The following is a 128,665-nucleotide window of genomic DNA, read 5'->3' on the forward strand; positions in this document are numbered from 1 at the left end:
GAAAAATAAGCCTTTATTGTATTTGATTTCTAAAATACAGGAGATAACTTTCTGCAGCACCACTTACTTTGTCTTGACTAAAATTGTATCTAAAACCACAACATTAAATGAAACTCATTATCCCTCACTCCAAAACTATTGCCCCATCAAATTTTCTAATTTCTGTTAATGGCAGTCCTTAGTTTCATAGGAAGGAAACTGGTTCCTTAGTTTCATAGGAATGGTCTGAGGATTAAATAAATGAATACATTTGGGGAACTTAAAATTTAGCAGCCTCACAGTAAGTGTTTGATATCATCATTTTAATTTTTGTTAGTTACTTGGGTGCAGAATCCTGGATTTGCTTTAGCTTAAGCCTTATTCTAATTTCATTCGTTACCAGTATATTTATTCTAACTCCTAAAGTTAGCATTAAATCAAGCTGACCTCTATATCCTCTCCTGCCACCTTAGTTCAAGCTTGACTTAGTCCATTGTAATAGTCTTATAACTGGAGTGCCTTCCATTATAAGATTAGTTTTGCTATTATAGAGGAAATACAGTCAATCAGATTTCTCTCAAACTTAAATTGTTGAGTGCTTTCCTATTGCATATTAGGGATAAATTTTCACTTCAGGTTCTCTATGATGGAAGCCCAGCTTACAATTAGGCTTGGTTGTACATCAAACCCTACTATGTTTTCTCTAACCCTACTATATTACTATCCTCAAACCACATCCTATATTTTTCTGCTTATATGCTTTATTGGGGTGCAAATGTTAGTTATTATGCAAATACTCTAAATCTCAATTAAGATCCAAACTCAAATATCACCCTTCCTAAAAGTCTTCCATGGTTTTCCTAAGTAGAAGAAACGTCTGCTGAATTCTTAAGGCATATTGCATCCTCCTGAAATTGCTCTATATCTTTATCACATCTATAAGATATTACATATTTAATATAGAAACTCATCTTTAATTTTAATTACCCCTTAAAATAGCATCCTATATCTCATGGGTGAATGATGTGTTTCTTGAATATAGAAGTGGGTAAAAGCTAATAAATGAGAAGTTAGAAAACTTTCATGCTGAGTTCTGCAAAGCCTACATTTCTTTTGCAGAATTTAGTTTTTTATTAATGTATTTATTTAGGGTCTATTTTTAATTCAAATCATTTGATTGAATCCAGTGCATTTATTAATTATTAAATAAAACATTTAAGTTATCTTCTTTTACTTTTCTACAAGGCAATGTTTATGTCATTATTTTCTTAACAGAAAATCAATGACAGGTTTAAATTTCCCTTGTATAAAAGCCTGGATTAAAATATACCTACAGAGGCAACATGAAATAGCAAAATTAGAAAAAAAAATGGTTTAGGGGACACTAAAGCTAAATGGTGCTACACTTTGAAAGAAAGAAGATATGAAAGGTCCTGTAAAGCAGCTGCAATTATAAATGTTAATAAGAAACCATGAAAGAACAAGAACTATAAATGAGTCTTTTAAAAAGTAGAGAAATATGATAAATTGTGGTACTATGGATAGTCACAATTAGCAAAATGGAAAATAAATAAATCGAATGAGAGCAGATATAGTGATAAATGAGGTTAGACTTGTTCAAGAACTCTGTCATTAGCAGTATGTTTCTGTTGGTGAAGAAAAAAATGAGAGAAAGAATTTTTCTGTGAAAATAAAAGATAGGTGTCTTTGCCCTATTATACTTATTGAAATGGTGGTCTGGCAGTGAGCTATCCACAGGGATGATAATCTACAAATAGGCAAATGTCCCTGAATCCTCAGGGATGCAACCTCTGTCGCATGACTGCCACTCAAGCAAGTACTTGGAAGATTTAGGTCACTAAAGACTAACCTTTTCCTGCCTGTGTTTTCCTTTGCCTAGTGTGGCTATGAATTACCCAGCAGGGAAGGGGTTTGTCTGTGCTCATTAAAGACACAGGATTGAACACATATGGTTTCCAATACCTAAGTTTAACTGTGGTAACCCTTTAGAATATTCCTAAGGAAACAGTGACCTACCATACCAGTAATTCTTAAAAATACAACTGCAGAGGTATAAATTATAGGTCCAATTCTAGATTAAAAAAAGAAACAAAAGAAAAAAATTGACTATTGGCCTAGGAAACATGGCCTAATCTCAATTTCCAGGATTGGTGTTGTGTCCACATATATCTCTGAAATAATGGAACTGTCAGGCCTGTGTCTAGAGCTCTCCAAAACTGAACCCATCAGTGTAATCTGTGCAGAAATGGGTATACTGACTGGTCTTATTTAGTTCTTCCCATTCAAATTAAGTTAGAGCCACAGACTTAACTTAGAAGTCACAGTTATATGCTGACATTAACAGGCCAACAGTTACTGGCCTTCAGACACTGCTTTTACCCTAATACCTATTGCTTTCAGTCACTGCCTACATGTTAGAGTTACTTTGGTATGGGAAAGATGTACTAGTCAGGAAATATATATAAATTCTAAAGATACAAGCTTGATAACTGCTATGCTGTCCATAGGTATGAAAATTACTGATTTCTGGTTATTACTAAATTACATAAAGCTTCTCAGCCTAAGCCAAGCTGCCGTTTTATTAATTTCTTGAAGAGATGATCTAAGCTCTACTTAAATATCTGATGCCATTTCATCCCTATTGTGAGTAGCTACAACTACATATATTTAACTTTGCTCCTTCAACATGTATTGAAAGTCTCCTAATGGGAAACACTGTTTTAAGCATTATGTATAAAAAATTGAGTTATATAGAAGAAGCTCTGTGTAAAGATTATATTTAGTGGGCAAGGCAGACAACAAACAGATAAATACAAAATAATTAGTATAGTATCTTGAGTGTAAAACAGGATGATGTGCTAGAGATGAAGTGGGCAGGAAAGGCCTTTCTGAGAAGACAACATTAAAGTTAATTCCTGAATTTTGAAGAGTGAGCCATTCAAATATCCTAGAATAAAGGTTTAAGATTTGAATGAAACTGCTATATTTGAAGGACAGAAAGATAGTCAGTATAGTGTACTGAGTTGGGGTCAGAGTGGTGGTGGGTGTGGTCAGAAGTTGGTAGGGGTAGATACTGAGGTCTCTTGTATGTACCTATGTTATATTCTAAGTGTAAAGGGAAGCTTTTGGTTGTTCTTAAGCAGAGGAACAAAGCACTGTGATTTATATTTTAAAAAATCCTTCTGTTTGCTCTGTTGAGAATGGATTGGAAAGGGGCAAGAGTGGAAGCAGAGAGATCCATTAGAAGTTTGTTGCAATAATCTAGGTGAAAGACGATGACTTGGGTGACAACAGAAAAGATGATGAATGGTTAAATTCATCAGAACTGCTTGAGAGTAGGGTCAGTGGGTGGTGAACACAGTTTTTCTCTAGATATGTTAGTTTTGAGATGCCTATTAGGACCCCAGGTAGAAATATCAGGTAGATAGTTCTGTGTATGAATCTACAGTTTGGGTAAGACCTCAAGTCTGAATGCATACATTTAGAGGGCAAAGGTGCATAATTGTATTTAAAGCCATGAGCTAAATGACATTGTCAATGAATATACGGACAAAATCATGGATTCTAGATCCAGTGAAAAGTCTAGTGGAAGTGGAGAAGCCAGAATAGGAGATTCGGAAATGGTAGGCAGTAAAGAAGGAAGAGAACTAGGAAAGAGGTATCTTGAATATATGGAGGGAAAACAAAAGAAAACAAAACAAACAAAGCTACAAGAAAGAAAGGATAACCAGCAGTGTCTAATATTGCTGATTGGCCAAATAATATAAACACAGGGAAGCGACTCTGGGATCAATGGAAAGAGAAATGGGGTAGTGATTATAGGAGGACATGGGGTCCAGAGACGGTTTATTTTATTCAAGGTTGTTTGCATGCTACTGGCAATGCTACCACAGAGAAAAATTGCTGCTGAGGAAAAGAGAATTCTTGCAGAGTTTAAATTGTAGAGAGTGCATCTAATCCCAGGAATTTGGGATTTCTTTTGGCTGAATTGATAATTTTGAGCTTGTGCACTGCAAAATTAAGAACGAAACTCAAAATTGCCCAGCACAGTAGTAAGCCTGTAACGACTAACCTGAAAAAGCCAGTCAACGTGATTCATTATATTTCTACAAAAATAAGCACTGTGAATGTGGTTGGCATAGATTAATTTATCATCCTACAGTGTTAATGTTGTGGAATGAAATTAATACTCAAAACTGTGCTAATTTTATATTATTTAATTAGAGTAATATAGTCAGGATAGAATTTTTGGGTTTGAATATAAACTTAAAGAACATCTAGCTCTATTATCTCATATTATAATAGGTGGAAACTTGGCTGTAAATTGCCCAAAGCCATACAAAGTAGCTTTGGATGGTGGAGAGGTTGTGAAAAGGTGATCTTGATATATCCTATCTTTTTAACCTTACTTAATAAATATGTAGATTTAATGGAGTGTGGTGATTCATATCTGAAGAGTCTTCTAAATGTCCAAATATTTCTTTGGAAAATATCTTTGTTTTGCTATAAAGAATAAGGGTGTTTGTGTGTGTGTGTGTGGGGGGGTGTATGCGTGTTACATGCAGCTTAGGTTTTTACCCTCTTCAATGTTCTTATAATGTATTTTCAGAATATGTCTTCAGAAATGTAAATTATGAAGTAGTAGCAATATTTAATGACTGCCTTTTAAAGCAGTAGTATCTTTACTCATCAATCCTGTTTTTTTACAACAGCCATTTACTGAACACTGCTTTCATGCTACACGCTCTGTTTACATTACCTGGAAACTTGACAGTTGTCAGTGGGGTAAGTTTTATTTTGCAATATTATAGATTTAGGCAATAGAAATCTAGAGGTTTGAAATAACTTCCCTAAGGTCACTCATATATTCATTGTTGGTGGCCAAATCTAGATTTGAACTTGCATATGTCTGATTTGAAAATCTCAATTTTTTCGTATTGTAACACACTACCTATGTCAATGACTGAATTTCTAACTGCAAAACATTATGCAGTAGTATATAAGTGCCCTTAGATGTGGGTCATTTTAAAATAATTTTTATTCTGGGAGAAAATGATATGAAGGAGGAAATAAATTTTAAAATTCTAGCATCTTAGAGGTGCCCGAACTTTAATTTGTTGGTAAGAGGTATAATATGACAAAATGTCATAGCCGGGCTTGTGTCCTTGCATAGCACTTAACATGTGTGTAATTTTAGGCAAATTGCTTTAACTCTGAATCTGAGCTCTTCATCAGAAAAAAGTTTGTTATAATAACTACTTCAGAGTTTGTGAAGTTTAAATTACACATATTTTGACAGTACATAAGGGCATAATGTGCTATTCCTCAAAACTTGAGGGTAAGGATATATTTGAGAATAAAATTGTGGACAATCCACATGTAAGTAAGATTTATCAAAGGAAATGAAAATGCCTATATAACAATAATTCAATGGTTAGGCACACTGGAAGATTTCAATGCTAAACAAGTTGTACTCTCCAGTTTTAAGCCCTTGTTTATTTTTTATTTTTTTTACTTATTTTTAATTTAATTTCTTTAAATTTACATCCAAATTAGTTAGCATATAGTGCAACAATGATTTAAGAAGTAGATTCCTTAGTGCCCCTTATCCGTTTAGCCCGTCCCCCCTCCCAAAACCCCTCCAATAACCCTCTGTTTGTTATCCATATTTATGAGTCTCTTATGTTTTGTTCCCCTCCCTGTTTTTATATTAGTTTTGTTTCCCTTCCCTTATGTTCATTTGTTTTGTCTCTTAAAGTCCTCATATGAGTGAAGTCATATGATATTTGTCTTTCTCTGACTAATTTCGCTTAGCATAATACCCTCCAGTTCCATCCACGTAGTTGCAAATAGCAATAATTCATTCTTTGTGATTGCCGAGTAATATTCCATTGTATATATATGCCACATCTTCTTTATCCATTCATCCATCGATGGACATTTGGGCTCTTTCCATACTTTGGCTATTGTTGATAGTGCTGCTATCAACATGCTAAACATGGGGGTGCATTTGTCCCTTCGAAACAGCACACCTGTATCCCTTGGATAAAGGCCTAGTAGTGCAATTGCTGGGTCATAGGGTAGTTCTATTTTTAGCTTTTTGAGGAACCTCCATACTGTTTTCCAGAGTGGATGCACCAGCCTGCATTGCCACCACAATGCAAAAGAGATCCTCTTTCTCCGCATCCTCGCCAAAATCTGTTGTTGCCTGAGTTGTTAATGTTAGCCATTCTGACAGGTGTAAGGTGATATCTCATAGTGGTTTTGATTTGTGTTTCCCTGATGATGAGTGATGTTGAGGGTTTTTTCATGTGTCGGTTAGCCATCTGGATGTCTTCTTTGGAGAAGTGTCTATTCATGGCTTTTGCCCTTTTCTTCACTGGATTATTTGTTCTTTGGGTGTTGAGTTTGAGAAGTTCTTTATAGATTTTGGATACTAACCTGTGATCTGATATGTTGTTTGCAAATATCTTCTCTTATTCTGTCAGTTGCCTTTTAGTTTTGCTGATTGTTTCTTTCACTGTGCAGAAGCTTTTTATTTTGATGAGGTCCCAGTAGTTCATTTTTGCTTTTGTTTCCCTTGCCTCCAGAGACGTGTTGAGCAAGAAGTTGCTGCAGCCAAGATCAAAGAGGTTTTTGCCTGCTTTCTCCTTGAGGATTTTGATGGCTTCCTGTTTTACATTTAGGTCTTTCATCCATTTTGAGTTTATTTTTGTGTATGGTGTAAGAAAGTGGTCCAGGTTCATTCTTCTGCATGTCGCTGTCCAGTTTTCCCGGCACCACTTGCTGAAGAGACTGTCTTTATTCTATTGGATATTCTTTCCTGCTTTGTCAAGGATTAGTTGCCCATATGTTTGTGGGTCCATTTCTGGGTTCTCTATTCTGTTCCATTGCTCTGAGTGTCTGTTCTTGTTTCAGTACCATACTGTCTTGATGATTACAGCTTTGTAGTATAGCTTAAAGCTTTCTATAGTTTTCAGTGTTTAGATTTTTCACCTCTTTGGTTACATTTATTCCTAGGTATTTTATGGTTTTTGGTGCAATTGTAAATGGGATTGATTCCTTAATTTCTCTTTCTGTTGCTTCATTGTTGGTGTATAGGAATGCAACCGATTTCTGTGCATTGATTTTATATCCTGCAACTTTGCTGAATTCATGAATCAGTTCTAGAAGTTTTTCTGGTGGCATCTTCAGGGTTTTCCATGTACAGTATCATGTCATCTGTGAAGAGTGAAAGTTTGACCTCCTCCTGACTGATTTGGATGCCTTTTATTTCTTTGTGTTTTCTGATTGCAGAGGCTAAGACTTCCAATACTATGTTGAATAACAGTGGCAAGTGGACATCCCTGGTTTTAAGCCTTTGTTTAACAGAAAAAAAGTGACATGAGAAAAAGCATCCACAGAATTATTTGAACCATTAAAATAAGAAGAATTTAGTTCCATTTTTTTTTCTGGATGGCCCATAAAAATGGACTTGAACATTATGGGCATTGAAGATGTGTAGATTGTTAAGAAGTAGGTATAGATTGCCAGGCTTCATTGTAATTGAGTAAAATAGCTAAGTATTTGAAGTTTATTTTATTTTATTTTATTTTATTTTATTTTATTTTATTTTATTTATTTTATTGCATTAAGAAATGCATGTGGTGTAACATCATACTAGAAAAATAAGTAACATATCGTGCCGTTATTTCTTTTTCCTAAAAGGTATATAGAAGTGTAATTGACATACTAAAAACTGCACATATTTAGAAAGTACTATTTGGTAAGTTTTGGTATAAATATTCACCCATTAAACTACCCCCATGATGAATATAGTGACCATAATCATCACCTCCAAATTTTCTCCATGCTGTCTTATAATCCCTCTCTTCTGTCTTTGTCTCCTACCCACAATCACCAAGCACTCTTCTGCTTTCTGTAACTATAAATTAGTCTGAATTCACCATATTTTTTCATAAATGGAGTCATGCAGAATTTACTCATTTTGCCTGGCTTTTTTTTAAACTTACCATAATTATTTTCAGATTATCCATGTTGCATATATAGGCACTTCATTTTTTTAAATAATAGAGGAATACTCCATTGTATGCATTTACTACTATCTTTTTATCCATTTATCTGTTGGTGGATACTTGTGTTGTTTTCATTTTTTGACTATCAGAAACAGACCTGTTATGAAGATTTATGTACAAGTCTTTATACGCTCTTATGCTTTCTCCTTTCTTATGAAATGCCTAAGAGTGAAAATACTGAGTTAAAAGTTCGGCATATATTTGACATTTTAATGTACTTCCAAAGTGTTTTCCAAATGGGGTAGGAACATTTTACATTCTACCCAACAACACACATGAAATTTAATTGTCCACATCCTTACTGACATTTGGTATGATCCATATTTTAAATTTAAACTGTTTAAATAAATGTATAGTGGTATCTTTTTGTGATTTTAATTTATGTTTCTTTAATGTTTAATAGTGTTGAGCATCCTTTCATAAGCTTATTTGACATCCTTATGTTACCTTTGCTGAATTATCTGTTCAAATATTATTCTCATTTCTCAATTGAATTGTCTATAGTCTCATTATTGAATTTTGAGTACTATTTATCCATTCTGGATAAATCCCTTACCAAATATATGATTAGAAAATATTTTCTGCTAGTATTGTCTTTTCATTATCTTAACAGAATCTTTTAAAGAGAAGTTTCTAATTCTATGATGTCTATCCATCATTTTTTAAATAAGTGATGCTTTTGATAGTGTATGTAAACTTAGATAAATGCTTAACAGAAGTTCAAAAGATTACTATAATTTTCTAGAAATTCAATTGTATTTTTAATATGAAAATTTCAAACATATGCAATCTAAGGGAACTGCTTACATTCATCACCTCTTTTCAACAGTTATCAATTCAAGGCCAATCTTGTTTTATGTGGATTTCTTCCCTCTTCCACATGCTCCCAAGATATTAAAATTTTTAAAGCATATTATTGATGTATATGGAGAAATCTGCAAATCATTGAGTGTTTAACTCAATAAATGTTCACAGATGAAAACATTTTACTGTATTTTCATTGTATGTATGTGTATATATTCAGAATCTCAATCAAGAATTTAAATATTACTAGCTCACAAGACCACTCATGTTCTCAAAGGAATCTCTATCCTTTCACTATCATGCAAGAATTTTGTCTGTCGCTAAATTTATATAATATAATCATACAGTATGTCCTCTTTTATGTCTCAATTATTTTGTTCGCTATATGTTTATTAGTTTATCTGTGGTGTTCCATGTAGTAAATTATTTGTTCATCTGATTGCCGTATAATATTCCATTGTATGAATATAACAATTTACTTATTATTAATTCCATTATTAATGGACATTTGGATTGTATTCAGTTTTTGGCTGATCTCAATATATATTTTTTAAGTTTATTTATTTATTTTGAGAGAGAGAAAGAGAGAGAGAGCAAGTGAGCATGAGTGGGGGAGGGGCAGAGAGCTAGCTATATATAGAGAGAGAGTGAGAGAATCCCAAGCAGGCTCCACACTCAGAACGGAGACTGACATGGGGCTCATTCTCACAACCAGGAGATCATGAACTGAGCTGATATTAAGAGTCAGATGTTTAACTGACTGAGCCACCTGGGTGCCCTGCTCCTCTGAATATTCTTATACATTTTGTTGTTGTTATTGATTATATACATAAATTTTTTGTTGGGTACATAGCTAAAGAAGAAATTGCTGGCTGATTTGAGTACACATATGATTAGTTTTAGTAGATACTGATGGTTTTTATAAGTACGTGCACCAGTAAGATATGAAACAATATTGCATCCATGCATACCATATGATATTCTGAAAAATAATTTTTAATCATATAATTGCCTTGTTATAGTATGCTTGTACCTATAGTTAATGAAAACAATATTGTTTTAGCATATTATTACACTTATCTGCCATTTGCACTTTTTTTTCATAACTAATTTTTGTGAACTTGTTCAATTCTTCGGTTCAATCGCTGCATTTCTAGAAGTGCAAAGCTGAAAACTGGATCTTAAATGAGGAAACTGACCAAAGTTTTTCTACTCTCTGATGTTTCAACACAGTGTTGATTTGGTCTCTCTAGATAATATTTTTGGTCCATTTCGTTATAACTGCAATAGTTTTAAAACAACACAAAACAGAGTAGTATCCTAAAGCCTGGTACATAGATGAACAATAAATGTGATTCTCCTCTTTCTATTACAGTAATCTTTTTACAATTTCCTTTAGCATTTTCATTATTGTTAACATCTAGTGTTTTATAAAAAGTGCTTCCATGGCCACAGCTTTAGTACCATCTAGACAAAAAGTAGCAATCCATTGCCATGTAACCCTTCAAGTTTCAATGACAAATCAATACCACATCTCTATGAAACAAGTATATTTTAACAGTGTTTTCACAAAGGACCTGACCTACCCCATCTTTATGTAAGTTTGGGACCAATCCAAATAGCAGTATAGATCTTAGTAAAATGTTCCCATGTGAAGAAATACTGTTGAAGGCTTTGAAATAAGCTCATAATAATAAAAATAAAATAATCACTTCAAAAATTCAAATAACTCACTGTTGTTATTGCAAATAAACCAGTTACTGATTCATGGTTTTCAGTATAGTGAGCAAAATTATTTGGATTACACATAGACTATCTTATACTTAGTTATTATTTAAAAACCATTGCATTTTTGTGTGTTCATATCTGTCTGGATTCCATATTTATTGGAGGTAACTGACAGAAAGCCAGAGAATTCAGGGAACAGCATAGTAGTATAGCATAGTCTGGTGTTCTGTATGATTTTACTTATTGCAACTTGTGAATAAATATTTTCACATTGGATAGTGAATGGATAAATTGAGTACAGGTTATAAACCAATTAGGTTGCCTGAAGTGATTGAGGCATACAAGATTAGAGCAGAAGCAAACATGAGGACTCATTTGTACATAAATAATGTAACCAAAGAGATATAAAAAGTAAAGCTTCTCATTCTTTTTCTCAAGTCACTCACTAATTGATGCGTAGTCTTCTACACAAGCCTGTTAGAAAACAAAGGACAGATGATAGAACTTGATCCTTTGATATTTATTGATCCCAAGTAAGTACTAATTATTGCTGGAGATACTCTTAGAGGACAAAAGGAAATTAAAAAAAAAGTCCTCAGAGAGTTTATAGTTTAGTTGATCATATGTAATATGTATGTACTATAGGTGGAAATTTAAGAAAATGTGCAAAACAATGTAGAGTTTCTAAAGGGTTGAGTATAACATTCATTTTGTTGAGTTTTTAATGAGATAGGTCAACCGTTTTATTCTATTTAGTATTTAACCTATTTTTGGAAATCTTCTAATTTAGTCTGTGCCATAAGAATTCTTCCCATTTGTGTATGTTATAAGGGCTGTTCAGTAGTCTATTTAATTTTTACCTGTAGAATCATTACCCTTCGTATACAGCAAAATTATCTGTGCAAATACAGACTCCTTAACTTTATAGCTGGATATTAGATATAAAAGGTTTAGGATAGTGGCTCAGGCATTGGTATTTTTAAAAAGCTCCATAGAGAATTCTGATTCCAAGAATTAGTTTCCCATTCAATTCACTTTCTTTCCCTGTGTCTGCCATATGTCTGTGGCACTAAATTCTAGCAGCTCCACACCAGAATTATTGTTCTCTTCTTCCTTGGCAGACAGATTGCATTTCTCAGCCTCCTTTACAGTTAGGTATGGCCATTTGGTTGAGTTCTAGCCAATATGGTGTGAGCGGTAGTGATTTGTGATTTCAACAAAGAAGATATTTCTATTAAGGCTTACATGCTCTTCCTTTTTTGTCAGTTGGATGCTTTTTTCATGACCAGCTTTTATAGCCATGAGTTGAAGATTCCAGACACACCATCAATCCATGTCCCTAAATCAATGTGTGTAGAAGAACATTTCTACTGACACAGAAATTGTTTGTGAACAAGAAACAAACCTGTATTGTGTTTGAGACATTATTTAAATATAGAACTTTTTGTTATAATTAACCAGCTCTAACTAATATAGTACCAAACTACTAGTTACTAAACTAGAAGACATTGTTTCTGTCCTTTAAGAGGACCAAAGTCTAAGGGTAAAATAAATAGATAAATAAATAATGATGATATAATGTGAAACCCATTTAATAAGATGAAAAATACAGACAGGTAAGCAATTTGTCGAAGGGAAGGAGGGAGGAGGGGTGGATGATCAAAAGAGTCAGGGAGCTATATAGAGAAGAGGTATTTTGAAAAAGGCCTAAAGAATGAATAAGACTTTACCAGGTAGATAAAACAGTTTAGACCGAAGGTTCAGGCACATAGAATTACAAGGGTGTTTAAGTGACTAGGACTGGAGACATAGCAATAGAGGCTGATGGCTAGTAATGGATTGGATTGTGATCTTTACACCATGCTATGAACTTGGAATTTATTCTAAAAGCAATCAATAGACACCAGTTTTGAAAGAAGTAATAGAATCAATAGAATCAGCTCTGTTTTGAGATAGTACACTCAAGGAAGAGAGAATGGGGACAGAGAATATGACCAGGAAGTTTTTTTTAAGTTTATTTATTTATTAGAGAGAACGGAGAGAAAGAGGGAGAGAGAGAGAATCCCAAGCAGACTCTGCACTGTCAGTGCAGAGCCCGATGTGGGGCTCGAACCCATGAGCCATGAAATCATGACCTGAGCCAAAACCAAGAGTCTAATGCTTAGCTGACTGAACTACCCAGGTGTACCTGATTAGGAGGTTTTGAAAAAATGTTCTGACATCAAGTGATATAATTATGGTACTAACATTAGGATGGCTAGAAGATAGATGCAAGAGATCTTTAAAAGGATAAAAGGAAGTATTTAACAAGGAATTGAATATCTGGACCATGAGGATGTTGGTAGAATTGCTTCAAAGTTTCAACTTGGGCAAATGGGCATATAGTGGTGATCTTCACTGAGAGGGGAAACTTAACAATAAAAACAATAAAAGTGAAAATGGCTTTCTTTTATCAGGCTCTTAATATGTATTCTACTAAGTGATTTGTATTAATTTATTGAAACCATACAGCTACTTTATGAAGTTAGTACTATTTTTTCTGCTCTTTGCAGAGATAGTAACTGAGATTCAGAGAAGCTAAAAACTTGCTCAAGATGATAATAAGGAAGTAGATGGAAAAGCAGGATGTGTGAGTATAGCTCTAGAACCAAGATCTTAATCATCACACTGTTATGCCTCCCCCCCAAAAGATGGAAAATTAATTTCTGATATGCTGAATTGTAATTGACTATGAGTCATTTGGCTGAGAATTTGTGGACAGTTTAAATATAGCTATGTGTTTTGTGAAAGGACAGGCTCAAGCATAGCTATGACAGTTGAAGATGTGTAAGTAAATTCTATTTCACAGAGAATATTATAATGAAGAAATAGGAGGGATTGAGAAGGTTATATTAATGAATACCAATATTTATGGGCATGGCAAGGAAAAAATCAGTAGAAATGATAAGTGTCAGCACCCTATGAATCAAAACATTTCAAAGGAGTTGGGGCATCTGGGTGGCTCAGTCAGTTAAGTGTCTGACTCTTGATTTTAGCTCGGGTCATGATCTCATGGTTCGTGAGTTCAAGCCCTGCATTGGGCTCTGTGCCGTGTCAGTGAGAAGCCTACGTGGAGTTCTCTCTCCCTCTCTCTCTGCCTCTCCTCCACTCTGTGCTCTCTCTCTGTATTTCTCTTTCTCAAAAATAAATCAATAAACTTTTTAAAAAATTAAAATGAGAATCAAAAAGGAAAGAATTTGGTGTCATGGACAGCTAGGAAATGGGAGTTCCTTAAGGAAGAGATGATAAAGATGCCAGGTGTAGCAGAGTCTTCAAGTCATATGAAAGTGGAAAGAAATCAGTGGTGACTATTGCCAGGTTAATTTGAATGTATGCCAATTGAAGTGGAAAGAGTTGAAAATTCTTTGGGGGGAGAGGTAAGAAAATAAGTGGAGGCAACAAAAGTCTCCCAAGACTTGAGGAGATAGACGTCTCCAGGTAATACATTTTCAGGATGAACACAACTTGAAACTGTTTTCAAGATGTACTTTCATAATTTTCCATAAAACTGTCAATCTCCCAAAGTCTTAATTATCTTCAGAATTTTGACTCTAGTTTATAGCATTAATTGTTTATAAAAATCTATTTTGTCATACAACTCTCAGTAAGAGTCCTTCCAGTTACTTTATTTAAATCTTGCCTTCTGCAGTTTTACTCTTATTCTTTTATATGAGAGAACAACTATGGCTATTGCCCCTAATCATTTACCATGTCTGGGAACATTGCTGATTTCTAATAACATAAATCAACTTCCAGAGCTACATAAATGCTAACTGGACAGAATTGAAACCTAGTGATCCATTATAAGGCTTTAACTTAAAGCCAGAGAAACCATGGGATTAAAACAACTTGGAACAATGGAAAAAGCCAATAAATACAAATTTAGGCTTAATGCCTTAAAATAAAAATTTTAAAGATAAAGATCTATTACTTTGTATAGAGATGATCAGAAATAAGTAATATGTTGGCAACCAGATTAATAAAGACTCCCTCCTAAACTGTTAAAATTTATTTCTCTGGTTTAATGTCTGATTAAGACTGGGTAAGTCCTAATATATGAACATTAAATCTCTGGGATTTTACACAAAAGAAAACCTGCACAAGAGCTATCCTTGGAAGCTGACTTTTGATTTTTGTTTATATTTGGGTGTGTGGGAGAGGACAAGAAAGCAAATGTTACCTATGAAGTTGCCAGTCTCATTTTCTTCATTGTCAGTTGACGTTTTTCTATATTTATTGATGCTCATCAATTAGGCCACCGAAATGAAAATGGGAAATATTTTGCCTCAAGAAAATTATACAGTAGTGGTAAAGACAAATAGTTAAAAAATAATAGATTTAATATAGACTGTGACACATGGTGTAATGGAAGAAAGGAAAGTGATAAAGTAGTTCTGAAATAAGTAGGTCTGTTCTCATAGATTATACTGTGTTCTCAATAGATAAATCAAAAAATAAATAGCTCTTAGTAGCTAATTACATTTGAATCCAAAACGAGTTAGAGTAGAGGGTAGTTCTGACATGACACAAAAAGAGATGCTGGCGCATTTCATTCCCCAGCAAAAGAGCATACAAGGGCTTGTGATGTGGCATTTGTGTGCCTTTACTAGTTGTATCAGAACATCTGGAGCTTCAGGAACAGTAAGGAGAGAGTAAACAGCAATTCCTAGGAAATGAGTAAGTTATTAATAGACCTAGCCAAAAATTTAGGTAAGAAATGGTGAAAGCTAGGGCTAGTGGTAGAAGTTTAGGTAAAGAAAGGGAAGAACTGAAATTAAATATATATATATATATATATATACACACACACACACACACACACATATATATACACATATGTATGTATATATATGGCAATAAATATATACAATAATGTAATTAATAATATATAAAATTATATATAATAGCAATATTACATATAATTATATGTAATAGCAACAATATATAATTATATATAATAGCAATAATATATATAATAATTAAATATATTTATCTATATCATCTGTATCTATACCTGTATCTTCTATATCTATATCTATATCTATATCTATATCTATATCTATATCTATATCTATATCTGTGGCACTGGTTATAGATAAAATGAAGGAAGAGGGAGATGTCCAGAACTCCAAATTTTTGTCTTGGGTAATAACTGAAAGTAAACATAGAGATAAGTTTGGAGGAGATATGTAGAATTGGAGGTGCCTTTGAAATATCTGAATGTTGAGTGTCTTAGTCCTTTTGGGCTGGCATAACAAAAATAACATAGACTGGGTGGCTTAAACAGCAATTGATTTCCCACAGTTCTGGAGGCTGCAGAATCTAAGATTAAGGCTCTGATATATTGAAGGTCTGGTGAGGACTGGCTTCCTGGTTCTCACTATAGCCTCGCATGGTGGAAGGGGCTAGTAAGCTCCCTGGAATCTTTTTTATAAGAGCACTAATCCCACTCATGAGGGCTCCATCTTCATGATGTTATAATTTTCCAAAAGCCCCTCCTCTCTTTTTTTAAGTTTATTTATTTTGAGAAAGAGAGAGAGAGAGTGCACAAGGGGGGGAGGAACAGAGAAAGAGGGAGAAACAGAATCCCAACTAGGCTCCATATTGTCAGTGCAGAGCCCAATGCAGGGCTTGAACTCACGAACTGTGAGATCATGACCTGAGCTGAAATAGAGAATCGGAGGCTTAACTGTCTGAGCCACCCAGGCGCCCCTAAAAGCCCTCCTCTTAATACCATCACATTGTGGCTTAGTTTTCAACATGTGAATTTGTGGGAGACACAAACATTCAGTCTATAGCACTAAGGTTAGAGGCCAGCACTAAAAATCGACTTACACAATTGCTGATGGATCTCATACTATCTATCAGTAGTAAACAACCTGGATTTTATGACTATAAATAGATTAAGAAATAGAGCTGTACAATCCAAGCAAGCTGTCCGTTGAGACAAAACAGGAAAAATTTTAAGATATAGTATTAATTCTCAGTGATATTTAGCTCATGATATCAGGAAAATAACTTCAAGATCTGTGATAGAAGTTGTTTCAAAATATAAACCAAAACATGGTTTGTGAATTAGAAAACTTGATATCAATAGGGAATCAGAAAATCCTAAAAAGTGAAGAAAAAATCAACAGAAAAATTGTGTTCTACTGGAAAATATATAAAAGAGAAATAAATTTTAAAAGAGAAGAATGCACGAAATTTAAAAGAGTGAATTTGTTATTTATTTAATTATAAGAAAGGAAGAGTGAATCAGAAGGAAGATAGCCAATAAATAAAGAAATAAGAAGAAACATTGCATGATAGCCAAAACCAAAAAACAATAAAACACCCAAACTTGTTCCTTAGGTACTGAGCAGGATTACAAAAAAAGTAGCTATATTAGATATTTACTAATGACATGTCTTTATTTTGCAATGGTAAAATAGGAGTTGCAGGTAAACTAAACCAAAATCCTACAAAATCCCATACATTGAACCAACAAACAAAAACAAATATTAAAAAGACTGGGGTCTGGACTGGTTTCAGGTGTCTAATATGGTAGTAAAAGTTTGGATGACATACAGCAATAATTATAGATTTTTGAGTCTTTGATTTCTATACCCAGAAAAATTATCTTCCCTTTAGGAAGTAGAATTAAAAAAAAAAACATGCAGTTGATCTTCATTTGTGGATTCTGTATTTGTAAATTTGTCTAGTCAGTAAAATGTATTTCTAACCCTGAAATCAATACTCATAGTGCTTTCATAGTCTTTCAGGGATATGCACATGTGCAGAACAGCAAAAAATTTGAGTTGCCTAATGCAAAATTTCCTGGTTGAAGTTAGACAAAGTGACACTCTGCCTTGTTTCAGCTCTCCTTTTGTAAAAAAGCATACTTTTCACAGTCTATCTAGTGCACTGTTTTTCACTTTTTTGTGCTTCGGTTAGTGATTTAGCTGTTTGAAATAATTTCTAAGGGTAGTGTTAAAGTGCCATCTCTTGTTCCAAAGTAGAAGAAAGCTATGATGTATGTTAGATAAGTTCCATTCAGGTATGAGTTATAATGCTATTACTGTATATTCAATGTTAAAAATTCAAAATAGATTAAATAAGCTGTCTTTAAGCTGAAATTATGTATTGATGGGGTGGTGGAAATATTGAGACTGGGGACTCACAATAACCTAACTCTGTATTTCTGTTAGGAGTCATGAATCAACATTCACTAATTCTGTATTTGCAGCAAATTTATAGAACATAACTGCCGCAGATAACAAGAATTGTTGTACTTGTGGACATAAAGGATTAGCCATTTCTGAGAAGAAATCTAAAGGATGAACAAACTTCAATTACAATGCTGATGAATCCCACAAGCAATGTGGTAGGCAAAAGAAGCCAGACACAAAAGAGCATATACATTATTAATTCATTCATATAATGTTCAAAACCAGGTCATACTACACTGTCCTGGTAGAAGTCTGGATAGTGGTTGCTTTTGTGGGGATATGTGATCAGAGAGGGCACAAGAAGTGCTTTCTGGATGTGGTAATCTTCTGACATTGATGTAGATGCTTGTTACATGGATTTGTTCAGTTTCTGAAAATTCATTGAGATGTACAATCATGATTAGTGTCCTTTTAACGATATATGTTATACAGAAAAAAATGGGATATTATGCATAAACAAAAAGAAGTGATTTATATTTATATTAATATAAAGGAATGTCAAACACAATATTAAGCCAATAAAGGAGATTGATGATAATGTATGATATCATTTATATACTTTTAAAAAATAGTCTAAAGCCTATAAAAGAATCAATACTGTTTACAGATAAATAGGTTTATGTTAAAATTATGACAGAATGCATGCAAATGATAAACATGAAATACAGGAGAGTAGATAATTTGGGGAGGAGAAGAAAAACTTAAGCAAACTTATTTAGAGGCTTCTAATTATTTTATATAATACTTTATTTTTAAAGTGTATGGTTGATACATAGATGGGCTATTTATCTACCCACATCTTGAAATAATTTCATATTTCTGATCAAATATTTCATTATATTAAAAAGGTACACATTAAGATAAATCTTACAGAAAATTCCTGATTGCTTTACCAATATAGGCAGCTCAAATATACAAGAACATTCTTTGTTTATTTTTTATTTTATTTACTATTTTAAAAAAATTTTAAGTTTTAAAATTTATTTTGAGAGAAAGAGAAAGAGAGCATGAACAGGGGAGGGGCAGAAAGAGGGAGAGAAAGAATCCCAAGCAGGCTCTGTGCTGCCATTGTGGAGCCTCAGGGCAGGACTGGAACTCAGGAACCATGAGATCATGACCTGAGCCAAAATCAAGAGTCGAATGCTTAACTGACTGAATCACCCAGGTGCCCCACAATAACGTTATTTAAAAGGAGGTTAAAACTTCCATAATCACACTAAGAGATAACATTAAAATTAGGGGTTAGATATATTCCAAATAAGGAGCTTCTAAAATTCAGCTATGTCAAAAGAGTGAATGAATGTCCAGGATGGCATTGGGGGTGGGTGGGTAACCTCAAGAGATTTTTAACCATATGAAGCTTACAATGCCATTGAGTGGGCATTTAGCCATGATGTGGCTGTTAATAGAATCCTGAAACAATATAGTATAAATGGACTTGCCAGAATATCATTTACATGTAAAGACTTTCTTGAGTTATTTCAATCTCGGTGTCTGCATTTATAAAACTGATATTGAAAAGCATTTACCACTCAAACTGGTAATGAGGATTAACAACAAAAAAGACTGAAGCTTAAAAATTTCTTGGGGCACCTGGGTGGCTCAGTCAGGTAAGTGTCCAGCTTCAGCTCAGGTCATGAACTCATGGTTCATGAGTTCGAGCCTTGCATTGGATAGTACTGCACTGGTAGAACAGAGCTTGCCTGGGATTCTCTCTCTCTCCTTCTTTCTCTGCCCCTCCCCTACTCTCTCTCTCTCTCAAAATAAATAAATAAACTTAAAAAAATGCCACATAATTTCTAAAGAATGATTTAAAATATTTGTGAACTATAAGAGTTTTTAAAATTTGTTCAACATTATATAATTTTATGATTTGATATAATACTAAGAGAGATTAAGTTTGTTTGTTTTTGTGTTTGTTTTATGTTGTTGCTGTAAGCAACAATGCCAGATAAAACAAGGGATAGCTCCCAACTCATGGTAGGAGCAGTTAATTCATGTTTCTCTTACTGAGTTTAGATAGAATCCATTCCTCTAGGACAATGGAAAAATGGGGTTGGAAGAATTCTCTTCCTCTCCCCTGTCTCCTTTAAAACAAACAAACAAACAAATGACCACTTCCATAGAAAGGATGCTAGACTAAATGGATCGTTAATATGATTTGGAATGGCAAATTCTCTCCTTTTATGCTCAGAAAAACTGTCATTCTTTGAGCTATGACCTTTAGCCTGGTATTCTTGGGGACATGCAGTGATTTGTCGACAGATCTGGAGGAATGACAACTCTTATTCCTGACGTTATCTTGCCAATTCTCTCTTCTTTTGGTGGTTTAGCTAGTTATTTATCATGCAACTCTTCCACTTCCAATAGCTCAATAGTACGTGTAATTTTTATAACATTAAAAATAAAAATAATATTTCACAAGAAATCAGTAAATAATGTAAATATTGTTTTAGAAACTTTTCTTGGCCTCACAGGCTTTATGTTTCCCATTTGCTTCCGGCATTAAAATGTTACACAAAACACCAGGCTAAAAAAGACAGATTTCCAAGGAGCTGAGCTGTAAATTCTTGACATATTATTTGATGAAGGTAAATAGTGTCATTTTCTACTTTATTAACTTCATGTGATAAACACTCTGATCTTAAAAAATTTATTATATTTGGAAGAGAGAAGAGATAGCTTGTTTAGAGTCACCCTACCCATAATTTATTGGGCCCTTCTGTGACTGCTATGGATCTCAAACTCTGATCTGTTAATGTTATCTAGTATTTGGCTAATGGGATATATTTTCTTTTTTTCTTTATCTAAAAATGTGACAAAAGAAGACTAAGAGATGTTTTCCCAAAGGGCAATGGGATTTATGAATCATCAAATACATAAATCAGTTGTCTTCCTCCCTTTCTTTCTTTCTTTCTTTCTTTCTTTCTTTCTTTCTTTCTTTCTCTTTCTGACAGCAATCCATTCCTATTTAAATCTGTTTATAGATTATCATTATCCTAGTTCTCTTATAGTTTTTCTTCTTATTGTAACTTCTGTCATTTCCAAGCAACACATGTGAATTTGACCTTGACATTGTTAATCTTGGCTGTGCTTTGCCACAACTTTATCTTCATTTCCTCCCTCAAAGCCTCAGTAAATAGACTGTGATTAATCAGGTAACTGAATAATTTTTAGCTCATATATTTTTGAGCCTAAGCAGTCAAATTACTTCTTATATCTCTGGGAATTATTAAACAGGATGTCCATTAACATTAGTGAATATGTGTGGCATTTTTCCTTAATAAGGACGCTGAGTGTATATGTACTATAACGAAGGATATTTTCTCTAGATTAGTGGCCCTCATCATTTTTTGTTTTTTGCAGAGACACACTTGACGGCTGATACTCTCATGACCAACATGTTCGCATGGAGTTACACTGGAGGACTTTCAGTCCCCCCTGCAAGTTCACTCTTTCCTGGTCACTCATGAATTCCCACTAAATGGCAGTGAATTACTATTAGAGTTATAACTACAAACAACTTTATTTAAACACTTTTCTTCGCGAAGTAATTTATTTGGGGAAAGCAATGCTTAAATATCATCAGTAACCAATCAGTTTACATGCCCCTCTCTGCCTGCCAGTACCTTACCCACAGTGGAGTGTTGTGGCTCTGATGATATCTATGGATGTAGACCTGAACTCAACACTGAAAACTCAGATTGGTCACCTGGCTATCTTTGCACACCTCTTTTATAGAATATGCTGTTGTGAAAGTAGTAATGGTTCAAGTTAGAAAACCAGAGAAGAGAGAAGTCCAGTTCCTAGACTTCTTGGTGACACCGGTAAGATAACAAAAGAATATTGACACTTGTTATGCTCTTGCTTTGGTTTATACTAAGACTTTCAACTCTCAAAATGAAAGAATGAGGATCTTATCAACCTAGAGGAGTCTAAAGATGCTATGGACTTGATTAGTAAAAACAAATAAAAGCAACGACAAAAAAATTGTTTCCCCATTAAAATGAAACCCTGATTACTGAAGGAATTATTTGCCTGATATATCATTTCAGGTCACATATGCTTTTAAGTATTTGATGAGTTAGTAGGTACCATGTTTGATTACAGTTCTTTGACATTTTCTACTGTGCTATTTAATAATAAATTGGAAAGAAAGGCCATTTAAAGCAAATGTTTACATTCTTTTAAATACACAAAGCAACTATGAGCCACAGAGACAACAAATCTAAAAAGAGAAGAGATTCTTAAGAAACGGGCTTAATTTATAAACCCTTAAAATCAGTGTGCAAAATTATGGGTATATGCATACGTGTGGTGAGAAAAAAGTTCATAACCTTTATTGGTTTCTTAAGTGGGGGTCATGATCTATTAAAAAGCTAAGGACTAAACACTACTTTAATAGTAATGTTTTATAAGAGACAGAATAACAATGTTCTGGTGGACTGGGGAATGAAAAGGGTACAGGTTGCCAAGTTAGATTGCTTTCCAGCCATTCTGACTGAATTTGCCACAACAGTATTTCGTTTTTAGTTAAAGGAAGTTGGTACAACACATATAATCACAAAAATGTTCACAATATCAAATACAAACAATTCTAGGGCTAATCATCTCGTGGGTCCTTTTCTGTTGCGTCTCTACATCGAATTGGGCTGAAGTTTGGCAAATTACGGCCCATGGTCCAAATCTGACCCACAGTCTGTTTTTATATGGTCTGCCAGCTAAGAAAGCTTTTACATTTTTTTGGAGAATTTGCAACAGAAAGCCTATGCATCCTGTAAAGTCTGTATATCCTGTAAAGATATATACTTTATGTTCCTTTATAGAAAAGTTCAATACCCCCAATCAGTGAATTAGACAATTCAGTAAGTCTTTTGGACAGTAGCTAATATTTATTAAGGGCTACAAATTGCCTGGTTATGTCCTGGAGCTGGTGATACATCAGTGAGAAAAAAAAATGACCCAGATTATTTGCTTTTACGAATCTCATTTAGAGGTTATTTAGAGGACACAAAAATAAAATAGCAGATGAATAAATTGAATCAATTTTATAGTATGTTCGAAAGGAATAAATTTTGTGGAGAAAAATGGAGCAGGATATGGGAATTTGGAAATTTTGAGGGACGAGTGAGATTAGCTCTTGAAAAGGTGGTTAGAGTTGACCTCACTCAGAAGGTAATATTGGTGCAGACTTGAAGGAGATTAGGAGATAAAAATGTAGCAAACAGTCAGTGCAAAAACCCTGAGATTGTATCTGATGTTCAATAAAGGTGGAGGAGAACAATTAAAAACTGACTTTTTACATTGATAAGCCATGTTTTAGTCTCTCTCAGGCACAGTTTCTCTTAAGCATATATAGTTTAAATTTTGCCACAAGTAAATCTCTCTTTATGTTATGAAAATACACCCAAGCGTAATGAATGAGTCGTCCGGGTTTCTGAATTAAAATGTTATCTGAAAGAGCATCAAGCGGGCTCCGTCAGCAGCTCCTGCTGGGACGTACCCGCCACGACTCGGTGGAGTGTTGCAGAGTCGAGGCGAGGGGCATCGGAGGAGCCGGATCTTGCTCGGGTATCCCGTTCAGGTCAAGGCAAAAAGTAGGCTCCCCCGCCTCCTCCTGGGTCGTTGCTTCTCGTCCAAGCTTGGCGATGTCCCGGGCTCTGGATAGGAGGCCTGCGGAGGATCCAAACTGATGAGGTCTGGGGGGCCCCTAGGGGCGACAGAGGTGGCGGCTAGAGGAACCCCTGCGAACCGCCGCTCCGGTTTGGATTGAAGCACGTGTGGGTCAGCGCTGTCATTGGTCGTGGTGCGTCAAAAATCAGAGACCTCCAGGGGTGCCTTGGTGGCTCCGGTGAAGCTCTTACTTCAGCTGAGGTCGTGATCTCACAGTTCATGAGTTCGTGAGTTCCTGCCCCGCACTGGGCTCTGGGCTGACAGCTCAGAGCCTGGAGCCAGCTTCAGATTCTGTACCTCCCCCGCTCTCTGCCCCCATCCTGCTTGCGCTCTGTCTCTCCCTCTCTTTTTTTTTTTTTTTTCAACGTTTATTTATTTTTGGGACAGAGAGAGACAGAGCATGAATGGGGGAGGGGCAGAGAGAGAGGGAGACACAGAATCGGAAACAAGCTCCAGGCTCCGAGCCATCAGCCCAGAGCCTGACGCGGGGCTCGAACTCACGAACCGCGAGATCGTGACCTGGCTGAAGTCGACGCTTAACCGACTGCGCCACCCAGGCGCCCCTCCCTCTCTCTTTTTTTAAAGTTTATTTATTTTTGAGAGAGAGAGAGAGAGAGAGCAAGTAGCGGAGGGGCAGAGAGAGAGAGGGAGAGAAAGAATCCTGAGCAGGCTCCAGGCTCTGAGCGGTCAGCACAGAGCTTGACATGGGACTTGAACCCACAAACCGTGAGATCATGACCTGAGCCAAAATCGGATGCTCAACTGACTGAGCCACCCACGCGACGCTCTCTGTCTCTCTTTCTCTCAAAAGTAAATGAACATTAAAAAAAAAAAAGCCTCTTAAAAAAAAAAGACCTCCAAAGTACAACAAACAGGAAAATACAGATAATCAAAGATTATCTCCATGCACAGGTCAAAATTTTTGGCAGCAAGGCAATGAAGAAGAAGCCAAAACAGTGACAGATAATTTTCTAAAAAAAAACAAAAAACAAACAAACAAAAAAAACCCACTAAAATTACAATGCAAAGCCCAGAATTGATATTGTTGCATTCCAACCTTCTGTGGGAAGACATGTAAGGACAGATAGTAATGTTACAGAGAATCAGCTATTCACTGATTGGGATCAAATTGGAGAAAATGCTTTGAAATGGAGAGAGGGAATGGGAAGATTTACCTCCAGTTAAGAAAAACTTTACATGGAGTCAGAAACAACAAGTTCAGTGTCCAAGTGCAAGTAGACACTTGGAGGAAAGAAAATTTTGATATAATGTGTGATGACTTGAAAGATGGTCAGAAGTGTCATATACCCAGTCCTACTGTAAATTTGAGGATGTTTTTCAATGCAGGCACGGCCAATAGTTCTACAAGGAAAAGATCTTATAGGATTAGCCCAAACTGGAACAGGGAAGACGTTGTCCTACTTAGTGCCTGGATTATCCATCTTGACTTACAGCCCATAATTAGAGAAAAAAAAGAACGGACCCAGAATGTTAGTTCTTACACCCACTAGGCAATTAGGTCTTCACGTAGAAGCAGAATGTTCTATGTATTCATATAAAGGCCTTAAAAGTGTTTGTATATATGGTGGTGGAGATAGAAATGGAAAAATACAATAACTGAAAAAAGGAGTAGATATTATTGTAACTCCTGGAAGACTGAATGATTTACAAATGAGTAACTGTTCCAATCTCAGAAGCATAACCTACTTGGTATTAGATGAAGTCGATAAGAAGCTAGACATGGGATTTGACCCCAGATAATAACGATTTTATTAGATGTGCACCAGACAGGCAGACTATTATGACAAGTGCAACGTGGTCATATGCTGTCCGTGGACTTGCACAATTTTATTTGAAAGAGCCAATGATTGTATATGTTGGTACTTTGGATCTTGTTGCTATAAGTACCATGAAACAAAACGTAATTGTCACCACAGAAGAAGAGAAATGATCTCATATCCAAGTGTTTTTTGAAAACTTGTCTCCCAAGGACAAAGTCATAATGTTTGTCAGCAGAAAAGTTTGCTCATCAAGTGACCCAATTCTGCGACATGGATTGGTGAGAGTCCCTTCACGGTGACAGAAAACAGATGGCCAAGAGAGAACATTAGAAAAGTTTAAAACAGGTAGAGTAAGAATATTGATTGCTTCAGATTTGACATCTTGAGGTCTCAATGTCCACGATATCACACATGTCTATAATTATGATTTCCCTGGAACATCAAAGAATGTGTACATAGAGTAGGGCGCACTGAAAGAGCAGGGAGGACTTAACATCCATTACCCTCATCACTAGAAATGACTGGAGGGTTGCTGGTGAGTTAATATTCTGGGTATCTTCTTTGAGAAATATCTGTTCATGTTGTTTGTCTATTTTTTACTTGGATTAGTTTTTGGAGGGATGTTGAGTTTTATAAGTTCTTTATATATTTTTGATACTAACCCTTTACTAGATATGTCACTTGAGCATATCTTCTCCCATTCTGTAGGTTGCCTTTTACCTTTGTTGATTGTTTCCCTTGGCCTGCAGAAGCGTTTTGCTTTGATGTAGTTCCAGAATTTGCTTTTCGTTTTTGTTTCCCTACTTGGGAGACATATTTAGAAAGAGGTTGCTATGGCTGATGTCAAAGAAGTTACTCTGTGTTCTCTTCTAGGATTTTTATGGCTTCCTTTCTCACATTTAGGTCTTTAATCCATTTGGGTTTATTTTGCATATGGTGTAAGAAAGTGGTCTAATTTCATTCTTTTGCACGTAGCCGTCCAGTGTTCTCAATACCATTTGTTTAAGATACTGCATTTTTCCCATTGGATATTCTTTCCTACTTTGTCAAAGATTATTGACCAAATAATTGGAGGTTTCTTTCTGGATGTTCTATTCTATTATATTGATCCATATGCCTATTTTTATGCCAGTACTCTATTTTAATTACTACAGGTTTGTAATATAACTCAAAGTCCAGAACTGTGATGCCTCGAGTTTTTCTTTTCTTTTTTTGTTTTTTAAGATCACTTTGTCTATTCAGACAGAGTCTTTTGCAGTTCCATGCGTATTTTAGGTTTTTTTGTTCTAGCTCTGTGAAAAATGCTGTTGGTATTTTGATAGGGATAACATTAAATATGTACATTGCTTTGGGGAGTATAGACATTTTAACAATATTTGTTCTTTCAATCCATGAGCATGGAATGTCTTCGCATTTCTTTGTGTTGTCTTGAATTTCTTTCATCAGTGTTTTATAGTTTTCAAAGTACAGATCTTTCACATCTTTGGTTAGGTTTATTCCTAGATATTTTGTTAATTTTGTTACTTTGGGTACAATTGTAAATATGATTGTTTCCTTAATTTCTCTTTCTGCTGCTTCATTATTAGTGTAGAGAAATGCAACAGATTTCTGTGCATTGATTTTGTATTCTGCAACTTTACTGAGTTTGTTTATCGGTTCCGGCAGTTTTTTGGTGGAGTCTTTGTTGTCTATGTAGTATTATGTCATCTGCAAATTGTGAAAGTTTTACTTTTTCCTTACTGATTTGGATTCCTTTTATTTCTTTTTGTTGTCTGATGGCTGTGGCTGGTACTTCTAGTACTATGTTGGTCATCCTGGTCATCCTGGTCTTGTTCCTGACCTTAGGGGAAAGCTCTCAGATTTTCTCCATTAAGGATGATGTTAACCGTTGGTTTTTCATAGATGGACTTTATTATGTTGAAGTAAGTTCCTTCTAACCCTGTTTTGTTGAGGGTTTTATTATGAATGGATATTGTACTTCATAAAATGCTTTTTCTGCATCTGTTGAAATGATTATGCGGTCCTTATCCTTCCTCTTACTGATGTGATGTATTGCATTGATTGATTTGCGGATGTGGAACCACCCTTGAAACCCAGGAATAAATCCCACTTGATCGTGGTGATAATTTTTTTAATGTATTGTAAAATTTGATTTGCTAGTATTTTATTGAGAATTTTCAAATCTATGTTCATCAGGGATATTGGCCTGTAGTTTCTTTTTTAGTGGTGTCTCTATCTGGTTTTGGTATTGAGGTAACATTGGCCTCATAGAATGGATTTGGAAGTTTTCCTTTCTTTTTTATTTTTTGCAATAGTTTGAGAAGAAAAGTTATTAACTCTTCTTTAACTGTTTGGTAGAATTTTCCTGTGAAGCCATCTGGGTCAGGACTTTTGTTTGTTGTGAGTTTTTTGATTACTGATTCAGTCTCCTTGGCTGGTAATCAGTCTGTTCAAATTTTCTATTTCTTCCTGTTTCTGTTTTGGTAGTTTATATGTTTCTAATAATTTATCTATTTCTTGTAGGTTGTCCAATCTGTTGACATAGTTCATATTATTGTCTTATAATTATTTGTACTTCTATGATGTTGGTTGTCATTTCTCCTCTCTTTTATTTTGTTTGAGTCCTTTTTCTTTTCATCTTGATAAGTCTGGGTAAAGATATATCAATTTTGTTGATTTTTTCAAAGAACCAGCTCCTGGTTTCATTGATCTGTTCTATTATTTTTAGTTTCTATATCATTTATTTCTACTCTAATCTTTATTATTTCCTTCCTTCTACTGGTGTTAGGTTTTGTTTGTTGTTCTTTCTCTAGGTCCTTTAGGTATAAGTTTAGATTGTTTATTTGAGATTGTTCTTGATTCTTGAGTAGGTCTGTATTCCTATAAAATTCCTTCTTAGAACCACTTTTGTTGCATCTCAGAGGTTTTAGACTATTTTGTTTTCATTTTCATTTGTTTCCATGTACTTTTTCATTTCTTCCTTTATTCGTGGTTGACCCATTCATCGTTTAGTAGCATGTTATTTAAGCTCCATGTATTTGTAGTTTTTTCAGAATTGTCCTTGTGGTTGACTTCTAGTTTCATAATATTGTGGTCAGAAAATATGCATGGTATGATTTTGATCTACTTGAATTCGTCAAAGTTTGTTTTGTGGACTAGTATGTGATCTATTCTGGAGAATGTTCCATATCCACTTGAAAAGAATGTGTATTTTGCTGTTTTAGGATGGAATGTTCTGAATGTATCTGTTAAACCCATCTGTTCCAGTGTGTCATTCAAAGCCATTGCTTCCTTGTTAATGTTCTGTTTAGTTCATCTGTCCATTGATGTAAGTAGAGTGTTAAAGTCCCCTATTATTATTTATTATCTGTTAGTTCCTTTATGTTTGTTATTAACTGATTTATGTATTTGGGTGCTTGTATGTTGGGTGCATAAATATTTACACTTGCTGTATTTTCTTGTTGGATTGTCCCCTTTATTATTATATAGTACCCTTCTTTTGTCTCTTGTTACAGTCTTTGCTTTAAAGTCTATTTTGTCCAACGTCAAGTATTGCTACTCTGGTTTTCTTTTGCTGTTCATTTGCATGATGCATGTTTCTCCATCCTCTCACTTTCAATCTGCAGGTGTCTTTAGGTCTAAAATGGATCTCTTGTAGGCACACACAAAAATATTTTTATCGACTTTTCTTAATGATCATGCCTGCATGATATGTTGAGAATTTGTATGGATGTCTGCACTATACAGTACAGTACTAGCTACATGTGACTATTTAAATTTAAATTATAATTAACAAAAGTAAACATTCTGTTCTTTAGCTGTACTAACCACATTTCAAATGCATAATAGCTACATGTGCCAGTAGTTACTATATGGAACAGCATAGATTATAGAGTATTTCTATTATCACAGAAATTTCATTGGAGAGCGCTGCTCTAACAGAAATACTGAATACACTTAATAGAACTTTTCTGAAGAATTGAGATTATAAGAATGAAGTTGCCTCCAAAGACAAGTATTTCACCTAAGGGAATAATATATGAGGAAAATTGGTCATTCAACCAGATAATACTTTGCATATTGTAAGCATTCTATAAATTTTTGAATGATGTCTAAATGAGGGAGCAATGTTGCATTATCACCAAGTAATTCTAATCAACTTTCCTGAAACATAGTCTAGTGTTATCTTCTTTTTCCAGAAAAACGCACAATTTAAGTAAATTATTACTTTTAGAACTGATATGTTGACTCCATCCTCTTTTGAATCTTTAGCCTCTGTCTTCTTAATTAGATTATTTCTAGATATTTACTATGTTATTTACATATTAAATGCCCAGAAATTATCCTTATTTCAAAAATCTGGCCAGAAATGATATAAAAGCAAAGTATTTTACGTTTACCTGAAGATGGTCATCCCCCCTTGAAAAGTAATGTTCTGTGCTCTAAGACAGCACTGTGATTCCTTTAATTAAGAGAAGATAATTTTTTAGCACCATAATTGAGGCCAGCACTGGAGCAGGAAGTCATTTTGGCTCCAGATTAAAGAAATATTAAACGCTTGGCCCCTGAAGACTCAAAGGCCGACTAGAAAAATGATAAACTTCAAAGTACCATCCCATAGATTGTGATGGTCTTTGAAGAAACCCAGACATGAAAATACTGGCTTCACCCTAGACACGCCAAAGTTCCTCAGATACTGCAAAATTTAAGGTCAATAAGAAAAAGATTATGAAATAGGTTTCCGTATATGGAACAAATAAATGTGAAAGTCCTGAGATTTGTATATTAGATTGGTTGCAACTGGTAACATGTTGCAATAGAGATCACAAAATAGAATTGATAAACTTAAGCTGGGGAGAATCCTATTTTTTTTTTTTAAAGGAAACTAACAGTGATGGACAGAAGAGGTCACACGTTGCTATTTTCCTAGTTTACTTCTAGATTCATATGAGAAATGATTCATGATTCTAGATTCATGTGAAAAATATAAAAACATATAGCAAATTTAGGTATGAAAGGCCAAAGAATGAAATAATGTTTCTAAAGGAACTTTAATATACCCAGACTATAGCATTTATAAACTAGGACATGCTACCCCCTGGTTCACTTCCAAACCGTTGCTCAGTGTACTGAGAAACATGACCACATACTGACTGGCACATGTTCAGAACTTGACGATTTGACATGGGAAAAATATTTTCATATTTAAGTGTACATTTGGCAAATAGAAGTATTAACAATAAGACTGTGGGTAACTTGCCGTATGTTTTATACAATGGATACTTATTGATCTTATAAACAGAGAAGAGCACAGAGCTGAATATTTTACAATTGAAAATCCTCACTTACTTTCTAATATAATTTTTTTTTCCTTAGTTCGATAGACATAACAAAGGGCACAGAGCCTAAATAGTTCTGTTAGTCTATGCCATGAATGGTAAATGGATGCTACCCATATCATTGGACCTACATTTCAAGGTGTATGTGAAATGTTTGTACTCTTAATATGTCCAGAGTGTCCCAGGTGAAACATAAACTTTGAAACATAAACTGCCAAGTTTCCAGTGTAAGGTGTTTTTTTTTTAAAGCAGAACAATAGGACTAAACAAAATATTTTAGCTTCTCTAAATATTTTCTCCCCTTACCTTGCATCTCACCCTTTGGTTGGTCAGTAAAATGCTGCTAAAGTAAAAGAAATTTCTGATACTTTCACTAAAATGTGCTACAGTTATGTCCTGGATCTAAAATTGTAGGACAAGAGGACAAATAGATACCCAGAAACAATTATTAAAAGACACAAAGAAAAACAACAACTAATACCTAGGTAACCTTGCATCCTGTAGATTTTGGATGAAGTTGTTACAAAATGCTTTTGTTGCTATCCAGAAGATGGTGGGAGAAAATACAGCCTTAATTCAGGTCGCATAATCATTTTCCGTTAAATGTTTAGAAGTCCTGCTTTCTTCCACAGCACAACAATTACACAGCAGAGCATAATTATTTTACAGTCAATTGAGTACACCAAATGGGCATATTTATGAAACCTGATTTATACTTCATACTTGCAACACTACATGAAGCGTGGCCTTACCTCCCACCAAACCTGCAGTCAGTAAAACCGTCAGAAGGACTCTTTGCTTCAGCTCCAAAGCAAAATAACTGAAATGTTGGTACCGCACTTAGCTTTTTCCTATCAAGTGTACTGCAAAGAGGAAAGGCAAAGAAAGCAATGTGGTATCTGTGGACAGGTTCCATAAAAGTTTTATGGCTTTAGTTCATGCCCTGATTCTTGCTGTGGTGAGCAAGTACATTTTTCATTAACCTATCCCACAAAGCAATGAGACAGTCTACATTTAAGGGATGACCTTCTCCATATAAACTCAAACTTGTTTTCCTTGTACTTCAATAACTAATAATTATTTATGAAGGTTTGCATAATTACCTAAGATACTGCAGGAGTTTGGTCACATTATGACCTTCATAAGAACTTCTTGGAACATGGTATTTCCAAATTTTTGAAGAGATACTCTAATTCCTTGTCTTTTTTTCTCACACATTTATACAGTTGGCAGTGAGGCATCAATTCACAGTGATGACTTACTGGTACCATCAGTGAGTTTAAGGAGGCCTCTGTAAATATTTAAATTAGGCATTTCTGTTTTAGATGCAAAAAAAGTCCAGGCTGCTGTTCTAATGCAATTACAGAAAAACTAAATAATAGGTGATTTTGTTGAATTTGCTGATTAATCATGTGTAATGTTTATGTTTTTCTTATTAATTGCTTTATTTTAATTGCATAAGAATATAAAGTCTTCTGATTTCACTCAGGACTGAAAGAGGGGAAATACTTATTTGGAATTAATGAGCAAACTGTGGAGTCCCAGGTTTATCAGTAATTCTTTATCTTCAGGGTCTGAGCACGGCCTAATATGGGGACTGTAAAACAAGATTCCTCTATGTGTTATTGACTTCCAAATGAAAAAAAAAATTATTCACTCCTTTCATAAGACCTGTGCACAGCAGCTCATGTTGATGGCCTCCAAGCACGGTAAACTAACACATTAGGGTAAACAGATGTTTTCTCTATTAACAGTATCAACCATCTGGCTGCAGGCCAAATCAAGTCTGGGAAGTAATTTCAACTGGCCTGTCTGTTAATGGGAAAACTGACTGAACAGTCTCTCCTGCTCATCTTCCCATCCTGCAAAGGATGTTTCTTCCAGTGTATGATTCATGGAAGAACAGGAAGGAGAGAGATCATTTCAAAGAGTTAATTAATTCTTAGTTGCAATTTTATTCAATTATCTGTTTAAAATATAAAATGTACAGCATTCAAGATGCTAAGATCTAAACTAAGTATGATGTAGAAAATTAGGGAAAATGTAGAGATAAATTTTCTTAAACACTGGAATCAGCTGCGGTATCTAATTTAATCTTTATTTAAAGAACCCAGTCCCTGGGAGACCATGAAACTAGGTTGCCAACTGCCTACTAAAAAAATAAAGGAACAAAAGTAACTTTTGCTAAAAAGAGGTAAAATCATGACCATCTCACATATTACTTATTTTTGGTCATTAAATATTGTTTATTCAGATATAATTGCTTTAGTTCATTTTATCTTTCATATAGTAATGATTCTTGAATTATATCAATGCAATATTAATACAGACATTATCTCTTAACCTAACCTAAGCAAATCAGAATAAAACAAAGGAAAATTATAATTCATAATATCATTTGCACAGATGTAAAATCTCAAGTAAGATTTAGTAAAAATTAATTTCTTTCATTTATTCCCAGATACTTGTGATAAATACCCACCTTTGCAGAATTTCCTTTTGTTCTTATTTCTTAGTTCTTTCTTTGCCTCTAAATCATTTTCTTTTCCTAACCATATTAGCTATGTATATAGTGGAAAATTGAATCCCAAGAAGACACATCTTTATAAATGGATGAATAATTCTCCTGGGCTAGAAATTATTTAACTGATACTGAGCTACAAAATGGTATCTTCACGAGGCTAAACCTAATACAACTATTTCTTGTCCTATCTGTAGACAGACTAGAGGATTAACTAGGAATTGCGTGGCTTTTTAAAAAATGTTTATTATTTATTTTGAGAGAGAGAGAGAGAGAGAGAGACAGAGAGTGACCAGGGGAGGGGCAGAGAGAGAGGGAGACAGAGAATCCCAAGCAGATTCCACACTGTCAGTACAGAGCTTGACATGGGGCTCGAACACACAAACTGTGAGTTGATGACCTGAGTCGAAACAAGAGTCAGAGGACTAACTGAGCCACTCAGGCGCCCCAGGAATTGTGTTTTAAGGAATCTAGTAGCAAGCTTATTTCTAGTGGTTTTCTAATGTTCCCACAAGATTTCCTGAGTTAATCAACTAACATAGAGGTGCGGTATAAGGAAGGAGCTGCCAAAGCATGTTGCATAGTGTGGACAGAACGTGAGATGGGTAGACGTAGATGTGAATCCTGAATTAGGCACTTACAATTTGTCTATTCACTGAACAAACGCACACCCAAACTCCTTTTAAAAATTCATTAAAGTGCTGGGGCGCATGGGTGGCTTAGTGAGTTAAGCGTCCAACTCTTGATTTCAGCTCAGGTCATGATCTCACAGTTTGTGAGATCGAGCCCTGTGTTGGGCTCTGCACTGACAGCACAGAGCCTGCTTGGGATTCTCTCTCTCCTCTCTGCTCCTCTCTCTCTCTCTCTCTTAAAAATAAATAAGCATTAAATTAAAAAAAAACTATTAAAGTGCTTATTATGCTCCAGGTACTGTGTTTTAATATTTGGTGTACCATAATGAAAAAGATTGACTAGATTCTCGACTTTCTTGAGTGTCTAGTCTAGTGGAGAAAATGTGTACCAACTGGCAACCTATCAAATAAAATAACTGAACATTGAGAACCATGCTGTGAAAAAGAAGAATAGAGCAATGTAACAGAAAGTAATAGGACTTGGGTTTTGTAGCTCAGTTGGTATTGATGGATCAGAAAGTACTTCTCTGAAGAAGGGGCATTTAAACTGAGACTCTAAATTGTAATGGAGGCAGCCATTTGGAAAATGACAGAAAGAGTGATTGAGGCAATGAGGGTGTAATCTATAAGCCCATGAGAAGAAAGGGCTGAGCTCATTAGAAAGTTGAATGAAGGAAAATATGTCACCTCTTAGGTAAGATTTTAAACCTTTCAGAAAGCTTAGATGAGAGGCTGTAAAAATAGGTCTGGTGTGATCTGCCTCATATATTTGTTTGGGAATAATAATACCTAATGTATATTGATAAGTTCTATTTACCAGCACTATTTGAAGCACTTGCTCTGAATTTCTAATTTAGATCCTATAGCAAGACCTCTTCTCTGTCACTGTCTGTATTTATTTAGGTAAGGAAACAGATTTTTGGTAACTTAGGTAGTTAGTAAGTCAATCCAGCAATCTGACTCAAGAGATCATCCTCTTAGCAATAACATGAAATAATGTATAAAAAGGTTCCAAGACATCATGCTTGTTCTTGTAAGTGTAGAAATTGTTGTTAGGAGCACCTAGGTAGCTCAGTCGGTTAAGCATCCCACTTCGGCTCAGGTCATGATCTCCTGGTTTGTGAGTTTAAGCCCTGCATTGGGCTCTGTGCTGACAGCTCAAAGGCTGGAGCCTGCTTTGGATTCTGTGTCCCTCTCTTTATCTGCTCCTCCCCTACTCATGCTCTGTCTCTCTCTCTCTCAAAAATGGAATAAACATTAAAAATTAAAAAAAAAAAAAAAAGAAATCGTTGTTATTATTATCAGTACTCTGACTGATATGTAAATATTTCAGTCTGACCCAGCATTGATCTTTCCTACATGTATGTATAAAGTGATTAAATTTGTCTTTAAAACCAAAGTAATTTTGAGAGTGAAAGTGTTTGATTACATGGATACAACAGGCATTCACTAATACTGTCTTGGGATAGTATGGAATAAATGGCTGTTGTACCTAACATGTGAATTTGCCATCATTGGCCTGAGGTCATATTTGTAGTGAATACAGCATCAGGCTACTGTTTCATGAATTTCTTAAGCTGGGAGAGAATTTAGAGGCCATCAATTACAATATTTTGTTTTATAAATAATTTGCTTTTAAGGCCCAGAGAGATGAAATTACTTGCCCAAGATAAGAGCTGGTTAGTTCCAGAACTAGACTAGAAACTCAGTGATTTTTTTTAGTATTCCTGGCTGCTTAAAGACAAATGTGTATTTCTTTAGCTGGAACTGAATGGAATGGATAGAAATTTACTTATCCCATCACCCCACTGCCAGAGTGTTTTTTTTTTTTTTTTTAAACTAGTAACTTGTATCATGAAGCCAGCCAGGATTCACAGACAATCCTAGGAACATTTTAGAGTAGGACCATCAGCAGTGTTATGGAATGTGGAATCAGAAGGCCCTAAATTAGGTTTTAGCTTTGACCTTGTCATTGTTTAATTTAAGGGCCTTAAGCCAGTTATTTACTCTTTCTAAGCCTTGATTTCCTCACTCTGAGAGAGAGGACTTGAAAAAAATTCCTTTGAAGTCCTTTTTTTTCCTTTTCTTTAAGTTATATAAGAACAATAGTCTGAGTTTGGGGAAAGATGGTAAAGAGAAAAGTGAAGGTACCACAGACAGATTTCAATTTTGCCAAGGGCTAGTCTTGAGTCTGTTGCATGTTAAATCACATAGTTCTTGAACTGGATTAGTGAGTAGGTAGATAGAGATATTGATTAGGACACCAGTGATTATCCAGTAAATTATGCATGACTGAGTTTAAGTAGACCAACAGGATACTTTTGGACCATTTCCCACAAGATGAACTAACATTGACAGCTCATTTTCTGGAATCATGTGAGACTACTCAAGGGTTACAAATGGATAATAATGGGGATTTAAAAATTTAGATCCTAAAATAAAGGACAACTAAGGGCCTGGAAAAGAGTTCTACTATTGGAATTTTTTTTAAGTTATTAATGTCCCGAGACATTTATTTGTCTCTACATTTTTATATAACATGGAAATAATTGCTAAGTGTTCATGTTGTTCAAGTCAGTGGTAACAATAAAAGAAATATAGGTAAATTTTTAGGTATTCAGTTCTAGAGTCAAATAAGTGGGTTTAAATAGTTGATTGCTGATTTACAGGACTGTGGTGAGAATTTAGTGAGAAGATGTACGTACTCAGTCACCCTAGTGTGCCTCAGCTGCATTGGCTTTCTTTCCCTTCTCTGATTGCATTACACCCTCTTCTCTTCTGTACCAAAACACAGAGATTGTGGAAAATATTGTAGATTGGCTTCCTCAACCTATGTTGTCTCTCTAATAGCATACCTTCCTTTAAACTAGAGTCTAAAAAAATAAATAAATACCATATTTATTAGATTTCAATGTGTCAGGATTCCAATGAGACTGTCTTCCACCAAATAGATACACATATATGAGAGAAGGAAGGCAAGAATAAACATCTGGGACAAAGGCTAGTTGTTTCTTTTTATGAGAATTGTCTTGGAGGCCTTTTATTAAGGCCTGTTAAGAAGATTCTGCTATGTGAATGTATGAACATTTGGTTTTCATGACTGTCAAACAGCAGATGGTAGCATCAGTGACATCCTGGTGATAGTGTTAGGCATATCTTCTAGTTGGGTCATTTTGACTGTTTAGCATCAAGTTCAGTTCCCCGGACTTTTCCAAAGTTCTTTGAGTTAGTAAGAGGCTATAATAAAGGCTCTTTTGCATAAGTCAGCTAGAGTGGACTTTGTTGTCTGCAACTAAGAATCCTGAAGTAATACAGCAATTTTGAACAATGAAAGACAGAAGCCTCATTAACGTTTCTTAATATAAGATCATATTTATTGATATGTGTATCAATATAAACTGGTGAATTAAAATAGATATCAACCCTAGATATGGAAGCTAAAATCTATTGCAAGAGACATAATTAACAAGTAAATAAACAAATGAATATATGCTTGAATAATAATTAGTGCTCTGAAGAAAATCAGTAAGATGTAATAATACAATAAAAGAAGCCATTTAAGTCAGAAGAGGTTCTCTGAAAGATGAAAAGAAGCTAGCTAGTAAGAATGTGGAAGGTGCATTTTCTGTGGTTCTGAATGGTGCACTAAGAGCTTCTGGTGAATTTTATAGTCACCAGTAAAATAATAGTTAAATAAGAGTGGTTAAATAAGTAAAACTTATAATTTGGCAGAAATCGGTAGCTATTTAGTCAACTAAATTTATAGAATGTAATACTGAAAACATAGAAACATAAAAAAGCTAGCAAGAATGACTTATTTCCGGTAACTGGCCACCTACATAATTATTATATCCAAATACCATAAATAACCTCTTTTTTTCCTGATAGAAAAGGGGATGGTGATTATCTCTCAGACAACTAGATTTTTCAGTAAAACATTACTCAAGTGAATGTTATTCTTTCATTGGAAATTGTGTGACCTATTTATGGTGGTGGAGTCCCTATGACCTCATACGATAGAAAAATAAGGTGAGGAACCAATACAATTATAAATAGCAAAAGGAGCAAGCTAAAGATTGTAGAATGCCCAATTTAAACACTATCTCCTTCCACTGCCAAGAAGACTGTGATTATTGAGTTTTCTGTTACTCTTCTACAACAATCCTAATTTTACATAACTTTTATTTTATTATAGTTATTATTATAGTAAGTTATTATATATAGTATGTTATTATACAGTTTTTATAGTAAGTCCTCTTACAAGGACTTACTGCTCTTAAAGTCCAAAATGATGTGCTGAAGGGTTAGCAGTTAGTTCCTACAGTTTAAATAAAGAGACTGGGATTAACACTTTGAAGAACAAACTGGATCTTCCTTTTGAAGGTGAGAATTTATCCTGATCAAGAGGTGTGAAATGATTTTAGTGTTCATAATTCAGATGTAGAGCTTTCAGAGATCAGGCACATTTTTTTCCCCTTTGTATGGCCATTTGCATGTGAAACAAACTCCCTTTCTAACCTCTCCTTGGCTACACCTTTGTCCAGATAAACCTGGCAGAGCATCTTGTGAATGGGCACATTGCCATCATGGCAGATGGACTGGGCAAGCAAGTTCAAGAGCCAGAATGTATGTCACATTTGACTAAGAAGGGCACATTGACACCAGTGTATGTAGAAACAGCATTTGGTGTACATTCTCACTCCCTATGGCCAAGGGAATATGACCTAGCACTGTAGCTGAGCAATACATTAACTTTGTAAATCTAAAACATTTAAGCCTAATCACTACAGATCTATTGCCCAGAAATTATGGCTATAATTTAGACTTCTTGGGAGAAAAAATGTAAAGCTTTGTCCTAAATATTGGATATAGATATTTCTTCAAAAAAAGCATCATCATCAACCACAAATACTATATTGATCAATTTGTTCTATTCATGCCATTTGTAAGGTCGTACATCTTACAAATAATCTTTCAGAGAAGAAATTTGTAGTTTTCCTTTTCACATAAGCACAGGTACATTATCTGAGCAATAGTGATTTTATATTTTATATCTTTCTTTATATAACTTATTAATATATCTCAAACTATTCTCATCCATTTCTTCAATCTCACCTTTTCTCTCCAAATGCCCTGATGTAATTTATATTTCACTTCATCGGGAATGAATATTTTGAGAAACATGTTTTAAATCATTATCAACCTCACCCCCATGCTCTTAATCCTTCCACTTTTGTGATCTCTGCCAACAATGTTATAATTATTCTGATTTAAAACATTAAGACCAACTTTAACATTAACTTGTCTTTTATTTCCATATCTAACTATTCTTCAGAATTTTCCAATGATAAATCAATCCTCTCCTTTCCAGTCATAGTTCTATTACTTTAATTCTTAACCTTATTATATCTCACCTAAACCAGGAAAGCTCTCTATTAAGTATTTAGCATAATGGCTTCAAGGTCAGACAAACCAGGTCATAAATCCAGCCAACCATTTATGAATATATGTAAGTATGTATGTATATATTTATACACATTCAACTGTTTTCTTTTTTAGCCCGACTCAGTTAAAAGTATTTTACAGAAAAACACAAATGCCATTCCTAAATACTTCAGTGTATCTCCCCTAAGGATAAGAACATTCATCTACATAACAATAGTATGGAAATATTATGAAGGCAGGCCTGGAAGGATGTCCTGATGGGTTGTTTGTGAGGATATAAAAGAAAGTCAAAGATATTTCCAGAGATTTTGGCAGGAGCAAATGGAAGTATGGAGATATCATTTACATAGGCCAGGAAAACTGCATTTAGAAGCTATTTTAGGATTATAGAGATAAATTTCCCCCCATTCTTTGCTAGAGATTGGCTGGGTCAGGCCATAATTGAAAATTCTGGAGTGTGTAAATTTCCTCGAAGTTGAGGAAATCTTGCATGAGGCAAAATAAAATATCAAACCCAGGTTCTAGAATATTTTTAGTGAAATAATTTAACAAGAATCACAAATGGAAAATGGAGCCATTCCATTTAGCATGCTCTGGCTGTCTGCAGAATATCTCACTCAAATTGCTCTACAGTTTAGAATATGTAAAGGTTCCAATGTGAAGAAGTACAGACTAGGGCAGTCTCCAGAATTGGCTGAGTTAATGGTTAGGGCTGTGACCAAAAATCCAAGTTCTTTCTACATCTCTGTGCTATCATCCTACTTGTGGACTTCATTTTTATGTTGGTTCCCATCATATTCTTAAAACAGCTGCTGGAAGTATCTATGGCAATGTTTATTTATTTGTGTCCAGTGGAAGGTCAAGAGAGAAGGTGCTTGCCCAAGCATGGATTATAATTCCCTCTTTTAGTCATGTTTGGTCTGCTTGAGTTACCATTTCAACAATTACTGAGATTGCGCTCTGGAATTAGGAATGAGAGAGATAACAATAAGTAAGTAAGAATGTAAGTTAAGTAAGCAAATAAAAATAAAAACCACAGTATGTTATTGGGAAGAAGGTAGGTAATCAACAAAAGTCATTACTCAGAAAGTTCTCTTACCTCTCCAAATACAACCCATCCCCTGAGACATATACTCTTCGTATGTTTTTTATCATAGATTAATTTTTCCTGCTGAAGGGCTTCATATAAATTGAGTCATATGGTATGTACTCATTTGGGTATGGCTTTTTTTCTGCAAAATTATTAATGTGTCTCTCTGTGAATTGCTTATTTTTATTCTACAGTAGCACTCTCTTGTATGAATGTAGCACATAGTATTGGGTTGTTGACACTTTTTGGAATAGGGGATAAAGCTACTATAATTATTGTGAACAAGCCGTTGGGGAACTGCACGTATATTTTATTTCTGTGGGTAAAAAATCTAGAAGTAGAATGTCTGTGTCATCGGATAGTCTATGTTCAACCTAATACAAAAAACTACCAAATCTTTATTCCAAGTGGCTATACATTACTGGTCCTGAATATAACAGAAGAAGAGACAAGGTCTGCAGCATTAGCATTTTTGGTTATGGATTTGTAAAACAAAATTTAAATTATTATGAACTAATGCCTCATTTCCAAATTACCATGTGTACAGAGAGGTGTGAGACATAGGTTTTATAAACAGGGTTGATGAATCCAAAACTGCTAGCATGTGGTATTTGAAGCCCAGAAAAGAAAGTGTCTATGTGTCTTCCTGATGAAATGAGTACTCAACACTCTCTTAAAGATTCAGAAACTGAGTGTGCAGTGACATTTGGTCACTACAGTAATGGAGGGGCAAGGACGCAGGACTGGAGATAATTCCTCATTTTTAAATAACATGAAATTCCAAGAAAAATAATATCCGCCGAATGGCTTGTGTTTTCACTGAGTTAGGAAAGGCCTGGTTCCTTGCTAAATTACAGACATAATCAGTTTTACCTCCGTGCGATGGGCAGTCACACTATCCCCGGTAGGTCGGCCTTTGACTCAGCTGTGTGTTCCTTCACTAGAAACTGGCTGACAACTTCATGTCTATTTATGTGTCATCATCTGTTATAAATTGAATGTTTGTGTCCTTCCAAAATTCATATGTTGAAATATTGACTTTCACTGTGATTGTACTAGGAGCCACGGCCTTTTGGAGGTCATTAGGTCATGACAGTGGAACCCTCCCGAATAGATTTAGGACCTTATAAAAGAGACTCCAGACAGCTCTCTTGCCTCTGCTTCCATGTGAGGACGTAGCAGCAGAGAGCTATCTGTGAACCAGAAGTGACCAAACATGGAACCTGCTGGCACCTTGATCCTAGATTTTCCAGCTTCCAGAGCTGTGAGAAATAAACGTCTGCTGTTTAAGCCACCAGTCTGTAATATTTTTGTTATAACAGCCTGAACAGACTTAAACACCATCCATCTGGGGTGTGGGTGAAGTCTAAGATATTCAATTTTAATATATACATAGAGTTGAAAAAGTCTGTTTGTTATGGCATAGTAGTTTTATGTATTATTTTGGCCTATGCTTTACCTCGCTATGAGCCCTGAAAAATGAACATTTACAGATAATACAGCTCTTTCCTTCATCCTTTCTTTTCCTCTCCTTTTTTCTTTTTCTTTTCCTTTTATTTCTTTTTTTTCCTTTTCTTTTTTACTATCAATGATTTAAAGCTGGATTTTTGTCTATATCCCCTAGTTTCACGACCTCATAAATATAACACTGTGTACTTCTTATCTCCTAGATAGAAATTGTTTGTGCTGTATGACTCTATTTTATCTAACATGCGTAAAAGGTCCCCACCATCAGTTCAAAAATATATTCTTGTTACTCCATGTATGCATGTGATTTTGGGGATCCTGGTCACTAAATGAAAGCTGGTGCACAGCCAGAGTTTAAAAGTGTCAACTCTGTTTAAAATGTGTTTTGTTTCCTTCATGTGCATGATGCTTTGTTACTGGCAGACAAAAATAAACAATTATAGGCCTAATGTAATAATTGTTTCCACTCTGTTTTGAATAAAACCAGTAGATTGAGGTCACTGTTTTTATTAGAGAAAATATGATAATGTGATTATTGTATTTCTAGCTTGAGATCTAGGTCTCTGTTTTGATGCAGTAACTACTGTGGGAATCATTTGCTCTGTGAGTTGCAGGTGTTTTTTAGGTGCTTTCTATATTTATTCATGGGGACGGACATGAGTTAGGAGAGTGTGTATCATTCTTTGTAGCCCCTTTGTGAAAATAATTAAAATTTCCTAGGCAAAATAACTTTCTCTCTTCCTTTTTCCCCCCTTTCTCCCTTCTTTCTTCCCTCCCTTTCTTTCTTCCTTTCTTATTTGACTCTCAGACAGATTATTTGAGCTTGAGCTGAGTCTCTGGGGCCACCTTTATGTCTCCAGTCACTTGCACAGGGCTTACAATGCTCCACTTACAGGATGCTTCATCCAGCTTCACCATTTTCTTTTCTTTCTTTTTATTTTTTAAGTTTATTTATTTTTAATAGAGAAAGAGAGGGTGGGGGGGCAGAGAGAGAGAGGGAGACCAAGGATTCGAAGCCTGCTCTGCGCTGACAGCAGCAAGCCCAACGTGGGGCTCAAACTCACAAACCAGGAGATCATGACCTGAGCCACCCAGGTGCCTCATGTCCTCACCATTTTCTCATCATCACTCTAAACTTCTGCAGCTGCTATCATGCCAGACCCAGACAGCTTGATTTCTCCCTTCATTTTCCTAAATCATTACACAAGTTTATTGCATATTACCAACACTTACCAAAGGGGTAGCAAAGGGTAATTAGAGCCCAAGGAAGAAGAAAATTTCAAATTCAAATAGAAACCACTAACCTGAAAATTTATCATCTCTTCTATGCCATAGGGAATTTCTTGCTTCATTAGACCTCAGCTTCTCACCATCTCCTTGGGCCTCTTTCTCTAACCTGATATCCTTTGCTATTTCCACTAGGCTACCAAATTCAAATCCTCACATTGCTATTATTTCTCATGCAGAACAATTTCATCTCCTGTCTTGTTCTCATTCTCAACTTTCCTAGTGTCGTGGACTCAGCACATTTCTACTATGTGTTTAATATAGTGAAAGCAATGAAAACCATTTTCTTTCCTTAAGAGCAATTTTTAATCCTGCTACATCTTTAGTTATGGACCTACCTCTTTTTCCCTGTGTTGACATTTCTTATCCATAGCCTCATTCCAATTATAACTTAATCAAAGTTCTGAACTCAATGATTGAAATCATTTTTGAATAAACTCAGTTTAAAAAGCAATGAACAGGAACCACGTTGCATTCAGATTAAATTTTCCTTCAGATGGCCCAAAGTAGTTTTCTCTTCATATTTAAATATTAAACTGGGCATACAAGAAGGGGTTGCCAAGTAGTATAAAGCAATTATTAACAAAATAGTAAATCATAGTAAATTGAAATATCAATCTAGTACTATTTTTCTTAGCTTTGTAAGGGACATGGTTAACTGAAAGTTTGGGTGATACAAACCAAAGATACCTTTTTAATACAGCTCCCCTATATTTTTGCCTTTCTATTGCTAAAGTCCATCCTGCAAAGATACATTGGTGTCTGCAGCAGTTTCCACCACTTTAACATGACTTGACTTTCCAGGAAGTTTCTTTCTCAGTCTGCTGAGCAGATGAGCGATGGCTTGAAGAGAGATGGCTGCTTATGATCCCACTTCCGCAAAGCACTTAGGAAAGACCTAGAAAGTGCTTAACTAATGTTAGCTGTCATTAGTAAAGAGAGGTAGCATAGGTATTAGTGAAAAGACTCAGCTCTGGAATGAGACTGCCTGCATTTGATTCCGGACATACCACTCACGACTTGCTGTGATCTTAGGCGTTAGCTTAAATTTTCTGGGACTCAGTTTCCTCATCTGTGAAAAAAAAGAAGTCAATAATAATAACAACTATATTAAGACATTGGTCAGAGGATTAAATTACTTAATAGAATGTAAAATGCTTAGGATGGTGCTGGTGCATTGTAGGTGCTTAGTAAGAGGTCCCTTCCTCTAGTTTTGTTTTCTCCAGATGTGACCCAGGCTCACTTTGTCTATACGTCATGATTTTGATTTTTCAGAGGCTGGTGAAGACTTTGTAACTGTAGTGAGTACTGCATCAAGACAGTAGTTTTGGGAGAGAGCCTGCATTAACAGGATTTCTGCTACTATAGGCTAGGTATGGATCTGCCAAGAAAACTTTAGAAAGGGGTCCTCTTGGGGAATCTCAAGGATGTGTGTGATGATACCAGTGGAGGTTTGGTGGTGTATATTCCATATCCAAATCGAGAAAAGTTAAAAAAAAAAAAAGAGTCCAGGCCTGAATGAAATAAAATGTCTTTTATCTGGGGATCTCACAAGTTTCAACAACTCATTACAGAAGGAAAATGGAAATCTTGCCGTGTGAACCTTTTCTTTTCATTTTGCCTTTTTGAATGTTTATTTCTTTGACGGGGAGGGGAGGCAAAGAGAGAGGGAGAGAGAAAATCCCAAGCAGGCTCCAGGCCCTGTGAAGAGCCTGATGAGGGGCTCGATCCCACTACTGTGAGATCACGACCTGAGGAGAAACCAAGTCAAACGCTTAACTGACTAAGGCACACAGACACCACCATTTCTTCTTCTTCTTCTTCTTCTTCTTCTTCTTCTTCTTCTTCTTTCTTTAGTGCTCACCTTTGAAAATGTTGCTAGTCTAAGTGTATATAGTGCTTTGCATTTATTCATCATGCTTCTGTTTTGGCAAATGGAGGTCATGAGGACTTTATTAGGATTTTCTGAAAGGGTCATGGGAGACCTTTTTATTCCACTAGTGTGTCCCTAGCCCCTGGCACTGGTTAGTGGTGTTTATACGTGGAATGAGTTTGGTGAACCTTGATAAGGCTTCGACCATCTCGCTGGGAACCCTATTTTGGACTTATTTTAATTTTGTGAGTCTTTCATTCTTCAGTTTCTAGAATTGGGTTTGGAATTTGTTGGCTCTGTTTGGCAGTATGCAGCTTCTGATTTGTAATGGAGGGCTGGGATAATATTCATACATCTGCTAGGAGGTAGGAATTGAGCCAGGGCAACTGCTTGAAAGCATTTGACTTTTGACAACACAGACCGGCTGTTTTTGCTTCCACATATGCAACTCTGTGAACAAAGGCAGAGGGGGAAGTGATGAGTGTGGTATGTGGCCTCTTATTTACTATGAAGCAACTGTGCAATTTACTGGCATCTCCAAAAATCTAGCTGTGTGACGCTGTGGCTATATGCATGGAAGTGGGTGTAAAGCTGAATAAATGGGCAAAAATGAGCAAAAATCCCAGCATCTTTTGGATCTTGGCTGGATTAATGAAGTGGCCTCCACATGAAGCAGAACAAAAAAATAAATGGATTCAGAAAAAGAAGAAAGCCAATGTCATACAAGTCCACAAAACCAGAACTGAACGTATGATCTTCTAAAGGTTGCTCTAACATTTTAAAAGGAATCAGCATCATAGAAATACTACTGACAGGGTTTTCCTTGGAGCAAACTTTTCCTCTACACTATCTCATACTCAAGTTGCATGCTTTAATTGAAATCAGACTTTAATGCTTAATGTACATAGATTTATGTTCTTAAATGAAAACCCCAAGATAATTTTTGATTGTGTCAAGCAGCATAGTACATGAGTCACTTGTTAGTTCACTGATGGTAACGAATAGATTTACTATGGCCTAAAACAAACAAACAAACAAACAAACAAACACAATGTAAATGTTGGAAATGTGTTTAATATTAAAAATAGAAATGGCTTTAGAACCCATTGCTTTGGTTGTGTTAAGAAAGTGAGAATTGAGATCCTTGCCTCAATTAACCCCATTGCTCACTCAAAGTCATTTACTCAGTGACTCCTGAGTGCAAGGCACATTGCTGGCTCTGATGTTACTGCTGCATAAGGCTTATCTCTTAGCTTGGAGAAGATGACAAACTAAAGAAAAACCAACACTGAACAAGTAATCATGATAAACCAGAATTATGCATTCTCTGACAGAGGCATCAAGCCTGTATGTACACACCGTCAGGGGGCTGGGCCTCAGCTGCACTTCCAATGCTTATAAATGCTTTAGTTTTTGGTTATTCACCTCTCTGAACCTCAGTTTCCTTCCTCAAATGGAGATAAAAGTAATACTTAACTCATTGGGTTGTTGTGAATATCAAAGAAATCAATCCCTACGATATGTGTCAAAGTACCCAGCATATACTAAGTCCTGAGTATATATTTTATTATTATTAGCTTTGATACCTATCTGAGAAATTGAAAACATAATGCAAACATCCTGATCTTTCATATATCTTGTACATGATAATCTCATCTGTGTATTTATTTCATTGGTTTAAGAAATATCATAATGATGTCTGTATGGATTCTAAATATTCATCCATTTCATGACAAATCTATGTGCTATTTATATCTCAGTGCTACACAGCTAGCTCATATCTAATGTAAATGGATTCAACTTCTCTTACATCTAACTTAAATACTCAACATTTCCACTTGAATTTCTTTAGTTATGATTGTTTTGGCCACATGGGACCAAAAAAACAAATAAATAATGGTGCATAGGCAAGATAGAGTTCATTTTTGCCTCAAGTAAGAGAACTCTGGAGGTAGAATATCCAGGGCTGGTTATGATCAGGGAGCCAGGTCCTTTCTGACTTTCTCCTTAATTCTTAAAGTACAGGTCTCTTCCACCAGCTCCAAGATGACTGCCCAAGTATGTCTGCATCCCAACAATCAGAAAGGATAAGGAGATAGAAGAGTCAAAGACACCTTCTTGACATCTGGTAAGGAAGTTTCTCATTTAGCTTCCTCAGAACAATTATTTTTATATCTTTCAGCCATAACATAGGCACATAGCCATAACTAGCCCCATGAGAGGCTGGAAGTGTGTTTTTTATGTGAAGCATCCATGTGTCCAGCAAAGAGTTGGAGTCTAATGTTAAGAGAGCAGCAGTAACAGGATAGTGGAGGAGAATGCATTAATCAGTCAGCCAGTTTGGATAGAACTGAAGTAGAAGGAAAGACCATGAACTTCAAAGTTGACTGCCTCTTACTGGTTAGATAACTTTGGGTATGAAGCTTAATATTTCTATGCCTTAATTTATTTATCAGGATCTTAAGTATGTTTCAGGAACAAACGAGTTAGTGCACGTTGGCACTTAGACCAGTGCTGTGTATGTAAAACATGCTTATTTTAATGTATGGAAAGCCACTGGAGAAGACTGAGTAGGAGAATGCTGCCATCTGAGCAAAGTGTTAAAATGATCACTCAAGCTGATTGCAGGAAAAATATACAGATGGAAAACATGCGTAGATGTACAGAAAAATATTAGATTACTACCATAGAAGCAGTGATAAGGGAACAAAATGGTGCCAGTGGAGTTGTAAGGCGTGGTTGTAGTTAGGATGTATTTTGGTGATGAACAAATAGGACTTATGTGGACTGACAAATAAGAGGTGAAAAGACTATCTTTTTTATGACTATGTCATCAAAACCATCATGTCCCCTCAGTCACATTATATACACCACAATATCTTGCACATGATAAGGGCTACACAAATGTTCTGGTCAGTTCAATTGGAAAATTAGCTGCTCCCCCAATTATTTGGGGGGCCTCCCATTCATTCTCAGACACACACTTACTTATACCAGGATCATAATGTTATAATCATATCAGTTTAGTGAAAGGTGTTCTAATTAATATATAACGAAGTCATTTAAGTGGATCAAATTTTCAATAATCATGTAATTCCTCCTAAGAACTTAAAAACTTCTGTGCCATGCTTTAAATAAAAATACATTTAAAATAGATAATATTACTATCAATATAGAGTCATTATGGTAGAGTGAAAAGAATAGGACTTTATAAGCAGGCTGTCTGAGGTTCCAATACCAGTCTTCTAAGTTTTCTTATTTTTTGAGTTTTATTTCCCAAGTGTTTCCAGTTCAGGTCTCTGTATGGCACCTTTTCTAAGGCCTTCTAATTCAGAAATTTTTGTTGCTGCTGTTATGCCACCCATTTAAATTATAATTAAGGTAGCTATCAAATTATTGGCTCAATACTATTTTCCTTTACTATTTGAGGAATATTATACTGTCTCCTTGTATCCACTGACATTGACATTCTTTGATCCTTGCACTTTTATACGTGATCACTTTCTATGGGCTTTAGTGTTTTCACCTTTCACATTATCTATCCCCTTTGTCAATGTATAGATCACTTAGATTTGTGATCTTTCATCTTTCACTTGTCTTTTTTTATGCTGTTAATTTTCTGGGGCTCCTGTTATCTGATATTGGCATCTCTATCTCTCTGTGTATACCTTCCATGTCTCTTTATCCCTTCCTGCTACCTTTAGGAGAGTTCATGCATCTGATCTTCTGACTCACTAATTTGTTCTTCAGCAGATTGCATCTTACTACTTATGCACTATATTGTCTCATTTGTTTTACTCCATTTTTCTTCTTTTTGATTCATGATTGCGGTTTATTTCTGATTTACATTTGCTCCCATCTTTACTTATGTACAAACGTATTATTTTAAATAACTTGTGTGCCCATTTCAGTAACTCTGTTCGGAGTGATATGTTTTCTAGTAAGTTACTTTATATTTAAGGTAGTCATGTAGCTCAAGTGTCCAGTTACTTTGCCCTGTGGCTTCATGCCCTTCTAGGGAGAATTATCAGCCACACTGTCTGCAATGTGTATTAGAAAGGACTAAAGTCAAGAGTTATCCGTGTTGGTCACAAGGAGTTTAGGGAAAACTGAACACTGAGTGCCAGAGTGGCTGACTCCAAAGCCACACTCTGCCAAAAATTGTCTTGAGTGAGGTATCATTATAAATCCTTACTGAGAAGCAGCTTTGTGGGAGTATTGTCTCCAAGCTGTAATCTAATCATACTGGATATTTGAAAAGGAAGTAGTGGAGGAATGAATTTTCATGGTCTTCTGGTCAATCCTTCAACTTCTCGTCTCAGTAGGGAGCAGGACTTGTGCTCACCTGATAATCCTCCCATGGACTTCTGTGCTAATGTCTGGAATGCTGCTGTTGGTTGGTCTGATTGAAAGGGCCCAGTATGACTTTCTAAAGTCTGTGCTGGAGAGAGGTAAAAACGGAATATAAAACTCTGCTTCCCACTTCCTGACATGGATGGTTGCCTTTGCCTCTGGGTTGGCCCGCTCACCCTCATTCTTCCTGCCTCTAGCACCTACCAGTGGAAGAAAATGGTCTGTCTCCCCAGGGGGTTGTCATTTCTATTGTTGCTGGAGTTTTGTTGTTTTGTTGTTGTTCCTTTTAATTCCTTGTTTAAGTCCAAGTTCTTCTCTGGCTCCGGTAGCTTTTCTGGATTGATTTCATAAAAGGAAACAAGCAGTCCATGCCAGTTCATTATCTAGTGTGATCCTTTACTCTTTAACAGACAGAAGGCCACAGGCCTTCAGAGATCTTCAGAGAAACTGAGCATATCTATTTAGGACAACGTGATCTCTCATTTTCATATTAAGGCTTTGATAATTATTTTTACAATTTTGCTTAAATGTCCTTCCTAAAACAACATCTTCTTTCATTTCCCCCCTAATTATTAGACAGTGAGAAGTGTATAATATTTGCTTGTAAAACTGCCCATACTTATGCAACTTGAAAAATTAACTTTCTAAAATATAAGCTCTATTCTATTGTCACACGTTGTGAGATGATAAAACTGTAGGTCTACAATGTGATGCATTATAGTTATATTTTGTCTTTATTGCCATGGCTTTGCAAAAACACATACTTTACTAACAAAGTAGATAAGTAGTAGGCTTGACTACAAAAATATTGCAAATGATGTTAGAGGAAGTGACAGCTCTCTGATCTTCCAAATTTTGTAGAAACAATTGCTGTGAAAAGAGATTATTATTTTTTCTCCCTATCTATTTATTATTTCTTCTTCCTGACTTTGTTGAAATGAGTTTTTGTTTGATTATGAAAAGGTACATATTTCAGCAATCCAAGCACAATATAGAACATGAGGTAGTTAAAGACTCAATGTTTCACTTATTTTGTTTGTTTCAGGAGTCCAGGGCCAATTATAATGATAATATATTCATTAATGAGCTTATCTAGATGAAGCTAATGGACATGATTCATTGGACTTTAAAGAAGCACATTAAATAGTGACGGGAATTTTTTGATGATTGAGAAATGTAGGCTCGACTGGAAAGGAGGAGGTTGAAGGAGGGAAACAAAATATGTGCTGGTTTTCTAGGCTAGACCCTCACTCTCCTATATAATTTGGAAGTTAACCTGGCACATTCTGCAGTTGTTTAAAACACATTTATTGAATGTTTTACAATTATGTGTTTTCCCTGTTTGCTTGGGTAGGTGACCTTTGGTTCAGCTGCTGAGTATGTACACAATTTAATTGAAGCTTTTAGAGAGTTCTAAGGAAATGGAATTAGTTTTCAAGATGTTGTCTCTTGGAAAAATCTAGCCAGGGGGCGTGAAGGTTCTGAGGTTAAATAGCTCTCTATGTAACAGTAGGACTATACAATTTATTTTCTTTACTCCATTTTCTTTTCTTTTCTCTCTTGCTGTATTTATATTCTTCTCTTTTTGGTAAGTGTGTATTGTGAGATAACTAGAAACAGGACTAGAATCGATTAGACAGAATGGAATATGACCTTAAATAAGTCAGTTTCAGATTATATATATAAAAACCTAAGAGATTTATTTTGTTATATATATTATGATTAATACAACCACCACATATAGTATTATTAAATGAAACTGGTTTTAAAAAGCCATACAACAAAATATGTAATTAGGAATTATTTCCAAAGCCAATGCTATTTAAAAAAGTCCTTTTTAGTGGAAAAATTATTTTTATAATATTAGAGTTTTTAATTGCATAAGATATTCACAAGCAAGTCTAATTAATATAATAAAAGAGTTATATTAGTAGTAGCATTATGTTTATATGGTTAGTACAAAAATGAAATGTAATTTAGGGAAAAGAAAATAGATTTTGTAGGTTCTAAACATATTGAGATGGCAGTTTCTGAATAAGGAATTCAGGTGTGATCGAGTACAAATAACATCATTAAAATAATGTACAGACTTCAACGGGGATGACTGTTAGAGAGTACTTGTTCGTATTTTAGCCCCTGCTGTGTTTGTAACTAAATCAGACATCTTTCTAGACTAATATTTTGTGTAAAATACTCCTTATCCATTTCATATATTGGGAGAAAAGATGAAAAAAGAGAATGAAAGAAGAGAAAGGTTTTAAGTCCTGTTTATGTGTAGTAAAACTCAACTGGACTGAATTGGTGACATTAAGGAACAATCTTCCAGGCAAAAATACTATATTACCCAACGATTACACCTGAGACATTTAGTTTGCTGGTTATTACATGATAGAGGGGGAAAAAAAAAGTTTTCTATTTTGAGTCACTATATCTATCAGCTCTTTTTATTTTTTAAGTTTATTTATTTTGAAAGAGAGAGAGGGAGGGAGAGCAAAGGATGGGTGGAGAGAGAGAGAATCCCAAGCAGGCTCCAGGCTCTGAGCTGTCAGCACAGAATCTGACATGGGCTTGAACTCATGAACCGTGAGATCATGACCTGAGACGAAGTCAAGAGTCAGATGCTTAATTGAGCCACCGAAAGCCCCGTCAGCTCTTTTTTATTAAAATCTAGAAACATGGGAAAACTGAATAGAGTTAGATGCTAAGAAAAAAGAAAGAAGATAAATACAGTTTAATCTGTTTACCGTTTATTCACATGCAGAATAACAGAACTTAGATATGAATTCTATAGGAAATCCCTAACTACGTGCTGGTCCTAGGATTATATTGTTTGGTAATGTAAAAGATGAGTAATGTACCATTCCTACCCCCAAATGCTTGCTGTTACTCTAGTAATGATGTATTATTCATCTTTTCTTTTTCTTTCTTTCTTTCTTTCTTTCTTTCTTTCTTTCTTTCTTTCTTTCTTTCTTTCTTTCTTTTAACTTTATTTATTTTGGGAGAGAGAGTATGAGCATGTGTGTGCATGTGCCCATGAGTGAGAGAGGGGCAGAGAGAAAGGGAGAAAGAATCCCAATCCCAGTCCCCAGAATCTTCCCTGACAGCATGAAGCCTGATGTGGGGCTCAAACCCACAAACTGTGAGATCATGACCTGAGCTAAAATCAAGAGTCACTGAGCCACCCAGGTGCCCCATTACTCATCTTTTCATCTTCAGATAAAAAAAACAGGCTTTGGTATTAACTATAGAGAACATTTGTCCACTTCTTCCCTTCCATTCCCTTCCCTTCCCTTCCCTTCCCTTCCCTTCCCTTCCCTTCCCTTCCCTTCCCTTCCCTTCCCTTCCCTTCTCCCTCTCTCCTTCCCTCTCTCCCTTCCTTCCCCCATTTTTTTTCAATTAAGCATATGAACCCCCTTCTTAGGTTTAGAGAATTTTCTACTTTATTGGCCTTAGTTGGGTAGAATCTACCTGCAACATAGAACCTAAGCAAGACCTTACAAGGTTTATGTCAGCTGAAGCATGAATATGAGACTTTTTACCAGCACTCAGGGTTTGGTAAAGGGGGCAGGGAAAGTGGAGCATTCAACCTGGTCATGGACAGAAAGCCACCTGTTCCCAGTTACAGATATGCTGTGATACCAGGGGCAGCATCCCATGTCTGGTGGTGGAAAGTGCTTGATGCCATAGTTATTCCATAAATGAATTAGCAGTGTGATCACATCACATATCAATTAATCTCTTGAGGGTCACACATGTCAATGTATGTATTTTTAAATATTACTTATTATCATATCCTTCAAACAATATAAAAACAATATAAAAATAAGGTAATATTTGGAGAATTACTTTGTAAACCAACAAGATTAAAATCATTTAATTTTACATTAATAAACATTATTCCTAATCCCTTGGATACAATCCCTTTATGTTAGAGATAGATGATGTGATGGTATATATCACCCACCAACTACCACAAATACATCTGTTATTGTCCAGATAGAAAAACGGAAACAAATGCACAAATTCAAACAGAGAAAAAATTATCACAAGGAATATGTTGTAAAAGTATTGGAAGGGTTTGAGAAGCAAAAGGGGGAATGTGGTTTCACTTAAACTTCAATAATTACTGGAAGTCTTTACTGTGCCTATTGTTGAAAAAATAAAAGAAAGAAGTGTGACCCAAAGAACAGTAATTGTAGAAAGCCCATTTTCTCCCTGGAGCTGAAGGCCTGGTGTGGGGTTAACTGCTAAAAGATATCTGACATTACATTAACTTCTAGAGCCATTTTAATGTATATCCATTGAAATATCATTTTGCTTAGCAAGTTATTTTTATTAAGAAATTTATTAAATTGGGGGCACCTGGGTGGCTCAGTCGGTTAAGCATCTGACTCTTGATTTCCGCTCAACTCACGATCTCACCGTTCATGAGTTTGAGCTCCGCATCAGGCTCTGTACTGACAGCTTGGAGCCTGCTTGGAATTTTCCCTCTCCCTCTCTCTCTGTCCCTCCTCTCTCTCTCTCTCTCTCTCTCTCTCTCTCTCTCTCTCTCTCTCTCTCTCTGAAAATAAATAAATAAACTGAAAAAAGTTTATTGAATTGTTGTTGATTGCAAGTATATCGTTAGGTGGAATTCTACTAAGTATGACTATCATACTCTCTCATCTCAATAACAAGCAGATAAGAATATTTAAACATTTATTGACATTTCATCAATTCCATAAAATGGGCCTGTGTTTTGGTCAAGCTTTATAATGCTGGCTAAGGGTTCAATTATTCTTCAAATCAAATATCATAATACTATAAAGTTTCAGAATAGGAAAGAAGTCTTTGAGACTTTATGCTTTAATTTAATATGATATGGAACTGGGTGACTCCTTACTCTGTCCTTTAATTTGTATCTGAAGATCCTGACATTACTACTAAAAGAACCAAAACTATTTTTGCGTATGATAGTATATAGAAAGGCATGGATCCCACTGTGTCCTAATGACATACCCTACTATGAAGAACTAAAGTTCACTTAAAGTGTAGCTATAGTGGTAACCATGTTAGAATCAGAAAGAAAATTCTGAAAAATAAAAAAAATTAGGTAGTTATTCTTCAACACCCAAATGAGCATGAGCATCAGTGAAAAATAATCTATCTAGAATGTTAATTCAAAAGGACATTTGAGAGTTTATTTATACTTAATTCACCGTTATGGACACTCCAGGATAGAGTGCCATCAAAAATCAATCGATCAACAAGTTATTTTATTAAGGTAATAAATTAATGAAACTTCCTCTCTTCATACAAAAATTCTAATCATGTCTCTTAGACGTATTTGTTTACTCACCATTTAAGGAAAGAAATATTAGTAACATTTGTTGAGTGTATACTCGGGGCTAAGTGCATTCCTAGGTACATTACATATGTTACTGGTTTTATTTTTATTTTTATTTATCTTTATTCTTTTAGTAATCCTATGGAAGGGATATTTATCATTTTTACATTTAGGAAAATTGAGACTCAGGGAAATTAGTCTAGGAGGCGGAAGAGCTGAGATCAGAATTGACATTGCTCTGATTCCAAAGCAAATGTAAATTTCAACACAACAAACTACATGAGAAATTCCTTGGAGGGAACAAACAAGTGTTATTACCTACAGATAATCGGCCCATATAATTTTTTCTATGTTTTCAAAACGTCATGGAATTTTATGATATCTAAAGCATATATACTTTTATATAGATGAAACTGGTAGAATTGGAAGAGAAACCCTTGCTTATTCTCCCACATATTGTGGTCTCATGACAGCACTGGTGAAGTCCGTGGCATCTTCACAGGAGCAGGGCAAACCATCCTGGGACTGAAATTCAGATTTATACACAGGAAATGGAGAAGAGGCCATAGACACAGTGGCAGGTGTAAAGAATTTAAATGAAGTAGAAAGACCGTAGTTCCAGGGAATGTAGTGACAGAAGCCCAGACCTCCTCTCAGCATGGGAGTTGCGGAGAGTTGGGCTTAACTGGAGAGAGCCAAGCTGCCAGGTATCAGAGTAGTTGATTAAGGTTACTAGCCAAAGTGAAAGTTACAGCCACACCTTTAATCAATTCATGTGATAGTATAAGCAAGAGGCTGAACAGGAGAGAGTGCTGGCTCCTACAGTGTTTTACCTTTTCTCATAGACTGTTGCCAGATAGGGAGTATGTGGATCAGCACCCAAGGTGGGGATTGCCTCTCTCCCGACGGACCCTGTGCAAAAGTCTCCTGCCATTTAATGGACCTGTGGGCTGAGCGGAGGGAGAGAGAAGGACTAACGGAGCATGAGAGTGGAGGAAAGCACTGAGAGTGGAGAACAGTGCTTCAAGGTACTCCCTTCCCCATAAGGAGGTCTCAGCGGAGGCACCTGGGGAGGCCTCCGCTGAAGGTCCCTACAAAAGGCCTGTGAGGGGCGCTCCTGGGTTAGGGATGTGGCGCTGCGGAAGGGTGGGCCGCCCAGGGTGGGTTAGCTGAGACCACAGATGCAGCTCCAGAGACCGCGGTGCACCGGCTGTGCACAAGTCTGTGGGGGCATCTTCCCCAGGAGCACTGCCAGGTGATGCCCTCCTGATTGCCTATGGTCAAGCCTGAGAAATCCTTCACAGAATATCTGCTCGGAGCCAGACTTTTCAGAGGTAAGCGGGGTGCAGTGCTTCTGACATAGGCAGGCAGATGGTATGGCAGAGAGCCGGGAATTGACATTTTTTAAATGGAGGTGGGGCACCCACAGAGAGTGGTACACTTGGCCACTGGGTCTCCGACTTTGAAGGACCAGGATTACGAGATCCAATAATATTTTGAGGCTTTACAGGATGTGTTTTCCTTCTTTCCTTTATTTTGGAGATGGGTGAAGAAAGGGGAAAATAGTGGTCTCCATGATGTTTTTTTCTCCAAATAATTCAACCCCAAAGTGAGAAGAGGATTTACAACTAGCATTATGAGATGGATATTTTTCTTGTCTAGAAAAAAGCCTCATTCTGGGCAGCAAAAAAATGGAAGGGGAGCGAATGGAAATCTGTGGGTGCTAAAATAGAGAGGTAGCAAAGCCCAAAAGAGGGATGGTGGCAGGGGACATCTCAGAGTCAGAGGCATTCATGAACAGAGACAACTGATGACAGAAGACCTTATATCCTCAGCCTCCTCCCATAACCAAGAGCTTCACTACAGGTGGCTGAAGGCAGGCCACTAGCATAACCCTGGTGTGGGGGTGAGAAGAAGTGTTTCATCATCTGAGCAGACTAGATTTTGAGTAATTAAGCTGAGTTGGAGAAAATTAAATTTTGACACGAGCCAAGACTCCCATGTGTTGCTATGATGCAGACAGAGGCTAATGCGATAATAAGCATTTCGTTTTAATGAACATTTATTGTGTGCCTGATGTTTTAAGTGTTTTAAATATATTAAACCTGATCGTGAAAATCCTTTGAGACAGATATTATTAATAAATGCTTTTTATTGATGAGATCATTGAATCTCCGATATATGAAGGGATACTCTCCTACTCTTGAAAGTTGGTAAGAGTGGTTCACCTCATACTTGAACATAAGGATCCACCTCTAAAGATTATGCTTTTCACATTCACAATGATGTGAAGAAATTAGGTGAACAACAAGACTGATTCTTACAACTGACAAATAATTAAATCTTAGATAAAAAAAGTAGAGACAAACTTTAAGTAAATGTTCCTTGGTGCTATATTTCAGACCTCTCTATAGAAGTTTGAGCATGGCCTAAAGATGCAGGTTGTGTTGGGCCTTGCAGAGGGAATTCAGATAATGTGGATGATGAAAGAGATTTGTGTGGAGGGCCCAGCTTAGAGACCACATCTATCTTGTCATCATTTATTAATATATCCCCACTGCAAACACCATGCCTAGAATAAGAAAAAAAATAAAAAGGCAGTGAATAGACTGCTAACATCAGTTAAGGAAATAAATTGATCTTGGACATTCCACCTTTATTAAAGCTTCAGTTTTCCCAGCTGTAAAATGGAAAATAAAAATGTCTGTAATCTGGAATTCCTGGGTGGCTCAGTTGGTTAAGCGTCTGACTTCGGCTCAGGTTATGATCTCAGGGTTTGTGAGTTTGAGCCCTGCATCGGGCTCTGTGCTGACAGCTCAGAGGCTGGAGCCTGCTTCTGATACTGTGTCTCCCTCTCTCTCTGCCCCTCCCCACCACTCACACTCTGTCTCTCTCTCTCAAAAATAAATAAACATAAAAAGATTTTTAAAAATGTCTGTAATCTAAGGTTTTTTTTTTGGATGAGATGATATAAAGTGTTTCATAAAATTTAAAGAGCTATGAAAATATAAGATATGACTCTTGTAACCATTTTTCATGATAGAATTCTATAGAAATAGAAAATTGGACCTTGAGTCATGTAATTTAGTGCCTGCCAAAATCTTTGTGCAAACATGTGAAATCTGAAAGCGAGAATATAAAGAACAGATCAACTATGTCATTCTCTTTAGGTAGTTCTTCTAAACACACCCCTTGTATTAATTTAGGGCATGGTAAATTAAAATACCTGGATATTATTTGAGTTACTCATACAAAGGCCTTCTTGAGGTATCATTTCATTCCATGTCCTGGATATTTTATACCAGAGCTTATTAGAAGATGTGGCCTTTGAAAAACAATTTTATATCTGTTACAAAATCCTATCTGAAAATCTTACTCATTATGATAATGTTATATTAGGAAGCAAGCGTGGGTGCTGCATAGACTTGAGTGCAAAGAATGTATTTGCTTTCAAAATGCACTTGGATATTCCCATTTGTCCCACAAGATAATCTATATTTACTGTATTTTCCTTATTGCCTTGGCTGCCAGGAAAAAAAAAAATAGGAGCTAAATCTAGAGCTTACTTGAAATAAGTAGATTATCCTATGTCCCTGATTTAGTTTTATACTGTCTTCATCATGCACAAGTTTTCTAGTATATCTCAGGCACTGGCCATTAAACAAACAAACCAAATCATTGTTGTTAATGTTTGTTCTTACATATGGTTATTTTCCATATAAATTTCATAATCTTTAAGTTTTTCATACAAAACAAATACTCAAATCCAGTCTTGGCAGACAGCAAATTTTAGAGCAAAAGGTAGACATTTCTCTCCTAGTCTGGTTCTCACAGGTCTCAGGACTTCTTACTATCCTGTTTCATTTTTCACATTAATAAGTTTAAGAGAAGGATTGTGATGACTTATTGGTCATGTGATATAAGAGAAGACAATTTTGTAAATTACTATAATCTAAAGCACCAGGGAGCTTAAATTCTAGGAGTGATATAAATAATACATTATATTGCAGCGCCAGTTAATTTCCATAGACATAGAAAATAGTAAGTATATGTAAGGGTTGTAAATTGTTGTTTAAAAAAGCATAACTGATTTTGGGTATATTTCAAGATCAGATGATGCTATTAATATGCTTGCCTTGGTCATAGTCATGTCATGGAAACAGATGCTAGGATGCCTGAAGCCCAACTGATTGAAGATATTGCAAAGTAGCTGTAAAGTAGCCTATGAAGATATATTTTGCGAGGTGAGGATGGTGAGTCCAGGTTAGAAGACTCCTTAGAATGACACCTTATACTTGGTTGAAGTTCTCTTTCATTTTGATTAACCACTAAACAGGCAAAAAGTAAGAGAGGTCAACATTGAAGTGTGGGAGAATCTCTGTGCTGATTGCCTTAATTCCTCCTGAGGAAAACTCCAAGTTCAGGCATCCAAGCAGTCCTTGAAGACCAGGGAATCTATCATGTAAAAGGAGACCATGAGAGTGGGGCTTTCAGGCTGCTGCTTCTTCTTCTTCCTCTTCTTTTTTTTTTTTTCCTTGATTTTGTTTTTTAACTATTAGCCTGGGAGCAAATCCAAATTATAATCAAAGGTCTCCCCTATCACCAGTAAGGTCGTTCTGCCATTCTTGATTTGCCAGTGTTCTCTAGGTCCATCTTTTGTTTCTTAATGCCATCTGGCCCAAGGCAGGCTGGTTCCTAGCCTATCACAAATACAAGAATGAAAAAACAAACAGAGGGGCAACTGGGTGGCTCAGTCAGTTAAGCTTCCGATTTCAGCTCAGGTCATGATCTCATGGTTTGTGGGTTCGAGCTCCGTGTCAGGCTCTGTGCTGAAGACTGTGCAGAATCTGAAGCCTGCTTCGGATTCTGTGTCTCCTTCTCTCTGTGACTCTCCCCTGCTCACACTCTGTTTCTGTCTCTCTCTCTCAAAAAATAATAAAATAAACATTAAAAAAAAGAAAGAAAACCCTTTTGGATAGAAGTATCAGGGTGCCTGGGTGGCTCAGTCAGTTGAGCATCCAACTCTTGATTTTGGCTCAGGTCATGATCCCAGGGTTGTGGGATTAGCCCCGCATCTGGCTGTGCACTCAGCATGGAGCCTGCTTAAGATTCTCCCTCTCGCTCCCCTCCCTCTCCCCCCTGTTTGAGCTCTCTCTCTCTCTCTCTCTCTCTCTCTCTCTCTCTCAAATTGAAAACAAATGTTAATAATAAACAAACTGTTATATATGAATATTTATTTTCTGGTGTGTCTCTACCCAGAACTGAATGAAAGCTCATTGAAGGATTGTAATCCATTGTTACCAATGAATAATTTCCTCTTTGGGGAAAAAAGATACTAGATAAAGATATTTCTTGCAACTAAAGACTATTCTAGTTCTTTATACATAAAGCATACTTAGAATTGGATACTTTGAACAAAAACAAACTATATAAGAATGTGATTTTGATTATTTTATTTGAGATTCACTTTAGGACTTTGGACAACTTCCTGACTTTTTTTTAAGACCCTTCTCCACCTTGGAGCTTATGACTGTAAGAAATTATAATAATAATAAATGCCAGTATATAAAATGTACATAGTTTACAGCATGGTTTATAATAATTCATATTTATTGACTAGATATAAGACTTAGAGGTCCATGAAATATTACCTGGCACAAGAAAATATAATCAAATGAACAATGATTTAGCTATTTTTCTTTGAATTCTTGACTCCTCATTTTCCAATATTTATTTGACTACCCAAGCTAGAATGGTTTTAAATTACAAGGCTCTGTAAATATAACTTTTTATATTGATACATTATTTTATAACTTTCTGAGATAGCCAGTTACTTTTTTATAATGATATTGTTTAAAATTAATATGACACTACAGACCACTTTTACTTTTAAAGGTCCTAGAAATATATATATAAATATATATATATTATATAATATATATATGTAATATATATTATGATCAGATTTCAGTAGTGGATCAATGAAAATGATAGCAATTAAAATGTGTACGTATCAACTCTCTTTTCTAGTTTCTGAACTTTGCCTTAGCATCATTGGGCTTTCTTGAGTGGTTTGGGATTTTGGATAGTAATTTTTGCAGGTTAAGGAGAATAAAACAAGCAAACGTAGGAAAGAGTAAAGGAAGTTAAAGGGTAATTACTTCCTCTGGGAAGAAACAAGATATAGCCTATTAATTTGCAGCTGTAAATTGCACCATTGTCTTTTCTACCTGTCCATAATACAAAGAGCAAATGGCTATTTTATTGGCTATGTATTGTTATGTAACAAACTAGCCCAAAACTTAAAACAACCACCATTTCATTTACTCACAGTTCTCTGGGTCAGCTTCTAGGTAATTATTCTGGTATGGATTAACATGGTTGATATCTGTGCTTAACCGGTAGCTTCATTGGTGCTGAAGAGTGTAGGATGATTGATTTCCATGCTGGCACTTGGTAGGTCCAGGGAGCCTTAACTTGCTTCTGCTTCATGTCTTTCCTTGTGCTCAATTATGCTGGCCTGGGGCTTTTTCACACGGTGATGAAAAGGTTCCCAACAGCCAGAGGGAGCAAGCCATAAGGCAAAAGTGATTTTTAAGTATCTTCTTACATTCTGCTTGCCAATGTCTAATCAGTTAGAGTGAGTCATATGGCCAAATGCAGATGCAACAGGTGGAGAGATAGAAGTCATCTCCTGATGTAGCAATGTCACATTGCAAAAATGTGTGCATAGAGGGATAGAGGAATTTGCGAACATTTCTTTTTTGCAATCTACCAATATATGGTTAGACACAATGGAAAGCTCTGCTTCTGTATATTACTTAGACAATTATGTAAAACTCCATAGTATTTTGTTTTTGTGGGCAGTCAGCTGGGGTCTGGATATAGCTCTATTGATTGATTGATTGATTGATTTTATCTCATTTTTTTATTATATGAAATTTATTGTCAAATTAGTTTCCATACAACACCCAGTGCTCATCCCAAAAGATGCCCTCTTCAATGCCCATCACCTACCCTCCACTCCCTCCCACCCCCCATCAACCCTCAGTTTGTTCTCAGTTTTTAAGAGTCTCTTATGCTTTGGCTCTCTCTCCCACTCTAATTTCTTTTTTTTCTTTTTTTTTCCTTCCCCTCCCCCATGGGTTTCTGTTAAGTTTCTCAGGATCCACATAAGTGTGAAAACATATGGTATCTGTCTTTCTCTGTATGGCTTATTTCACTTAGCGTAACACTCTCCAGTTCCATCCACGTTGCTACAAAGGGCCATATTTCATTCTTTCTCATTGCCATGTAGTACTCCATTGTGTATATAAACCACAAATTCTTTATCCATTCATCAGTTGATGGACATTTAGGCTTTTTCCACAATTTGGCTATTGTTGAGAGTGCTGTGGATACAGCTTTATTTAAAGGGCATTTGTTTGTGGTTGTAGTTGTAGGCATTCTACTAGAAATCTCCCTCTGCTTAAGTTTGTGCAAGAAAAGGCATAAGAATAAAATGTAATTTAAAAAGTTAGATGAAAATTTAGCCTTTGAGTCAGTTGAAAATGAGATGCTCAGCAGTAAATTTTGATTGCATTAGAAAAGAAACATCTATAATATAATGTCCATAGAGGGGGAAAATGACAGAAGTTGAACGAAATTAACTGGTATTATGTCAAAACTGAGGCTTAATCACATAAGGTTTTGGTATATAATAGGAAAAAAACACTTACATAGCATAGCATGAAGAAATAAATAGATGCGTTGACTATTTTAGATGAGGAGAGCTGGACTTTCTACCATTTTGATGCAAATGTGAGTGCCCAAGATGATTGTCACATTCTGAATCATGATTTGCTTTGTGCCTCTGTTCATGCTATTCTTTCACATTATAGCTACCAGGTGGTTATTACTGACAGTTTAAGATAGGAAATGTACATGGTGGACCAGTCCTAGACAAATAACAGCTTGCTGCCCCAGAGAGCTTACAGTTAAGAGACATGAACAAGTATAATATAGAACAAACAAGACAAGAATATGGACTGTCTTCTGCAGCTAAAACTCTTAATGATGCAGGAAAACTTTTTGGAAATTAGTGAAAGAAAAGAGACAGGACTCTTGGGGAAAAAATACACTAAGGGTTATTATTAACCCTTCTTAAATATCTGTGACTTTAGAGCTAAATAGAATGCTGATGTATGATGTTACCTAGGCCAAAAGGGCTATATATTTATCTGGGAATGTCAAAATAAGCACAGGAAAAAAAGAAGCATGAGCAAAAACCATATGAAAAATTTATTGGTTTTATGAATAGCTATCACAGGGAGTGGATCTGCTGATAATGTTTGAATCATGAAGACAATTACCCTACATTTTATTTTTAGGAGATAACTCATGATACCAGATATATATGTATATATATATATATATATATATATGTATATATATATGTATATATTTTATATATATTAGATATCTCCTACTTTATAGCAAAATTTGGGAAGTATTTACAAATTCCTTCAGGGGCTATAGATGCCTTCTAAAACTGCATTTTCTTAATGTAAAAGATTATTAGAGGGACTACCTTAGGGTCTAAAATTTATCCTAAAAGGTATCCCAGTGATACTAAAGGATTTTAAAAAGGGTAAAAACTAATCAAATTTACCTTCTGGAAATATCACTGTAGTAACAATGAGATGGAAGTTAGTGGAGTTAAAAGGATAGGACTATAATCCAGTTTGTAAGGGATATGAACCCGGAGAATGACAGGAGAAATAGCAAAGGTGAAATGATTTCAAAGGAGTTAGAAAGGGAGAATCTATGGGTCTTAGTAATTAATGAAAGGAGTCAGCAATTGAGAGGGAACAAATCTAAGGTAATCAAAAGTTAATGACCTCAGTGGTAATGGTACCCTTTACTCACCAAGCATGGAAAAAGGGACCTGCTTTGAAATTTTGTGTTGAGGGGTATGAGACATCCAAGTGAAAATAGTCAAAAGGCATGGGATGTATAAATTTATAAGTCAACAAGGGAATTCTAAACTAAGTACACAAGTGTTGGAAAGAGCATTTACTTATTCAGTCCAGAGTTATTTGTGAAATATGTACAGTGCACTACAGGTACTATGCTAGGTACTGATAAGACCATGGTTAGTCAGACACCTCTCTTCAAAGAGCTTACAGTCTGCTAGGCAATAAGAACAACAGTTTAGAATTATAATAGGACATTGGTAGATATGACCAATGTGCTTGAATTGGTTAGTTGGGTGAAAATGAACATCCCCAGTCACCTAATTGGACAAAACTGGTAATTTGGAGCCCCAGAAAGTTTATTTAAAAACTATCAATATTTCCTTTCAATGTTTGTGGGTTTTTTTTCCAGTGCAAAAATAATACATAATCATGATGCAAGATACATATAAAGAAGATAATTCACAAATATTTATAATGTGCCTGATACATACACATATTGTGGTATTTGCTGACAAGGGATTTCTTGTTCTCTCTCTTCTGTATCTGAGTGTGCTTGCTTCTATCAGTCTAGAGTGTTATACATGTAGTATCTTCTCCTCCTCCCCCTTCCTCCCCCTTCCTCCCCCTTCCTCCCCCTTCCTCCCCCTTCCTCCCCCTTCCTCCCCCTTCCTCCCCCTTCCTCCCCCTTCCTCCCCCTTCCTCCCCCTTCCTCCCCCTTCCTCCCCCTTCCTCCCCCTTCCTCCCCCTTCCTCTTCTTCCTCTTCTTCTTCCTTCTCTACTTGCACCTTATTTACTCCTATTTGTCTCTCTGGTTTCTTACTCTGGGATGCCTCCTTTGACCCATTATATCTGCTGGCCAGATTGGGTGATGTGCTTCCAGATCATCTTCAACTTACCCAGCTCTCATTGTATTCCCTAACATGTTGTAATTGCTTGTTTACTAGCACCTGGTGACTCGGCTAAAAATAATTTGGCCAAAAGCATATTGGTTAACTTGGCAGTAGGTCTAAAATGGCATTTTGATTGAAAATAAATGTTTCTAGTCACAGGATTTGGTTTTTAACATTGATAATTTAGGCATGTGTAAAGGTCATTTGCAATTCATGATGAATCATCATACATTTTGCCCATTCTTTACTAATTATTTCTTATTTCTCCTTCTTGAAATCAACTTTTCAGCCAATCTTCTGCTTTGTAATCTTTTCAGTTGTAAAATGTTGACATAATTTTATGGGATTATTTAAAGCAAATTAGATGATCAATCATATTGACTGAGGTGAGAAGCTCGAAAGCTTAGGAGGTCTTTATAAGTCATTTGAGACATGCATTTCAGCTGATGCCATTAAGATCAAGTTCTAGTACTTGACCTTTGCTGTTAGTAGCTTTACTTCAGTGACAATTGCTCTCTAATTTTAACTCACTGTTGTCACACACCTGGTTACATCAAAAATAGAATGGCAGACTCAATAAATAATATTTATTATTAGTCTTCATTATATGCACAATCAATATCAGGGAATATTTAGCGTTTGACTCATTTAAAATAGATCTATGAGTTAATGTCCCATCTTTTAATTTTTTTATTTTGAGAGAGACAGAGATAGCACAAGTAGGGAAGGGGTGGGAGGATGGGGACAGAGAATCTCAAGCAGGCTCTGCATTCAGTGAGGTTTGAACTCATGAACTGTGAGATCATGACGTGGGCCAAAATCAAGAGTCGGGCTCTTGGCCAACTGAGCCACCCAAGTGCCGCTTCCTATATTTTAAATTCAGATGGCCTGAGGATCTAAGATCCCATGGCCAGAGAACCATAGAACATGAACACCAGTGCTCAGAAGCCTCATCATCCTCAAATCTAGGTTACAGTTCCAGTTTCAGAGAATGAGTCACTAACAGGAAAGTGAATTTGGCCTTTTTTCTTTATTATAGAGTGGCTCTTTCTATAGGCTATATGAGGTCCCTGTAAATTTTTATCCAGTTACGTTTTATCTCCACATTGCTCTTGACCTTCTTCCAACCATTCTGCTGGAAAATTATAAGAGGGAAGGTGGCCTTTAAAAAAAATGTTTATTTATCTATTTTTGAAGTGGGGAGGGGCAGAGAGAGAGGGAGACAGAGAATCCCAAGCAGGCACCACACTGTCAGTGTAGACACTTGTGTGGAACTCAGGTCATGATTTCACGGTTCTTGAGTTTAAGCTGAAATCAAGAGTCGGATGCTTAACCGACTGAGCCACCCAGACACCCAAGAGGCAAGGTGGCCTGTTAAGACTAGAGTTCCCCAACTGTGTCTGTATTCACAACATACATGCCTGAATCATGAATCATGGATCATGAACCAAGCTAGGGTGCTACCGCTTTCTACCTTCCTGCAATGAACTCCACACTGAGCTTCATCACCAGCTCCAATACCCGGGTCCTTCCAACAGGCAGGATGCATTTCTTAGGTATAAGTATAATCCAGAATACCTAGACTATCTCTATTTCAAACAAGGGATTTGGATCCACCTAGAGCTTTTTCTTTGCTTAAAGCATTTATTGGAAACAGACACTTGAATTCTACATTGCATGTTCAGAGGAAGAGCAAACCAAGGTCTTGTTCAGTTTTCTGGCCTCATCCAGAAAGATAGTGGCCTAAAGGCAGAACCATTACTTACTCTGTATTCTGAGGGATAGAGCAGTGGCTGGCACTTTTGAAACATAACTATCAACTTCCTTCTCTGGATTCCTCTAACAACACATTCATACTGCCATGTAGTCATTAAATTAACAAATATTTGTCAAGTCTCTAGAACATGTCAAATATTCTTTTAGGTGATGAGGATATAGTAGTGACTAAAACAGATAAAATCTCTTCCCTCATGTAGTTTATAGTTTTGTTTGTTTTCAGAAACATTTATGGACCACATTTTAATGCTTTATTATGACATGTAAATTTTACTCGACTGTGATTACTTAAGAGAGGAACATCACAAAATGTCAGGTTTCCCTTCATGCCCTGGATATCAGACATAGGCTCAAAAATAATTTGCCCTCAGGGTATCAAGGTATCAACTCTTAGAGAGTGAGAGTTTAGCCTGTACATAGGAACTAGTAAGCTGGCAGGACTTAGTCCATTGTTGCCGGGTTGTTGTTGTTGTTTTTTTTTTTTTTTTGTGATACAACTAGGTGTATGACAAGAATGGGTTAGAATCATGGAGCATCCATCATTGAAGTAAAGTTGCCAATACTGATGGTCAAGTACTAGAAAGTGATCTTCAGGTCACATGCTGACACGCATGTCTCATAGTCATTTATGACAGAATGGTTGGCCATCAGCAAAGATTCTCACCTCTATCATCAGATCCCTAGTCAGCACAGGGATCAGGACTGATGTTACTGTAGAAAGGTCTTAAGTTTTCTTTCTTTATCTTTTAGGTGATTCTGCTTAGGTCTTTTTTATACCCTTCAGTAGTTTTTCATAATTTGACCTTGTTTATTGTTCATGTTTGTGGTGAAGATGAGAGAATGAACCAGAATTTGCTGCTGTAGCTATTTGATCTTGTGATATACCCCTGCCCCTAGCATATCCAAGCATTCCAAACAATCACACGCTAGCTATAGCTCTGTAAAAAGTATAGTAAAACTTACATTTTCCCAGGGTGTGAGATATATTTTTTATTTCCTGGCTCCTGATGGCAGGTGATGATGGCCCAGTGCCTCCTTTGTCTCCAGTGATTAACATAATCAGAGAAATGTCAGATTTTTAAACTCACCCTATAGCAACTGGGGCCCTAGATATGGTAGAAGAGATGGAGGGGCAGATAGCATAGATTACAAAGCATATCTGGGACCAAAGTCCAGACATGGCAACACGTCCCAATATTTGGGGCAAAAGGGCATTGGAGGAGAAGTATATATGTGACAGGGAGATGCAGGTGATAGACCATTAAAAGATTTTGAGGGTGGTGAGTCTATTGAGCTGGGACAGGCACAAGGGCATTAAGTTTGCTGACAGGGCCAGAACAGTTTGTCAAGAAGAAAAATGGCAAAGATGTGGAGGTTGCTAAGTCTATTGCTCCATTGCCACCACTGTGTAAGAAGGTGACGCGTTCACTAATGGAATTTTAGTGTGACAATGACAGCATCAGGTTATGCTTTCAAGGTATTAGTGTTGCTTCAGAGTGAAGACCTGCCATGTGCTGGTAAATCAACTGAAGTGTTTGTTAATTTCTGTAGTACAAATACTTGCTCTATTTCTGGTCAATTTCAACCTATCAATAGCTTGAAAATTCATGAAAAAAACAAAAACAAGACAAAACAAAAAAACCCTGAGAGATAGCCATTGGTTCTCCTGAATTGGTAGGAGCTGGTTCCAACTCCCCACTTGCCAGGGAGGGGTATTTTAATTATGTTCTTTTGTTTTGTTTTGTTTTTGTTTTGTTTTGAATACCTCATCTAGAGGTAGGATATCCTGGTAGAAGGATGTTTCAGGTATTCAAACACAAGAACATAGATGATGGTAGATAAACAAGTGTAATTTTATGGAAATTGAGAAAGAGTGGATCTAAAGCAAAAAAGATAACTTGGTTTTAAATTTTACAAATGAGGGCACCTGGATAGTTCGGTCAGTTGAGCATCTGACTTTGGCTCAGGTCATGATCTCATGGTTCATGGCTTTGAGCCCCACATTAGGCTCTGTGCAGACAGCTTGGAGCCTGGAGCCTGATTCAGATTCTGTGTCTCCCTCTCTCTCTCTTTCTGCACCTTCCCCTGCTCACGCTGTCTCTCTCTGTCTCTTGAAAGTAAATAAACATTAAAAAATATTTAATAAAAAATAAATTTTACAAATGTGCTGAATTAGTGGAAGGATTCAAGGATGACTACAGGGTCAAGTTTGGGTACCTGGATAGATGCTGGTCTCATTCACTGAGAAAGGGAATTCTCAGTGAATTCACTGGGAAGTGGGAGAAATCCTAGAAATGACCTTCTAGGATTAACAATCAAATTCAATTTTGGATATGCTAAACTTTAGGTATATACAGACCTCCAATGAGATTTATTTCAGTACAGAATTGATGATTGTTATTGCATGGTCTCTAATAAGGCGAGTGATGGCAGAACCAAGAACACAGCTGGTGAATAGTGTCTCACTGAAAGACTATGTTGGGAAAGACAGAGAAAGTATAGATCCTAATAACTTTGTTGGCCTGGAAGGAAGTTGAAAGAGTTCTTGGCTGATATCCTTGAATTACTTTGTAAAGTAAGTTGAGGTATAAGTAATATAGGGGTATCTACTAAGAATGCATAGGAGAGACACCTAGAAGAAAAATTTGTAGGGAGTATTAAAGACCTAAATGAAATTAAATTTGTAGTGGTTTTGACTCAATGCTTTAAATAAATTACATACCTTTTTGGTAATCAGAGATTTATATTTTCTCTAATGCAAACTTGCCACTCATTCTACTATCTCAACTAAGAAAAGACTGCTGTATATTCTAATAGCAAATACTTTTGTGGTGCTTTGCCTTTAAGAGTTTTGTGTATTATGCACTCCTTTACTTTTTTAAATTTAATTTATATATTTTTTAAATTTACATCTACATTAGTTAGCATATAGTGCAGCAATGATTTCAGGGGTAGATTCCTTAATGCCCCTTACCCGTATAGCCCATCCCCCCTCCCACAACCCCTTCGGTAACCCTTTGTTTATTCTCTATATTTAAGAGTCTCTTATGTTTTGTCCCCTCCCTGTTTTTATATTATTTTTGCTTCCATTCCCTTATGTTCATCTGTTTTGTATCTTAAAGTCCTCCTATGAGTGAAGTCATATGATATTTGTCTTTGTCTGACTAGTTTCGCTTAGCATAATACCCTCTAGTTCCATCCACATAGTTGTGAATGGCAAGATTTCATTCTTTTTGATTGCTGAGTAATACTCCATTGTATATGTATGTATGTATATATATATATATATATATATATATATATATATATATATATACCACATCTTCTTTATCCATTCATCCATCGATGGACATTTGGGCTCTTTCCATACTTTGGCTATTGTTGATAGTGCTGCTATAAACACTGGGGTGCATGTGCCCCTTTGAAACAGCATACCTGTATCCCTTGGATAAATACCTAGTAGTTCATTTGCTGGGTCGTAGGGTAGTTCTATTTTTTAATTTTTTGAGGAACCTCCATACTTTTTTGCAGAGTGGCTGTACCAGTTTGCATTCCCATTCACTCCTTTAATCTTTATGATAATGCTAGAAGGCAAGTGCTATTATTTTTCTCATACTGGATGAAGAAAACTAGTTGTAGAGGATTAGTAGCTTATCCAAGGTCGTGTAACACAGCAGAAATTACAACCAGTTCTACTGGAACCAGAGGTGGTGCTTTTAATCATTTTACCTGCCTCTCAGTGTAGAATATCTCTATAGTCTATTCATAAAAATCATATTTTATTGTATTTTATCATTATGTAGACTAAGAATATTAAAACCAGAAAATGTAAACAGAAACAAACAGTTAAGGCAATAAATGAGCACCTTTATTCAATCTTAATTATTGATACTTGAAGAAATACTTAATAGTTCAACACAAGATATAATCCCAGATGGCATAACCTTTATGAATAGAAGAAACATATTCTATGATGATCTGTGTGAAAACTGTTTTGCTCTTTTCAAAAGTCGAGAAAATGTACAAACTTGCTTTGATCCAGCATAGAAACCATTTCCAGGCAATCGTATACAACCATGATATTTAACAGAATTTCCACAGGTCAATAATAAAATAAACATAATGTTAGAGTTATATAAGCATACATGATGAAGTCTGAGTATTTTAAGGACTGTGTATTTTGTAATTACATAGATTTAGATGTCTTTAAAATTAGCATGTCATTTCTATTATAAGGATATGATCAGCCAAGTTAAGTAAAATGGCAAGAGAAAAATTTGACAGTTCTCTAATGGTTTATGCATGGAAGTTTTACACCTAAGAACAAAGGATTTTGTATCATGTATATTTTGTAGTTTCTATCTATACTAACACTAAAATTTATTATTTAAACAATCGAGTTATAACAATTCTATTAAGTTCAACTCACCAATTAGAAAAAACTAACTTACGTTTTTTTTAAAGAAAAAAGCCAACCAAACTGATATTTATAACTAGAATTCTAGTGGTCAGAGAGAAAATCTAATCAATTTAGCTGCATTCCTCACAAAATTTTTTCTAAGTCTGGTTCATAAATCTCCACAACTTTGTAATATCACCACACCTTAAGTCAGAATTTAAGTTATATTAATATTCTACTAAACTTAAAAATTAAATCCACCTTGGATTTAGTCAGTGTTATATATACAATAGAGCTCTTGGTGTCTCCATCTATTTTGCTGTGATACCACTGTTTGCTGAGAGTACATAAACTTTAGTCTTACCGCTATTTAAAAGCATCAATCCAAAGAGCATCATGCTTTTAAAAATGGCCTGTGGCATCCCAAACTCATTTATATTGTATTAGCTACTAATTCAGTAATGTGCCGCTTTTTTTGTTGCTCTAATAACGTCAACAATGAGTTTGAAAAAAACCTTATGGTGCTTAGAATGATAATTAGGTACATTTAAAAATTTTCCTACTTCTATTTTCTCAACACATTAATCCTTATCACATATCAATTTAGTTCTACAGACATTATCAAGGTTGTAATATGTGCCAGACGGTGTGCTAAATGTTGGTGATACAAGCTGGATGAGATATAATGAAAGTATTCTATGAGGGGCTCTTGGGTGGCTCAGTTAAGCATCTGAGTCTTGATTTCAGCTCAGGTTATGATTTCACAGTTCATGAAATTTAGCCCCACATCGGGCTCTATGCTGACAGCCTGCTTGGGGTTCTCTTTCTCCCTGTCTGCACCTCCCCCACTCCTACACACACACTCTCTCAAAATAAATAACATTAAAAATAAAAGAGTATTCCATGAGTTTATTGTAATAAAGATACAGAGTGTGAGGCAATCTGTAGAAGTGTATTCATTAAACACCTAGTTATTGGGCACCAATTATGTGCCAGACACCTATACATGGTGCAGCCCCTGAGTAGTGAAATATTTAACCTTGAGAAAGTTAGGTGAGTTTTCCTGAAGAAGAGAACATCTAAGCTAGGTGGTACTGCAAGTAAGGGAGCAACATATGGGAAGATATAGAGATGTGAAGTAGCGAAAGTTGGAAATATTCAAGTAGCGAGATATTGCTGAATTATGGAGTATAAAACAGAAAGTGAATCAAGACTAACATCGGAAGGTTTTATAAGATCTTCCTTAATTATGCCTATAATTACTCTTTTCTGCTTTCATAACTTCAGGTGTTCTCAATTCCATATCAAATCAATCGTGACTATACATGGAGATAAAGATCTTTTAAAAATCTAATACCAGCTACCTTTTCATCCTTAGGAGCTCATTCTGTCACTGCAGGCAAATTTAGTCTTTGCTGTTTTCTCCTAAAATATTTGACATTTCCTCACCTTGCCTCTTTGTTCCCGCTGTTCCCTAAGCCTGAGGAGCTGCAATTTGTCATGATTCCACCCTTCCTTGAAGCCAAACTTCAGAAGGTACAATTGCAAGAAATATTCAAAGATCTCCCAACTCCATGTTATTGCTTGTCTTCCTAGATACCTGAGTTCCTTTAATTGAAGATATTTTTTTCTCATAGAAACTTTTTACAACATTGAGCTTTAAAATTATGTGTGTGTGCTTGCATTTCCGTAAGTTTAAAAGTTCTTTTAACCCAAAAATGTGTCTTATTGATCTTTTTATTTATTACTACCTATATTAATTAGAAAAGCATAGGGTACCGTAAAAAAAAATCCCCAAAAGAGTACTACTCAATAGGAAATTAATATCATGCTTATGGGAAAGTCCTGGGCAAGTGGATGGGTTAGCTGGGCAGCTCTGCTCTACACATTCGGGAAGCTGGGCTGTCAAAGATTCCGCGGTTTTCACCAAGTTCCTTCCAAGGCTAACTCTGGCACTAACACTCCAGCCAACCAGCAGGGAGACTGGGAATGGATTGTAAGGAAGTTTTTCTAGGCCTGGCAGACTTCACTTAGATTCCCCTAGCTGTAGCTGAGTTACATGTCTACAGTTAACAGAAGAGGGCTCCTACGTTTATACTCCAAATTATTTGGATGTTCAGCTAATGATCCCTATCATGTTGGATTGTGTAGCACCTCATATATAGTAATATTGGCCAATATTTGTAGAATACTTCTATGCCAGACCGTTTTTCCTAAGTGACTTACATATATTAACTTATTTACAAAAGCCTCATTAAATGTAGGTCTTCTCCTATCTCTGAGAGTTGAAGAGACTTAAACAGATTGTTTTTTGTGTTTTTTTTTAACTAACTAACAAACAAAAAAACCTTTACCGGGGTCACATAGCTAGAATGTGGTAAAGCAAGCGTTTGATCTGAGTCCATATGCCATGCTGCCTTTAGTAAACCATTATGCATACTGCCTTCAGGAGATTAAACTACATAGATATTAGTTGAATTAATGCAATGTAAGTTTTTAAGTAACTGATCCTGTCTAAGACTCAAGTTTGAAATATTGGTATTCACATTTCACTTTCTACATATACAAAATAGGGAAATGGTTTATTTGAGCTATCCTAAAGAAAAAATTTAAGGATATACATGAAAAACATGTAGAAAATATTTTTAAAAAGACAATTATAGAATGGTTTATAGTATCATATTGAGTCTCATTATCAACATGTGTGGAAATATTAGGCAATAGGCAATTTCATATTTCATTATTTCATACCATTCTTAATAGATAAAAGTCTACAATAAATATAAAGGCAGTTTACCAATGCTTGATTTAAAATACTGCCTGGAGGTGCCTGGTGTACCAGACATCTTGGAGACATTGTATTGATAGCTGAGCCTCTGAGTAAATCAATGGATTTGTGCCTTGAAACCAGTTCAAAAAGCATTTTTACCAATCCATTGAAGGATACTGAAGGTAAAATTGTAATGGGAAGGCCTTTAGTGAGTGGGGTCATCCATTGTTGTAATTTCTTTTTACTTTTTAATACACAGGTAACCAATGTGTCTTGACAGGTCATCACTTTTTTAGTTTGCATCAGTTTTATGCTCTATTCTGTGTGATCCCCTCTACCAAGAAAAGCATGTATTGATTTCACTTTGAGTGGCCACCTGCAAACTTAGAGTCTCTTGGCTCAATCAACCAAACCCAAAGCATTTTGCAGAGCATTAATATGGATTGATTTATGGGATGTTTCTTAAGTCTTTCCTTTATTAATTGAGGGAAGTGTATTTATTGCTTGATAGGCATAACTTAAATATTAGCATTGGGTTTATGTATGGATGTTTTTATTAACACAGAGATAAAGTAGTAACTGCCATCTTTTGAGTTCCTAACAATGATACCACATTCTTTTGGTAACAATACTTTAATTTTCATTGGGGGTAGTTGCCATTTCTCTATCCTTGATTGAGGTAGGTCAGTTACCTTTTGGAGTTGGCCTCTGCCCATGCCTGGCGAGGGAATCACCAGTGTTTTGTTTGAAACTCATAAGGAAACTCATAAGATTGAGACTGGGGCTACCAATAAAGGTTGACAAACTGTTTTCTGCTGAATTGAAGCTGGGAGGATGAGAAGCTAGGGTTACAATAGCCACATCTCCTTCATATAATTTAACAAATATTCAACATCCACCATGTGCCTAACACAGGCATGTGGGATACAGAAATGAACAAAATAGACAAAAATTCTAAACAATTAGATGTAAGAATTAGCCTGAGAATGGAAATAACACAGATGAAGTAGGGCTGAAAAATTAGAGGATTGGGATTTTGTTGACATTCTTTGTGTCATCCCAGGATTAAGCCCGCCTGAAATTTCCAGTGAAACGAAAAATTCTGTTTCACAGCCAATACATTTCCTTCTTAAAGTGCGGGTTTAATTTGTTACTTGTATTCAAAGGCATCTCAATAAATACTCAGACTTAAACTCATGGACACTATAAAAGTAAATTGAATATTTAATCTGGCATAGACTGTCTTGTTATTATAAATTCCTCAGTTTTCTTCTTGCTGCCACTGCCTTATGTTTTAGTCCATCTTGAAACTTGTGGGGAAAAAAATATAGGGATGACATTATAATCTCTATTTTATGGCTGAGAAAATTGAGTATCAGGTACTAGGAAATATAAATGTCATTACGTGTTCCTACTGCCTGGGGCTTGGGATGTAAATCGGGAAAGAGAACTGGCATGGGTAGGTGCATTGCTAATCAAAAGTGACGAAATCTACTTTATATTAATCAAAGGTATATCACTTAAAATTTACCTTCAACTTGATATTCTTATCCTATTATGTACAATATGACAGATTCTAAATATTTAACGGTTTTTTTCCACACCAGTCATATGATTTAAGCAAAAATGATCATGCCCAGTCAAAATATTTTTAAACTGTGTATGTGATGATACTTCACTAATTCTGCTTCTAATACCCCTTAGTCCATATCAAAGCTGTTTGTTTTTAGGTGTGAGACTGTCTTTGTTTCCAATGTGGGAAACAAAAATATCTAACCTAGAGATTAAATTATTTATATTTTTAGATTGTGAATCAATGTATGCTATTACAGAAAATACAGAAAAGTTTAAAGTAAATAAAGTTAGCACTCCTAATGCTGCAGTCAACTGCCATTCTGGTGCATTTACTTCTAGAAAGTATTTGAATAGATAAATGTTTATTCAATAAACATTTTAGATGAATTTTTGTTTCTTGTGTTGTTGATTTTACCCATTTGACAGGTGGGAGGTGATATCTCACTGCAGGTTTGATTTGCATTTTCCTGATGATGAGTGATGTTGAGTATCTTCTCATGTGTCTGTTGGCCATCTGTATGTCTTCTTTGTAGAAATGTCTATTCATTTCTTCTATCCAATTTTAATTGGATTATTTGGTTTTGGGGTGTTGTATCACTTTTTGTTTATATATATATATATATATATATATACACACACTATATATATATATACTATATATTATATTTTATATATATATTTGTATATATACTATATATATACAACATTTATATATATATATACACCCATATATATAAATATTTTATAAATATATACTACATTTTATATATATATAAATACCCTTTATCAGGTATGTCATTTGCAAATATCTTCTCCCATTATGTAGGTTGTCCTTTAATTTTATTATTTCTTTCACTGTACAGAAGCTTGTTATTTTTATGCAATCCCAATAGTTTACTTTTGCTATTATTTCCTTGCCTCAGGAGGCATATCTAGAAAAAATGTTGCTATGATCAATGCTAGAAAAATTACTGCCTATCCTCTCTTCTAGGATTTTTATGGTTTTAGGTCTCACATTGAGATCTTTACGTCATTTTGAATTTATTTTCGTTTATGGTGAGACAAAGTGATCTTCATTCTTTTGTAAGTAACTGTCCAGTTTTCCCAACTTCATTTGTTGAAGAGAGTGTCTTTTTCCTCTGGATATTTTTTTTCCTGCTTTGTCAAAGGTTAACTGGGGATATAAATGTAGGTTTATTTCTGGATTTTCTATTCTGTTCTACTGAATCTATTTTTGTGCCAGTACTATACTGCTTTAATTACTACAGCTTTGTGATATAACTTGAAGTATGGAATTGTGATGCCTCCAGCTTTGCTTTTCTTTTTCAAGTTTGCTTCTGCTGTTTAGGGTCTTTTGTCGTTCCATGTACATTTTAAGATTGTTCTAATTCTGTGAAAAATGCTATTGATATTTTAATAGGGATTGCATTAAATGTGTAGATTGCTTTGGGTAGTATAGACCTTTTAATAATACTATTTCTTCCCATCCATGAGCATGGAATGTCTTTCCATTTCTTTGTGTCATGCTGAATTTCTTTTTATCAGTGTTTTATAGTTTTGAGAGTATGGATCTTTCACCTCTTTGGTTAGGTTTATTCCTAATAATAATATGCTTATTATTTTGAGAGTATAGATCTTTCACCTCTTTGGTTAGGTTTATTCCTAATAATAATATTCTTATTATTTTTGGTGCAACTGTAAATGGGATTGCTATCCTAATTTCTCTTTCTGCTGCTACATTATTAGTGTATAGAAATGCAACAGATTTTTGCCCAGTGATTTTATATCTTGCGACTTTAGTGAGTTCATTTATTAGTTCTAATCACTTTTTGGTGGAGTCTTCTGGGTTTTCTACATATTGTATCATGCATCATCTGCAAATTGTGAAAGTTTTACTTCTTCCTTACCAATTTCAATGCATTTTACTTATTTTTGTTGCTTAATTGCCGTGGCTAGGACTTCTAGTACTATGTTGAATAAAAGAGGTATAGTGGATATCCTTGTCTTGTTCCTGACCTTAGGAGGAAAGCTCTCAGTTTTTCCCCATTCAATATTATGTTCACCCTGAGTTTTTCATGCACAGCCTTAGTTATATTGAGGCATATTCCCTCTAAGTCTACTTTGTTGATGGTTCTAGATGAATGGGTGTTGTACACTATCAAATGTTTTTTTTTTTTCTGTATCAGATGGTCATATTTTTTTAATCATTTCTCTTACTGATGTGATGTATCACATTAATTGATTTGCAAATATTGAACCACACTTGCATCCCAGAAGTAAAATCTACTTGATTGTAGTAAATGATTTTTTAAAATGTATTGTTGGATTCTGTTTGCTAGTGTTTTCTCAAGGATATTGGCATCTATAGTCATCAAAGATATTGGCTTGTAGCTCTCTCTTTTGTGTGTGTGGTGCATTTACTTGGGTTTGTTTACATGGTGATACTTGCCTCAGAATAAATTTGGAAGTTTTCCTTTCTCTTCTATTTTTTGGAATAGTTGGAGTAGAATAGGTGTTAACTCTTCTTTAAATGTTTGTTAGAATTGGCCTGTGAAGCCATCTTGTTCTGGACTTTTGTTTGTTGAGAGTTTTTTGATTATTGATTCAGTATCCTTGGTAGTAAGCACTCTGTTCACATTTTCTATTTCTTTTTTGCTTCAATTTTGGTAGGTTACATGTTTCTACGAATTTATGCATTTCTTTTGGGTTGTCTATTTTGTGGCATAGTTTTCATATTATTCTCTTACAGTTGTGTTTCTGTGGTGTCAATTGTGATTTCTCCTCTTTCATTGGTGATTTTGTTGAACTTCTTTCTCTCTCTTTTTGTGAGTGAGGGTAGAGATTTTTCAATTTTGTTGACCTTTTCAAAGAACCAACTCCTGGTTTCATTGATCTTTTGTATTAAAATTTTTTTTTAATGTTTATTTTTGAGACAGTGAGACAGAACATGAGTGAGGGATGGGCAGAGAGAAAGAGGGAGAAACAGAATATGAAACAAGGTCCAGGCTCTGAGCTGTTAGCACAGAGCCTGACGTAGGGCTTGAACTCCAGAACAGCAAGATCATGACCTAGGTTGAAGTCGGAGGCCCAACCAACTGAGCCACTGAGGCTCCTCTCTATTGTTTTTTGTTTTGTTTGTTTCAGTTTCTGTTTGTTTTATTTGTGCTCTAATCTTAATTATTTTCTTCCTTCTGCTGGGTTCAGGTTTTGTTTTTCTTTTTCTAGCTCCTTTAGATGTGTGGTTAGGTAGTTGGAGATTGTTCTTGCTTCTTGAGGTAGGGCTGTATTAATATAAAATTTACTCTTAAAACTTCTTTTGCTACATCTGAAAGGTTTGGGACCATTGTGTTTTCATTTTCATTTGTTTCCATGTACTTTTTGATTCCTTCTTTAATTTCTTGGTTGACTCATCGTTGTTTAGTAGCATGTGGTTTAACCTCCATGTATTTGTTGGTCTTTCCAGATTTTTTCTTGTGGCTGATTTTCTAATTTCCTCGTGTTGTAGCCAGAAAAGATTCATGGTATGACTTTGATATTTTGAATTTGTTGAGGCTTGTTTTGTGGCCTAACATGTGATCTATTTTGGAGAATGTTCCATGTGCACTTGAAAAAAATGTGTATTCTGGTTTAAGATGGAATGTTCTGAATATGTCTGTTAAATCCATCTAGTACAGTGTGTAATTCAAAGCCACTGTTTTCTTATTTTCTGTTTGGATGATATATTCATCAATAAAAGTGGGGTGTTAATGTCCTTTAGTATTTATTATCAATTAGTTCCCTTATTTTGTTATTAACTGTTTTATGTTTTTGGGTGCTGCCATGCTGGGTGCATATATATTTACAATTGTATCTTCTTGTTGTATTGTTCCCCTTATAGTGTCTTCCTTTGTCTTATTATGGTCTTTGTTTGAAAGTCTATTTCCTCTGATGTAATTATTCCTAGCCCAGCGCTCTTTTCACTGTCATTTAATAAAAATCCCCACACTTTCAATCTGCGTATCTTTAGGTCTGAAATGAGTCACGTATAGGCAGTATATAGATTTTTTTTGGTTTTGGTGTTTTGTTTTTTTTCCCCCCACTCTGTCCCCTTGGGGCTTTTGCTTGGAACTTTTATTCCATTTACATTCAAAGTAATTATTGATACATATGTATTTATTGCCATTTTGTTGCATGTTTTGTGGTTGTTTTTGTATTTTTTCCTCTGATATTTTCTTCTCTTTTTCTCTTTCATGGTTTGTAGGTTTTCTGTAGTAATATACTTGGGTTCCTTCCTTTGTATTTTTGCATATCTATCACTGTTTTTTGATTTGTGGTTACCATTCAGTTTATATATAACATCTGCATATCACAGTCTATATTAAGCTGATGGTTGCTTGTTTTTGAAACAAGTTCTTTATCCTCTCCCCTCCATGTTTTAGATATTTAGTATTTTTTTTATTTCATGTTTCCTATTTTTCTTACTTATAGTTTCTGTTTTCCATTCATAAGAGTCCTGCTTAACATTTCTTTTAGGATTTGTTTAGTGTTGATCAATTCTTTTAACTTTTGTTTTTCTAGAAAAGTCTTATTGGTCCTTCTATTCTGAATGATTGCCTTATTGGGTGAAGTATTCTTGGCTGCAGAATTTTTCCTTTCAGCACTTCTTGCCTGCAAAGTTTCTGCTGAAAAATCAGCTAATAGACTTATGGGCTTTGCTTTGTATAGAACTGCCTTCTTTTCTCTTATAACCTTTAACATTATTTCTTTATCACTATTTCTTGCCACTTACTAGGTGTCTCATTGTGGACCTCTTTGGGTTGAATTTTTGGGGCATCTCTGTGCCTCCTTAATCTGTATCTCTGCTTCCCTGTCCAGATTCAGGAAGTTTTCAGCTATTATGTCTTCAAATACATTTTGTCCCCCCACCCCCCATCTGTCTCTTCTCCTTTTGAGATCCCTATAACACAAATGCTATTATGCTTGATGGAGTCACTGAATTCTCTAAATCTGTTCTCATTAGGCAGTCTTTGTCGTCTGTTTTGCTCGATTGCTTCCCGTTATTCTAGCCTCCAGGTCATTAATATGTTCCTCTGCTTCCTGTAGCCTACTGTCTATTCCATCTATTGTATTTTAAATTTCACTTATTGAATTCTTGTTTTTAATGTTTATTTATTTTTGAGAGAGAGAGAGACAGACAGACAGACAGACAGCACAAACAGGGAAGGGGCAGAGAAAAAGGGAGACACAGAATGTTGAAGTAGGCTCCAGGCTCTGAGCTGTCAGCACAGAGCCTGACGTGGGGCTCCAACTCATGAACTGTGAGATCATGACCTGAGCTGAAGTTGGACACTTAACTGACTAAACCACCCAGACACCCCAGATTTATTGAATTCTTTATCTCTGATAGGTTACTTTTTGTCTCTGTCAACCATCTCACTTTTGTCCTCCACCCTCTTCTGAAGTTCAGTGTGTATCTTTTATGATGATTACTTTTAATTCTGTATCAGCCATATTATTTATTTCTGTTTTGATTAGATCTGCTGTGATTTTGTCATGTTCTTTTATTTGGGACATGTATTCCTCTGTCTCCTCATTTTGTATGCCTTTTTGTGTCTGTGTCTGTGTGTCAGGAAAGTCCACTATGTCTTCTGCTTTTGGAAATAGTGACTTTCTGAAGAAGTCCTGTAGTGCCCTGCAGTGCAGTGTCCCCCGTTCACCAGGACCTGGCACTTAAGGAGAGTTCCTATGTGTGTTGCCTGCATCCTGCTATTGTGTTTGAATCACTTTTCCTTTCAGTTTAGACATCTGCACTGACTCTTTGCTTGTTGTGGGCCGTACTGCTTTCTATAACATTAAGATCTAGGCAGGCTGGCTCTGCGGGGGTGTGACAGCAGAAGGGCTTGGGGGAAGGGCAACAGTGATAGAATTTGCACTGAACCACTAGTCCTAGGCCCGATCTCTGAAGTGCAGTGGCTTCAGGCACAGCTTGTGGAGGTGACTGGGTTGGGCTTGGCCCGCCTTAACAAAAATTGAGCTGAACCCAGAGCCAAGGCCAGCAGGCTTGGAGTTGGTGAATCCTCAGAACTAGTGGGTGTGGTTCACTGCTAGCAGTTTAGGTAGCAAGTGTTTGTGCAGCATCACCTCCCACAGTGGCTCTGTATTTATGCTGGGAGGCAGGGGAGGAAAATGGCGCCTGCTGGCCCCTTTGTTCCCAGAGGAGACTGAGCACCCCGACATGCTCAGAAATCAGGATGAACAGATCCCTTTTGTTGCCCTGTGCTAGATGTGCCTCCGATGTTGCTTATCCTCAGGTTGTTGTCTTTTTAAGGGCTATAACCTGTCTGTCATTTGCCCTCAGGGCTTGCCTAGGCAGAGTGAGCTGATTTTTAAAGCTCCAGCTCCAAGTCCCATTGATTGTACAAACCCCCTGGTTTTCAAGGCCAAATGTTAGGGGGATTTCCCCCTAGCTGTGGGCAAGTGACAACAGTTTCTGTCCTTCCTAACTTCTCCAATGTGGCTTCTTTACATTTAGTTGTAGAGTTCTGCAAGTCTTTGGATCCCTTTCCAGTTTACTGATGTGGATGTGAGTGACACCTAATTGTAAACACGGGATGGAGTGAGCTTAGGGGTCCTCCTACTCTGCCATATTTCCCCAATTATTAGGAATTTTATACAGAAAATTGCTTAGAGCATGATTGGAAAGGCTGGAGGAGTGAGAATCGGGGGCCACCTGATTTCAAGAACACTCCATGCCTGCAACCCATAGATCAGGAAAATGCTACTACTTTGTTTACAATTGCCTCTTCCCTATGAAGTTTGGCCACTAGGTGTGGAATATGGCCACGAAAACTGTCTCTCAATACTCTTGTTACTGATGTTGCTTGCAATCAGAAGGAACACCTGGAAGAGGGCTTCTGCTTCATTTGTCTTCCAAATCTGACAGAAATGCAGTTAATTAGCGAAATATATTTTGCATCCAAAACTTCAGCTTCGTGTAGTCTAGGAAATGGAGTTTATAGGTTGTAACTCTCTGTAGAATTGGAAGTAAGCTATTATGTAATAATCTTTCCATTACATCTTTCCACATTATTGTTGATGTATAGTAAATCTTCGAATATTTCTTATATTGAGTCTATTTGAATTCAAGTTGGTTTTATGCAACACTAGTTATAGAAACAATATAAATAATATATAATTATAAGGAGTATTTGCACATGAGCCTGACAAATGTAGATTAATTTGTAATTTAGAATATAGTTTATAATTTAAACTATAAACCATGGTAAATTATAACATTAAAAATGTCAGAGTGAAGTCAAAATGGGATTCATGATTGGCACTTATTTGATAGACATTTTTCTCTTTTTTCATTTTTCTCTTCTCTGGACCTAAAACCAAGTTATTCATATTCTTGGTTGTATAGTACATAACAGGACTTTTGTTTTTCATTTGTTGTGGTCCTATCTGGTTTATTGTACTGTGAATCTTGAAAGACATCAATAATGAATTTGATACCATTTTCCCTACACATTGATTTTTGATATCCCAGAAATCAAATTATCTTATATTGCCAATACAATAAATACTGTAAATGTGACCAGATTATAGAAGTTTTGCTTCAGAAAATCCTATGAATTAGCTTTCAGACAATTTACTCAAGTATACATTAAAATATTTTAAGTTAATATTTGTTGATTTATTTTGAAGTGTTTTAAGCTATTTTTGAGAACTTTTCTATTTTCTAAGCCAACATAGAATTCAAAAGTCAGAAAAAAATGATAGAGCACTGCTTCTATCACTTTTGTATTTCTGCATTTAAAAAATATTCTTTATAAAAATGAGTATTATAAAAGAAGTATTCTGTCCTGATATTTATCATTGGCCATTCTTTAGTGTAGTTGATATTGTGATGGGAGAAGGAATTTAGAACCTGTTACCAGTGATTTCCCTGGTTTTCTGTTATACCCCTGCTTTCAGTTCACACCAGTCAACAAAAAAAGCAATGATGGCATGGCCTATCAACTTAAAAAAAAATTCTTTTAAATGAAAATGACTTTCTCTCTTCTTGGTGTGCTATTTTATTTTATAATATTTATGTGAGTAATGTCAGCAATATCTGGATACTGTTCAGTGTTCTCTATAATTTCAGTATAACTCAATGCAACATACTTATTATACAGTAATATTTGATGAGGTTTGATGATTTAGTATTTCTAATTTTGCTATTAGATGAAAAAGTTTGCCAGTGGAAGACTTGGTTTCTGATTTATTAATTATGTGTTTCAAAAGGTATTATCGCTATTATATATGATGTCTATATATTTTTATGTATAGTTGTGTGTGTGAATCCACAATTATATCCTTTACCCCAGGCATTGCCTTTATTTATTACTGTGCCTAGTGTCTTATTTCTAACCAGAAGTTCTGTTTATTTTTGTCTTTTCTGAGTCAAACACCCTGGTAACTTTGAGTGACAATACCACAAATACTGGATATTCAGAGTTCAAGAGCAAATTAAACTGAAAGTTTATAAATCAAATCCTCACTCAAATACATTCCTTACAACTGTTTTGTTTTTCCCTTGTTCTCTTTTGTTTTTGCCTTTTGAATTTGAAGAAGACTGTGCACATGTTGATGTGTGACTATGACTGTTAGAACTTTCTGTAGATAAAGTAGCTGAAGTTCACTCAGTGGTATTATATTTGTAATAGACAGAAAACTGAACTGGGAGTCAGGAAATTGGATTTCTAGCTTCCTCTGATGTGTTGCGCTGAGGGAAGCTATGTTTTCTTTTGTACCTCTTGTACTGAAAAGGCAGCTAGAGCTGGAGGGAGAATACTGTTGTGATTAATCCTGTGATTGAATATGACAATTATATACAAGTTGAAGACAAAGGTGTTTTCTAAAGAGGAAGAAAATTATAGAGTTGGGCTTCTTGATAGGAAATATAAATGGATCCCTGGAGGTTTTCTATGTGGATAGAAAACAAATAATATACTTACCATATACCTGTTCCATCTTCTGGATAATCAATTGATTTTAATAAAAGCCAACTCTTTAAAGGACTAAAACTTAAGATCATTCCTACATTTAATTCCTAACTTAATGTATTAAACTACATATGATTAAAGTTTTTATATTAACTAACTTATTCAATATTTACTGAAAATCTAATAACAGAAGTACTAGTCTAGGAACTGGGAATACAGTAGTGAGGGAAAGAGAAAAAATGAATATTGTTGTTGTGGAATTTATATTTTATTGGATTTCAAGTACCATGTATTAAGATTCCACCATCAAAAATCCTGAGACTCTATGTTCTGAAAATCCTGTAGAAAAAATGGACAAAAACTTGACTATTCACCTCACAATAAATGTTATACAAATGGCCAATAAACACATGAGAACATGTTCATCTTGATCAGTTGTCATGGATATAAACATGACATATGATACTACTCTACACCCATCAGACTGCCTAAAGTTAAAAAAAAAAAGGTGCTAAATACCAAGTGTTTGTTGAGATTTAGAATGCCCAAAGTCTTGCATTGCTAGTGGGAGTGGATATGGCTATGTCCACACTGAAAAACTATCTGGTAATATTTCTCAAAAGTAAACATATGCATATTCTCAGAACCAGACATCTATTAGGCATAACACAATATAATTGAAATATTAACAGTGTGATACATGTTTTCTATCAACAAAATTTGTAATCAGCAAAAACAAACTAGGCAAATATCCATAGACAGTAGGATAGAAAAAAAAAAAAAAGAAAAACTGTGGTATCACAATGAAATGAATCTTACAGACACAAAGTTGAGCAAAACAAGACAGAGATAAAAGAATACATACTACATGGTTTGAGCTGTATAACATACAAATCCAGTGTGAAATATCTCTATGTTGTTAGAAGTGAGACTAGCAGCTATCGTTAAGAGCAGGGGTATTGTGGCTGGCAGGGGATAAAAGGAGCTCTTTTTGGTAATATTAAGTAATATTAGGTTTTTTTTTTTTTTTTTTTACTTGGCAAAGCAGTCCTTGACAGTCAGAAAATTCACTGAGTTGTACACATACAATACATTTACTTTTCTATGTGCATATTATATTTCCAGGAAAAAAAAAGCTGTTTCCTGTCTACACACTACTGAGTTCAGCCTACTCAATTAACTGGTTATAATAATTTTCCCCATTAAAAATGGAGATAATTCATAAGCCAGGATGAGGTTATGACAGACTTGTAAGTCCTTGTTTCATGAAAATTGACAATCATGCTTCTAAATATAATGGCAAGACTGTGGAACTTTTATTTTTTATTTTTTTTATTTTTTATTTGTAAACATTTATTTATTTATTTTTGAGAGACAGAGGGCAGGGCAGAGAGAGAAGGAGACAGAGAATCCCAATCAGGCTCCATGCTGTCAGCTCAGAGCTCGATGTGGGGCTTGAACTGACAAACCATGAGATCATGACCTGAGCAGAAATCAAGAGTCAGATGCTTAACCAACTGAGCCACCCAGGCACCTTAAGACTATGGAGCTTTTAAACAAAACTTTCCTGACTAAATACTAACCTTGTAAAAAGACTCGTAGTAATAATGGGAAAAAAATAGTAACTCCCAAGAAGTTAAAGTTTATTATCTTTTTAATAGAGGTAGTGATAGAAATAATTTCCTATATAATATTAATTATGTGAAAATTTAAAAAATGAAAATATATATGAAATATTTAAAAATTAAAATTGAAAACATGAAAATTAAAATTAAAAAAATGAAAATATATATACTTTTGGAATTTTTGGAAAAATTTTACATAGAGGGGCTTTGAAACTATATCTACCTGATTCAAAATTTTATTTCTTTAAGTTTATTTTGAGAGAGAGGGAGAGTCAGGGAGGAGCAGAGAGAGAGAGAGAGAGAGAGAGAATCTCAAGCAGGCTCTGGACTGTCATATAGAGTCTGACCTGACATGCGGCTCAAACCCACAAACTATAAGATCATGACTTGAGCTGACATCAAGATACAGATGCTTAACTGACTGAGCCACCCAGGTACCCCTGTCAACCTGGTTTTAATCTGGCTGTTCTACCAGATAGCTATGTAGTCGCAAGTTATTACATGCTATGAACCTTAGTGTTCTGTATACTAGTTACTAGATTGACTGGATCATGGAGGACACATGACAATCTGTTGGATCTATGAGGGTTGTACTATACTTGTTCATCGCTGTATCTCTTGAGATCAGTTTGTTACCTGGTCTCAAGTAGCCATACTAAATATTTGGAAAATAAGGTAAAATTGTACATAGATGCTTAATAAATAGTTCATTTTATTATATGTAAAATTTATATCCTGTTTTAGAATTTATATATTTTAATTTTCACTCACTATTCTCCAAAGAATGTATAAACCTTTCCAGATGTAATACTAATCCAGTATCTCAAAATTAATATGCAGAGTAAATACTTCAACTTTAGATATCTCATACAAAGTCTAGTGCTTTTCTGACTCTAGAGTAGCAAACTAGATGGTTTTTGTATATATGTGGAAAGAAATGTAGTCTCATGGGCTTTTAGGGCTACAAATGTTTTTCATGAATATTTATTCAAGTCTCTATCAAGCATCCTTGTCAAACATATCTTGATTAAATCCAGTATGAGGGACTCTTCCTCTACCAGTGGGTACTCTATAAATCTACAGCTATTGCTGTTAAATATTCCATATATTGATTTCAAAATTGCCTCTAAAATTGGTTATACCCTCTGGAGCAACAAAGAGTAAGTCATATTCACTGCTACATGACAATCCTTCAACAATTTAAGTTGAGCTAAATCTTCATATGTAAATTTCTAGATTGTTCATTGTACTGTTTGCCTACCTTTGATTTTTGTATATCTTAGAAAAGTGGTTCCCAGTTTATAAGTGATTTTCAAAGAACATAATAAGACAGACAAACTATGATCTGAGCCTAGCCTCGTTTTTGATCTAGCTTACAATTTTACCTTTAGTGGCTACAAAACAATACGGATTTATACTATCTGTGTTATGGAATTTTTTTCAAGATATTGAAATGAAAATGAAAAAAATGAAATGGAAAAAAAACTTAACATTTTATACCCCCGCTTCTGGCAACCACCAATCTGTTCTCTGTTTCAGTGAGTTGGATATATTTTTTTTAATATTCCACATATCAATGAGATTAGAGTATATTTGTTCTTTGACTTATTTCAATTAGAATAGTAACCTGAAAATTGATCTGTGTTGTCACAATGGCAGGATTTTCTTCCTTTATATGGCTGAATAGTATTATATGTGTGTGTGTGTATACATATATACAATCTTATAAATAAATATACATGTGTATATATGAAAATATACACATTCATATACGTATACATATATCACATCTTCTTTATCCATCCATCCATCCATCCATCCATCCATCCATCCATCCATCAATACATCAGTAGACACTTTGGTTGTTTCCATGTCTTCACTATTGTAAACAGTGCTGCAATGAACACATTGTGGGAGGGCAGATATCTTTTTGAGTTAGTGTTTTTATTTTTATTTTCTTTGGATAAATAATCAGGAGTAGGATTGCTGGGTCATATGGTACTTTTTTTTGAGTTTATTTATTTATTTTGAGAGGGACAGAGACAGCACAATTGGAAGAGGGGCAGAGAGTGACAGAGAGAGAGAGAGAGGGAGAGAGAGAATCCCAAGTAGGCTCCACACTGTCAGGGCAGAGCCCAATGGGGGACTCAAACTCATGAAACATGAGACCATGACCTGGGCCAAAACCAAGAGTCGGATGCTTAACCAACTGAGCCACCCAGACATTCCTGGGTCATATGGTAGTTCTATTTTTAGTTATTTGAGGAACCTCCAAACTATTTTCCACAATGGCTATACCCACTTACATACCTACCCACAGTGCACAAGGGTTTCCTTTTCTCCATATCCTTGCCAAAACTTGTTATTTCTTATATTTTTGTTAATGGCCATTCTAGGGGGTATCTTATTCTGGTTTATATTTGCATTTCCCTAATGATTAGTAATGTTGAGCAACTTTCATGTAACTGTTGGCAATTTATATGTCTTCTTTAGAAAAATGTCTAGTCAGATGAAAAAAATATATAATTTTCAAGTTTATTTTTTTGTGTATAAAATTCATAATGGTCACATGCATTTTTTAAGCAAGTATTTACTGAATGGCTATTGTATGTCAGTGCTTTTCAAGGGCTAAGGATAGAGTAGTGGATAAAACAAAGATCCCTTCCACCAAAGAACTTATGTTCTAGTTCAGAAAAGTATCAGCCCGGACATAAAATGGTGAACTGTAATCTACTTTTTCAGAAGTGTACATTTTTTATGAATAATTTTAGGGTTCCAAGCCCCAATTATTGGCTATTATAGTTAATAAAAGAATGCTGATATTTAACTAAGATTATTAAGAATCATGCCTTCAGTGAGCAGAGTCCAATGAGTTAATAGCTTTATATTGTTCCTAGTCAAATGAACTTTTTATGTAATTTCATTCTTCTTTGAGAAGAGCTATAATTAAAACTCCGATTGCAAACCCTCCAAATAATGTTGATTCTGGAGTGGATGGAAATTCTTCCTGAAATATATTCTCTAAAGTAAGATGGAAAATTATTTTGATAATTCTGTTGAATTAAGTCAAAAAAGGAGGGCAGGCATTTAATATTTTTAATAAGGACAGTCACTATACCTCCAAGCATCATTATTTGAATTTGCAGTCAGCAAAACTATTACATATTAATTTAGTATAACTTTACAATTTTGGCTATTGCTCTCATTAGGGTGTAACTGCTCATAAATGAGAATTGTGAATTAAATGCATAATGATGGTGGCAGTGGTGGTGGTGAGACTATATTTACTTCATATACTCTTTTAAGAGTATTCATCCAGATCAAAATAGCAGGAGGATAAGAGGCTTATCCAAAGGTACAGACACATAGAAATATTCCCTACTTTGAAAAAAAATCACTAAATCACAAGTGGGGTAATAATTTGATCTCCAAATTAAGTAGATTACAAAGGTTAATTACAAAGCTTGGCTCATGTTATTGCTAACTTCAGTTATTTTATTTTAAAAAATAACATGCCTTGTTTGAATGAAGCAATATATTAAATACAACCCCTATCGCCTCGAATTGCTAAAAACCCACAAACACTAGAGTGTGGGTGAGTTTGTTTGGACTGCTGCCTAAGCACAACGTTTTTTCTTTGAATGCTAAGCTTATTCATAATGAAAAATCAGTTTTCTGACAACAGGCACATGCATTTTACTTTATTTTATGTTGTATATCAAATAGCATATCCATTAAGAAACTCAAATATATTTATATTTAATGAATATTTCCTCTAGTCCTCTAAGTTTTCTTTGGCATCTCTTTCCAAACTTACTGTACTTAAATTGATATCACTGCAAATGACTGTGTATTTATCTGCTTGGGCAGCCATAACAAAAATCACAGGTTGAGTAGACTAAGACAAGAGAAATTTGTTTTCTGGGGCATCTGGGTGGCTCGATCGGTTGAAAATCTGACTCTTAGTTTCGGCTCAGGTCATGATCTCAAGGTTTGTGAGATGGAGCCCCACGTTGGGCTCATGCTAGCCAGGAGGAGCTGCTCGGAAGTCTATTGCTCTCCTTCTCTCTGTGCCCTCCACCCACTTGTGCACACTCACATACTCTCTTTCTCTCTCTCTCTCTCAAATAAATAAAATGAACGTAAGGAAAAAAAAAAGAAATTTATTTTCTCATTGTTTTAGAGGTCGGAAGTCCCAGATCAAGGGGTTGGCAGATCATTTTCTAGACAGACCTCTCTTTCTGGCTTATAGATGGCTGCCTTCTTGTTGTGTCTTCACATGACCCTTCCTCTGTGTGCATTTGGAGAGAGGGAGAGGAAGAGAGTTCTGGTGTCTATTCCTCTCCTTATAAGAATACCAGTCCTATGAGATTAGTGCCACACCCTTATGACTTCTTTTAACCTTACCTACCTCCATAAAGACCCAATCACATTGGGAGGTAGGGGCTTCAATATATGAATTTAGAGGGTGGGGTGGTACAAGCAGTCGATAATTCTTTATATTTTTCATTTTAAAAAGTTTGAAATTTTAAAACATTTTAAAGTTTAAGAAAAATTGTGAAGATAGTATAGAGTATACCTACATGCCTCTTACTGAGTTTCTTCTACTATTTAACATCTTAAGGTATATTAGTTACAATTAATGAATTAATGTTTATACATTAATTAAGTCCATACTTTACCCATATATCTTTACTACCTACCTTGTTTTCATTCTTCCTCTATCTCTCCCTTTCCTCCCTGCCTGCCTTTCTTCCTTCCTTCCTTCCTTCCTCCCTCCCTCCCTCCCTCCCTCCCTCCCTTCTTTCTTTCCTTCTTTCCTTCCATCCTCCCCCCCTCCCTCCCTCCCTTTCTCCCTTCCTCCTAGGTTGCTAAGTTCTTGTCCCAGAGGTAGCAAAGAATTGGAGACACAAGACCAGTATGGGGAAATGGTGTATTGAGTAGAAAAGTGTCGTACCCTTTCAAGACAGAAAGTGAGCCAGTGCTGGAGCAAGAGTGACAGTGGCTCCAAGAAGCTCTAGCTGCTTCCTTTTAAGCCTACTTTCTGCATGTGTAAATTTGGCTCTGATTGACAGTTTTGACTGACAGCTGGTGCTTGTGTAACATTTTGGCTTCTGCGCATGTGCCTACCTATGATGCAGTCTGTTACAGTTGTATTTATTTATGTATTGTATATTTATGAGTTTCTAATGGGCTTTTGCTTTGACCTTAAGGGCAAGTTGCACCTTTTGTGTGCATGCTCAGCTCTTAGAAGGCCCCTTGTGGCTTTTGAGCCAGCTCTGTGGCTAGGTCTTTCCTGTTCTGTTAGCCGTTAGAGGTGACTCTGAGGATGTGATGAGAATCTGCTTTATCCCTCCTCCCTCATGCCTAACTGCCTAACACTGCCTTTCTTCTTTTTTGATCCCAGTGTTTCATTCAGAATATCCTATTACTTTTAGTAATCATTTTGCATAAGGCTCCTCTTGGCTATGACAGTCTCAGATGTTCCTTGTTTTTGTTGACCCTTATACTTTCGAGAAGTACAGTACTAATTTGGTATTTTGTAGAATCAGTTGAAATTTTCTTATGCTTATCTCATGATCAGACTGGGGTTATGCATTTGTGTGTGGAAGCCCACAGAGATAAAATGCTACTTTCATCACATCACAAGGTGTGTGTAGTGTCAATGTGGTATCATTGGTGATAACCTTGATCACTTAGCTGTGTAGTGCTTGTCAGGTTTCTCCACTGCACAGGTACTTTCACCTCCATTTCATACTGTGTTTTCTAGGAGGAAGAAGCTATTCACTGCCTCCACAGTTAAGGAGTGGGGAGTTACACTCCATGTCTTAGAGAGCAAAGTAACTGCATAAATTATTTAGAATTCTTCTACATTTATTTATTTAGTCATCTATATCAGTATATACTCATGGACAATTATTTTATACTTTTGATTATAATCTAATACTACTTAATTTTGTCATACAAATTGTTATAGTTTTGACCATTGGGAGCTCTTTCATTTACTTGGCTTTTGTGTCTCTTTGACATACTCCCACTATTCTTTTTTATTTTCTTTTTTAATTTAGTAATTTCTTATTCTCTGGCACTACAAGATGTTTTAGGCTGTATTTATATATTTCCTGACCCAGCCCTAAAACCATCCATCTTCCAAGAAGACTTTGTACCTTTTATTGCAGAATGGTATTAGAAACCAAGATGTGGGTGCTAGCTGTGCTTATTGCTACTGGAGTGCTGCTGATTCCAGGCCCTCTCGGCTGAGAGAACAAGGAAATATATTCACGCATGTAATAATACACATCTATAAATATCTATTGATACATGTTAGTAAATACTAAACTGAAGTTCATATCAGTATCTCCAACTCTAATCAATTACCACACGGAGCTTTCTAGTCTTCTCCCCTTGCTTGTTTGTAATCTTTCACTCCAGTAGTCAGTGGGAAACCTCACTCTCACCATATTCTATGCATCTAGTGAATTATTACATACTACTATACATGTATAGAGGTATCAGAATTGTTAACCCATACCTCTGTAGAAAACAACTCTATCAACTATAATTCAGTGCTATGTACAGTTCCTTTTACCTTTATTTTACATATTTTACTGATTTTCAAAATTTGGTCAGCAACTTTTCTTACCATCCCTTTCTGTGAAGGTGTTTCATACATTTATAATATAGTGAATTTGGTTTGTCATATACTAATTTCCATCATGGGGTCCTGCAGTCTCCTGAACAACTTTTTAAAAGTTTATATACATTTAGGTTTACTCTTTGTGCTATAATATTTTATGGGTTTTGACAAATCCATAGTGTTACATACCCATCATAACGGTACCAGACAGAATAGCTTTATTCTCCTAAAAAATAAGTTTCCCCAGCTTTTTAAATCGATTTAAACAAATGCCATCCACTGATATATTTACCATCTTTTTAGTTAAGGCCATTTACAGAATTCATATAATTGGAATCATCCAATATTTAAGATTTTCAGACGGGCTTCTTCCGTTTAGCAATATGTGTTTACAATTCATCTGTGTCTTTTAGTGGCTTGAAAAATCCTTTCTTTGTTTATTGCTGAATTATTGTATGATTGTATCATCTTCATTTCTGATATTGGAACTTCTCTTACTCTCTTCTCACTGTTTTGCTTGGCCGGGCAAGAGGTTTATCAATTTGTTTATCAGATAATTAGTTTTTAGTTTTGTTGGTTTGCTCTATTTTTTGTTTTCAATTCCATCGATTTTTCTCTGCTGACATTTTTCTTTTTTCAACCTCCTTTAAGCTAATTGCTCTGTGTTATCTAGTTTTATAAGATGAAATCTTAGGTCACAGATTTTAGATCTTTCTTGTTTTCTAATACATGCATTTAATGCTATATATTTTCTTCCAAGCACAGCTTTCACTGCATTCCACAAATTTTGATAGGTTGTATTTTCATCATCATTTTGCTCACACTATTCTGAATTTCCCTACAGACTGCTTTTTTGATCCATGCTTTCTTTGATTTCCAAATATTTGGACAATTTCCTGAGAACATACCTGGTGTGATTTCTATTCTTCCAAACTTTAGTATTAATGAATTAATTATTCAATTTTAATTTTTAATTTTATGTTTGGTTGTTTATTGTCCAGAAGGTGCTCTATCTTGGTGAATGTAAATCACGAAATTTAAATCTGGATAAATCACGAAATTTAAAACTGAAGTAAGTACGTATATAGCATGTAGTTTTATGTTAACCTGGCCAGGAGTTGGGCTGTGTTCAATATTTACTGTAGGTGTAGGTGTCAGAGGCTTTGTATTTCTTGTTTTTGTCTTTGCTCTTGACTCTGGAATTATTTGGAAAAGGGCTTATCTGGTAGTTGGATAAGTGGTAATCCTGTGTTATTTTAATATAACCCCATTGGTGTTGTGGTATGGTGTTGGGGAAGGAAAGTGTCCTATAATTTTCTGATTAAACCTCATTTATTTAGTGGGTTTGTGTCTCTAGGTTCACGTGAACTTCACAAGTGTTTCTCCAGTATACATTATCCGCCACCCCCACCCCCACACTCCTACTCCTTTGGTGAGATAGGGGAGCTTACAGGTATTGGAGAGGATGAGTTCTCATTCCCCACCCAAGATAAAGTCCTCATACATTTCCCCTGTAGAGTAGGTATTCGTTAAGAAAAATGCTCTGAGTATGTTTCCTAATTAGTCTTTCCTTCTCTTGCCAGAGCCAGTAGGGGATCTTTCTTGACACTTCACTGTGAGATCCTAGAACTGAATCTGCAGATAAAACCTAAGAAATGGTGAAGAGCTCCCTAAGACTTCAGTGTCCAGGACTGTCTCTCTCACATGCTAGTCTCATGTTCAGCCTCCAGCAGTTCATCGAATAGCCGTTTACGTGTTCCTACCAATCTGTGGCTCCAGCATCTTCTGTTCTAGCTAAGCAGATCTCAGTTGTGACTCTGTATTTTCCTAGCCAGCTTTTGGGGTGACAAGTTGCCCTGAGACCTCAGTTCTCTGATAGGATAAAAAAGTCATTGACTTTGAGTTTATTCAGATTTTTATTATAAGAAATGACAGTCTTTTTACATGTCAGAAATTTCAATCTTTTTACATGTCAGAACTAAAATCTGCAGTCTCATATTTTTCTTTAAAAATTTATGTAGCCAGATGCTTAACCAGACTCTCAATATAAACATCTGTAGCTTAGACAATTGAACAAAATGCTAATAATTTTATTTATATACTCAGAGAAAATAGCCATCTTTGATTGCTTCAGCCAATTAAATCATATGTGATCAGTATAGGTGGCAATTTCTGAGTACGAGTTAGAAGATAAATGTTTGTTCTTGAAACTATGAGCATTTGTGTGGCTTAATAGTTATCATAAACATCCAAGTTAAAATTTCAAAATATCCACTGGGTGCCTCTGTGGCTCAGTCGGTTAAGCATCTGAATCTTGGTTTTGGCTCAGGTCATGGTCTCATGATTCATGAGATCGAGCCCCGCATCAGGCTCTGTGATGACAGCATGGAGGCTGCTTGGGATTCTCTTTCTCCTCTCTCTGTGTCCCTCCCCTTCTTATTTGTGTGCACATGTGCTCTTTCTCTCTCAAAATAAATAAATATGCTTTAAAACATTTCAAAACATCCAGATTAAAGCACTGGTAGGCAGAATCCTAAATTAGCCCCCAAGATTCCACCAAGCTGGTATACGTACCTTGCATCACATCTCTTCCTTTAAGAGGGACTTGTGCTATGATGAGATATCACTCCTGTGATTATGTTACATTATATAGCAGAGGGATTTTAAAGATGTAATTAAGGTTCCTAATCAGTGATTTTGAGTTAATCAAATGAGAGATTATCCTGGTTCAGCTTAATTTAATCATATGAGCCATTAAAAGGGGTCAGAAAGATTAGAAGCAGAAGAGGTTTCTTCTGCTGACCTTGAAGAGGGGAAATCCATACTGTGAACTGCTTATTGAGATGGCTGCATGCAAGAAATTGAAGGTGGTCTGTAAGACAGAGTGATTATCCAGAAGAAAATAGAGATTCAAGTTCTATAATTACAATTAACTGAAATCTGACAACAACCAGTAAGATTAGAAGAGAATGCATATCCTTAAAGGAAAACATAAGGATAGCTGACATCTTGATTTCAACCAGTGAGACCCTGAGCAGAGGTCCCAGCTAGCCGACCCCTGACTTTTGAACCATGGGTAATTAATGCATGTTATTTTGTACCTCTGTTTGTGGTAATCTGTTACATAGCAATAAGAACCAAATACAAAAACTGAAAGAAGGACAATATCAAAATATTTTGGTATTTTTTAACAGCCTTAGTGGAAACATACTCAGAATTTAGAATTAATAGAATTAAGTCCCATTCATTCATTAATGAAATTAAGTTTCATTTTCATACTATAGTTATAACTTACACAAAAATAAAAAAAAATGTGTCGACTTGATTTATCCATTAATAATATTCTTAAGTATTATGTCAGTCCGTTTGGGCTGCTAGAACATAATACCACAGACTAGGTGGCTTTTAAACAACTGAAATTTATTTCTCACAGTTCTGGAGTCTGGAAGTCCAAGCATGCTAGGTGCTAGCATGATCACTTTCATGTGAAGACCGTCATCTGGGTCTCAGATTACCATTTCTTGCCATGAGCTCACGTGGTGGAGGGGGCAAGGGGTTATCTGGAACCTCTTTAATTAGATCACCAATCCTATCTTTAAGATCTCCACCCTTCTGATCTAATCACCTCCCAAAGCCCTATATCCTGAATACTATTACCTCAGGATTAGGTTTTCAACCTATGAATTTTTGGAGAATACAGTGAGTCAGTCTCTAGCGGGTGTGTTAACACCTTCAGCCAAGTGTGGTTTTGGTGTGGTACTCCAGCCAAACAACATGCAAGCATCCATGAATCTCAGAAATATTTATCGGTTTGACACCAGATGGTGGTAGGTAGGTAGTGATTGCTTATAAGAGCTGGTATGCTTCTGAATGTTTATTTTCCTAATTCTGATTTTAGGAAAAGGAAATATGACTGTGCTATATGTACCCAATGACTATATAAAATGCTGATTAATATTTTGAGGGAAGATCAAATTGATAAAGAAGAAAAATTCTAAATTTTTGATAAGTAAAATGGCAAAGAACATCAAAGAAACAGTAGTGAGAATAAAAGGTGAACACTACAAGATTAATCAGATGGAAATATCATATATGCAAAATTAATAGGTAGCTTCCATATCTTGGCTATTGTAAATCATACTGCAGTAAAGATAGGGGTGCATATATCTTTTTGGATTAGTGCTTTTGTTTTCTTTTGGTACACAATAGTACCCAGTACTGGCATTAATGGATCATATGGTATTTCTACTTTTAATTTTTTGAGGAACTTTTATACCATTTACCACAGTGACTGCACCAATTTACATTACCACCAACAGTACATTAGGATTCCATTTTCTCCACATTCTTGCCAACACTTGTTATTTCTTGCCCTTTTGATTCTAGCTATTCTGATAAGTATAAGGTGATAATTATTGTTCTGATATGCATTTCCATGGTAATTCATTATGTTGAACATCTTTTCATATGTTTGTTGGTCATTTGTCTGTCTTCCTTGGAAAAATATCTATTCAGGTTCTTTGCCCAATTTCAATAGAGTTTTTTAGGGGTGTGTGTGTGTGTGTGTGTGTGTGTGTTGAATAGTCTTTCTATATTTGGATAATAGCCTCTTATCAGATTTATCATTTGCAAATGTCTTCTTCCATTCAGTAGGGTGCCTTATCATTCTGTTGATGGTTTCCTTTGCTGTGCAAAATGTGTGTGTGTGTATGTGTGTGTGGTCCCAATAGTTTATTTTTGCTACAGCCTATGACAAAGAGATTACTGCCTATGTTTTCTTATAGGAGTTTTGTAGTTTCAGGCTGCACATTTAGGTCTTTAATCCATTTTGAATTTATTTTTGTGTATGGTGTAAGACAGTAGTCCAGTTTCATTCTTTGGCATGTTGCTGTCCAATGTTCCCAACACTATTGCCTTTTTTGTTATAGACTGACCACATAAGTGTGGGTTTATTTCTGGGCTCTGTATCTTCTTCTGTTGATCTATGTGTTCATTTTTATGCCAGTGCCATACTGTTGATTACCACAGTTTTGTAGTATATCTTGAAATCTGGGATTGTGATACCTCCAGCTTTGTTATTCTTTTTCAAGTTTGCTTTGGCTATTGAGGGTCTATTGTGGTTTCATACAGATTTTAGTATTGTTCTAGGTCTGTGAAAAATGCTTTTGGTGTTTTGATAGAGCTTGCATTGAATCTGTAGATTGCTTTGAGTAGTATGGACATTTTAACAGTATTGATTCTTCCAATCCATGAACATAGAATATCCTTCCATTTATTTATGTCATCATCAATTTCTTTCATGTGTGTTTTATAACTTTCAGAATATAGGTCTTTCACTTCATTGGTTAAGCTTATTCCTAAGTATTTTATTGTTTCTGGTGCAAATGTAAATTAGGTTGTTTTCTTAATTTCTTTCTGCAACTTTGTTGTGAATGTATAGAAATGCAATGGATTTCTGTATATTAATTTTGTATCTTCTGACTTTATTAAATGTATTTATCAGTTCTAATAGTTTTTTGGTGGAGTCTTTAGGATTTTCTATATTGTGACAGTTTACCATCTTCCTTATCAATTTGGATGCTTTTTAGTTCTTTTTCTTGTCTAATTGCTGCAGCAGAACTTCCAGTACTATGTTGAATAAAAGCAGTGAGTGGACATCCTTGTTATTCTTTATCTTAGAGGAAACAGTTTTTTACCACCGAGTATGATGTTAGCTATGGAATTTTATATACAGCCTTTATCATGTTTATTATGTTCCCTCTAAACCCACTTTACTGAGAGTTTTTTTTTTAACATGCATGGATGTATTTTGTCAAATGATTTTTGTACATCTATTGAGATGATTATATGTTTTTTATCCTTCCCTTGTTAATGTGATGCATCACATTGATTCATTTGTGAACACTGCCACACTTGTATCCCTGGAATAAATCCTCTTTGATTGTGGTGAATGATTTTTTAAAATGTATTGCCAGATCCATTTGCTAATATTTGGTTGAGAATTTTTATACCTATGTTTATGAGAGATATTGGCCTGTAATTTTTTTTTGTAGGATCTTTATCTGATTTTGATATCAGGGTGATGCCAGCATCATAGAATGAATTTGGAAACTTTTCTTCTATTTTTGAATAGTTTCAGGAGAATAAGTATCAACTTTTTAAATACCTGGTAGAATTCACCTGTGAAACCATCTGGTCCTGGACTTTTGTTTGTTGGGAGTTTTTAAATTACTGATTCAATTTCATCATTATTAATTGATCAATTCAATTTTTCTATTCCTGATTCAGTTTTGGAATATTATGTGTTTCTAGGAGTTTAACAAGTTCTTCTAGGTTGTTCAATTTGTTGACATATATTTTTTTATAATATTCTCTTAAAATTCTTTATATTCTGTGCTGTCAGCTGTTCATTCTCCTCCTTCATTTCTGATTTTGAGTCCTGTCTTTTTTTTTTTTTTTGATGGGTTTGCCTGAAGGCTTTTAAATTTCATTTATCTTCTCAAAGAACTAGCTCCTTGTTTCATTGTTCTTTTGTATTATTGTTTTAGTCTCTATTTCCTTTATTTCTGCTGTAATCTTTATTCTTCTCTGGTACTAGCTTTGGGCTTTGTTCTTTTTTTCTAGCTCTTTTACATATAAGTTTAAGTTGCTAATTTGAGATTTTTCTTGTTTCCTGAGGAGGTAGGTTTGCATTGTTATAAATTTCCCTTTTAGATATGATTTTGCTCTGTCCCAAAGATTTTTGAGCATTGTGTTTCATTTTCATTTTTATCCATTCATTTTTTTTATTTCCCCTTTGATTACTCAGATGACCCATTCATTGTTTAGAAGCATATTGTTTAGCCTCCAGGTATTTGTTTTCTTTTCAGCTTTTCTCTTATAATTGATTTCTAGTTTTATACCATTGTGGTCAGAAAAGATGCTTGTATGTTTTCAGTCTTCTTAAGTTTATTAAGACTTGTTTTATGGCCCAACATGTGACCTATTCTGGAGAATGTTCTATAGATACTTGAAAAGAATATGTATTCTGCTGTTCTGGGATGGAGTGTTACATATATACCTGATAGGCTCAGCTGGTCTAATGTGTTGTTCAAAGCCACTATTTCCATGTTGATTTTCTACTTGGATTATCTATCCATTAATGTCAGTGGGCTTATAAGTCCCCTACTGGTATTGTATTATTGTCAATTTCTCCATCTATGCCTGCTAATGTTTGCTTTATGTATTTTGGTGCTTTATGTTGGGTGCATAGATATTTACTATTGTTGTGTCCTCCTGTTGGTTTTATCTCTTTATCTTTATGTAGTGCCCTTTTGTCTGTTGATACAGTCTTTGTTTTTAAATTTATTTTGTCAGGTATTAACTATTGCTATCCCAGCTTTTTCACTTCCATTTGCATAGTATATGTTTTTTCCAGCTCTTTGCTTTCAGTCTGTGTCTTTAGGCCTAAGGTGAGCTTCCTATAGGCAACATATAGGTGGTATTTTTTATTCATTTAGTTACCTCACATTTTTTATTAGGAGCATTTAGTCTATTTACATTTAAAGTAATATGGATAGGTATGTACTTACTGTCTTTTGTTAATTGTTTTCTGCTTGTTTTTGTAGTTCTTTCCTCTTCCTTTCTTCTCTTGCTCTCTTTCCTTGTGGTTTGATGGCTTTTTTAGTAATATGCGTGAATTCCTGTTTTGTTTTTTATTTTTGTGTGTATCTATTATGTTTTGGTTTGTGGTTACTATCAGGTTTATACATAACATCTTATGTGTATAGGAGTTTATATTAAGTTGATAGTTGTTTAAGTTTGAACGCATTCTAAAAACACTAAATTTTCAGTTTCTCTTCCATGGTTTTGTTTATAGTGTCATTTTTTACATCTTTTTATTTCGTGTATCTTTTGACTGAATTTTTTGATATAATTGATTTTACTACTTTTGTATTTTAACCTACACACTGGCTTTATAAGTGATAATCTACTACCTTCACTATATGTTTGGCTTTACTTGTGAATTTTTTTCCTTTCATAATTTCTTCTAGTTATGGCGTTTTCTTTCTGCTCAAAGAATTCCCTTGCTTGTGTCATTTTCTTAAATTGTATTTTAATTTTTTCTAATTGCATCCCCCACATTGTTATCATTTTCTTTATGGTTCTTAACTTTTGTAGCGTAGGACTCTCCAAATGCCCAAAGGCACCCCTTAGAATTGCTACCTCCATTTGTCATAGTATCTTCCAGCTTTTCCACTCAAAGTCAAATTCCTTGATTATGACTTCTATGTTGCAAATTGCTTCTCCACCAAATTCTCAATAAAGTGTACCCTGTATTCTTCCTTACTGCCTTCCTGCTTAAAATGGTCAATACACTCATTTGGCTCTTTTCTCTTCCTGTACCTGTGATGACTCATTTTCTGTCCCTTTTTAACTCTTCATCTCTGGAAACTACAGTGTCATGGCCTTATTTAGATTTTGGTGGAATTATTTGGGTTTCACTTGTGTTAGCCTCTTTTTCTACTGGCTTATCTCTTCTTACATGATTAATCCTATGAGTAACTGCATATTCATGATATCTGGTAAGAAAAAAAAACTTTTTTGCTTATGTTATTTTTGTTTTACTGTTTTATCTATTCTCTTTGATAACTTCTTGTCTAGTGGATACAGTTTAATATTGATAGATATAGTATTTTCTATAATAACATGTTGAGTTTTGTAGTGTGATTTCTTTTGCTATATATTAATGCTATGTTCCTATTTAACTTCATCAATAAATAACATTTTGTGGACATGATAAAAGTCATGAACCCAATATTGACTATGAATGAAAAAATAGAAATCCTCATGCAAATGACAGCAGCAAAAGAAAAAAATCTGACTCTTCTCTTCATCTGAAATAATTTAGCTCCATTAAAAAATACTCTTTCCAATTTCTTAATAGAGAAAATCCAATAAACAAAAATAATGATTCTCTTACACACCTTTTAAAGTAATGGAGGAGGGATGGGGTAGGTATAGAGAGAGGGGTGAGGAACAGACTCATACTCCAGGTACCTCTGGCATGGGGAAAATGAATCCCATAACATTTGGTTTTGAAAACCAGAGGGGCCTCATTTTGAGGGTTCTTATAATCAGGGACTTAACACCTGGAACACTAAAAATCAGAAGACTTCTCTCTCTTTTTCTCTCACTTTCAAAAGAAACAGCAAACTTGGCTCTGGGAGAACCTGGAGGGCATGGAAAATTTAGTTCCCACCCTTAAAGAGAAAGCACAACCAAGAGCCCCAGAGAGATGTAGTATAGAAGTAGCAGTTTGAAAAACTCCTAGGGCACACTGGGGAGGAGATTTCTTAACCAATCACAGAGCATATGTTGAAGGGGAGGGGATCTTTTGGAGACTTCTTCAAGACCAAAAGAGCTGGTAGCACCGTTTCCCTTCTAATGCCACAGCCTAGATACACACACATGTGTGGGAACCAGGTCGGTACCAACACTATACACCTCTCTTGCTTACAGCATTCTCTGCTCTTGAGAGCTTCTGTGGATCTGCCCTTTCCATGTGGTCAGCCATGGCAGAGGGGTAACCAGGTGGCTGCAGGTCTCTTCCTGCAGCAGACCGTTGTGGACATTACTGTTACTGCACTCAACACCTGCTGCAACTCTCCTGCACTACCCACCCCCCCCAGCCCCCGCTCCAGAGCTGTAGCAGGAGTTCTCTAAAGAAGCTCCAGATCCCTTCCCACAGCAGATCTGCCAAACTTTGGTAACACTGCAAGGCCACCCCCATGTTCTTCAGTGGATATAATATTCCAATATGCCCTTGGCTAGAGCCCATGCAAAGTGGTTCCACAAGCCTGGCAATGTGCAAGCAGTTCTGACAGTGGCCAGCTCCAATCCAAAGTGACACCTGTCCTTGGAGAAGATAAACACACACACCAGTCTAACTTTGGCCCAACAGGGAGCTGGGGGCAGACATCTGGTCAGACTGCAGACCCTGCCCACCATTAAAAGCTTACCATGATGCCTAGAGAGAGCTCTTTGTAACTTGGTGTTGCCAAATCACTGGCAAACACCTGGTCTGACTCAACTCAAGCCCATGGTGGCCCCAGACTGCCTCACTAACACAGGGATCCAACCCTGCCCACAACAGGCAAAGAGAGCAATTGCAGACAACTGGACTGTAGGCAAAAGTGGCTCAGCCACAATAGTAGGGCACTTCCAACTCATAGAAGAAATATCCCTGAAGTGCCAGATTCCACTGAACAGGAAATATTGTAATGCAGGGCACTATGCGTCCTTTTATTTTGAAGGCTACTACTTTCAAAAACAGGAGACAAAGCTGACTTTCGTAACACATAGAAACAGACATAAAGAATTAGACAAAACAAGACTGAGAAATAAGTTCCAAATGAATGAGCAGGACAAAAATCACAGGAATAAAGCTAAATGAAACAGAAGTAAGTAATATGCCTGGTAGAGAATTTATAATAATGGTCATACAAATACTCAATTGACTTGAGAAAAGAGTGAAGGAACACAGTGAGGCTTAGAAAACATTAAAAAAGAACTAAATAAGTGAAATTAAAAATACACTAGATGGAATAAACAGTAGACTAGAGGAAGCAGAATAATAGATTAGTTATTGGAGGACAGAGTAATGGAAAGCAGAAAGCCAATAATGAGAGAAAATGAAAATAGATTAAAAGAATTCAGTGACACCATCAAGCATAATAACATTTACATTATAGGGATGCCAGAAGGAGAAGAAAAAGAAAAGGGGGCAGAAATTTTGAAGAAATAATAGCTGGAAACTTCCCAAATCTAGGGAAGGAAACAGAAATATAGATTTCCAAACATAAAATCAACAAGGAAACAGTGGCTTTGATACATTGGACCAGATACATCTAACAGATATTTTTCAGATCATTAGCCTAAAACAGTGGAATACATATTCATTTCAAGTGCACATGGAACATTCTCCAGAGTAGATCACATGTTAGGCCACAAAGCAAGTTGTAACAAATTCAGAAAGATTGAAGACAAATCATGCATCTTGTCACACCACAACAATATAAAAATAGAAGTCAATGCCACCCCCCCCCAAAAAAAAAAGAATCTGGAAAGAGCACAAATGCATGGAGGTCAAATAACAGGCTACTAAGCAGCGAATGAGTCAATCAAGAAATAAAGAGGAAATCTAAAATTATGTGAAGACAATGAAAATTAAAACCCAATGGTCCCAAATCTTTGGGATGTAGCAAAAGGTGTTTTAGAGGGAAGTTTATAGCAATACAAGCCTAACAAGAAGCAAAAAAACCCCAAAATACCAAAACTGAAAAACAAAACAAAACAAAACCCTCAAAAAAATCCAACTTTGCAGCTAAAGAAGGTAGAAAAAGAAGAATAAACAAATATCAAAACCAATGGTAGGAAGAAAATACTAAATATTAGAGAAAAAGTTAATGAAATAGAAACTAAAAACAAAAAAACAATAGAACAGATCAATGAAACCAGGACCTGGTTCATTGAAAAGACCAACTAAATTGATGAGCCTTTAGCCAGGCTCATTAAAAAAAAAGACTCAAATCAGAAATTAAAGGCGAGAAATAACAACAAACAACACAGAAACACAAATGACTTTAAGAGCATATTATGAAAAATTTTATGCCAACATATTGAAATTGCTAAATTTCTGGAAACATAACCTCCTAAAACTGAATCAGGAAGTAGATTTTTGGAACAGACTGATTAGCAGCAATGAAATTCAATCAGTAACCAAAAAAAATCCCAAGAAACAATAGTCCAGGGCCAGACAGTTTCACAGGTGGATTCTACTGAATATTTAAAGATTTAATACTGATACTCCTGAAACTCCTATTTAAAAAAAAAAAAATAGAAGAGGAAGGAAAGCTTCCAAATTCATTCCATGAGGCAAAGATTAACCTGGTATCAAAACCAGATAAAGATGCTACAAAAAAAGTGATGTAGGCCAATATCTCTGATGAACATAAATGCAAATATCCACAACAAAATATCAGAAAAGAATCCAATAATACATTAAAAAATTTCATTTGCCATTATCAAGTGGGATTTATTCCTGGGATGCAATGGTGGGTCAATATTCACGAATCAATCAATGTGATACATCACATCAACAAGAGAAAAGATAAAAACCATGTGATCATGTCAATAGATTCAGAAAAAGCATTTGACAAAGTACAATATTTATTCATGATGAAAAGGCTCAACAAAGGAGTTTTAGAGGGACTATACTTCAATATAATAAAGACCACACATGAAAAACAGACAGCTAACATTATATTCAATGGGGAAACCTCAGTGCTTTTCCACTAAGATCAGGAACATGGCATGAGTGTCCACTCTCACCACTTTTATTCAACAAAATACTAGAAGTCCTAGCCACAGCAATTAGACAAGAAAAAATAGATAAAAGGCATTCAAATTGGTAAGGAAGAAGTTAAACTTTTACTATTTGCAGACACAATACTATATATAGAATACTATGTATAGAATATATATTCTATATATAGAAAATCATAAAGACTTCACTAAAAAACTACTAGAACTGATAATTCAGTGATGTCACAAAATAAGAAAATGAATCATAGAAATCTGTTGCATTCCTATACAATAATAATGAAACAGAAGAAATGGAAATTATGAAGACTATACAATTTACAATAGCATAAGAAAGAATAAAATACCTAGAACTAAACTTAACCAAGGAGGTGACACACCTATACTGTGAAAACTCTAAAACAAAAATGAAGGAAATTGAAGACAACACAAAAGGGAAGATATTTAGTGCTCATGGATTGGAAGAACAAATATTTTTTAAATGTCCTACTACCTAAAGAAGCCTACAGATTTGATGTAATCCCTATCAAATTCCAACAACATTTTTTTACAGAACTATAACAACTAATCATAAAACTTATGTGGAACTACAAAAGACCCCAAATAGCCAAAGACATCATGAAAAAGAAGAACAAAGCTGGAAGTATCAACCCCAGATTTCAAGATATGCTATAAAGCTGTTGTAATTAAAACAATACAGTACTGGCACTAAAATAGATGTATAGATCAGTGGAAAAGGATAGGAAGCCCAGAAATGAACTCACAATTATGTGGACAATTAATCTTTGACAAAGGAGGCAAGAATACATAATAGAAAAAAGGCAATCTGTTCAACAAATGGTGTTGGAATGTTACACAGCAACATGCAAAAGAATAAAACTGGACCACTATCTTAAACTATACACAAAAATGAACTCAAAATAAAGACCTAAATGTGAGGACTGAAACCATAAAAGGCTTAGAATTACTGCACAGGCAGTAATTTCTCTGACATCAGCCATAGCAACATTTTTCTAGATGCCTCCTGAGGCAAGGGAAACAAAAACAAAATTAAACTGTTGGGACTACATCAAAATAAAGATCTTCTTCACAGCAAAGGAAATAATTAATAAGATTACAAGACAAACTATTGAATTGGAGAAGATATTTGCAAATGACATAGGCAATAAAGAGTTACAACCCAATACAAAAAGAACAAATAATTCAGTTTAAACATGGGAAGAAGACATGAACAGACATTTTTCTAAAGAAGACATACAGATGGCCAACAGACAAATGAAGATTCAGTATCACCCACAATCAGGAAAATGCAAATCAAAACCACAATGAGATACACTTTACATCTGTCAAAATGGATAAAATAAAAAACACAAGAAACAGTGGCTGTTGGTAAGAATGTGGAGAAAAATTAACTCTTGTACACTATTGGTTGACACGAAACTGCGGCCACTGTATGGAAGTTCCTCAAAAAATTAAAAATTGTATTACCATATGATCCAGTAATTCCACTACTGGGTATTTATCCAAAGAAATGAAAACACTAATTAAAAAAAGTTTTGCACCCCATGTATTTATTACAGCATTATTGTTTACAATAGTCAAATCACATAAGTAGCCCAAATGCCCAATAGATGAATAAAGAAATGGTATATATACAATGGAGCATTTATTCAGCCATAAAAAAGGATGAAATCTTGGCATTGTCAATAACATGGATGAACCTAGATACTATAATGTAAGTGAAATAAGTCTGTGAGAGAAAGACAAATGCAATATGATTTCACCCACATGCAGAATTTTAAAAAAGAAAAGAAAAAAGTGACAAACCAAAAAAGCAGACTCTTAGCTATAGGGGAAAGAACCTGTGGTTACCAGAGGGGAGGTGGGTAGGGAGAAGGGTGAAATAGTTGATGGGGGGTTAAGAGTACATTTATCATGATGAACACTAAGTAATATATAGAATTGTTCTAATCACTGTATTGTATACCTGAAACTAACATAACACCATATGTTATCTATACTGGAATTAAAATTAAAAAAAGATCAGGATAGTTTTTATGTATGTAAGTAATGATTTATGTACATTTTATGTAGATTTTCTTCCCTTAAAATCTGTGTTAAATTTCAATCTAAATTCATACTACAATATCCACTATATAAACAACTTTTCCATTTCATAGCCCTTTCTTCTTTTATATGCAAATTGACTTGTTATAGAATAATTGGATTAATTTTGCAACCAGGGAAATCAGTATTTTTTTTTTCCATTTGTTGTCAGGTAATGTAAAAAGAAAATAAGCTTAATGAGGTATCCTAGATTGGAAATCTATTTACAACCTTTGAGTTTCCATTACTACTACCATACTGGCTGTCTTGACAGTGAAATCAGTCAGTGTTCAATTATCCATTTTGGAGGCAACCTCAGCATCTTAAAGAATCTACTTTTCCAAAGCTATGTCAGTAAATAACTTCTCTGAGATGGATGTGTCAGTAAATTAAAAAAGTAAAGTAAAAGTTAAATTGGCTTAATGCTTTTTCCTAGTGTCCAGTGTGCACTATAATATAAATGTAATTTTTTTTTTACTTTTTATTTTTAGAGAGAGTGAAAAGAGCATGAACAGGAGAGAGGTGGAGGAAGGGCGGGAAGGAGGGACGGAGGAAGGGAGGGAGGGAGGGAGGGAGAGAGAGAGAGAGAGAGAATCTTAAGCAAACGAGCTCCACATGAAGCCTGATCCCACAACCCTGGCATCATGACCTAAGCCAAAATCAATACTTGGATGCTCAACTGACTGAGCCACTCAGGTGCCCCTGAAAGTGTAATTTTAAAATTAGAATTCTGAGAAAGAATTGGAGGTTGGAACCTAGAGACAAATTAGTTTTATGCATCATTATATTGATGCTAATATCTTCCTCACAATGACACTATGCAATAGTTTTCCTACTTTAGTAGATGAAGAAACAGAAGCAGAGAAAAATCAACATATGCAGGACACTCTTAATACCATATGGCAAGAGATTGCTCATATTGGCCTCTCTTTCTCCCATGTAGTAGAGAGACTGGCAGGGCCTGTCCTTGGAGTTCTTTATTGTGTGCAAACATTTCTACATTTACTGGGCTTGCTGAAGATGTTGAACAAAGATCCATGTGAACAACATAAGGGGCTCACTGGACAAGGCACACCAAATTCTGGTTTTATGTCCATTCTTAACTGTTTTTTTTTTTTGTTTTTTTTTTTTGCCTTGTTCTAGGGGCCAGGTCTATATAGGTCTGGTGGAGGGACCAAATAATCTACATAACTGTTTAGGACTGGTTGACTGGAAACAAATGACATCATACAAATAATACCAATGATAGCTAGCATTGTGATAATTAATAATAACAACAGGTAAAATCTCACAAGGTTTTCAGAAACTGAGTTACAAAATAATAACTGATATGTATAGGACTTAGGACTTACAAAACAGTCCCTAAATTCATGATGTGCTTTATTAGGCAACATTATTTAGTATTTTTTAAAATTTGTCTTAATTTTAAAGACGGAGAAACAAGATTTTCAGAAGCTGGGTCACATAGCCAGAACTTGGTAGAACAATGTCTTTTAGTTCCAAACTCTTGGTAAAAAGGGTAAGAAGTCTCCTTAAGACTTACTGGCTTAAAACAGCATGGTTGCCTTGGAGGTGAGCAATTCTGATTGGATTCAGTTGGGTGGTTATTCTTCTGATTGTGGCCAGGCTTACTCAAGCATTTGCAGTCAATTGCTGGTCACCTAGATGTCACAGCTCTGAGGGTTGGCTAGCTATCAGCCTAGGTGTAGGATAAGACAGGGGCATACTCTGTATCACCCAGAAAGTTTCCAAAATCAGAAAAACAAGGAAAATCCCAATGTTCAATCACTTTTTAAGTCTTTTCTTGTGTCTCCTGGCTTTTGCTTATTTGGTAAAAGAAAGTAACATGCCCAAATCTAGTGTCAGTGTGTGAGGGGACCTCCTGAGGGCATTGGTACAGAGAAATATGAACAAATTTGAGGACATTATTGCAATAATCTACCGTAGTTACTTAAAAGAGAAAGCCCCTCCATTATAATAGGTTCTACTAATTTTATTGCTTTCTGAGGAAATATTGATTCAAAAAGGAATGAAGAACAAATCTTTCAAAGGTTATGAAGGGAGTGAGATGTGTAGTAATGGACTCTAAAGTCTTGAGCAACAAATTTCAAATATGTTGACTAGAATGTTGGTCTTGGGAATTGGTCCTCACAAAGATGGATTTTGTCATAAAAATGTTTAGAAAATACTCATATGTCCACCCCATTTTAGTCCTGAGAATGTGTGATGGTTAGTTTTCTTTGTCAACTTGACTGAACCATAGGATGCACCGACATTTGATCAAACACTATTTGGTGTGCACCTGTGAGTATGTGTCTGGATATGATTAGTGTTGGAACAAGTATCCTGAATAAAGCAGATAGCCCACCTCAGTGTGGGTGAGCCTCATCCAATTAACTGGGCACTTATCATCCAACTAACCTGAATGGAACAAAAAAGCTAAAAGGGAACTCCTGCAGTCTTTCTGAGCGGGGACATGGATTTTTCTGCTGCCTTTGGACTCAGAGAAACTGACTCTTTTTAGGTCTTAAACCTGTTGGCTTTTGGACTAGAACTTACACCATTGATATACCTGGTTTTCAGAGTTTTGGAATCAGAAGTTGATTGGAATTGCACCCTCAGTTCTTCTTGGTCTCCAGCTTTTGACTGTGGATCTTGGGTCTTCACAACATCTATAGTATGTGAACGAATTCTTTATTCTCATGCTCTTTACTTCTCTGTATCTCTCTCATTCTCTGTCTCTCTGTCTCTCTCTCTCTGTCTCTCTCTCAGTCTCTTTCTCTCTTTCTCTGTCTCTCTCTCTCTCTCTCTCTCTCACACACACACACACACACACACACACATACACATGCCCCTCTTCTATTGATTCTTGTTCTCTGTAGAACCTGGAATAATACAGTATGTTATACATTGACATACTAACATACTAATGATGTTAAGATTGTCTGGAGTGAAACATATAAATTATTCTTTTAATATAAAAAGTTTCAGAATGAGTAGAAAAGTCTTGATTCAGGTCTTGGTTCTGCTACAAACTGTGACTTTCAACATTTATGTGAAGGCTCTAGATAAATTTCTGATTCGTCATCTGTAAAATGGAAAGATTGAGAAAGTACTTCTAAAGCTATTCTCATGCTAAATTTTCTCTAGAAAATACTTAAAGAAATTATAGCCATTAAAATTAAAATTACCACACTTAAATGACTACTTGAATTTAATACATTTTTAAACCAGAGAACCCTTTAAAGTATAATATCTATTAATATACTGAGAAATTAATGTTCCAGTGAATATATTTTATTAAATGTATTTACAGAAGTAGAAAGACAAGGAAAATGATAACTTAAAAAACTTGTGTTGGCATGGTGAAACTTTGACCTGCACACACAATTTGGCTGTGTGTGTGTTGGGGGGGGATGTGTTTGAGGTCAAAATGAAATGGCAGAATATGTTCATTTTAGACACAGATGTTTCTAAGCAAAACCAACAGAACAGATATTTCAACAGGAGAATTCTTGTTACATTTTTTGAGAAACAATGATTACTGGATATCTTGGAGGAAACTTTGTATAGTAGGAAGATAATATAAATAATAGTAAAAACAGTATCATACACTTCTCAATCACCATTCAGTTTCAGAGTACTTTCATATCTATAACTTCATTTGAAAAATGATTCATGGACCAAAAAAAAAAAAAAAAGAATACCTTTGATTCAGCCATATAGTTGTGTAGACCGCTAGAAGGTTTTGGGTAGATAAACTACAAAGGAAGCAGAAAGAGGTTTTCTCATTTTGGTAAAAGGTCATGGACACCTTGTTCTTACAGAGAGTAAAAACACAGCCTGGCAAATGGTAAATGGCGTTGACAAAACCGATTACACTGGAATGTAAAAAGTAAAACTGTGGTTTCTGCCTGAATTGTTTTTCAGTCACTGCTACTAACTAGACATTGCATTTGAAAAATATTTCTCTAATCCAGCAAATCTCAAAAAAAAGAAACCTTGACATATCTTTGTGAAAGTTTTTTTAAAAGGCACATATTTATTCCTCTTAATACCCCTTCCCAGTAAAGCATATTTTATGAGCAACAAATGATCTCACATATATATATCAAAATGTGATGACTCTAATACTCCTACTTCTTCTCCAGTTGGCTTATAATTAATATAGGCTTCTGTTATCCTGCTCATTCTTTTGCTCTGTGTGACCTATTAGCACAATGAAAAGGCAGCTGAAAACTTTTCTAGCTGTTATGTTAAGGACCATAAAAAAGTTCCACTATTTTTCTAACTGAAAATAGGACACATACTACTTCTTAAACTATCTGATCTTAAAAGTAAAAACAATATGCAGAAACACAGATGTTTCTGTATACAAATTTTCAGTGAGTAGTAAAAGTGTGACTAGTATAAGTGATTACTTTTGATCTCTATAGTTACATTGTCTACCTCATAATCACAGACTAGAACTCATGTAGAATAATTATTTCCTACCTTCGTAAAGGCTCCTGGCAAAATGTTAGTTAAAAGATGAATCCCTTGGGGTGCCTGGGTGGCTCAGTCAGTTAAGTATCCGACCTTGGCTCAGATCATGATTTCATGGTTCGTGAGTTCAAGACCCATGTTGGGTTCTGTGCTGACAGCTCAGAGCCCAGAGACTGATTTGCATTCTCTCTTTCTCCCTCTCTCTCTCTGTCTCTCTGTCTCTCAGAAATAAATTAACATTAAAAAAAAAGATGAATCCCTTATGCACTGAAAATCTTTACTGGGACAATAAATTAATTTGAATACCATATTGAGAAGGAAAACAATGGAGCTTTATTAAAACAAAAGAAAAATTGTCTTTAGAATTTTGCAATATAAAGCTTAATATTTAGTCACCTCTTTCCCAGACACATTTTCTTAATTCACTCTGCGACTACTCTCTCCATAGATTACAGTATCTATTTCGAATCCTACTTCCTTTGTGAAACTTTTCCTATAGTTTACCTGAAGGTAAATTTTTCTTTTTCATCTTCCACATCAATACTTTCTACCCTGCTTGTTTTTTCTTTTTTTTAACATGTAAATGAGTAATGTCAAGGTTAAGAGCGTGGCCATCCATCTAAAAATTCCGATTCAAATACTAGCTTTACATTAATTTACTCTATACATTTGGACAGATTTGGGGTGTCTTCCTGCCTCCCTTACTTGATAAACGATGGAGTAGGAAATGTTTATATGCCTTGTCAGGTTGTTATAAAACAATATAATGCCTGGTGCATACTCTGCTTATTAAAAGATGATGGTTTTTTGTTATTATAATTCTCAACATTTTAAACTTCATTTATCTAACTTCATTTTAGTTCCAAGGGGATGAGAAGAGCTCCTACCATATTTTTTTTGACGTTCACATTGCCCAGGACTATGTCTTGCTCATAGTAGATGCACAAAAAATACTTGTTGAGTAATAACTGTCTGACACTGATGAAGAAAGAGGAAGAGGGAAAGTTAAAGGGTATGATTACTTTATATGGACAGTGGTAATGTTAAAATTAATATCCTGGAGTTAATATTTAGCTTCTATATTAAATCAACAGTGTAAATGTTAAAGTTTTTGACAAAGATTCTTGCAGTGTATGCTCAAATAAGCTGTGATTCTGCTGCCGTGAGTAAAATATTTCAAGTACTGGAGGGCCAATGAAGAAATGATCTGTAATGTTATGAATGTGTAAAATGGAGGAATATCTAAAGTAACACTGAGATAATTGTCCATAATTTTCTAGGCACTGTGGTAAATGCTGGGAATCAAATGATTACAAGATTATTCTAAAGTAACTCAAGATCAAGAGGGCAAATGACTAAGCAATGAGTTATGAGAGGCTTATATGTCCTACATAAATGTTTATACAGGATGCTAAGGAGGCAGAAAAGGAAGTGCATGAAAGAAATCCAGAGGAAGGACACTGGGAAACATTTAGAAAAAAGTTATATTTGAGTTAAATCTTGAAGACTCAGGAAAACATGCTGAGAGTTTGCTATGATTGCTCAGGAGAGGTATGACCAGTGTCTTGACAAAGAAGCTAAAAGGCAAAATTGGAAAAAGGCATGAACCAGAAACATAATACAGAAGAACTCTCTAATGGTTCACTCTGAATTAATCCAAGTTTTTGAATAGTGGAATTAATGATTAGCTCCCATCTTTTGATCAAACTCTATTCTTGAATGGGAGCAGTTTAGTCTTTTCTGTCTAGAGGAAAGACGAGGCCAACCAGGGAAATGGCAAACACCTACATCTTAAGAAGTTGGATCCTTATATGCTCATTATTCTCCTGGCCCAATCCCTGCAGGTTTGGTCAACCAATCAGGTCCATTACTTGGAATCACTGCTTCTGTCTCAGAAGTGCCAGCCTGTCACAGGATAGAGTTATCACCATTCATATTTTAAGCTGGAGTGGACAACTGCCACCAGGTGGCACCAAAATGCAGGCAGGACTTACATGGTTTTGGATTTCACAGGCTCAGATTCCCTGACCAGTGAGCTAGACAGGCTTACCCCAGTCATTTCATTAACCTCGCAAAAATGTGATCCAGCATTTTACGTGATTAAATTTTTAGACCCTACATTTCATATCATGGGAAGGATTTTATTACATTTTTAAATGAGAGAAGAAATTTAAAGCCTGGAGAAGGAAGACAAATGTAAGTTAATTTAAATCTGCTGATTTACCAGTTCATGATGTGGTTCATTGACAGATGGGGAAGAAGACTGGTTTACAGGAGAAGGAAGGGCAGAATTCTGGCCTTCAGTATTTTAAGTTTCTGGAACAAGCATTCACAAAAGAGTGAGAAGCAGAAAAAGAGTGAGAAAGGCCATCTGAACGAGCAGGAAGCCATTTTTCTGGTTTATTTCATAAGCAATGCACAAAGACCGGAGAAGTGATAGCATCATCAATAGGAAAAACAGCTTTTGATGTTCTTGTTTTCGTTTTGTATTGCTGCCCTGTTTCAGTAGTGTGGTTAGTTTTAAAATGTACAACATAACTTCTACTAGATTCTTTCAGAGAATGGCATTTGAATCATTTTTACCCTCTAATAAAAGACATGTGCAATGTCATCTGCCCCAGACCCTATATAGGTTTCAATACAGAATAGTTTAAGATGACTAATTTTATTTCCCCCTAAATCTCCATGTCTCTGTTTCCCTAGTGCAACTCCCTAGTGTGAGTTCTGCCTGGTGACATAGCTTTTCTATTATCTCATCATGAGGCATTTTCTGTCCTCTGCCACTTGGCTAATGTTATTGTCTCTTGCTGTGGAATTGCTTATGCCTGGGAAACTTGCCTCCCAGAAAACTTTGCCCCCAGTACTCATAACTGTTTCTGCTGTGGAATTTCTCCCAGAAGATCCCTAAATTGAGAGAACTCTTAATCCGTCCAAAGGTGTTCCACTAGGGCCCAGCAGTGAACAATAGCTTTATCATGTCTGTCTCAAGACACTGTCTTTTCCCAGCTTTGGATGAGGTGGACCTTGTTTAGAATTCCAATCTATACCATTATTCAGTAGTAGAATATGCCTCTAGTCCGGTGCCTCTGGACTCTGTCCTTGGAAAACAGTAGGCTAGCTCTTTAAAAAAAAGCCTCACTTCCCGTTTTTAAAACAATAGATCTGAGCTAGCATAGGAGCCTTAATTATTATTTAAAGTACCCTAGGTACATGAGTATGTGCAGTGTTAAAAACCACTTCCCTACTCCTTTAGGAAGGATCAAATGATTGTTCTTAACATCTTAACCGGCTCCTTAGGTTGATTCTTTTCCTTTTCTTAACACATGCAAGGATATTGTTTACTGGAATTGTGTGCCTACTTTTGATTTACATTTTCTTCACTGTATGTTGTTTTGTTTTAACATACTTTTCTAGATTGTTAAAGTCTCTTTTAGTGAGAAATATAGGCCTGTGAAATATATCCACTGCTCAAAGAGTCTTGTTTCTCTGACTCACCCTAAATTGGTTAATCCTATCTGTAAGCTATTTTCCCATCAAACTAACATCTACTTCAAGCTTGAATTCTATTTACTATAGTTCTTCCTGACTTCCTTTTGGTATGGCTAATTTCAGAACTGTTATGTTTATTTTTTTACTGGTGAGCTGCAAAAGGAGGTATTCAGTCGGCATCCCCATCAGAAAGCCGTGTGCCCTTATATGGTACTGTCTAGCTGAAACACAGAGCAACATATTTTAGTTGCACAATTTTGCCTTATGGGATAGTAATGGCCCTGCTTAAAGTTTTCTCTACCTTTGACTGGGATTCTAATTCAATACACTTTTCAGTTATGTGTCCAGGGCACAGGTAATCCTGTACTTCACTCACTAGTAAAGGAATCACTTTAGAACCAACTCAGTCATTCTTGTAGCATATTATAGTAATCTTTCTGGTCGTCTCTAAAATCTCCTCAAGTTTTCTGCAAACACATTATATCCCTATAGCAATCCTTAGGTGCAGGTTTTTAGTTACTCTTATCTCAGCCACTTTAACTGCATGTAATGGTGGCAAATTTCAGTGTTTCCCTGGACCCTGAATCTTGTCTGGTAAGTCATTCTAGTGTTTCTGTGATTTTTAACATTTAGGGGCCAAAACCTTACTGCCTGGTTGATCACAACTTAGAACAACATTTCTCTCTCCTGATCCTCTCTTCAAGAGCAGTTACATTCAGCTATACCTCATTTCCCCTTTTGCATCTCTCTATCCTGGCCTAGCAGATCATTTTCCAATTTATATCTGTTTAATATCTTTCTGAGATTGTTTTTTTCCCTGGAGGAAATTTCTCTCTTTTTTCAGAACAATTGGTGTTTCTTATGCTTTAATTATTTTGCTTTTTTTTTTTGTTTACCTAATGAGAGAATTAAACTGTGATTTTCCAATCATCCAGTTTCTCATTGATCCTCTGAACAAGTATTATTTCTAAACTCGAAAATCCCAAGCACAGATTTTGTAGGAACTTCCTCAGTGTTTGGATTTCCAATCATTTCATTGAGTTGTTTATCTACTAAAATACAAGTAGGTAGGATATTCTTATAGGTCCCCTTCTTTATTATTTATTAAGAAAAGTATGGCACTCATTTGAGAATGAAGCTATATTTTACTACTGAAAAACTAACGCTATGATCAGAGCATATTTAACCAAATTTAATGATCAATTGAGATGAAGGACAAAGGGCAGGACTTCTGCTGCCAGGCAGATCCCAGATATGGAGAAACTAGATGTTATAGGTTTATCAAATTCTCTGAAGTCCTGTAATCAGATAGGTCAGATATTTGGAGAAAAAGTGAGTATATACGTGGCTAGAGACTGTGACAGTTTCTGTAATGGATGATCATTTTATGTGGAAAAAAAACTTTAGGAAAGAAACAAATGTGTTTCCACTTCCTGATGCCTAGTACTAGGTCAGTGGGGTTTCTTCCAAATGAATGGGATGAGGAGTACATGGTTAGGGGAGGGCAGTGCACCATATTACTAAATGTCTCAAAGTTATTCTGAAAATGATCCAGAAAGATTGCTTTGTCAGAGATTAATGAAAGGAGGATCATATATATGACTGTTGGTTAATTGGGTTTTTCTTCTGTCCGACAGTTCACAGTTATCTCAATTGTTATGATAAGGAAGATTGATAGCAAAATCAAGTATATGCTGAATATGATAATATTTACAAATATACTAGAATGCATGTCCTTTAATTGTATTTCAAATCACTAAATATGTATAGAAAATGTTTAGTAATATTGAAAACTGGAAATAATATCCAATCTTAGAAAAAATTAGAATAATGCAGTTGATAAGGTCCAAAACAGAGTGAGTTAACTGTGAAAAAGTGTTGGCAGAATGTAGGGATATAGGAATCCATGTGCAGCTGATAGGGTAGGGTTTACACAAAGCAACATGCTAAATATTTAAAGCATATTTCTGAATGAAGCATGTAAAAACTGACTTATTTTTGTAGCATAGCACTAAGCATATAAATGAATACAAATACACATGAAGCAGCCATACATAAAAGCATATACTCCAGAAGACTTATAATATGCCAGAATAAAATGGTGCAAATAAATAAGTCCAAAGACAATTCTTGAACTCCCAATAGAGGTTAATGAACAAAGAATGTGTGATTAATGCAATTTCTTTTATAAAATCCCTAATAAATAAAATAAATAAATAAAATAAATAAAACATATTAACCATGTATTTTCATTTGTTTTTAAATTTTTTTTTCTGATAATAAGAGTAATAATTTCTTTTAACTGAAAATGAATAGGTGTTTTGAGAATTGGGGCACCTGGGTGGCTCAGTTGGTTAAGCATAGGACTTCAGCTCAGGTCATGATCTCATGGCTTGTGAGTTTGAGCACCGCATCGGGCTCTGTGCTGACAGCTCAGAGCCTGGAACCTGCTTCAGATTCTGTGTCTTCCTCTCTCTCTGCCCCCCACTCCTGCTTGTGCTCTGTCTCTCTCTTTCTCTCTCAAAAATAAACATTTAACAAAAAAAGTTTGGAGAATCAGAAAAGAAAACTGTAGTCCCCTACTGCTTCCACATCCTTGCAATTTTGGTATATTTTGGTATGTTACAATTTTGGTATATTTTCATTCAGGTTTTCTTATAGATATTATTCTATGCTTTTCCCATAATATTAAATATTCTCCAACATTAAAAAAATACTCAACATTAAAAATAGTCTCTAGAAATACATAATTCAATAGCTACATGATATCATAGCTTCAATTACTAGTCTCAGATCAACCTCTGTATAGTCCAAATAGAAGTTACCTGTTAATTTTTCTAAGAAGCTGGTGATTCATAATTTTGAGTTTGGACGTCATATGATCATATATCTGTGGCAAAGGAGAATGTGACTTTATTATGTAAAGTACAATTACATAAAAAAGGAGGCTTATGAACAGGTATAATAAAAATGGAATTTTTCTATTCTTTCCAGTGTGGTTAGCATGTGAGATTTGTTCGCAGTTGCAAGTGCCCCTGCCTTTTACACACACACACACACACACACACACTCCAACCAGAAATGCCTACTTCCTTTGAACCAGAAGGAAAAAAAAAAAAGAGCTGTAAGAACTCAGGCACAAAATATCTGTTGAGATATTAATTTTAATCCTGAATGCACTGTTAAGCTAGTGACTAGAGTATACCAGATACTAAAATAGTGGAAAAATTGCTCTCTACTGACAGGAATGTGATTACTTGGAAAGGAATTCAGTTTGTGTAGGTGGGAAATGACAAGAGGAAGTTGAAATAGATTTTTTAAAAGATGATTTGTGAATCATCTACTTAGTGGTAACCACTAAGAAGATAGAATCAATGACTCATAAAGTCCTGAGAAAAAAGAGATATTATAAAACAGATAATGGCTTTGGTGAGAACTAGGTGTTCCTTTAGTTAAATTTCAGAATGAAGAAAAGAAAAGGAAGCATTAAAAACAAGAAAAATGACCTAATACCGGAGCAGATGCAGTAACGTGTAGCAGCATAAAATCAAAGACGATGTTGTCAAGGCTGTCAAATATCAAGGAGAAATCAGAGAGTGACTTAAGTAATGTTCCCTGTATTTTAAGATCAGTTTTGAAAATGCGTGGACTCTGATGCTTAACATTGTAGAATACAGCAAAATAAATTATACTGGGAATTGGGACCCAGATTCTACTATTAAAACGCCCAGATTTCTGAGACTTGGGGAAAAAAGTCCCATAGCCTGGCTATATATCTTTGCTTTTCATTTGTAAAATAAAGAGTTTAAAATATTGATTTCCAAAACTCTTTTCAGTTGTAAAATGTTAGAATTCTGAGTGTGAAAAATACAGGAGAGAAAAAATTATATATGGTAATATAAATGAAATAACTTTGACTCCTTATGCACATTAGATTGAGAAAAATACAGAATATGATTTATGATTTTATTAAGGCATTTATATTTATGTTTACTTATGTTATTAAATATATTGTTATTTATGATTTTATTAATATTATCCCATTTCATATATAAATATAGACATACATATTCTATAAAATTATCTACTTATACCTTTATATCTTTTACCTATAATTAAAGAATACCTTAGAATGTAGACCAAATTAAAGGGAGAGACTTTTTAGTGCTGCATACTTTATCTATTGAGAAGTAGCTAAGGCATAGAATAGGGACATTGTCCTGGGATGAAGCCAGAGGATATGATTGCAAAGGGCCCTAAGTCTCTCCTAAGGTCAGACATATACATAAGACATGTCCTTCTTCCATACATTTCTATCAAAATCTGGGGAAAGAGGTAGATAGTTGAGATATTCTTGAGCGACTGAGCAATTTTTCTAGTGAGAAGACTATTATCTAAATGCAGTCTTTAAATCATGGATTTGAATTTAAATTATTTAAATTATTAAATAGAGTCTAACTTATTGAATTGGATTAAGTTTTTTTTTGTTAAAAAATTTTTTTATGTTTATTTATTTTTGAGAGAGAGAGACAGAGTGTGAGCAGGGGAGGGGCAGAGAGAGGGAGATGCAGAATCTGAAGCAGGCTCCAGGCTCTGAGCTGTCAGCACAGAGCCCAACACGGGGCTCAAACTCGCAAACCATGAGGTCATGACCTGAGCTGAAGTTGGACACTTAAGTCACTGAGCCACCCAGGCACGCCGAATTGGATTAAGTTTTAAACCAAAAACATCCAGAGTGAAAGTGTATCCTCATACATATGAATGGAATCTCAGGGGATAAAAATCATAGATTATAGGCAAACTAAATTAGGCATATTTTTCTTGGTACATATGAAATACTGTGTTAAATTTTGACATCCACATGTGCCATTTTATATATCATAAATCTCAGACTGTATTCTTTTCCTGTTGTGTACAGGTATATTGCTGCCTTCTAGAATACAGGCTGTGTAAACAGAAATTGTTTCTTATGTTTGTCCAAGCTGCGAAGTTCAAGGGAAGGGACCTCAGTGACATCAATCAAAGATTCATTAATTAAGATTCACAAACAGGCAGTTTGAACAACATGGCAGTGCATTCTGATAGCTTATATAGCTGCTTCATTTTATGCTGAGAAACTTTTTCTTAAATTCTTTCCTTCATTTATTTTTGGTTAGACACTCTCCATTTCCTAAGAACCGCCCTATTAATAGAAGATAGGAATCCAAGGAGGTGAAGGTATAGACAACAAGGTATAAGTAAGTCATGTGTAACCCTCTATCAAAAGAAAAAAATATATATATTGGTCACCTACCAGATATCAGGTATTGCTCTGGGGGGTGGGGATAAAAGAATGAACAAGAGAAATACTGCAATGAGGGGAAATAGAGGCAAAAAAATGATAAAGAAGATAATTTCAGACCGCAGTAAGTGCTGTAAAGAAAATAAATTCATATGACCAGGAGTCTGTGGGGTATGGGGGTATGGAAACTTCTTTGGAACTAGTGATAAAGAAAGGACTCTGTGAAAAGAAACCATTTTAGTTTAAATTAGAATCATACAATAGAGTCAGTCTAGGACAAGGGGATCAAAGAATTCAGGCAACAGAAGTAAAGCCATATGGATCAAACTTGGCTGTAGGTTAGTTTGGCTATGGTGAGGGTTGGGGAGGAGAGCCATCTAAGATGAGGTTGCAGAAATAGGGCTAAATCTCAATAAGCCATGGTAAGTAGTTTGGATTCTTTTGTAAGTGAGAATAGTATAATGGAAAATATTGGTCTCAGATTCCCTGGGATCTGTCTGACCATTTTTGGGCATATTTCAACTTCAGTATGCTTTTCTTCTAAGAGCCAGTGCCTGCCATTCCTTTTTGGAGGAATGCCTTTCACTGGCTGGAGCCTGCCTTGTCCCTGCAGCAGAGAAATATCTGACAGTTTATGTCTATTACCCCTCAGCCAATAATTAGGTAATCCATGAGTGCAGCTTCAAGCTGAGGAAACCCTGAGAGGTAATTTCCCCTCCAGAGTTTTTCTTTTGAGATTAGGTTGAAACAACCCTCAGCCCTCTCTGGGATTTAGCCTGTGATCACATCGTTGCCTGCATCTCTCTTTTTCTGTCCTGTTCTCCCAATTTCCCCTGGGAACACTTCCTCATTAGTTCCCCTAGGAATTTTTTCTTACAAAACCACTTGCATACCAAACCTCATCTTACACTCTACATCTGGGAAACTGAAACTCTGACATTTGGAAGATTTGGGAGGAATCTATAAAGGAGGACAAAAACTGACTAATGTTTCAAAAATATCACTGTGGCTGCTGTGTGAGGAAAGATAGTGGAGGACGGGGAGGGGGGCTGGAGAATGAGGGACAAGGGTAAGCAGGTTATTTCAATAGTTATGTCAATAGTTATGTCAATAGTTATTTCAATAGTTATGTCAATAGTTATTTCAATAGTTATTTCAATAGTTATTTCAATATTTCAGATAGCAAGCTATAATTTGCCTATACAAAAGTTCTCTAAACAAAGGTATGTCCATTGGAGGAATTGTCATAAGTGATGCATTGAGGTATAAAAAGAACATAATAAATCCTATTTGTGTTGGTCTAGAAAAAAAAATGTGCCTCACTATTGTTTATCAGTTGACAGAGGTACATACACTTATACTTTGAAAGAAGTTTATATATGTGCTTAAGATTTTGTACTGAGTATATAGGCCATCAAAAATGCTTAGAGAATACTGGTTTTAGACACCAGCCAAATTTATGGTCTCTATTAACATGCTGTTTATTCTGGGTAATCTTATGGAATGCTTTTCTTGTGTATGTGTCTCTTGTGAAATGTCTTTGCCTTTAATTTTTCATTTTTAGGGAGGAGGTTTAATTACTTGGGCACTTCTCTAGCTTGGCTATTATGAAGAATGAGACTATTCAATTTCTTCTGAAGAAATGCATAACTAGTTGTAGGGGCAAGTCTGGTAATTCTCTATTATTTTCTGAGTATAAGAAAATTAAAAGTGCTCCAGATGCTTTAAATGTAATTTTCTATCTACCATAAATTCACTTCAAAATGCTTTCTTCAAACAAGGTCAGGGCATTAGTGCTCATTAAGGACTATATACATGCACAGCTTGAGAATTCATCAGAAAACCAATCAGTTGTTTGAACTCAAAGAAATTCTATAAAAAATTGTGAGCTTCTTTTCCACTCACTCAGCAATCTATTGCCACCTCTTACATCAGATACCACAATTCTAAAACGTAGATGTTATTAATCAGGTATTATCAGGCCAACAGATCAGGAGGCAACTGCCATTGAAGAGATAGTTTGCTACCCACAGGTAGCAAAAGGAAAGACACTCCATGCTATACAGGACCACATGGGGAAACACCCGGGTCAGGCAGGAGGCTGAAGGGGCAGGAAGAAGATGTAACAGTGGCCTTTCTTGTGGTTTCTTCAGGAAAAGCAAGGGAAGACAAGTCAATAAGTTTAAGTTTGACAAGTTTGAATAATTTCACCAGGTTCTGAGGCATAAGGACTGTCTCTAGGTGTCTGTCACCTGTCCTGAGGTGATTAGGACAGGGAGATAATGTCCTTCAATATTGGAGCTCTGTGAGAACTAGACAAATGAGATGGTTAGGATACAGGCTTTGGACTTGTTGATTTGCAAGTGAAACACCCTCTCCCAGCCAAGTCCATTGCTATCTCTAGAAATTGACTAGACTCAAGAATGTCAGTTTCTTTGTGTCAGCAGGGGCCCAAGATGTCAAAACATCAGAAAATACAGAACATAAAAAGCATGACGAATGTAATTACAAAGAAGGAAAATGTTTCTATGATAGAATAAAAGAAGCAAAGAAAGAAGAAATAAGTGAGAGAGAAATAAAAGGTAGTAAATGAAAGAGGAAAAGAAAAAGAGGTAATTGGAGAGAAGGAACAGGGAAAACAGGATAGAGGAAGAATGGAGAATATAAAGAAAAATCGTTTCCTTTAAACTAATTCTTAAGCCGGAATGATTTTAACATGATATTCCAATAACAGTTATAAAAGTTTCTTTAACTACTTTTATTATATATTGACTCATTGAACAGTAAAGAAAAATGCAGCTAAGTTGGTTTGAGACAACTGAGTGACTACATATTTCATAAAATAACTCCATATTAGAAATCTATTGAATGTATTTCAACTTAAGTTTTTACATAATATTTTTTTTTGTAAATCGTGTACACTTGAAGATTTATTCCTTAAATCAATAGTGGGAATTTCTAGTAGTCAGAAATTGAGAACTTGACAGGTATTTGAATGGGAAGCTGGAATTCTTGCTTCTAATAAAATATGGATAACTTATAAAATCCATATATTTTCTTGCTGATACTATTTTTTCCCTTTTTTCTTGTTAGACCAATACCGTGTACTTTGGTTTAATAAAGCATTATTTAATTACAAATATTCTAGGTATTATAGGCATCACAATTGGCTTTTGAGGTCACCTTGGAATTTGGATCTTATTGAAACTTTTCCCACTACATAAAAAACTTGTAGTGTGCTCACTTTCTCACATTTATTCTCATGTGAAATCTCTATTTTCCATATGATTGTGAGGATGAGTATACAACAGACCATATGTGACAGTTGAACTTGAACCTATGATGTCATAGTCCAAGAAGCCAAATCACAGCCTTTGAAACCGCACAGAATATTTAGGACTTAGTGACTGACATCTCCCCCAGTTTTTGTGTCTCAGGATCAACCAAAAAAAGCTGTGTATGCTCCCAAACTAATCACATAGGAACATGCAATGCCCCACTTCTAGGTAGCCCTCATCAAGTTTCCTACGCCAACAACTTTCATTCACAAAACACCTTGAGCCTTATTCTTTTTTCTTTTCTTTTTGTCACTCTAAAGCTTTTCCACTCTCTTCCCTGAATTTGAGTCTCTGTCAAAAGTAAGTGACAGTGGCTGACTCTCTTCTACAGCAAGCTCTGAAAATCTAGCCTCTGCTTGTTCTCATTTGAATGGTGTTCATTGTTTCCACAGGCTTTTTACTTCTTTTCCTGAGACTGATTTGTTTTCCTTTCACTAGTCTTTATAATTTTCCTTATGATAAGGAAAGTGATTTTGTATTTCTTCAGTAATAAGTATTTTTTCTTGTCTTAATTAAAACATAATTTACATATGCTAATTTCAGGTGTATGCCATATTGATTTGATAGTTGTATATTTTGCAAAATGATCACCACAATAAGTCTAACATTTATCATTATATATAGTATGTTGCAATTTTTTTTCTTGTGATGAAAACTTTTAAGATGTACTCTTTTAGCAATTTTCAAATACACAATTCAGTATTAACTATTGTCACCATGCTGTATATTACATCCCCAGGATTTATCTATGTTATAACTGGAATTTTGTATTTTTTGACCCACTTCACCCATTGGGCCCCCACTTCTGGCAATAACCTATCTGTTCACTGTATCAACAAGCTTTTTGTTGTTGTCGTTTTAAAATTCCACATATGAGTGATAATCATACAGTATTGGTTTTTCTCTGACTTATTTCACGTAACATAATGCCCTCAAGATCCATCCATGTTGTCACAAATAGCGAGATTTTGTTATTTTTTATGGCTGAATAATATTCCACTGTGTGTGTTTGTGTGTGTGTGTGAAACACGTTTTCTATATCCATTCATCCATCGATGGATGCTTAGGTTATTTCCGTACCTTGGCTATTATAAATGATGCTGCAGTGAACTTGGTGGTACATGTATCTTTTTGCATTAGTGTTTTTTTTTTCTTTGGGTAAATACCTAGAAGTGCAATTCCTGAATGATATGGTACTTCTATGTTTAATTTTTTGAGGAACTGCCATTTGCTTTCTGTGGTGGCCGCACCAATTTACGTTCCCACTCCCAGTGTGTGAGAGGTCACTTTTCTCCACATTCTCACCAATACTTGTTATTTCCTGTCTTTTTGATAGTAGTTATTTTAACAAGTGTGAGATGATCTCTCATTGTGGTTTTGATTAACATTTTCAGATGATTAGTGATGTTGAGCACTCTTTCATGTACCTGTTGGCCATTAGTATGTCTTCTTTGTAAACATGTTTATTCAGAACCTCTGCCCATTTTTTAATTGGGTTGTTATTGAATTGTATGAGTTTTTATGTTTTGGATTTTAACCCCTTATCAGGTATATGATTTACAACCATGTTCTCCATTCAGTAGGTTGTGTTTTCATTTTGTTGATCAATTCCTTTGCTGTGCAGACACCTTTTAGTTTGATGCAGTCCCACTTACTTATTTTTGCTTTTGTTGCTTTTGCTTTTGGTGTTAAATCCAAAAAGTTATTGCCAAGACCTATGTCAAGGAGCTTATTGCCTATGTTTTATTCTATGTGTTTTATGGTTTAAGATCTTATGCTCAAGTCTTAAATCCATTTTGAGTTAGTTTGGTGTATGATGTAAAAAATTGTCCCAGTTTCATTCTTTTGCATATGGCTGTCCAGTTTTCCCAACACTGTTTACTGAAGAAACTATCCTTTTCCATTGTGTATTCTTGTCTCCTTTGTCATTAATTAATCCTATATACACAGGATTATTGCTGGGCTCTCTATTCTATTCCATTGTTCTATGTGCTGTTTTTATGCCAATACCATACTGTTCTTATTACTATGGCTTTGTAATATAGTTTGAAATAAGGGACCATGGTGCCTCCAGCTTTGTTCTTTTTTCTCAAGATTGCTTTGGGTATTGGGGTCAGCACTAGGCATTTTTTTTTAAATTAATGTTTATTTTTGAGAGAGAGACAGAGACAGAGACAGAGCATGGGCAGAGGAGGGTCAGATAGAGAGGGAGACCCAGAATCTGTGAAACAGGCTCCAGGTGTGGTGCTGTCAGCACAGAGCCTGAAGGAGGGCTCAAGCTCACAAACTGTGAAATCATGACCTGAGCTGAAGTCAGACACTCAACCAACTGAGCCACCCAGGCACTTCCTAGACAATTTTTTTTTAATGGGATTATATTATATCAGGCAGGGAGGAGCACATGTAAAAGTATGACCTGAAATGGATGAATTTGTTTTCAAGACTCCCAGACTTACAATTATTCATTCTTACCTGAATTTTAACATTTTAACCTTTTCTTTCTTTCTTTCTTTCTTTCTTTCTTTCTTTCTTTCTTTCTTTCTTTCTTCCTTTCCTTTCCTTTCCTTTCCTTTTTTTTTTTTTTTTTTTGCTTTCTAACTTTTAATCAATGGTAAAACCTTCCCCTACCCTCTCCTCAAACCAAAATATGTTTCCAGAACTTTTTTACGATAGTAGAAACAACACATAATTATATATCAAAGATCCTGGAAAAAATGGAGTTTTTCCATTTAAAAATCTATTTCACTTCAGGCAATTTATTTAACTGCTCTGAGTTTCAGTATTTAATCTGTTAATGAGACTAGTATTACCTTCTTTGTAAGATCAAACATAAAAAGCAATGTGTAGAAGTGTTTTGTAAATTAAGTGACTCAAAAATATCTCCCCTTTTTTGACTAAAAAAATTTAATTCTGGTAAAATAAACATAACATAAAATTTACTATCTTAACTTTTTAAAAAAAAAATACAGTTAAGTAGTGTCAAGTACATTCACACTGTTGTGAGGTAATCTCTAGAACACTTTTTATCCTGGAACAAAACTATATATTTATTAAGCCACAACTCTTATACTTCCTATATTTGTATATTAGTGTATGCTAAGTCCTTAAAGTCAAAGGATGCTCTTTTGACTGTAGATTCAAAATTCACTCTGTAGGAAGATTTTGATTGCTATTAAATAACTTTATATTGGTCCAAAAAATGGCCTAATCTGGCTTTATTTACTATTCATTTGGACTATTATTGTCTCACAACTACTCTTGTCCTATTACACTAAAACCAAAATGACATTTCCAAAACTAAACTGAGATCATGTGTCTCTCAGTCTGAAATCTTTTGGTGGCTTCCTGATATTCTGAGAATAATACAAAAATCTTTAATACAGGCATATCTCATTTTATTGTGTTTCACTTTGTTGTGCTTTGTAAATATTGTGGTTTTTTTTTAAAACAATGAAGTTATGTGCCAACTCTGCATTGAGCAACTGTGTTAACATGATTTTTCCAATAGCATTTGCTCTTTCATGTCTCTGTGGCACATTTTGCTAGTTCTCACAATATCTCAATGTTTTTTTTTCTCTTTATCCTCCTTGCTAATTTATTGGGAGCAGTGTTTCTTTTTCTTTATAGGGAAAGAGACAGTATTTCAAACTTTTTAATAGTTACTATATTTTTACGGTGAGCTGTATCAGTGATCTTATATGTTACTATGTTAACTGTTTGGGGGTACAATGAACTGCACCCATATAAAACAATGAAATTAATCAACGGGGTGTGTTCTGACTGCTCCATCAACTGGCTATTCCCACATCTCATTCCTTCTCCTCAGAGGCCTCCATAATTCCTGAGGCACAACAATATTAAAGTGAGGCTAATTAAAAACCCTACAGTGGTCCCTAAGTGTTCAAGTGAAAGGAGTCACACATCTCTCACTCTAAATCAACATGTAGAAATTATTAAGCTTAGTGAGGAAGGCACCTCGAAAGACAAGATAATGCCAAAAACCTAGCCTTTTGTGCACTTACCCAAGTTGTGAATGCAAAGGAAAAGTTCTTGAAGGAAATGAAAAGTGCTGTTCCAGTGGACACATGTATGATAAGAAAGTGAAACAACTATATTCTTGATATGGAAAAAAATATTTTGGGAATCTGGACAGAAGATCAAGCCAGTCACAACATTCCCTAAACCAAAGTCTAATCCAGAGCAAGGCCCTAACTTTCTTCAATTTTATAAAGGCTGAGAGACTTAAGGAAGAAGCTACAGAAGAAAAGTATGAAGCTAGTAGAGGTTGGTTCATGAAGTTTAAGGGAAAAAATCCACCTCCATAACAAAAAAGTATGAGATCAAGCAACAAATGCTGATGTAGAAGCTATAGTAGGTTGTGCAGAAGATCTAGCTAAGGTAACTAATCAAGGTGGCCCTACTAAACAACAGATTTTCAATGTAAACAAAATAGCCTTCTATTGGAAGATGCCATCTAGGACTTTCATATCTAGAGAGAAGTCAATTCCTGGTTTCAAAGCTTCAGGGGACTCTCAAGGCTTCAAGGCTGACTGTCTTGTTAGGGACTAATGCAGCTGGTGACCTGCAGTTGAAGCCAGTGCTCATTTACCATTCCAAAAATGCTGGGGCCCTTAAGAATTTTGCTGAATGTCCTCTGTCTGTGCTCTATAAATGGAACAACAAAGCCTGCGTGATAGCATATCTCTTTACAACATGGTTTACTGAATGTTTTAAGTCCACTGTTGAGACCTATTGCTCAGGTAAAACAAGAAGTCTGTCAAAATATTACTAGCTGTTGACAATGTACCTGGGCACTCAAGAACTCTGATGGAGAGGTACACCGAGATTAATGTTGTTTCATACCTACTAACAAAACATCCATTCTGCAGTCCATAGATCAAGGAGTCCTTTTGACTTTCAAATATTGTAATTTAAGAAATGTATTTCATGAAGCTATAACTCCAATAGATAGTGATTCCTCTGTTAGATATGGACAAAGTAAATTGAAAACCATCTGGAAAGGATTCACCATTTTAGGTGCCATTAAGAACATTCTTAATTCCTAGAAAAAAGGTAAAAATATCAACATTAACAGGAGTTTGGAAGGAGTTGATTCCAACCCTCATGGATGTCTTTGGGAGGTTAGAGATTTCTGTGACAAAAGTAACTGCAGATGTGGTGAAAATAACAAGATAACTAGAATTAGAAGCAGAGCCTGAAGATGTTACTGAATAGCTAGCTGCAAACTCATGACAAAACTTGAACATATGAGGCGTTGCCTCTCATGGATGAGCAAAGAAAGGGGTTTCTTGAAATGTAATCTGTTCCTGGTGAAGATTCTGTGAGGATTATTGAAATGACAAT

The 128,665-nt window shown here is 35.5% G+C and overlaps 1 pseudogene; it reads left to right on the forward strand.

The window, feature by feature from the left end:
- The first annotated feature begins 21,618 nt into the window (after positions 1–21,618).
- LOC106971623 (probable ATP-dependent RNA helicase DDX43) lies at positions 21,619–101,944 on the forward strand (annotated as a pseudogene).
- Positions 101,945–128,665: the final 26,721 nt, after the last annotated feature.

This window comes from Acinonyx jubatus, chromosome B1, assembly GCF_027475565.1.
Source record: "Acinonyx jubatus isolate Ajub_Pintada_27869175 chromosome B1, VMU_Ajub_asm_v1.0, whole genome shotgun sequence".
Taxonomy (NCBI): domain Eukaryota; kingdom Metazoa; phylum Chordata; class Mammalia; order Carnivora; family Felidae; genus Acinonyx; species Acinonyx jubatus.